Source organism: Tachypleus tridentatus, chromosome 8, assembly GCF_004210375.1.
Source record: "Tachypleus tridentatus isolate NWPU-2018 chromosome 8, ASM421037v1, whole genome shotgun sequence".
NCBI lineage: Eukaryota > Metazoa > Arthropoda > Merostomata > Xiphosura > Limulidae > Tachypleus > Tachypleus tridentatus.
Window position 1 is genome coordinate 26178933 of NC_134832.1, and position 144179 is coordinate 26323111.

The window sequence follows — 144179 nt, forward strand, 5'->3', positions numbered from 1 at the left end:
AGCTGATCATGCTCGTCCTTTTCAACCGCAAAGCGATATAATATGATGGTAAATTCCAATGTTCTTTGGTCAAAGAGTTATTCAAGAGTTGACAGTGGGTGGGTTGGCTAGATGCCTTCACTCTAGTCTATTGCTTAAACATTATGGATGATCCTCGAGTAGCTTTGTGCGAATATCCAAAAACACACAAACCAGTAGACTAGCCCCAAGTTCGTTGGAAGATTACAATATGTTATATCTACAATTATTACTAGTCGTGTTTTATATAGCACAATAACTTTGTTAATGCTAAACTGTTTAGACAGCAATGTGATCCCTTGTCACTCAGCAGTAAATGTGAAGAATTGTAACGCAAAAAAAACAGGTTTCGATACCGTGATGGGCGCAACACAAATAACTCATTGTGTAGCTTTGGGTTTGATAGCAAAGAAATAAAAGACTGGCAATGTGTAAAAGAAATGAATTGCAACATTTTCGGTACTGGACGTATTAGGTTTACAAAAACATTTATGGCTTAAAACCGCTAGGCTTCGACGCATTTTCTTTTAGTCAAATGTGTCTTTTTTTTATTATTTCACTGTTGCTCATAAAACTACGAAGGAAGAGAAAAGAGGAGTTTTATACCTTAATTAAAAGTTAAAATAATCTTATGAAGCCTTTAGCAATAAAAGAATATAATAACAATGGTTGTATAAACCACATAATACATCACTTTCGAAAGTAGTTACATGTCACAGAGTATAATGCCCTAACATGTCATTCACAAATAACCACCTTCATCAGATAACCGAATGAAGTTACTTACAATTTGTAGAGATTGTGTGTGTGATAGATACAGAGTAATTGAGTTTCCGGTCGTTGTTCCGTCAGGGTTGTAGTACTTAACCGATCACTTAGACGAACAAATTAATAATATATATGTCGAAAAACAGAATAGAAACTAAATCGTAAATACGGTCCATGCAACTTGATAATCCAGACGTAATGATGAGCAAGCCATTTTAAATATGTTTTCGTCTTGAGAAGAAACCTTTTCAAAAGGTAGAGAGAAACGCGTTTTGTTTTGTGATTTTTTCGATTTAACTCCGAGATAGAAAAAAGTTACATTTCACGAACCCTACTTAGTAACTTTTAGAGTTTGGTAAATGTTATGTAATGATATTTTGTTATCATATTTAACATATGTCGTTAAATCTTTTCAAAGTCAGCACCATATTTTATTGCTTATGTAATCATAATTTTTTAACATAATGAACATATTTCGCTTGTTTTCGTATATTTTAAAATGTACCACCGCATTTTATTGCCCAATCACTGTAAGAAGTCCTGAGTTAAACTTGTGGTAATGAAAATGTATATTAAAAATAACAACATGGTCAGATCTCTACTGACAATACTTGGCCATCATATTTAAAACAACAGCAAGAAAGAGTGATTAAATTACATGGGAAAAATTCACGACATCTCACCACGTTAATATATACCTCATCCTTGGTTAATATAGTAAAATGTTGTGGCATTATTGTATCTCTTTTTATTATGTAGGGGTTTCTAGTAGAGCTCTGGATTTCGGAGCTGGCAAAACGAATTCAAAATATTTCCCACACTTTTTAAGCTATGAGTGCGTTATAAGAGAGACAGTCAATTACTTAGATTGGATCATGGTGGTAAGGGGCTACTGTCTGGTTGACCTCTCTCTGGTCAGTTGAGAGAAACGCTGTTGTAACGTATTTTATATAGCGCCCGACTGTTAATGCTTCTCTAATAAGGCGAAAAACCTTTTAATTTTATCTTTACACATTTTGGCCCGGCATGGCCAAACATGTTAAGGCGTGCGACTCGTAATCTGAGGGTCGTGGGTTCGCATCCCCGTCGCGCCAAACATGCTCGCCCTTTCAGCCGTGGGGGCGTTATAATGTTACGGTCAATCCCACTATTTGTTAGTAAAAGAGTAGCCCAAGAGTTGGCGGTGGGTGGTGATGACTAGCTGCCTTCCTTCTAGTCTTACACTGCTAAATTAGGGACGGCTAGCTCAGATAGCCCTCGAGTAGCTTTGTGCAAAATTTCAAAACTAAACAAATCTTTATACATTTTATCTTTGATCTCGCGTGGTCAGACTGCAGCTTCAAATATTTGTGCTAGACAAGAGTACCCCAGAGTTGGCAGTGAGTTCTGTTGACCAGTTACCACATCTCCAGTTTATCAGCTCACAATTAGGGGTGATTATGCGCAGTTAGTTCATGCGTAATTTTGCGTGAAATTCTGAAATAAACAATCCAACTAAGCATTTTATCCCGTTCCCGTTTCTTTCTAATCAATATTTGATTTTAAAACACGGAATATATATGAGCTTCACCACGTAAAGTTAAATAAAGAACAAACATTCGATTAATTGTAATAAACGCATTCACTGTCCCAAATTCCAAAGCACGTTTTTTCTTTGTTCGGTAATGGGACGCGAATGGTGAACCAAGGGATTAATAGTTCAGCATAATAACTATTGAGTCTCGCTCGGATCTAACTTCATACTAGATGCACATTTTGACAGTTAACAAGATGGGTTTTTCATTAGAAAAAACAAAAATGTATCTATTTTCTTTCTTTCCAAAACCTTTGTTAGTTTTAGTAATCTATACCTTACTAAACCATCAAAATAACTGATGTACATCTGACTTTACTATACCTACGTTATAACTGATGTATATCTGACTTTACTATACCTACGTTATAATTGATGCACATCTGACTTTATTATACTTAGCTTCTTTTATAAGTTCTTCTAACATGCATTATTGCAGTCAAGTATCTACTGATCTCTTTATGTGATATGAGAAAGTTGTTTCTTACAAACATGAATATATTAATTTGGAAACTTTTGGGTTTATTCATGATTTTTCTACATATATATATATATATATTCAGCGCTGATATTTTCTTCGTTAAGTAATTCAGTCCTAAATGGAGGAAAACACTCGTCCAACTTTTTTATCATAGCAACAAGAGTTTCCCTCTGATTTAGTAAAACAGGTAATTTCTCTAACCTAACAAAACAAACGTATTGAAAAAGTTAAGTCTTAAAGATAAATCGAGCAGTTAACGTCTTTATCCTAATAATTAGGACATCGCTAGGAGAAGATGACAATTATAGCTTAATTAAGAAATTAATCACTTTATTAATCAAATGAAGTTTTCTAATGTGACACGGCGTTTAACTCCTCTAACCTAACGAACTAATTGAAACATGTAAAGCAGCCATTAAATCTTGTGTGCTAATGAAGCTATCTAATCCAATAACTTAATGAACAAGTTAGCAAAGTGTTTTTGAACACAGTGTCTTCCCTTGAACAAACGTTTTGTTACACTCAGGGAACAACTTTTCCTACAAATAACCGTCGTATCTAATAGAACATCATGAACTCAACTTCCACCACATTCAATATCGGAGTTGGTGACATAATTTCGGATACTGGTTGATTTCATTCTTAAAAACTGTTCATATACAGATGAAACAAACCTTACAGCTTCCAAACGTCTCAGTAAACAATATTTTGATACGAACAAGGGACAATCTTTTAACTCTAATGAAGATAGAGGATGCGTGGGAAAAACGTTCAGGAACGTTTTACAAAAAATAAAAACCATCAAACTAAGAACATTTAGCCCTTGAAAATGATAGCAACATCAACATCAAACTATCTGACAAAGAGGTGTGGTAACTATGAGTAGAAAAAAGTTAAGAACAAAAATATTTAAACCACCTAGAAAATAAAAATAAATTTTAGATACTTAACAGTGACTGTACTACAAACTGTAAACGAAAACAAAAGATGTTATTTATGAACTTACGATAATAACTAACCTCCCTAAGAAGTTTCTAGAAGAACTTAAATTCTCTAATAAAGGCATTTTAGAGTTATACGGTTTACCAATACTACATAAATCGGGTATATACTTAGACCTATAGTCTCAGCATATGGCAGTGCTACTGAAAAGCTGTATTTGCTTACGCACACAGTTTAAGTGTCGTTATTAAATTACATTCTAGCACACGTGACTAATACACAAGACTTGCTATTGCAAATCAAGGATGTAACTCACATATTGACAAACACAACAATTGGACGTTGTGGTTCTCTACCAATCTATACAGATAGAAGATGGCATCAATGCAGTGTGTGAATTCATATAGAATTACATAAACAATTTGGAGACGTATGGATTATCAGAAGCATTATGTATGCCGCTCCTCATGCATGTTTTACTTTTCGCAACAAAATACATCTTCAACTAAGTGGTATTACAATGGGTAATAGAGTAACTGTTATTTATGTTGCAGTATTTATAGACGGTTTTGAAGCAATGGCACCTGACAACTGGCGTCAAGATACCAACACCAGCCCTAATCTCTGACTTAGATACATCGATAACGTGTTTGGATTATGGAAACGTGGCTTTCCTTCTTTAATAAATATTTTAGACTTTTCGAATTCCATAGTCCCAACATCCATTTCACCCCTGTATCTTTCCAAAGACAACATGACTTCTTGATGATTGACAAGAAAAATAATATACATATTATCTGATTTCACAAACCAATTGGAAAACCTGTTTCTTTGTTTTTTTTTAACTTCAACTCCCATAATTTCAAAAACTCCAAGATAGGTGCAGTTATTTTAGAATTAAAATAATTTTCTTCAGACAACGTATACCCATATTTTTATATCGAGAACATTTTCAGGGACTATGAACGCAAAAATTAGCATCATGCTTCAATATAAAAAAAAACAAACCCATCAACAGTGGATAAACCAATAACAAAGAAGACAATTATCCAGGTACCACAAAAAAAATTACTTTTACGGTACAAAACTTGAAGTTATAGAAGGGCCATGTCGAACCCTCAGAAGCCAATTTTAAAAATATGAGTTTGCTATCCTGCAATGAACTGAAGCCAACTATCTTACAAAAACGTGTTTGCGATCAAAAGATGGATAGCTTACCAACTGACATGTAACGTAACCATCATACGTACACCGGGAAAGCGGAAAAACTCTACACACAAGGTTGGGAGAACATATTGAGTCTTTTTATAAATAACATGAAAGAAGCGCAGATAACACCAGAGTATGGATCCATCTTCTCTCTACGTATCCTTAACAAAGCCACCAAGTACTTAAACTAACAGAAAATTTAAAGAAGATTTTCTCATCAAGCAGCTAAGACCAGAGATGAAAGAGAACAAAGAATGACACCTATAATTATAAATAATATTGTTATGTAATTTAATCTATAATTTTGTAAAGGCATTTGTTGAACAAACAGTTGGTTTACAGGTAAGGGGAATAGCTGTTAAAGGTTAGATACCATCACTCCACGTCTTTCAGACCGTGTTAAATGAACTAAACAAATTTGTTTGTCCATCTACAATTGCTCTCTTTGTACTTCGTTGGTCAATTTGAATGATAAAACAAAATTTCTATCTCCTGTGCAGTTAAGATTGACTACATTTTGATTGCAAGAACACTAATTACATGCAAGAAATTCTGCAAAAATTAATATACACTTGAACGTGTATTAACTATCTCACATTCTAATTTTAGTTATGTGAAGGTTAAAATTATAATAATTTCTAATTACTGTTCAAGAAACTGATGTTTGCAATCTCACGTAACAACTGGTTCCTATGGCTTAGAGGTACCGTCTACTTCTATAACCTAATGAAGTTCCTGGTTCCACTCTCTACTGAATTAATTGACTTCCTGAGATAATAAAGTAACTCATGCCTATAACCTAATTAAGCAACCGACATATTTAGCTTTTCTACCTGATGAATAAACTGACTCTCTGATATAATAAAGTAAAGGATACCTATACTCTAATCAAGCAACCGACTTATTTAGCTGCAGGCACCTTTTGGCTGTTTTACCTGCTTAATTAATTGACTTTCTGATACAATGAAGTAACTGGTGCTTATGAACCTAATCAAATGATTGACTCATTTATCCGAAGGATAAAGTAAGTATATTAACTGGAAGATGAGCGATGAATTACAACAAAACTATTTAATTATAATATCAGATAAGCTAAAATGAATAGTTTGTTTGTTTGGAATTAAGCACAAAGCTACACAATGGGATATCTGTGCTCTGCCCACCGGCTTCTAGCGGTAAAATTAATAGAAACCCAAGAGGGCGGCCCTTTGGCCTCTGCCAAACTCAAAGGAGAACTCTGCGAATTAAGAATTCTTTCAGCGACTAAGGTAATACGGTTATTCGCATCTGTCATCTTATAAATTAATAAAACTGCATACCAAGGAGTAGAAAGCAAAACAAAATAAGAGAACTGAGTTTAGGTTCTTACGATTCACTGCGTTTGAAGTCTAAAATACTGTATTCATTCATCATGATCAATGGTAGGCTTTACAGCTGTGCTTTAAAAGTGGAAATGTGTTTATTGTACTAACTAAGAATGAAATATTATAGACGTTCTAACTTCTAGCCCCCTCTAGTACAGCGGTATGTATCCGTATTTCCAACGCTAAAATCAGGGGTTCGGTTCCTCTCGGTGGGATGAGTAGATAGCCCGATGTGGCTTTGTTATAAGAAAAACACACTCTAACTTCTAAGCAATATAACACCAAACCAAAATGTTTAATTATATAACAATGTCTTATACTTAACAGTTATTGACTTATACTGGTTAGTGAGATATGCATGTTTCTTTCGCATTTATTAAGTGTTATTCCACTCTTAAGAAGACAGTATTGTTATATAAATTACTATTTTTACAAACAATATCATATATTTAATGTTTACATTCAATAACTACTTTATACAAATTAATATTTGTTACAAACAATATCACCCATCCAAGGTTTAAATACAATAAGTACTTTGTAGAAATTATATTTATTAGAAACAAGTGTGATTGTGTGTTTTTTTATAGCAAAGTCACATCGGGCTATCTACTGAGTCCACTAAAAGAAATCGAACCCCCTGCTTTTAACTTTGTAAATCCGTAGACTTACCGCTGTACTAGCGGGAGGAGGGGAGCGTTAGAAACACTATTATATGATTTCTTTATATAAATTACTGTTTGTTACAAACAATACCATATATTCAAGGTTTACATGCAATAATTTCTTTATTCAACTCATTTAAAGAAGAATTCAAGGTTTACATGCATAATTTCTTTATTCAACTCATTTAAAGAAGAATAAAAGCTACGAAGTAAGGAAAAAAGCTTTTCTGCGATAACACTTGATTGTAATATTAGGGTTAATATTAAGATCTAGACAAATTTCTGCATGGTATTCTGAGTTAGTTTGTAACGCAGAACAGCTGTAGTGGTATTAACACTTTTACTGATAAGGAGAGAACAACGTTTCGATCTTTCTAGGTCATTTTCAGGTTAAGAATTAGTTTGTTTTTGAATTTCGCACAAAGCTACTCGAGGGCTATCTGCGCTAGCCGTCCCTAATTTAGCAGTGTAAGACTAGAGGGAAGGCAGCTAGTCATCACCACCCACCGCCAACTCTTGGGCTACTCTTTTACCAACGAATAGTGGGATTGACCGTCACATTATAACGCCCCCACGGCTGAAAGGGCGAGCATGTTTGGCGCGACCGGGATGCGAACCCGCGACCTTCAGATTACGAGTCGCACGCCTTAACACGCTTGGCCATGCCGGGCCGCAGGTTAAGAAAGAGAGAGTGTTTGAATGCGACCGTTGACGTACACGTCTTAGGGATGAGAGTATAACCAGGTACCGGATTGTACGGGCGTTGCAGATGGATGTTAGGTTATTAATTAATATAGGTGTGTGTGTTTTTTTCTTATAGCAAAGCCACATCGGGCTATCTGTTGAGCCCCCCGAGGGGAATCGAACCCTTTATTTTAGTATTGTAAATCCGAAAACATACCGCTGTACTAGCGGGGGGCAATTAGTATAGATATAAAGGTGTTCCTTTATATTGGTTTAATTTTGGTTTTAATTGCTGTATAAGTAGAGCTTCTTTGATTTTGCGTTTGTTTATATTTGTTTCCCTGCTTAATATCTAACATACTTTGGAAAGGTAAAGTGTTGGTTCTGTGTTTTATTACGAAGTGCGATACAGTTATTAAAACCGTGATAACTAAATAAACGTCTGAATTTTTACATGACAGAAGCTATTTGCTATATTTTCAATAAGTCTCTACTATAATAAGCAGATAAAGTTCTTTTAAAATTACATCAAATCAGAAAGTATTATTGTATAAAGACTGTAGCATTTTCTAAAAGTTTTTACTGCACCATCAAACTGAGGGAAGACTACAGAAACAACAGTTATCAAATATTAGTATCTAAATTAATTTAAAATGCATCTAACTAGGTATTACATATCTGTTCAGTCTTCCAAATTCTACTTCCTAAAATCAACCACTGTTACAGTGCTGAAGTTGTCCTTCTGTATCCAGTCATCTGTTCCTACCTAGTGAACCTTCAGGCGGCATAAGACAAACGCCATTCTCAGAATTTTTATAATATTTCAAATGGTGCTCTACTTCCCTTAAGATTCATTAGAACAGAAGAAATAAATCTACTGTGTTCTATGCCTCTGCTCCCCTTAAGATGCATTAGAACAAAAGAGACAAGACCTAAGGATTGGTCTTCTTTGTAAGAGGAAAATGTATATGATAATTAAGGGTTAAAAAGGGCGTTACTAGTAACTGCCAAGTTCATAGACCACTACCGTGGCGTGCGAGAGGTCCTAAAGTCGACCTTACTCCCGGATGATACAAAAATGAGATTACCATTTTAAAAACAATAGTGAAGGAGGGAGGAAGCGATCAAACTGCATCTGACCTTTTCAGGTCTACAAGGCTTAAGCCCGATATCGGCGAGAGGAGAATGTTAACCTCTTTTCCTAAAATTCTGTATTCGAATTCCACTGGCACTCCCTACTTTACACCTGCGAAAGACAGAATATGAATGTGTTGTTCGAGTCAGTTAAAATTTATTCTAGTCAGGAGATTACAGTAATAAAAATTTAATTAGCAAAAACAAGTGACTGCACGTCACTAATTATGTTTAACGTCTTCTGTAATTAACTCCTTATGATGTGTAAATACTATAACGACGTGGTGAGGCTCCAAAATAATTTTAACATAACGTACTCAGCCTCATTGTTATATGGTACAAACTCGTTATTTTTTACATGTCATCGAAAAATCTAATTCATTAAGTTCAAAATGAAGTTTCTTGGGTGTATCGTGGAATTTGGGTAAACTTAGTAAGACTATCATAACTTGAAGTGGTTTTCACATCTTAGGCTACTCTTTTATAGTATAAAATTTATAGAATTATTTCACCTGATGGCGACCTGAACTTATGTAGTCGAAAACATATTGCGTTGTTTTTATTGAAGTTTTTAAATATCATTGATTTTCTTTGATTTCAGACTATCATAAACACAGTTTTTAATAAGTTTCTTCAAATAAAAGATTTTTTTACTGTTAAGTACATTAGAATGGTCTAGTCGTACTCAGCCCATCGGCGGTATCGAAACATTATTTTTACATTATAAGTCTTCAGGCCTTCCTTTGAACCATTGGTTTGCTTGTTTGTTTGTTTCTGAATTTTGCGCAAAGCTACACGAGGGTTATCTGTGCCAGCCGTCCCTAATTTTGCAGTGTAAGACTAGGGGAAACCAACTAGTCATCACCACCCACCATCAACTTTTACCAACGAATACTGCGATTGACTGTCACATTATAAAGCCCTCTCGGCTGAAAGGGCAAGTATGTTTGGTGTGACTAGAATTCGAACTCGCGACACTCAGATTACGAGTTGAAAGCCTTAACCACCTGGCCATGCCAGGCCCGAACTATCGGGGACCTCAAATAAAATAATATAACAAATGTAAATGTTTCAGATGTTTAGATGTTTGTGAACTTGTATGCACATTTGAGATTTTGTACGAAACTTTTCTAAACACATAAACATTATTTAGCACAGAGAGTCAGATTATTTTGTTGATATTATATACCATGTATAACTGAATACAGTTAGCATCTGTGAATATTAGCAGCTGTTACCGAATATTTTTATTCACTACAGAGGATCTAACTAGCTAATCCATATAAACATTTTGTTAGATTATCTAAAAACGGTGTAGTGAGTGTATTAGCATTTACTTATCTATTTGCTTTGTCATGTAAAGAAATGGGGCCATATTAGGCTTTAGGGCCTACTTAATGGAAATTATTAAGTTACATTTATGCTTCGGAAATTCTTTCAATGCGATAATAAGAGGCTGCATTCTTACATTACGACCGCAATGTTTTTGGTTTTTTTGTAACTTCTGTAAGTTGTCATTTAGCATTGATGATTTTTGTTTAAGTTTAACTATATATTTTAACTTAATACTTAATGAGCAATGTCCGAACTAAATCGAGAGAAACTTATACAGTATTTCCACAATTCCTCTTCTTGAGGAATCTAAGATGGTTGCATATCTACAGAACCTAATCTTGTAAACCATGAAAATATGCTGTATTTATAGAATTGTTTTCTCTTTATTCGCGAGTTTTTATATGTATTTAATGTTTTCGTAAGGTTTTTAAAACTATTTCTAATAAACAATAAAGTTTTAGCTCACTTTAACTGTCACTTGAACGTTGAATGGAAACAGTTTTCCACAATTTTAGGTGCTTTTGCATTACAATTCGTCATATTATATTACTTATTTCTTTGTTTTATAACAAAGAGAATTGGCTATTTAAGCTATGCGTAAGTTTCGTCACAGCTGTAAACATATACTTTGTGATTAATAATCCAAATAGAGATAATTTAAATTGGATTCTAGAACTCTAGAACTTCTCTTCCTTTACAAGTTCTCAACGAGAAATTTCTTATTGCAACCTGTCACGTTAGATGAAATGTTTATGGTCGACAAATAAAAGGAGAAGTGAGTCAGAATTTGTCATCACATGCATTATAGTGACCGTATTGTTTAGGAACGTGACTTTCTTACAATACAGTTGCGTTTGTTTCACGTGAGGACGATTACAAAATCTAATGCGCTGAAAAGCTGTGTCCTTAAAGTTGATATAGTTTCTTATATCAGGAACAATGATTCTAGACAGTGCTTGCAAGTAGTTAAGGCACTCGACTCGTAATCTGAGGGTCGCGAGTTCGAGTCCTCGTCACACCGAACATGCTCGCCCTTTCAGACGTGGAAACATCATAATGTGACGGTCAATCGCACTATTCGTTGGCAAAAGAGTAGACCAAGAGTTGACGGTGAGTGGTGATGACTAGGCGCCTTCTATCTAATCTTACACTGCTAAATTAGAGACGGCTAGCGCAGATAGCCCTCGTGTAGCTTTGTGTGAAATTCAAAACAAACAAACAAACACTGCTTGCAACATCACATTAGTATCGTTAAAACACCGACAGATATCATGAAAATACACTTCTTGTTTTCCCTTAAAATACTGATGTCCATGATTTTGAAAGCTTTATAGGAGCTGAGTATGATTATCCCGGTATGGTGTTTTAACTCTAGCGGTATCATATTTTGAAGTAATTCGGATGACAACTATTAGTTTATTTGCTAATAGAATATTTTCTTTGTTAAGCTGAATTGTCATTTTTAGACGCGTTATTAATTGTTTCATCTGTCAGATTCTCATGACATTGTGATATATCCAGAAAAGGGTAATAACAAGAGATTCAACAAGATACTGCGCACTGAGGACATTGTTGAATGTAAACTGGTTGCGCTTAAGACTAGGAATAGCTGGACTGAACATAAGGTGCAACACACTAATAACACAATTATTAAACAGACAAAAATACAATGTGTGTGTTTAATACCTAACACAATTGTTGTTTCTACTTTATAAGTATATTGTACTGCAGACTTCCTTATGTTGGAGTGAAAACAGTATATTAAACTCAAACTACCGGAGTGAAATCACTCTCTAAATCACAAAAAAAATTCAGCCTTCAGCTTGCTAGAAACCTTGGTTTCTTTGTCTTGGGTTGCATTATCACGTGACAGATCATTCTCGACATTCGTTGACAGGAACTTGAAAACATCACACAATTGGATAGTTGCCAGCAGAAGGATGTTGTAGTCTTTTGAAGGACCAAAAAAGTGATAATCGATAAGACACGGAGAAAATCAAGGCTACAAGTCGGGCCAAGTTAAGAAAACTGTTTTCGGAGTCACATGTTTCCTGTCAATCTGGCACGTATTAAAAACTGACAATAAATTTGAAATCAATGTTAATATTACTGAAAGAAAGGAACCATTGATGTATCTTTATACCAGAATATCGTAATACTGAAACAGACCAATAACGTCGTTATATAATGACCAAATACATCAGAAAATCGTTATTATTTTGTAACTGGTGAAGAAAACATTGTTTAAGATTTTGTCGTTTATAAACCTTCAACCAATCATAGTTACAGTCTAGATTTATTTTCTACCGACTTCTGTCATATAACATGTTCAATATCAACCTAAAGAAAAACAGACATCGGTATTATACGCTTAATAGTTTAAGCCTTTATGTAATCAAAATGTTTTATTAGGAATTACATGTTGAGAGTTCTAGTGAGTCTCTCGTTTTCAAACAACATCGTTTAGCATGTTATGGAGCCGGCATGGCCAGGTGATTAAGGCGCTTGAATTGTAATCTGAGGGTCGCGGGTTCGAATCCTCGTCACACCAAAGATACTCGCCATTTCAGCACTGGGGGCGTTAAAATGTGATGGTCAATCCCACTATGGTTTGTTACAATATATTTATAGTTGACCTGTTCTATGGTGATTAATACCCACATAAATTTCATTAACTCTCTAAACATGAACAAAAAGATGGGTACCTTGTGACTCAATAGATACCCCAATGTGGCTTTGCTATAAGAAACCACACACACACACACCTTATGACTCATTAAAGTGACTTTAAAAAGGATGTGGGCCCTGGATGTGATTAGGGCGCTAAACTTGCAATCCGATGGTCGTGGGCTCGAATTTCTGTCGTACCAAACATGCTTGTCCTTTCAGCCATGGGGGCGTTGGAATGTGACGATCATTTCTTCTATTCGTCGTTAAAGAGTAGCCCAAGAATTGGCGGTGGATGGTGATGACTAGTTGCCTTCTTTCTAGTCTTACACTGTTAAGTTAGAGACGACTAGCACATGCAGCCCTCGTGTAGCTTTGTACGAAATTCAAAACAGACAAATAAACGACATGATTCTTGTGAGTAAACGGAAAAAGATAACGTGTTATTATAATCACAAAGAAAAGAATGTGTTTCAGCAGATACTTTAGAAGGAACGTGTGTTGCTATAGCCGGATAACCAGTTACGACTGACGTTTTAGTATGTTAATGCAAGTTAGCTTATGATTCTCCATATATATGTTTAAAAGCTTCTAGATGAAAATGTATAAATAGAACACTAACACTGTTAAAAGTAGCAGTGCTTAAGTTTACTGTAAGCACTAATTGACAGCTATTTGTGTCCACGACAATGCACAGTTGGTAACCACCAGTGACAAGGTTCCATGAATATTGTCAGAATACGTAGCAATCAGACTATACACGCTCGAGTACTTCATGAGCATATTATGTGGGCAAGTGACTCATTTCAGTTTATAACAATGCAAATTGCTCAGATTAGGTATGACACAAGGAAATACAAAGTGTTCTTCCTAAATGTAGTTAATAAACAAATACAACGTAAAAACAACAACTAATTCTTGATGACGAAGATAACCTAAGAAAAAAGGTCGAAACGTTGTTCTCTAATTTATTTTAATAAAAGTTTTAATACCCATACCATCCGTCTTGAGGAACAGCGACTAAATGTGTGAACTAGGTATATACATTTTTATTTTGAATGAACTAAACGATTAAACAAACAAACTCCTCAATGATCATTTTTATGAGCAGTTGTTTGACAATCATGTTAGTATACAAAAGGTTGTGGAACACTATGCTTTAAAAAGGGAAGAAATATTGTTTTTGTTGTACCGTAGTATGTGGTTTCCAGAAACACAAGAACGACGTTGGCTGTGGGAATAAATCAGGTGTTGGAGCTCCGTGTGAATAAATACTATGTATGAGAAAGTATGATATACTAAATAATGCATTCGTAATAAAATGGTCTTAATAAATGAATTTGAGAATAAAAGTAATATATTTTATTTTTGAAGCCTTTTTTTGAAGATTGATAGATTGAATTCCAACCAGGTATAAATTTGTTTCAAATTAACAGTTTGCAACGTTCATCCAACCAAAATAAATGCAGTCACAATTTGTTATTGTCGTTTTTTTTTTTGGTCTGAAAAAATGTCTGCTTTTTCTCTAAATACATATGAGTTTGTAAATCACCTCTTTCAGGAGATCAAAATTAAATTAATAATACTTTCAAATTCCTTAATAACCATCAGAGAGAGTTTTCGTTGTAATTCAATTTTCCATGGTGAACAGAGCGCAGGTAGCACATTATGCGACTTTAAGCCAAAACAAATAAACAGTCGTAACAGTTCACTGCGTAAAAATACATTAATTCAAGGTTAAAAAAAGCAAATTTCTGAAGTATCTAAATATGAAACAAATATCAAGATATGTAACAAAAAGTATTTATTTGCCAAGTTTTGTGAAAAAAGGCATTCTAATGCCTTTTGAAAGATTTATATACTGAAAATAAATGGCTGTTATACTTTAATTCTCCACTTTGAGCATTTCTTGAAAAATAAAACTTCAGTAATCTAACTATATGGGTTCAGTACCTTCAGATAAGTTATCAATAGTTTACCCGATGCTTACCCAAATATACCCTTAGTCGGCAACAGTTCCCGATTTCTGAACAAAGTTTTAATATATTTTCTAAGCAATAGTTTATTTCATTTTACTTTAAAACTAGTTTCAGTATGTCTTATTGGTTATGATGTTTGATACAATGTTTATCTAATGTTATAACTTGAATTATTGGTATGAAGGTTATTTTACCTTGTTGTCTCGAAATTAACCTAAAACGTCTAAGTTGGTTTGAATATAATGAAATATTGTTGGAATTATGGTCCAAAATTTTGTTCGTAACTAATAATTTAATATATTCTAGAAATGTATTCTTATATATTTGCATTTTTTAGCTCCAATTTATAAGTCAACTTATTTTTATCATAAGCATAATAAACAAACTAACTAGAAAGTTAGATAATAAAGATGCAAAGATCTGCTGTCATGGATTATGTTACGCTTTTGTGTTATTTTAGAACAAAGAACCCAGTACAACAGCGTTTCCCAAAGTGTGCACCTTTGCGCGAAATTCAAAAACAAACAAACAATACGTTCTGTTTAGTTTAAGACAAAATCTGTTTTGTTCAAATATCCACAAAAGTTTTTTTTTATATATATATTCAGTTTCATTCAGTGTTCATTAAAATAGATCTATTCTTTTATGAGTATTAATTATTTATGCTCCTTTATATATGAATGATATTTTTCAACCCTTGAATAATGAAATTAACAATTTTAATTTAATGTAGGAATTATATTTAGTGTATCTTTAACGTCTAAAAAAACATTTGTTTTTTAATATTTTTACAGTAGAACATGGTATACAGGTTATGATGTTGTAAAGTACAAACCAGTCACACGTTCAGATAGGTTATGATATCGTGAAGTATAAACTAATCACAAGTTTAGGTAGGCTATAATATCGTGAAGTATAAACTAATCACAAGTTTAGATAAGCTATAATATCGTGAAGTACAAACCAGTTACAAGCTGAAAAAGTTATAATATTCAAAGTAATTTTGGTACATTGATGCTGAACACTGGAGTTATCACACATGATTTACTATTTTTAGTTGTTTTAAGATCAAATTTGACATACGTTTACAGCTTTCTGAAGAGTAATTTTTAATGGTCTAGACGTCTAGCTAGGGTTATAACTCAGTATGGTCCTTCCTCTGTAGTTGTTGCATTCCTTAATACGACCGACACATAAAGCTTTTGCATTTAATTTAGTATCTCTCTACTGTTGTTGACAACTATGCTACAGTTGTCATAGTTACATATACAGACACGCACCCAAGCTACAATAATCATGTAGTTTAAATTTAATTGCTCATTATGCTGGTTTTAATTAAAGCCAAGTTATCGCGTCTTTTATGTTTTCTTATCCGCTTAAATTGAATTTTTGTACGAATAAAATAACGATAAATGAAAACCAAACAGATGTAACTATCTCGTCAGTTTACACAGTGTGCAAGTGTAAATGGTTAAGATATATCTGCTCTTATGCACGCATAAACACACACTAAGCTATGAAAAATTGTATAAACAAATTACATCAAACGAAGGTTTGTTTATTTGTATTTAAGCACAAAGTTATACAATATGCTATTCGAGCTCTGCCCACCACGGGTATCAAAACCCGGTTTCTAGCGTTTTAAGTCCACAGACATACCGCTGTACCGATGGGTGGGGGGCTAAAACAAAGGATAGCGTGAATTTTACACAGCGTGCCTATATCTTACATGAAAAGTTATTTAATATTACGAAGAAGGAAGAAAAAATGAATAAGTGAATAAATAAACACATATATACTTCAAAAAATACAACGCAGCTGCAAAACAAATATCCATCAGCAGGGCACAAATCTGCTGTCCTGGTTTTTACGGTAGCGGTGAAAGTAAGACCCAAACGGTGTTGAGGGTGCACCATCTATTCAATTTAATCTCAACTTTGCCGGCTTCACATGCTTAAAAGAAAGAAAGAAACAGGCCAGATGTGGGTGTTCTGGCCTACAATTGTACCACCTTTCGCTGTTTATAGCCAGAAAAGGGAGCGCGTTTGCTCCCAAGAAAAAAGAAAGACAATTATTAGAATACTATACATCAATGGTGGAGCTAGAAAAACTGTCCTTGACGTTAGTATTCTATCCCTAGTATGATGTTTGAGCGTAAATACCAAGATGTTAAGGTACTACTAAACTAAGCCTAACCTTTTTTTAATTAGTATATTTTTCACCCCCACACTTCCATACTACAATCCGAGTCTTCAATGATACTAAAATTATCCGCACAATAGCAGACCTTACATAGGGAAAGTGATATACTACGACGTTAGTTTGTTTTCTGAATTTCGCGCAAAGCTACTCGAGGGCTATCTGCGCTAACCGTTCCTAATTTAGCAGTGTAAGACTAGAGGGAAGGCAGCTAGTCATCACCACCCACCGCCAACTCTTGGGCTACTCTTTTACCAACGAATAGTGGGGATGCGAACCCACGACCCTCAGATTACGAGTCGCGTGCCTTAACACGCTTGGCCATGCCAGGCCGTTACGACGTTAGTACATCTATATAAGATATAAAATTATTGAAATGAGTAATTCTAATTAGTGTTCTTCCAACAAATAATATAAATTACTTTTTAGTTGTGTACGTATCGCAATTTTATCTATATCATTATTTTCAAATTTATCTAGACATTTTTAGTTTTATTATAAATTAATGCAAAATATTTAATTACAGTTTTCATATTTTATTTATTTACTTTCTTTTCTTTTACTAGTTCTTAAATTAAATCTAATTCAAAACACTTTACGGAGTGAAAAAAAGGTGTGGCTAAAAAAGGATTGAGCATGCAATTTAAATGAATGAAATCAAAATTGGCGGCCAATCTGGAAGCTACTCTTATAGCGTTGATAAGAAGTTTACAGCAGATATTCATTCATTAGTTAGCTAGGCCATGTATGTCGTTTCACTTACTGTCATGTCCCAAAATGAACACCGTCCTAACAACATAGACATACTGGACTGAGCCTCTGTAGTAACCAGCATCACCTTTATGGTCGTAACAGACCTATACTTTACAGATCCAATCAGGTTCCTTAAAATATATGGTGGTAGTTTTCCTCGATAAAATAGTGTTAATAACTAGATTTACATAACCAGCGAAGATTTATTTGTTTGTAAATATGCACAAAGCTAAAACAAATTAGCTATGTATGCTCTGCTGACCATGAGTATCGAAACCTAGTTTGTAGCGCTGTAAGTCCACAGCATACCGCTGTATCATTTTACAGATCTTACCAGATTCTTTGAAATACATGGTGGTAGTTTTCCTCTCTGTGTGTTAATAATTTTCTTTATAGTCACGTCACGGAATCTAGATGAACAGTTTCTTGTCAGCACTCGGTAATAATCATTATTATTTATGTTAAGCTTAAGCTAATATCACGTGACGTTAAACGTTCTTAATTAAGATAAATTCGTAAAATTTAGCAAATATGTGCTTAAAAGTTGGTAATGAATAATGAATAATAACCACCTACCTGTATGATTATTAATAATAACCACCTACCTGTATGATTATTTTGAAAACTTGAGCTAGAAACTGATCACCTAGTTTGTTTGACCTGACCAATACTTAGTTACCTGAATTTCCTTCCATCTCATAGTTTTTGTTGCTCTAAATCAGCCGTTTTTAATCCGAATGACAAAAGTCTAAAACGGTCTACTTTTATTCTTTTTTGAAGCTGTAGTAAAAATTTCAGACCGATATCGCATATGACTTTTTGCGTGGACATGCGCAAAAGTTTTGGTCAAATTTGAGTGGTTTTGTTTATTTACTTTCTTTTCTTTACCTAGCCCTAAAATTAAATCTAATCCAAAACAATTTACGGATTAAAGGAAGGTGCGGCCAGAAAAAGGATTGAGCGTGCGACTTAAAGGAATGAAATCAAAATTGGTTGCTTAAGCCGGTAGGTGCATTGTTGGTATTGCATGGTTAAATATGTAAGCCATTAGCTGTACAACAGCAATCAATGTTAGACCAACTTTGATATAAACGTGTAAGTTGTAAAGATTTATTAGTGTGCCACACCTAAAAAAAATCTTCAAAAGTTAAGTATGTGGTTTTACCAAATGAAGTTTCGTACTTTCAGTGCGAAGAGTATAAAAGGAAAGTCTTCCACCAAAATAAGAGATTTTATATCACATGTATTTCTTCATTGACTGCCTTGAAATTTTTTGTGTGAAGTAAAGATCCAGTAGCTCACATTCACCGAAAATGTGTGGTAGTTCACTGTAGGGCACTACAGAAAGTGAAAAGTTACTGAACTATCTCTCTTGCCATTAACACACACTATGTCCTGTGCGTTGTTTCTACTGCACGACACACTACCGTCTCTTGTTTATCGGTGATTCTCAAATTGGAGTAAAATTACATGAACATCAACAAACTAAAACCTATTATAATAAAAAGATTTATTGTGCAAAAATAATAGCATCATTGAGAATTACAAACATATCAGAGGACATCACTTTTAACGTTCAAAGCATCTGTTGAAGAGACTTTCATTGACTGGGGTCCAAAGTATTTTCCCGAAAATCACTTGTTTTATCCAGTCGTACAGTGTTTTATCCAGTTTTATGCAGTGTTGTGTTGGCTGTTAGTCAGTAGACACTAAAATGATATCACATAAAGGCCTCTTAACCCTGCATCTCTTACTGTCGTAAACGTGTGCGTTCCATGAATCACGAGAAGAATTATGCACTTCATAAGGCTACAATACAGAGTAACATACGAACTTCAAAAGTAAAAAATAAAAATATTTGCTACCCTTAATTTGGGTTTTATTTACTCTTGAAGCAGAACACTTTGGAAGACTCTGGGCAAGTGCATCCAGTTTAAATATATGTAATAAGAACTTAAAGACCATATATAAATACATAATTGATTTATAACAAATAAGATTTTAAATTAAATTTTGAAATTAGAAAATAAGGAATAAAATAAACCCTGTGAACAGTACTTAAGAATATTTGTAATGCAGTATATTCCTTTATTTGAATGCAAGTGATTTTTGTGTTCCAGTTGTCAGAATGATACCATTTACTAACATACAACTTTGCCATTCATATTTATGTCTAACCTATCTGGAAACTGCTAAGAACAGTTTTGCGTACAATCAGGTATTTTGAGTTCTAGAAGGAAAGTGACACATGAGTTGTTTAATTTTAGTTTGGTTCACCCAAGTAGATAAACGAATAGTTCTGGAATATTTAAGGTTTAGCGATATGAACACGCCACGTTTGGTTTGTGAGTTACTGTCGTATATTTCTCAAACTAGGAGTAACTTTCGCCTTTGTTTGAAGGGTGTTATCAGTGTTTTTAACCATTCACTAAATACTTCCAGGGCGCCAGTTTGGTGCGTTATATTTGTTCATGACATGCAAGCACGTGTTTCATACAGGAGCAAATATCGTGGAATTTCTCCATGATCATAAAACGTCGAATATTTTATTCATATGGATGTTGCCCATCTTAAGAAGTACTATTTAGTGCTTCGTACCTGAAAGAATGTAAATAAGCTATCCTTTCCGACATTTTCACGTGCTTTGCACGTTTCACCCTCAGGATCCCACCGTCATAAATTTTACGCACTATCGCTTTGGAGCACATTTGTGGCTTGGCTATGACATTTTAATGACTTTAGGCGTCCTCTGAGTTGTTAGCTAGTGGCGTGTATTACAACCAGAATCGTTTAGCTTCGCAAATTAACAATTTTACTGCATTACAAGTTCTACATTAAGTATTTTTAGTTCTGGCTTCTGTCCCTAGTGTGTGTGTATATATATATATATATCATATTAATCGTTTACACAGAACTATCCCATTCTTTATTATCATTATGTCACATCACAAAACAGTTCAAATTATCCAGTTACAAGAAAAAAGGTATTTTCAAGATTAATATGCCTTGTTGAACAGGTAGGCGTGAATGACATTTGTAATAGCAAAAAACAAAACAAAATAATGTTTGCAATATGAAAATGGTCGCGTGTAGTTATGATAAACAATCCTTATGCAGAACTTTCAATGATGCTCAGAACTTCAAAGTGAAATAAAAACGAGTTAGAATCCGTCACACTAAACATGTTCGCTCTTTCAGTGGTGGGGGCGTTATAATTTTACGGTTAATCCCACTATTCCTTGGTAAAAGAGTAGCCCAAGAGTTGGCGGTGGGTGGTGATGAGTAGCTGCCTTCCCTATAGTTTTACACTGCTAAATTAGGGACGGCTAGTGCAGATAGCCCTCGTGTAGCTTTGCGCAGAATTCAAATCAAGTCCAGGAAGGAGAGAAGATTTATGGATATAACTATATCGAAGAACGTTCTTAAGAAGTATGAAAGCTTAGTACTAAAAATATTCTAGGATCTTATTTCAAAAGATACCCCAATGTACGTTGTGATTAAGGTTAGGCCTCGTTAATTTATTTTACTTGCTTCACAAAGAGATTTACTGCATAATAATCGGAAGGGTATGAATAAGAAATTTTGAAGTATTAATTTTAAAGGTAGCCGAGAGTCTTATTCCGAAATACAACATATTTAACGCTTTATATTAATAACGATCAAGAAAAGGCTTAGCTAATCTATTTTTGTATTAATTTTAAAAAGAAAAAACTAAATAATTTTACGGAATATTAAACACAGTAAACTGATTTTACTAAATGTTTTTGTTTTCAAGGGAAAACGAAATAGTATTTAGTGAGGAAACAGCTATATTCACTAAATATATAATTAACATATATTTTTTTTGAAAATTCATCAATTTGTCACACATATGCTAATCTGTGGTAATTACGCACTAATTATTAATAACAAATGTTTCAGAGCCAACATGGCAAATAAGAACAATAAAATTCTGGTTGTTTGAAGATACTTTTGATGAATTATAAATAAGGTTTCCTTACACCTGCTGAAAGTTGTTATTACATTTCAAGTCTTAAATAATTTTGTGATCATATTTTTTTCAAGGATTGTTTGTTTGTTTTTTGAATTTCGCGCAAAGCTACTCGAGGGCTATCTGCGCTAGCCGTTCCTAGTTTAACAGTGTAAGACTAGAGGGAAGGCAGCTAGTCATCACCATCCACCGCCAACTCTTGGGCTACTCTTTTACCAACGAATAACGCCCTCACGGCTGGGAGCGCGAGCATGTTTGGTGCGACCGGGATTCGAACCCGCGACCCTCGGATTACGAGTCCGAACGCCTTAACACGCTTGGCTTTTTTCAAGGTAAAAGAAACCCTTAGATGTCAGAACCTATTAACATATGATAGCAGAATTCGTTTGTTTGTAATTGAGCATAAAACTACACAATAAGTTATATGTGGCCTACCCACTACGAGTATCGAAAAGCTAATTCTAGTGTTGTAAGATCGCAGACATACCGTTGTGCCGCTCGCAGAATAATTTATAAACATTTATTAATAAACACTAACGGAACAGATGGTAGTACAATTACGACAGAAAGTGTTCGTACCCCTGCGTCGTGAGAAGTTTTTTTCTCATAACGTAAAAAGTATCACGATTACGATAATGAAAGTAAAGTATATTATATATATTGTACTAACACACATCTACACAAATTTTTATGTAATTTGAACGACAAGTAAACTGTTTATAAACAAATAACCAAACATAGGAGGGACAGAAAGTCTTCATGCGTCTACTTTAATGGTCAGTTGTGTAGCCTTTCAGGGGAATTACTTGGCGCAGTCTCTCCTCATAGCCCTCTATTGACAGTACACGACTGGTATTTTCTTCCATTTTTTTTTTCACAGAAGGCCTCCAACTCTTGCAAGTTTTTCGGATGACGCTGATGAACCCTGGTCTTCAACTCATGCCAAACGTTTTCAATTGGATTGAGATCGGGTGTCTGCGATGGCCACTCCAGAACGCTTATATGGTTCCTCTGCAACTAGGATTGCACATATTTTGATGTGTGCTTAGCGACGTTGTCGTGCTGCAAGATCCAACGACGCCAAATCCGCAAGTTACGAGCATCATTCTTGATACAAGTCCCTAATATATCAACGTACTCTTCTTTTTTCATGATTCCGTTGACGCGGTTAAGGCTACCTACACCAGAAGAGCTGAAGAAACCCTATAGCATGATCGAGCCACATCCGTGTTTAACTGTAGGGACGGTGTTCTTTGGAAGATTTCGTTCCCCCTTCTACGGAAAATATTGCGAACATCATTGTGGCTTTAAATATGGAGTTCTACGAGGACTGCATGCTTTGAACCCAAAAGAGTGTAACATGTTCGTAACTGTAGAGGTGCTTACTTCAACCCCAGTTTCCCTTACCAGTTTCTATAAGTCATTACGTGTTAAACGAGTGTTCCTACTAACTTCTATGGGAACCTTCCTCTTGGTTCTCTCTGGAATTTTTGTGGGGCGTCCGGAACGAGGGAGGTTAGCGGTTGATCCTGTAAGCTTAAACTTGGCAATTATGCTTTGAACAGTAGATTTCGGCAAATTAAGCTGTGAAGCAATACCGGAAAGAGACACACGAGACTTGTATTTTACAATAATTCAGTTTTTTAAATCGCTGTACATTGTTTCCTGTTCGCCATGATGACCAAGCAGATTATGACGGAGACGGCGCTAAATTGCCGGAAATAAATTTTTTGCTGACTAAATTGCAATAATTATGAACCCAGTGTCTAGTTATGTAATGGTATAATGTAGTTTATTCGCCAAACTAAACAAAATTTTTACGGGAGTATCAGTTTTTTCACACGTTTTGAATAGTACGAACACTTTCTGCTCCTCCTATTTTTGGTTATTTGTTTATAAACAGTTTATTTGTCGTTTAATTTACATAAAAATGTATGTAGATGTGTGTTATTACAATGTTTATAATATATTTTACGTCTATTAGTCTAATCGTGATACTTTTTCAGTTATGAGCAAAAAACTACTCGGGACGCAGGGGTACAAACACTTTCTGTCGTAACTGTAAACATTTCGTGGACCAAAGTTACGAACGATTATGTTTAAGTATTGTTATATAGACTCGATAAATAATATATCAGCCAGAAATGGTCTCGTATTATACGAGGTGTCAACCGCATTCTTTATGGTATCTATTCAATCAATTTTATCGATAATTGTTCCTCTGACTAAGTAACTAGTTATTAGTCTGAAAATATTTGTTCCAGAAAAGAGAGAGAGGAGCTGCAGTGGATTTATGGTAAGACGAACTGTTTTCTTTTCTCTTTATGGAACTGGCCCGGCATGGCCAAGCGCGTTAAAACGTGCGACTCGTAATCTGAGGGTCGCGGGTTCGCATCCCCGTCGCGCCAAACATGCTCGCCCTTTCAGCCGTGGGGGCGTTATAATGTTACGGTCAATCCCACTATTCGTTGGTAAAAGAGTAGCCCAAGAGTTGGCGGTAGGTGATGATGACTAGCTGCCTTCCCTCTTGTCTTACACTGCAAAATTAGGGACGGCTAGCACAGATAGCCCTCGAGTAGCTTTGTGCGAAATTCAAAAACAAACAAACAAAACTTTATGGAACTATCGCTGGTTTCATTGATTTGACTGTAATGTTTCAATCTTTGTGATGAGACACATCTGTGATATAGTATAGTACATACACAACCATCTCCGTAAATCTGATCACTGATGTTTTTTAATATTTTAATATAAATGGTAAAAAGAAGAAACAAAACGTTTATAAACAGAAGTCTGACCCATTGCCAGAAAAAAGGTTCTCCTAATTTTGGGGCTATAGGTGTGCCAGAAACGTGATGGTCAAATCTCACCGTTCGGCCAAACTAGAGTAACTCAAAAGTTTGCAGACGGCACTGTTGACCATTTTGTTTGTTACAATCAATCTTACTGAGGACTGTCCGCTCTTTCTTATTTAAAATGAGAGTCTAGAAACTATTAACACTATCATCTCTTGTGATACACTTTACCAAAGAAAAGTGGGAATAGTCGTCACATAATAACGACTTTGGGGTTGAAATGGTAAGCATTCACAAACCTCGACCCGCAGTTTAGGAGTCGAGCTCTCTGATGCCGAGTAACCGACTTACAAGTGCTCTGTTAGTTCATGATTAGGGGCAGTTGAATGCCTTTTTGTAGCCTTTCTGAAACAAACATTCAGGGGAATAATTCATAAATGGTGAATAGTTTTGGAACTTTTATAATGTGTTTAAAGAATAGCCTTTGATTCATTTTGTCATCAGTTTTGTTCTCTTCAGCATAAATAACCCTGAAAGACTACACAGACCTGGAACGGTTTTATTGTCTTGAACGTTTTACAGTAATTACTGCATGCTGCATCCAAAAGTATCTAAATATTTAATTTCCTCCATTACGAACAAACTTTTCACAAAACATCATAGGTGGTTAAGGCGTTCATCTCGTAATCGAAGGGTCGCGGGTTCAAATCCCCGTCACACCAAATATGCTTGCTCTTTCAGCTGTGGGGACGTTATAATGTGACGGTCACTCCCGTTATTCCTTGGTAAAAGAGAAGATCAAGAGTTTGTGGTGGGTGGTGATGACTACTTGCCTTTCCTCTAGTCCTACGCTGATAAATTAGTTACGGCTAGCTCAGATATTCCTTGTGTAGCTTTGTGCGAAATTCAAAACCAAAAAAAAAAAAAAAACATGTCATAAAGCAATATCTAAAAAAAGAGCACAGCACACATTTTTGAGACTAAAATACATAGATTTTACTTACGCAAAAAATCACAATTAAGGAGGATACATATTCGTTTGATATCAATATTCTTCACTTTGTTTTTGTTAACAAACATAGTAATAAAAATGTTCATTGTGATAAACGAAATAATAATTTGATCTAAGTAACAATTTTTCTTTCCGATTTGATAGAAAAAGAAATATTGTTATTTTCGAAGATGAATTATGGAAAATCCTTCATTAAAAAAAAGCTACCTTTCATGACGTTAAAATTTGCAAACTTGCGTTATTACCATGTTTGTTTTGTTTTCTACATAAAAAACAAATAAAACTTAAAGTTTCAACATTCCAGTTATTCTGAATGAAAGGACTGACCAGAAAACTTTTACTGTAAGGAAAAAAACAATGGATGAGTTATCTCTATATTTAGTGTTTTCATGTGTAATAACTTTACTCCAGTTCTGTAAATCTGCAATAATATAATATAATCAGTATATACAGTTATTAACAAATAGCTGGTCTACATTTTTAATATTTCAACGCCTTCGTATATTAATTACAGGTACATTATATTTGATTTTGTTTTATAACATAGAAAGTAATTCAACTTTTCTGTAAATTTAATTTTGAAATTTTCTTTACATTGCAACGATAGATTCTCGTGTTTTTTAAATTTTGCGACACTAATTTATTTCCTGAGTGGAATGCTTTTATTGTTTTAAAACTAGTACAAGTAAACATTTTCAAAAGAAAAAAGCGTATCCACTTACAAAAATATCAGGTAATATATAGATTTAAATTGAATTCTAATAACGGTATTGGAGATTCGATGTGACGTATTAAACGTTTTATAAATAAACAAATGAAAAGGCTTTAGGTAAAGATCACATAACGATACGTTTCTGTTGTAAATTCACAAACAAAATACAGAAAATAACCCTGAACTGAAAGGTATGATCTGGTTTTTGGCCCTTTTTTTTGTCCATACACATTCTGGTAGGATCTCCGTAGTTCGGTAATTCTTCGCACGCCATTGTTTCTGGCCAATTAAACCTGTACTGCCTCATAATAGGGGCACAACCAGCTCTTGCTCGTTCACAAACTGAACGACAAGGAGGAATAGGCTTAGTGTGATCCTTCATACATATTGGTGCGTGAAGGGAACAGAGAAAGAACTTTAGATCGTCTGAGCAATCTATTAACACCAGAGGCCAGAACTGATGAGCTTGTAATCCAGCTTCCTTTTGATTCTAGTAATGAAATTTGTTAGGCAAGGAGGTAAAGTTATAGCCAATGTTTGTGCACATGGGAATGGTTATTTTTTCACACTTTCTTTCTTGTCCAACAATATTTTGTGGTCCCAAAGTAAAAAGACCCGTAATAAAATAAGACATGAAACGCGTAAAAACCCGCTTTTATGATTCAGGAACTCCATGTGCTACTTCACATGCTAGTCCACTTTACTACAGTAGAGGGCTTTGGTAACGATCAAAACGTTTATTTCACAAAATATATAGTCTAGTTTTTCATAACACGCTCTTCGCAATGACCAGGTTTCAATTTGTAAGTACACAGTTACATATCATATTGTATTATTGTAACATTTATTAATTTCAATCTAACCTAACAACTATCGACTTCTGTCTTTTCTGATAATTACAAAACAACAGACTGCAACAGAATCGCATCTAAAACAGGCCAAGTGAACTTCAGCCTTATGTTATGGTTTTCACCAAAACTTTTGTTTATCACCCGGAGTTTTGACGTCACCGTCGACGAAATGGTAAGCCAATAACTTTCTTCAGACGCCTGTCACTCAATGAATCCAATATTAGGGGACCAACCCAAGAATTGAAGATTATGGTAAATCTTTGAAAATTATAGAGCGGTCAACACTCAGTTTCAAAAAAAAAAAGTGACTTGCGTTTTAAAAAATATAAAAGTATTTGGATTTATCTTGGATTTACAACGCTAAGATTAGGAGTTCGATTTCCCTTGGTGGACACAGCAGCTAGCCCTATATGGTGTTTCTATAGCAAAAAACACACACACGCACATGAATGAATGCGGTGAACCAGTTAAACATATTTTGTAAATACGATATAAAATATAATGCCATGATACGATTAATATTATTATTATGATATAAAGTCATAGTAGTGGCGTCAACAATTAGGATTCACCCCAGGATATAATTTTTTCAAAGATAACTGAATAAAATGAAAATTGACCTAACTGACTTTCAACCAAACTGACATATACTTTTTAAGTTAATATAACAATAACAACAACAGAAAAGTAATTAGACGGTGCATTGTTTTAAAAAGATGTTCCAATCCATACACGGTTTTAAAATTATGTTCACTATAACTTTTGTACAAAACTTTTTTATTAAAGACTTCAGCTACTTAAATAACGTATAACAGTTTATTGTTTTAGTTAAAGGTGTTGTCAATGAAACTGGGCATTTATAAACTGCAAACATTTTTATAGGGACATTTGTATTGAAGAAAGAAACACTACACTAGTCAATCCAGTTTTCTTAATTTGAACTGACTTTTTAGGAAAATTTTATTGGCTACGAAAGAAGGTACATCACACACTCTTATCGTTGGAGATACAAGAAAGTGATTTGAAGTGACAAGATAATTGAAATTCGTCAGCGCCTCACGAGCTTATCTGCCAAGCACAAAGAATCTTCAAATAACACGCACAGGTATTCAGAAACCACTTGACACCATTTTGGTAAATGATTCGCAGCAAGTTGAGTACAATATTACACTTGTAGATATTTTGAATGTGTTCCTGTTTACTTATCCTACTGCTGACTATTGTAATGCTTCGACTTTCCCTACCGAATCGCATCTGAAATTATTCGTATCTCAACTAAAAGCTAAACATAAAAAAAATGATAGAAGAAGCGCAAAATGTTAAGCGCAGCTGCTTAATTAATGAAGCTGAAAATGTGTTTTTATTGATATATACTGAATTTATTATTAGGGAGTAGACCTCAGCACTAGTTAGTATGGATACTTGGGGATGCTGTACTTCACTTAAATATTTATCAATTAAGAAACGAGAGCTTATTTCGAAAAAAAAGAAAAGAAAGAGAGTCCAAAACTACTTTGTTTGGAAATTTCCAAATTTCACCTTTAATATTCAACAAATTGTAGTGTACATATACCTCTTGTCTCCTGAGGGACGTGTTTAAATATTTTGTTCAGAAATATTCTGATCAGGCTTTGAAGTAAAAAAAACAACCCTTAATTTAGATACACCCACACTAACTATTCAGTGTGAAAAAAAACTACAGCACTTCCTCGAAAACTTAAAAAAAAAAAAGTTACTAATAATACGTTCAACCAATTATGCTCTTGTGGACTACAACCCTATATAATGTACGGCCTCCTAAGGGTCATAAACAAAATTATCCATTTCATCTTATACTTTCAGTAATCAGAACGTTCAGATACAATGTAACCATATTCTTTGTACCTATTATTAAACCGTTAATATTTAATGAATTTGTTTTCCTGGATTGTTTTCATTTATTGAAGAGTTATGAGATCTGCACCCTTCCAATAAAGAGACACATTATCAAGCTTGATAGTCTTATCCCTGTAGGATACCAACCTAGCAACATCACTACAATAAAGAGACACATTATCAAGCTTGATAGTCTTATCCCTGTAGGATACCAACCTAGCAACATCACTACTGACTAGATCTTTTAAGATCTTTCCAACTTCAGTTTACACTCTGAAATTGTTTTTCTTCATGAAGTTTTATTGTATAAAGAATACTATAAGAAAATAATGAGCGCTTAACCAGGATATTTCCGATAAAAAATTTAAAGTTATCATGAAAATGTTTACTGTTGACAAATGTTCAGTTTCATCTATCTTATCTTATCTAGGACAACAAAGTGTCATACTTTCTCAAGCCCTTAAACATTTAATAAAAATGTTCTATTTACAGGTAAAATTGAATATCATATTTAAAGCGTTTTTTATATTAAAACACCTCTTTGAAACAAGGGACTATCTACTTATCTCTTTTTGGTTTCGATTTCTTTATAAATACAATATGGTGAATTGCACTGCCACCTATATTGAAAAGAAAGAAAGGTAGTTTATAAATTTATACGACGACATTATTATCCAGACAATTTGGCAAATATCTCTTCTTATTGCAATCTTTCAAATACAACTAATTAAGTACTTAACGTTTTTGTTTTGTTTTTGCGTTTCGAAAGCCTTTAAAAATGTTTGTTAAAACACTAAGTAGTGATTATGAAGGTAATATGTTAAAGTATGGGTAAATCTATAAAATATTGAACAACTCGAATCATTATTACAAATTTTACTAAATAACTATTAGTATTAGGATATCATTAAGCATTTTGTGTAAGAAAAAGTACAATAAATGTAATCCTATTATGAAAAAAAAATAACTCCTTCACATGCACTTTTTCACACCTGGTCAGTGAGCGAGGTAGCCACAGAGAATACGTGGATTTCTAGCTCTCGTTCGCAGTAGGTTATTCAAATTGGATGCGAGTCTTTTGTGTGTGAATTTTGTTGACCAAGTTAGTCTATTGTTAGGGTATTGGTAGAGTCAAAGAAGAGGGCTGGGGTGTGAAAGAGGGTGGAAAATCTGTTAGGCTCAACTCTAATCCCCACGATGGTTACTGAAAATGTAGTTTCAGGGTATACGGTTTTAGGCTGCCATGGAATGTACCCTTTGCTCGAAATGTTTAAGTGGTAGTTAGTTAATTGTGATGAATGTCTCGCCTTTACTAACTAAACCAATATTATCTGTGACACTTCTACTGATAAACTCTCGTAAAATGTCCACTTCCTATAATGTACGCTAGACAATTCACTGATCACCAAGTGTGGTCCTTAAAAGGCTAATGTAGCATGGGATTATTCTCTATTAAAGTGTTTTAAACACTTTTAGCTTTATTTCATTCTACAGAAACAAGAAGAATCTCATGCATCTGTAAATATTGCATTCACAGAGCCACGTGCTTTCCTGTCACGAACAATGAACATGAATTATTTATAGAGCATCTATCTAAAGAGCCAAATTTACCGCTGATTTGGCTTTCATTAACTATTTAGCTGTTATCTCCAATATGCACCCGTCTCAGCATGAGAAAATATCATACAGGAACAATAACACTAATACTATGAACATCAAATTATTTAGTACGATTTTTTAAACTCTGGAATAAGTACAAACTATCCTTAAGTATTCTTTATAACATTTACTAAAATTAAAATATGCAAAACGGATGCTTTTTATGGCAATAGTGCTATCGTTGCATGTATCTTACAACTGGTTTGAAAGTGATGAGATACAACGTTACTCTTTGCATTAAAAAAAGCATCTTGAAAATAGCCATTTCACTGTTACTGTGAAATTTTATCGTTAACGACTTCTTATTTTAAAAATTAAGAAAGGAAGAATTTGTTTGTTTTTGTATTTCGCGCAAAACTACACGAGGGTTACCTGCACTAGCATTATTCTACCAAAGAATAATGAGATTGACCATCACGTTATATCACCCCCAGAAAGAGCGAGCATGTTTGGTGAGGTGTGACAGAGAATCAAAACCGCAACCCTCAAAGAACGAACACAGCGCTCTTACCACCTGGTAAGGAAGAAAAACAAATATCGACTTGAGTGCTGTAAAAATATGGTGTTTTATACGTTAATACAAACACCAGAGATAACATTGATTTTAATATAATTTTACGAAATACTAACCCAATACAATAATAAATTCATCCTTTTAGTTATTTCTGTTCTAAATTTAGTGTATACGTTTTCTTTTTACCCATAGTTACAATCACTAATAATTGTGTAAAAAACAGAATAAAACATTGTTCAAAAGCTGCTGGTATTGATAAATATTATAGAAATGTATTACAACAACTTTATTAAAGTGCTTGTGTTAAAAAGATTTTCATTGCTATTCAAGACTCTGCCCCAGTCTTTCTCAGAAAACTTTATTTTTTTCGGTTCAGATCAACCACCTTGTCTCTAATTATCATCTTTGTTTAGAGAACAATTGCCTTAAAACACTTGAACTATTATTGAAAGCTAGTTTGCGTGTATCTGTCTAAAATTAACTAAGATGGCTGCTCACTTTTATGTGTGTGTGCTTGTCAATCTTTCATGATTTACTGTTGTGAATAAATGAACAAATAAAATAGTTTTTGTTCAGTCGTCACACGTTTTTAATCTTTTGAATCTTATTTTTTATCAACAAAATATTGGTTGTATAAATTTTCATACAGTCTTCTCAGTTCTTCTGAAAAGAAAGCAACAAAGTAAAAAAAAAAACTTTTATTTACTAAATCAATCGATTGTCAATTTCTATCTATCTACTCTTAGCGGGTAAATATCTCTTATTTATCGACAATTTTATTTGCAAATTAAAAAATAAAAATAAAACACAATTGATAATTTTTAATCGAATTATCACTCCTACAATTGATTTATATGAGCATTTTTTTCTTTCAGCTAATTTTTAACTTCACTCAAATATTAAGATTGATGTTGAGTAAAATTTCCAGAACAATATCAGCTTTATTCATAAAGAGACAGCTTTCATAAATTTCATTCTAATTTAGGCTTAGAGATAAGCTGTTTTAGCGTTCAAAGCAGCAGCCTTCTGTGACTTGTAGAATTGTATAAACACGTGAACACGAGCTGTCAACTAATACTGAAAAAGATAAATTACATTACTGTGCTTGTCGAGGACCGGGAATAGATGTTTCTAGGCTTTGAGCACGTGAGAAAAGAAATCCCATTATCAACCATATTTAGCATTATCTGTCGCGTAGAGTGAGCAAGGAAAATCGCTCCAAAGAAACTTGGCGAATTTTTTTTTGTGATTTTATACTCTGCCATATAGAAGCCTTAGCAGTTACGTTTTTTGAGTTATGTGGCAGAAATACACAAGGGAATTACAATAAACAGGAAATATATATTGAAAAAACGTTGATACTTATTTTAAATACTACTGCTGTGTTTATAAAGAATTAACAAAATGTCATGACTTAAAACTAACGCGCACGTTTTAAGTTTCTTGTAGGCCAAAGAAAACGTTAACAACTTGGACTACAAATATGTATATTATAAAACAACGTCGACACATTTCCGAAAAGCACAAACAATTTGGAAATTTTAGCTTTACTAAATCGAATATTTTGTTAGCGTGTTACTTCAAAAGCTATAATGACAGTAGCACATGATATTAATTATTCAATTATATCGTGAATCAATTTCAATGTATTTTTAATTTCCAGTAAAAGAACTAAGGAAGATAAGTAATTCTCAACAACGAAAAAAATTGCAGTTTCATAAGTGATAATTTATTAAATGAGTATAATTCTAATTAACATTCTTAGCCGTGAAACTTAGTTTTTTATGTTTATAATAATTACCATAGAGTGATATGTTTATTTGTTTTGAACTTCGTGCAAAGCTACACGAGGGTTATCTGTGATAGCCGTCCCTAATTTAGCAGTGTAACACTAGAGGGAGGCAGCTAGTCATCACCATCTACCGCCAATTCTTGCGCTACTCTTTTACCTAGGAATAGTGGGATTGATCGTATCCATATAATACCCCCACGGCTGAAAGGGCAAGCATGTTTGATATGACAGGGATTCGAACCCGCGACCCTCAGATTACGAGTCGAATGCCTTAACCACCTGACCATGCTTGACCTATGGTGGTCTGTAAAGAACCATTTCACAAGATAGAAACTAAACACCAGGCGACGCTGATAAAAAAATGTCCATTCACGACTGACTGTATCCGTGCTTTTTTCTAATTATGCAAATCACTTTAATGATTTTAAAAAGCCAAGTTTGTAGTTCAATGTGGAATTTAGTTTAGGTTGTAATTGTTGTGAGACTAAGTACTTAATTAAACTTCATTACGTTTGAATGTAAACACGTCATTCAGGAAGAATGTAATACAATGGCTTATACAAAACGAACTGTATAAAGGTAGATTGTATACGAAACGTACAGTGTAAAGGTAGACTAAACCTGTAAATATTTGTTCCTTCCACAAATGTGTGTTCAAATAATTAATAAAGAGGCAGATGAGTATGACCAAATGCAGAACAAAAGTTATCTAGCTTTGAAAGACATGAGAAACGAGTCTATGTAGTCTTTATATATCAAGGACACTATTTGACTATATAATTTATATATTGACTGTCTCATTTTGTGTATAAGCTCATATGCAGGACAAGCCATTGTTACGAATACTCCACCATCTTCCAAAACAATTGGTTAAAATGCATCTTACACTTATACTGGCTCTTTAGCAAGTCGTCAACGCTTGAGCTACTCTTATACCAATGAATAGTGGGATTGATAATAACATTATAACGTTATCACGGTTGAAAGGGCGAACATGTTTGGTGTGACGGAGATTCGAATCCGCGACCTTCAGATTGAGAGTTGAGAACCCTAGCTACTTGTCCATGCCGGACTTCGTTGTTTTGTATTCGATTATGAGTGCTTCTCGTTTTTCTTCCTCAGATATTTTCAACCTTTGTAGAAGACGAAAGGTCGTCTCTTACCTTGACCACCAAACCTGGGCCTTTTGTTACCTGGTTTGCAATCAAAAGTTAATATTTTGTTGCTTGTTCCTACGTTTTGTAATCAAAATTTGGATTTTTTTTTTACATGTTTGCATATTTTGCTAATAAATAACTCTATGATCAATATGTGACATTTTGTTACTTTTTGCAATGAAAAGCGTTTATATACACACATATAAACTTTGTATTCTTACCACTATATACATAAACCTTAATCAGTTTTATACCAAGGGTGTAAGCGATTTATAAAGATTGAAATGAAACTTCCAATTAATAGGAGGGTCGTTTATCAGCTAATGATAACATCAGCTAAAACAACAACTCCGGATACTGTTTTAGAGATTCTTATATTTATGAACGTTCGACTTTTGTTAAGCTGGCACTAAATTACTGCAGTGTAATAACACAAACGTTAATGTTTAAGTTAAAATATGTGTTTTCTCTACAAAATAATCTAGTGAATTTATTAATTTATTTTAAAAAGCACAATTAATGCAGTGAAAAGTCAAAACAATCCCCCTGTTTTTTCTCCTGATTTTGTCCTTTATTAATTTCGAAAGCACCTAAAGCATAGTATGCAGTAATAGTTATTTTATTTATAAATATTTTTATTAGTATTATACAAAATTATGCTGTTATTTGTTTACACCTTAAAAGCTTTAAAATATTTCACGAAATTTTGTATAAATATTTTTGTTTCGTAGAAACATTTTATGTTAAATAAAATACATTTCAGATTAGAATATCTCATCTGTATATTTATATATATATACACACACACACATATATACATATAATGATTTATCTTTCTGAAACGCTTTACATAAATTCGTTTTTCGAATAAAATTCATTGACCTCGGTAATAAACATAAACTTTGTAATTTTTTTACGTTCTTAGCATTTTGGGAATTAAATTGTTATTCCAGATAATACCCACCCACACATGTGTTTGTCATTTCTGTAATAAGACACACTCATTATCAAGTACCTGTATCACCTACGTGACATTTGTTTGTCAACTTAGACATTTTGCTGATCTAGAACTCGATAATATCTTCTTATTGGGACCTAGATTGTCAGAGCTGTCAGTTACCACATTATTTTTGTGCGTAAATAATTCATTCTCCACACATAAAATGCGAAATGAAGTGGCTCCACTAAGGTGCTAGATACAAGTGGATGGTTTCTGATTAGTTTTAAGAGCCTCTTGTGAGTTTTACTTGTTAAATACAAAGGTACAAGGTTACTTTTCGTATTAAAAAATCGTAGCTTTTAGTTCCGCTTCAGTTAAACTAAAGCGAATAATCCAGATGGCGCTGAACTTCCTACTCACAGTCTCGTTCAATGTTTATCTAGTCTATTATGTCATTGTAGAAATGTATTGCTTACACTATAGCGCAAAATAAATGTATATCGTTTATTATCAATTATAAAAATAAAATTTAAATTACATTGTAGTTTTGTCATGAACAACGTGTTTTTTCCCAATAAAATATACAAAATATGTGTTATTTTTTCCCTTCATTCATGATTATTTAAATATTATTTTCATTTCATTTCTTTTTTCTTTTTTTTGCTTTCTAGCCAAGTATTGAACAGAATATTTTTCTGATGTTAAAACATGAATATTAATTTCAATACTTAATTTACATTATATGTAGAACTTCTGATAGTGAAAACGTCAAGTTATAGTGTAAATGTTTTATTTTAACTCATAAATTGTGAGATTTAATTAATTACAAAATCGCAATGAATACTGAATTTTAATTAGAATATTATTCTGTAATGTTCTCTTTCTTCAAGAAGGGAGGAAGTTTTCTTGTTAAGACTTCACATTGGCCATAGTTTATTCAATCATCGTTTTGTTTTGTTCGGGACTGATCCACCAATGTGTGGCCTTTGTGTGTATGACACTTAGGTCACAACTGCCCAAATTTTACTTTCTTGTCCCTACGACTGTCAGCTGCGCCACCACTTTAGCCATGTTTTTCTAGGGTTTTCACATTTGACATTGGACAGAGTCATTGGTGATATTGTCCAGAGTGATCGTATTTTTAGCTTTTTACAGGTCATTGGCCTTTTAAATTCTCTTTGATCTTTTATCTCAGTTACAGAGAATGTTCTGTTTTTGTTTCTTTTACCGTATTTTTTCTATTAATTTTGTATTCAGTTTTTATCTTATTTTACAGAGATAGTCCTGTGCAACAAAGCAGCTAACTCTTTCTTCAAGTCTTGTTGTTCAGAAGTTTTGAAAAATCAAGCTACTCAAATACAGACAGATTGTCTAAAATAATGAAGTGATTTATAAATGTCAGATGAACAGAATACAAAAAAAAAGAACCAGAATTGTTTTACAACAAAATATCTACCGTTTTTTTAAAAATAATCAAACATCTGATATCTACTCAACATAATATTTGATTGTATGTTGAGGTGTGTCGACTCAGTCACAGCTTTAAATTTTACTAATTGATTACTGCGGAAATAAGTTTAAAATTTTAAACTTGTCTTGCAAATATTAAATTAGATGTAGTTTACCTAGTAAAGGAGAAAAGTGTTAAAATATAATATTTATTGAATTGAAATATCAAAATTCTGTGCGCTTTGGAGTAGTAACATTTTTATATACTTGTTTTTTTTAAATAAACTAGCAGAGAAAAATTAATTAAAAAGCAAAGCATCAAAAAGTAAACACTGTAACCCCCAAAACGTCATGATTTCGATTTTTTGAGTTGTTCCAGAAATCACACTGAAATTGGAAGTTTTCAGATATCGTTGTGTGTTAATAACATATTAATTCATTAAAACCAAAGTTATCAATACAGTAAAAATGACAAGAGAGGTGAGATATATTTGTGATGTATGTTATTGACAGTAAACAAGGAAAAAGTATATAAGTTCTAGAACGTATCACAGACAAGAAATAAGGAAGTCAACAATAATTAAAGTGTATAAAGCAAAGGGGGCCCGGCATGGCCAAGCGTGTTGAGGCGTGCGACTCGTAATCTGAGGGTCGCGGGTTCGCATCCCGGTCGCGCCAAACATACTCGCCCTCCAAGCCGTGGGGGCGTTATAATGTGACGGTCAATCCCACTATTCGTTGGTAAAAGAGTAGCCCAAGAGTTGGCGGTGGGTGGTGATGACTAGCTGCCTTCCCTCTAGTCTTACACTGCTAAATTAGGGACGGCTAGCACAGATAGCCCTCGAGTAGCTTTGTGCGAAATTCCAAAACAAACAAAAGCAAAGGGTAAGATAAAGTGAAGTTTGAGTGACGTCATGCGAGTTACCATGGATATTGGAAAGTTTTCGAGTAATTTTCAATGTATTGTTATAAGTGTTTCTAATTTACGGTATAACACTACCGGAAAGTAAAATGCTAGTTATAAAAAAGTTAGAGATGTATTGTTTTGGAAAAAAGGAAAAACGGTTCTAAGAAACTACAGCTATTATTATTAAAGTGAAATATGAAGACTAATTTAAAAAAGCTTAAAATATAAAATTACAAAAACAGCATGAAAATTATGTTAAATAAATTATAAGTGTTAGAAATATTGGGGACAAAACTGAAAATTAACAGTACATGGAGAAAAAGCAACTAAACTATTTATGTTTCTATTATGAAAAAAAAAGTCTGATATAAATGAATTTGATATAGGCGACAAATAAATAAATGAAATTTAAGATATATGAATTTTTCTCTAGATGAAAAATAAGTAAGATAAATTTGTTTGTTTTTTGAATATCGCGCAAAGCTACTCGAGGGCTATCTGCGCTAACCATCCCTAATTTAGCAGTGTAAGATTAGAGGGAATGCAGATAGTCATTACCACCCACCGCAAACTCTTGGGCTGCTCTTTTACCAACGACTAATGGAATTGACAGTCACATTATAACGCCCCCATGTCTGAAAGGGCGAGCATGTTTGGTGTGATGGGAATCCGAATCCGCAAACCTCTGATTGAGAGTCGAGTGACTTAACCACCGCGCCATACCGAGCCCGTAATAAGACAAGTTCTGGGTTGTGTAACGTTTATTAAGGACGATGATTAAGGGAAACAATTATTTATGAAATTTATTTTAAATAAAAAGTATAAAAAGCTTGCTTTGAGCTGCACGATATTTATTCTTGGCAAAAAAAACCGGAAGAAAGGGTAAGGGATGAAAAAAAAAATATTTATGATAACGTTCCATCACAGCAAGCTACTTATGTAAAGATTAAAACTAAAAGTCAATCAGGTAAAAAGTATTGCTAATTAGATTTACTGTTCTCGTTTACAAAGATCAATCGGATACTTTCGCTCTTAACAACATTTTCCGCCATATTATAGAAGACAAAGCAAACAAAATTCGCAGGAGTTGTATGAAGTTTATTACAGATGACAAATAAGGACGTCAAGATTCGGAAAGTATGAAATTAATTATAGACAACACAGAAGGAGGAAGATGTATGAGATTTGCTGAAGACAACAGAAAGAAGGTGATGTTTGGGACACAGACGACAATAAAACTAATATCTTCGGATATGGACATATATATTCGTCATATATATTTATATGCAGAAGATAAAAGGTAGAAATCTAAAATGTGGTTTACGTAGCAAATAAAACAGAAAAGTTTTGTTAACATGAAATAGTTAATATTAACGATAAATAAATATAAATGTCGCTTATACGAAGTTATTATACAGGATAGATAAATAAGTTAACACGTGGGATATATCTTTCTCTCCTTTACTGCTAAGATTTCTTTTATACATCTGCATACGAAAGAGGCTCAATCTCACTTTTACAATAACAATTAATTGTTACTGTTGCTATTAATTTACGTTTAGATTAGAGAACAATATAATTAGTTACAACTTTAAACAGCTTTATCATTAAACACACACTTTGTATTTTTGTCTGTTATGGATATAATCATTATGTTATTAGTGTGTTGCACCTTGTGTTCAGTCCAGCTATTCCTAGTCTAGAGCGCAACCGGTTTACATTCAACAATGGTCCTCAGTGCGCAGTATCTTGTTGAATCTCTTGTTATTATCCTTTTCTGGATATATCACAATGTCATGAGAATCTGACAGATGAAACAATTAATAACGCGTCTAAAAATGACAATTCAGCTTAACAAAGAAAATATTCTATTAGCAAATAAACTAATAGTTGTCATCCGAATTACTACAAAATATGATACCGCTAGAGTTAAAACAACATACCAGGATAATCATACTCAGCTCCTATAAAGCTTTCAAAATCATGGACATCAGTATTTTAAAGGAAAACAAGAAGTGTATTTTCATGACATCTGTCGGTGTTTTAACGACACTAATATGATGTTGCAAGCAGTGTTTGTTTGTTTGTTTTGAATTTCACGCAAAGCTACACGAGGGCTATCTGCGCTAGCCGTCCCTAATTTAGCAGTGTAAGACTAGATAGAAGGCGCCTAGCCATCACCACTCACCGCCAACTCTTGGTATACTCTTTTACCAACGAATAGTGCGATTGACCGTCACATTATGATGTTTCCACGGCTGAAAGGGCGAGCATGTTCGGTGTAACGAGGATTCGAAGTCGCGACCCTCAGATTACGAGTTGAGTGCCTTAACTATCTGCAAGCAGTGTCTAGAGTCATAGCTCCTAATATAAAAAACTATATCAACCTTAAGGACACAGCTTTTCAGCGCATTAGATTTTGTAATTGTCCTCACGTGAAACAAACGCAACTCTATTCTAAGAAAGTCACGTTCCTAAACAATACGGTCACTATAATGCACGTGATGACAAATTCTGACCCACTTCTCTTTTTATTTTTCGAGCATGTTTGGTGCGACGGGGATTCGAACCCGCGACCCTTAGATTACGAGCCGAAAGCTTTAAGTTATCTGGCCATCCAGGGCCCAGTTCAGTAGGGACAATGTGAAACATATTGTTGATTCTTACGCTCGAGAATCTTTTACAAATTTAGAGAACAGGCGGGACTTGCGCAATACACATTTAAAAATATAAGTGTTAAATCATGTCTAAATATATATTAAACTGAAACAAACACAGAAAGTAAAGTTGTATTAAATCCGTTACAATAATAATATCATGACTTCATATATTTTACGGAAGAATTGAGGTTCAGTTTGTACATAATAGTAATCTGCAAGATAATTTCTCTAGGAAATGCTCTACGGTTGAAGAGCAGTAAGCCTACGGTCTTACAACACTAAAGTCTGAGGCTCGATGCATCCCAATGGATATAGCAGATAGTCCAATGTGGTATTGCTATAAAACACACTCTAGAAAATCCACATTTAAGCACAGTTTATCCATTCACATATATATTTGAAACTAATAAGTTTAAGTGACTTAGTGCACGTAGTTTGTTTGACTTGTGAGATGTCTCTGGGATTGTTAAGAAACCTCTAGTAGTAAATGATGATATCATTTGACAAACTGAGATTTAAGAAAAATTTCTACAACTTTAACAAATTATTTATTATATAATCAACTTATGATTAATATTCTACATTTATAAAGGTGCACAACTATATAAATCCGTAACTGTAAACAAATATTGTTTAAAATCGACTTTTTATGTCCAGACTATAATATCACGTTTTGAGTTTTTATTTGACGACTGCCAGCCAGCGTTCCTACTGCTTCGATGTCTTTCACAACGCGCATAACTTACAGCGAATTACGTGTCGACAAGTTTGATTACCGATAAAGCCACGAAAGTTTTTACTAACGGTATGTTAATAACTTGTATGAATAAGTAAGCATTTTGGACGTGGGGTAAGCTATATTTAGTGTCATGATAATAGTTTATTTGTTATTTGTGAAACTAATGGAGCAACTGCAGATTTCTGTTGAAAAGATACGAATCATGGTAAATAGATTGTTTGTTTTGGAATTTCGCACAAAGCTACTCGAGGGCTATCTGTGCTAGCCGTCCCTAATTTAGCATTGTAAGACTAGAGGGAAGGCAGCTAGTCATCACCACCCACCGCCAACTCTTGGGCTACTCTTTTACCAACGAATAGTGGTAAAATATACACATTATACACCCTCACGGCTGAGAGGGCGAGCATATTTAGCGCGACGAGGGCGCGAACCCGCGACCCTCGGATTACGAGTCGCACGCCTTACTCGCTTGGCCATGCCAGGCCTGGTAAATAGATAATCAGCGATTCACCTAATCGTCAAGGAAGGTCAGTAACCAACTTTTACTAAGAATATAAAACAATAAAATAATTCACACGTACGTAGTTGTTCGCAGCAGGGATTATGCCATGGTTACTCATCCTCGCACGAGATGAGTTATAAGATTATTATAAAGACACGGCATTTAATGACCACATACAACATTTATTATTCCATAAAGTTATCTGTTTATGTGCACTTTAAGTGGAAGTAATTATATCTTTCTGAGTACAGATTTTCTGAGCTGTTTCTTGATCAGTACAATACAGCATACGAAAAGGCTGTTTGTTGCCATAGAAATCTTTGTTTGGTATTAAATTATGTGCTGTTGTGTACATAGAAAGTTCTACAAACCTCTCTGTTATTTAGAATAATTTTCTCTGTGCTAATACCAACTGGTATAATTGAATTTTACGAGGATTAAATCTCAATCTGTTATTTTTAAAATGCCTTAAACACAACCTTTAGGAGCAAGTAAGAAACTGTGTATGTTAACACGACATTTTGATTAAACTTTAGTTACGATAAAACAGTTTAAAAAAAGATTTTCCTCTTATATTTGAATCTCAGAACAAGGCGCTTTCTTGCAACAATATTTTAATATATGCTTGGGAAATTTAATTTCACTTAGTGGTGCATTAAAACAAAAAATCCAGAAGTACTAGACATTACTTCTTACACCCATATTGAAGCAAATTTTAACACTTCATATAATTATTCTACACTCATCATATTGCTGGCTCAGGAACAAATAAAAACAAACGCTTTTTTTGTATTTTTGAGCAGCAGAATAATAGTATAATTAATTCAAACAGTTACTATGGCAACACTGTGTATGGTAACTGTGTAGCAGACGTTGATGTATTGTGCTGTCAAAAACTTACATTGAAAAGCCACGCAAATTTGGTAATGAAGAAACGATTTACAAATTTAAATACGTTATTAACTTTAGATGTCAAAGCGTCTTTAATGTTATTCTGGGTGTTTTACGTCATTAATTTGCCTTCAAAACCTCGGTTACTCTGCGATAGCCCATGATAAATCATGTAAAGGTTGAAACGTTTGGTTTGTTTTTGTTTTAATTAATCTACAGTGATATATCTTCTATTGTAATGTGCATTTAATTTATTTTTCTTTTAGATTTCTATACAAGTGTTTTTCTCTTATTTTGTAACACAATCTTTTACAATTTTATGTTATTCCAAAATATAATAAAAAACTGTTTATTTTAAATTTGTTACGTATATCATAGTTGCTTGTTTGATTTATTCATTTTATTCTAAAGATTAAGGTTACGAAACAGAAAAATAAACGAAATTCTTTTTTAAGTGTTGCAAATAATAAGAATGAATACCTCACGTACAAAACAAGTTTATTCGCATAGGTTGATGTAGGAAAACAGCTTCAGATGCTTTGCTTCGCATTTAATATTTAGGTGTTGAAAAAATGACTATAAAACTGGGGTTTAGTTGAGCGACAGTTTTGCCACAAGTCATTTGTACAACCCGAGGTATGGATTATCTACGGTCAAAGCTGGAAGAGTTTTACGATACTGTTAAACTCTAACGAATAAATGAAAATAGAACGAACATTTTAGTTAGTATTAATTTTGTACTGCATAATCCCTGTCCAAGTTGTTTAATCAGTTTAAATCGATCTTAAGAACTATTTAATTAACTTAGGCTGTGAAATCATTTTTTTAAAAATTGAACGTTGGAGACAAGCAAAATATTATAACCCACAAACATATTTTAACAAGTCTTTTGTCGTTTTAGTAAAACGATAAAAACCCTATAACCTGGACGCTTTCGAAAGGTGGACATTTCTTCTTCAGGGTGGAAGCCAGGTATTGCCAGGTGATTAAGGCACTCAACTCGTAATCCGAGGGTCGCAGGTTCGAATCCCAGTCACACCAAACATGCTTATCCTTTCAGCCGTGAGGGCGTTATAATGTGACAGTCAATCCAACAAAATGAAGTCCTAAACAGGGTAGGAAATGCCCAACAAGAGGTCTCAGTAATGAGTTGCACGGCCGTCATTGCGAATAACTTCAAACATTTGCTTTGGCATGGTCGATATAAGCGTTTGCAGAAAGAAGGCTGGCTGGAATGTTATTCACGAAGATCATGCACTCTTTGGAATTGACGTCCATTTCTATAGACTTCCTTTGCCATCCATCCCCAAACATTTTCAATGGGTTTTAGTTCGGGCGAACACGCTCGATGGTCCAAAATAATCACACTATTCGCCATGAAAAAGTACTTTGTCCTGCGGGCATTGTGGATTGCAGCGTTGTCCTGTTAAAAGATCCAGTCATTTCGCACAATCGACGGCCTTCAGTCAATAAAGATGCTCTCTCCAACATACCATTGTAGCCAGCTGCTGTTTGATGCCCCTGTATAACCTGAAGCTCCATTGTTCCATGGAAAAAGAAAGCATCCCAGATAATGATGGAACCTCCTTCACTGTGTCTTGTAGAAAATGTCTCCGGTGGAATATACTTATCGTGCCAGTAACGTTGGAAGCCATCTGGACCATCCAGGTTAAATTTTTTCTCATCAGAGAATAAAACCTTTGTCCACTTTTCTACGTCCCATGTTTGGTGCTTTTCAGCAAAGTTTAACCGAGCTGTTTCATTGTGTGGAAGGAGACGTGGCCTTTGAAGACGTTTACGGTTTTTGAAGCCTTTCTCTCGTAGATGCCGTCTTATTGTTCTTGAGCTGCATTCTGTGTCCGTAAGGGCCTTAATCTGGTTCGACGATCTTCTGGTGTCTTGCCGGACAACCCGTCGAATCCTCCTGCTCAACGCCGGCGAAATTTTCTTGGGCCAACTACTTAAAATTCTCGCTCCGTATCCCTCAGGGTCTTTGCAACAGCAGTTTTACTACGCCCAATCTCACCAGCGATGGCACGTTGAGAGAAACCTTGCTTTTGCAGATTGACAATTCTGCCACGTTCAAACTCTGTCAACTTTTTAGCCTTTGCCATGTTTTTACCCAATGTAACACAGGAGATGTCAGTGGGAGATGTTGACAACGCTAATGCTTGAACATAAATGACTAAATTTCGTTACGTGTTTACCTATTAACGCTTCGTTTCAGTAAGGTCTTAAACTTTTGACCAGCTAGTATTTAGGCTAGTTTCATAGTGTTCACATTTTCCTTATTAAATGGTAAAAAGGTTTTTTATTTTTATTTTCCCTTTTCTTATTTTCATCTTTCGAAGCTTTACTCAAATAAGTGGTTGAGTTTAACAACGCAAAATGCATATTTTTTCCTTATGTTCATTGGCCTTAAGATTTTGGCCAGCAGTGTATATATGTGTGTAAATATATGAATAGAACATGTATTTGAAAATAAACGGTAAGGGATAACAAAACCAACTTCAAATTACCTCGTTAAAATACATTGTTTGAAAGTTATTCCTAGTGTATTTAAGATGTTTGCTTAAATACAGAAGTGCGGAATGATCTCCTAGTCCGTATTCAATATTACTTCAAATCTTAGCGTAGGCCCCAGTGTAACTGCTAAATCAAGGGAGAAATATGTAACTTAAATATAAAAATAAGCAACAAACTATTAATATTATCGAATGTTTCAGTTTTATATATTACGCCATTTAATCCACAAATTAATCCAGTATTGAAACAACTAAATATTTAATTTTACCAGGAGTGAGCATTAGAGGGTATTGAGCATAACGTATCTTGGTGAATGAACTAAATTAGTGTTCATCGCTACGCGTGAAAACAGTTTTTTTTTGCATAAAGATAATGAAGTTCTGTATAATACTAAAAATAATTTATACTATTTTTATAACTGAAATAGAATATCATGCTTAAGACATTGAAATTAAAGCAACGTTGTCATAGGATTAAAACATTTATTAGAAAGTCTGTTGTCAGTGAGCAAATACATATGTGAAATTCTTTCGAAATAGTGCACTCTTCTCAATGTTTATAATGGAATGTTGATACAAGCTTTTACTAGATGGCGCTACAATTGGAGGATTTGCCGAGAGAAAAATGTGCGGATTCCATTAAAAAATAAAATCTATCTTTGTGGTCACTTCTACGTTCTCTTAGTAAAACAAATATCGATATTCAGAACGCATAACTATGAGAAAGAATAAGTACTTAGGCTTAAGTTAAAGCTTGCTAAATATATATAATTTATTATTCTAAAGGTGAAGTTAGCTATGGAACAATTGTAAATTTTAGGCCTGAAATTTGTGATAAAAATCACGTAAACTACAATGTTTTCTTTTCACCTTCCTTTTTATTTGCCCATTTCGAATTCAAAAATCAGAGGCCTCTAAACTTGGAATTTCACATATGTCTTTTGTTTCTTATAAACTACTGTCCAGAACGAAACTTTAAAGGAGGCTATGAAGTTAACTGTTGGCCTTAAAGTGAAACAAAGTTGAAGTTATTATTAATATAGTCAAATGTTTTTTAAACACATAATTTGAAATTTTAAAATTTAAATCTGCTTACGTGACTGGAGTCCATTTGTCTCACCGTTTTCATGTTTGCATTTATTTTATAGCCAAAGTAGATTGTGTAGTCAGTCTTTTGATGCCAACAACTGTTAACAAAATAGAATCTGAAACGAATACTAGACTGGTGAATGTTGTGCTATCTTTTCGTTTATAAAAACCATTTCTGATTTATAGAGAGGCGGAAATTAGCGAAACAATAATGCGTTTAATTATTACAACATTTTCCAAACATAGTTTTATTGTTAAGCCTAAAATAGGGCAAAACTCGGTCAGTCTTTCGAGGTACAGCTTCATTCACTCACTTGATTTGTCATGTCAGTAGGTTTAGTTTTTAATAATATATATGAAGGAATATCAATTGCATTATCGTTCTGTGTGTATAAATGATGATTAGAAATAAAATGTTCAACAGCATAAAACTACTTTCAGACTTGTATTATAAATAAATAGGCAAACAGATATCAGGAGTTTTGGCACTTGGATGTGATAAGCTATAATAATGGAACGTAGTTAATGACCAAATCTGACTAATTAACATCAGATATTATTAATGTGATGAAAAATTATCTCTTGGCTTAGACACAAAAAAGTTAAGCTCAAAACACAACAAAACACGGAACAAATAAATTAAAGAAAGCACTATCATTGTGTTGTTAAAACTGAATAGGTGCACACGATGACTTGCTGCCACAGTTAAGCTTTGTGGCAACTGTTAATAAGAGAGAATCAGACTACAGAATTTTCAGTTAAATAAATAGTTTTATGTCTTTATTACTGTTACACTAATTGTTCCTAACAAGCACGTTAAACGTATCTCTTAATTGAGATAGACCTGTGCTCCACCTATGATCTTATAGATATTAGGCCTCCTACAAAGCCCCGTCTTCTCCCACGACCTCACTACCTTCAAAGGTGAGGAGGAGGAATAGATGATGTTTCATTATCTATAAATAAATCGCTAAAAGCTATGTTCTCTTGTTGACGACATCCTGTAGTCATTGTCTGTAGGTGCGGGCGTATGTACATGGAATAAAAAGGAAACGCATTCGCTTCAGAGCATATAAGTAGCATAGACGTATTTTTCATCGAAATTAGAGATAGTATTTTGTCTAAAACAGTCTTTACGTTAAGTTATGGCACTAACATCTTTGTATGAATAAAATTTACTTGAATATTTAAATTTTTTTATGATCTGCCTATATTTACAAGAAAACAGTTTTAATGTCAAGGATATAAATATGCATAAGTACATGTTATTAATGATAAAATAGTTGCGTACATACACATTTATAAAGGCCCGCCATGGCCAGGTGGTTAAGGCGCTTGAATCATAATCTGACGGTTGCGGGTTCGAATCCCCGTCGCACCAAACATGTTCGCCCTTTCAGCTGTGGGGACGTTGTAATGTGATGGTCAATTCCACTGTTCATTGGTAAAAGAGTAGCCAAAGAGCTGACGGTGGGTGGTGATGACTAGCTGCTTTCTTTCTAGTCTTACAGTGCTTTAGTTAGGGACGGCTAGCGCAGATAGCTCTTGTGTACATTTGCGCGAAATTCAAAGACAAAACAAACATATTTAAAAAAAAGTGATCGCTCTGCTAGAGACTTGATGGCCAGGCGGGCAAGAGAAGAAACAGAAGTGCTAGATGCACGAGAAAAGCTCTTACCGAAAGTATCTGCGATACTCTGGACACCAGCAACTTCCTGGTCATTGAAGAGCAAGTTGGTAAAAGGAAGGAAAATATACTTTTCTTTGACCTTCTGAATCTTATCCCATACAATTATGGAATTAGTGGTAGAAGAGATGCTAATTGTGAACTTAATCCAAGATTGATTTGGCTTTGATGTCTAACCTGCTGTGCATAGGCAAGGGCTCACTAGAAATCAATGCAGTTCATAAGAGTGGGTTACCTACAAAAAAGTATTCCAGGCGCATTTCTGAGTCTCCAATGCCTCCTGGTAGGCAGGACTCCACCATGGACAAGGATACCATAAAAATCATTTCGAAATGTTAGGAAGAGATTGAGCAGCTGGCTGGACATTACAGCCAGTTACTGCTATCATGCAGTCATCTATCGATGCCAGACAGAAAGCGGCAGAATCAAGTTTTGAGAGAGCAGTGAAAGAGGACCAGTTGGCGTGGTCCAATTTCCACTGAGGCATGTGGGTCGAGTAACATCGACTATGACCAGTCTTCCTCAAAACGATAGCAAAATGCTCACTGCTCAATGAGTCATTATCAACTCTCCAAGAAAAGCATTGGTATAGCATTGTCAGTTCTCAATAAATTTCCATAGAACCCTTGCGAAGAAACACACATACACATGTTTATGATAACAGGGTGGGACCTAGAGTTGTGTAAAACAATTTTCTCTCAGGTATGATGGCATCAAGCATCAACGGATGAGCCAGAATTAGTCTTCAGCCTTGCCAGTCGTTTTTATCTCCTCTTAAAAGTCAGTATCCTTCCATATATCATTCTGCTCCCTTATCAGGGATGATATCACCATCAGTAACTAAATGAGTCAAAAGAGAGTAATTGAAACGTAATAACTCTGTGTTTCCAAGAAAATTTAGGTCAATTTTAGATTAGAGTGACCAAATAAACCAGTAACAACACCAGGAAAAGCTAAACTTAGAGTAACAACGAAAGCTTTACGTTATTAAAGTACGAGTTTCAATATTCAAAAATGGACTTTCAAAGACAACTAAAGTTTAAAAATATGCTTGAAGTCTAAACAAATTATAGCTGTTGTTAAAGAAAATAATGTCTAATACCCAGAACATCATAAAGGTAAGCAAGTAAGTAAGCACTGGTAGTTCAAATTCTGTTAAAGAGAATAACTATAGGAATTTTTAAGATGTGTATATACATGTAAATTATCAAACAGAAAACAACGTATTCAGTTTTTAGGGAAGTTGTATGCTTATTTTTTGAATTATATATTATTATTATTATATTAAGTTATATTTTATGTTTTAAATGTTTTCAATGGTTTATTTTGAAGCAGAAAGCCTACTATTGTCGCGCTTAAAAAAATAACGTCCGGCTGGTCTTTAACTGTAATCATTCTAAGCTTTTTTTTTCCTTTGACTTTAGTCCCGTCATGACCAGGTGGTTAAGGCGCTCTACTCGTAATCTAAGGGTCGCGGGTCCGAAGCCCCGTTGCACCAAACATGCTTGCCTTTTAGCCGTGGGGGCGTTATAACGTGCGGTCAATCCCACTATTCGTTAGTAAAAGAATAGCCCAAGAGTTGGCAGTGGGTGGTGATGACTAACTGCCTTCCCTCTAATTTTACACTGCTAAACAAAGGGACGCTTAGAGCAGATAGCCCTTGTGTAGCTTTGCGCGAAATTAAAAAAAACAAACAAACAAATCCTTTGATTTTCTGAGCCTTCATACCAAACAAACTGACGTTTGGGACATACTGATTCAACAGTTATACGGGAAGATAGGGCTGTCACAATCCAGGCTGTCTGATTTTGAATTATTCAGTTAGTAAAAATGATGCCACTTGAGTGTCAACTGAAACTTTGAAATGAATTAGACAAAGAGCTTCTTGGGTACCATCCTAGTCCAGAGCATCTGCTTAACATTCATTGTCATTTATCATTGTTTCTATGTCGTGATTCTGTAAGTTGTATCATGCTTACGTACTTAAGTTCAACTATAATTAACTTTCATCATTTTTAATTATGGTTCTTCACTATTATTTAATTTTACTAGCTATGTTTTCATTAACTGAATGCATATTTTTTGCATTATTTTATACCTGTTTTTCCAACAAACATAAAATGTCTATATGTGTGTCACCAGGCATGTGTATCTCTTCTTTTAGCCCATTATTATTAGATTAAATCGCATCAGAAACAAACTTCCCACAAACGTTCCATTATTGCTGAGAAAGCTAACCTAACTGTGCACCCTTATCCATTTGTTATAAAATGCTGCAGTATTTTATATTTTATTAAACAGAGTGCATTTTACCAAACTGTAGATTCTGCATATAGGAAACGATAATATCATAATATCAGTTTTAAATAAGTCATTATTTCATCATACACAATACAATTTAAGAGTTTATAGTTGCTAATACTCTATGTAAAAGGGACCCAATGTATTAGTTTCTATCACTCTCTATTTTTAATTATGAAACATTATATCAGTTTTTATCAATCTCTATTTTTAAGTAAGAACCACTGTATTAATTTATATCAATTTATATTAAACATTTTATAATTTTAAACAAGAAACACTGTATCAGGTTTCATCAAGTTATATTTTTAATAAAAAAACACTATCAAATTTTATCAAATTATATTTTTTATAAAAAACACTGTATCAGTTTTTAATTATTTTTATTTGTAAAAAAGAAACATTATATCAGTTTTTAACAATTTATATTTTTAAACAAGAAACGACATCACTATTTATTAATCTATATTTTTAAGCAAGAAACTGGATCAAGTTTTAGCGTTCTATATTTTCAAGCAAGACACTATATCAGTTTTAATCAGCGTGAATTTTTAAACAGGAAACACTGCATCAGTTTTAAGCAGGCTTTATTTGTTTAAATAGGATTTACTGTATTGCTTTCAGTAACGCGTATTAAGCTTGGGGCCCATATTCAGTTTCCTTGATTAATGTAATAATGGTATTAATAATATCATCTGTCTATTTTATCATTCTTAGTCATTCTTTACCTGCAGATTTATTGGACCTACTTCATGTATGTACTTATTTCAAGGAACGTGAGAACAGCGCTAGAAATTATAGCCCTAGAAAGGAAATATAGGGAAATTAATCATTATGTGACTGTGTAGAAAGAAAAATGGGATCTCCTGTTGGTTATTGGGTCGATAAGTCATTAGGATGACAAATTTCAAACTTAGCAGAGCTTGGTGTTTTAGAATTCTGCATTATTGTTTCCATGCTATGTGCAGACAAGAAGATGATTTTCGAAGCCAATATTTGAGGTTTAAGATGTGTTTGATCACACTTATAACAAGGTCTAGAGCCGGTGTAAACTAATATGATTGTAAATCATATGATTAATGGTTTTTAAGAGTCAAAGTATTGAATTGATGTCTTATTTTGTTTTTACAAGTAGTAGTGAAACACTTGATTTTGACAGTTTAAAGACTGAGAGATTTTTTGTAACCATGCAACAAGTAGCAGTGAAACAGTCGTTTTTAACAATTGAAAGACTGATGAGTTTTTATCACCATGTAACAAGTAGCAGTAAAACAGTTGTTTATGACAGTTCATGGACTGATAGTTTTTATAACCATGTAATTAGTAGCATTGAAACAGCTACTTTTGATAAATGAATGATTGTCAGTTTTTTGTACCCGTTAAACTGTTAGCATTAAAGCAGTTGATTTTTAATAGTTCAGGGATTTATAGTTTTTGTAACTGCGTTACTTAATATGAAGTGAAATAGTTGATTTTGATAGTTCAATAATTTTTTTCCTTACCACTACAAAACTGAGCTCAGCTAAACAGCTAATTTTTAGTTAAATGACTGATGATTATTATAATCTCATAACTGCTTTAATAATATAGCATTTGTGTTTCTTTTCGCAGCGAAATGTTGAATAGTCTTTGTAACAACTTACTGATAACTTTGAAACAGTTTCTTTTAATATTTCAAAGACTAATGATAATTATAGCTACATAATTGAAAGCAGTTAGACAGTTTTTTCACAGTTCAAGGAATTATAGTTTTTGTAACATCGAACTGGCACAGTTAAAATTTTATTTTTTTTATTTTATATGTTGACGGTGTTTGTAAATATGTAAATGGAAGCAAAGAAACAATTACTTTTATAGTTCGAGAACTAATGTTTTATAACGATGGAACTGCAATCAGTAAAGCAGTTATTTTTTTATTGTTTAAAGATTGAGGTTTTTGAAACTGGGAGACGTGAAACAGTTATTTTTGATAGTTTTTAACCTTAAGTTTAAAGTGGTTAAAAGTAATATCAATTGTTAAATAATCCAAATCATCTATTTTACTTCTAAGGTTTATGCAGTTTAAAATTAGACCTTGAATCATCAAAAACAACTATTGTATGGTTGTTAGACGCTCATTTCTTTACTGTTAAACAAACGTTTCATTAACTTCAGTAACATACTTATTAATCCGTCAGTCCTCGAGTTTATTTGTAAAATAAGATCTTTTTTTTTACCAACTGAAGCACAAAACCTGGAATAGTTCGAGTATATAACTTGCATTTTTGTTTATGTTTGGCTTGTTTTGAATTTCGTGCAAAACTACACGAGAGCTATCTGCGCTAGCTGCCCCTAGTTTAGCAGTGTAAGACAAGAGGGAAGACAACTAGTCATCACCATCCACCGCCAACTTTTGGGCTATTCTTTTGCCAACGAATAGTGGGATTGACCGTAACATTATAACGCCCCCATAGCTGAAAGGGCGAGCATGTTTGGTATGACGGGGATTCGATTTTGTTTAGGAAAATTTTAGGTATGGACACCATATATTCGTATTTACAAACCTTTATCATAGATTGGAATCCGGTTCGCCAGCTCAGAAGTTCATAATTCTGTCACCGAGCCAGTCACAGCGTCATTTTTATCAAGCTTCTTTATGAAGTATGAGAAGTACATGATAAACCCCCAAGAGGTGAATTCCTGTACTTGGCAAGAAAACCCTCAAAGAAAGGGTTTATACTTTCAGTTTACCTTCTCTGTTATCTGAACATCCACTTAGGTGTTTGCCGTGCGTGGCGACACGTAGAGGCACTTCAACACCACTTTGGCCTTGAATTCCTGAAGACGAATGGCCTTGGGGAGGCTTTCCCATGGTCAATCAGCTGATCATTTTCGGCTAGAATCAACTAAGTTTGGGCTATCTTCAGAGATGTTGTGAACACTTTGTCTGATGCTGGTATATGTTTGGGTATTGTGCTCACATAGTACTGACGTTACTATAATGTTCTTGCCTGGCTTTGTAGTGCATCCCCTAGCAGGACTTCATGATGGGTTGGGTCAGGGGTCATTGAATACTTTTCATTATCTTATGCAGCCTCCAAATCATAAAAATTAAACTAATAAAAACATTTAGTAGGTAATTCATCACGTTTATAAGTTTGAACAGTAATCTCCACCCAATTCTGCATATGTACTTCGTTTTTTTATCGTGCATTATTTAACAACAAACCTTTAGAACAAGTGTCTCCCTTTTTTATTCATGAAAGAATAGAAGATCTTGCTGGTTCTCCAAAGTCAGTGAAGAAGCTATGTTCTGGAAACATCTTGGTAGAAACATTTACATCAAAACACAGTGAACTTTTCCTGAATTCGAATGCAATTGGGGATATACGTATTGGGGTTACATCCCATGTTTCTTTGAATTTCTTTCGAGGAGTGATTGTTAAAAGGGATTTATGAAACATTCACGAGTAGGAGATCCTCACTAGTCTCCCCAGTCAAGGAATTTCTGCTGTGTGACGTATCTCCACTCCTAAAGAAGGAGTTGTGCTGCTTATCAGTATTGTTTTGTTGACGTTTCATCACTATGTCTGCCTGCTACTGCCAAGGCAGGTTATCTGAACTGTAAGCTATATTCTTATATTCCTAACCTTTTAGGTGTTTCCAGTTAGGACATTCAGTGGCATCTTCACATGTGCTCATTGTGGTGGCAACAACCATGATCCCTGTGAGTGCCACATGGATGCTCACTGAATCAATTATGGTTGTTCTCATTCTTTTTACTTACGATACTGCCCTACGAGGTACAATATTTACATACTATAAATAATGTTTCTTACCCTGAGACTCGGAAGTTGTTGTTTCTTGATCCATTGCCACAATGAGAGAGCAGATAGATCTATCCATGCTTCAATCAAAGTCTTTCTCACACCACGTTAAGAGTATTTTGCTCTTTGTGGATACGAAAGTTAACAGATCACTGTTGCATCCTGTGACTGCTCTGGTCCATCTATTTTTGCATCAAGGTGCAGGAACAGTATTTGGTCATGCATTAAATCTCTGCAGTCTCCATCATCTGACAGAGATCTGCCTGATCGACTCAGGGCAGGTTTCATGGCGGTCTGTTGCCATTTTATTTAGGTTGACAGTATTATGTAATAGAAAGAGGAATTGTCAAGGATTCCATTCTAATGTGGATGACGTTAAAGCTTTGATCGATTCCTATCATCACATGTGTTTCTCTTTACAGGAAACTTTACTGAAACCTGCTGATACTGTTTTATTTTGTCAGTTTTCAAAATGATGGGCTGTATGATGATCAAGACCATGAAGATGTAGCGTTGCTAGTTGAACAGCATGTACCTAACTTTTTTGTGCCACTCGATACACCCTTAAAGGCTGTTACTGTCCGTATCTCCTTGTGTTGTACCATCTGTCTTCTAGGGAGACTTATAATCAATCAGACCTTGATACTCATATAGAACAGTTTCCCTTTCTCTTTTTCGTCTTGGGAGATTTTAATGAGCATGATACCCTCTGAAGTGGCACTGGTATTGACGGGAGGAATAGTTATGTGGAGCATATGGTCTTGGTTCACAACCTGTCTCTCTTTGGTATTGGTTCTATTACTTATTTCCATGCACCTAGTCAGTGTTTTACTGCTATCGGTTTATCTATCTATTATTCTTCACTTTTCTCTCATTTAACTTGGAGGATTGATTGTTACCCACGGAAGTGATCATTTTTCTTTCATTTTATGGGAGATTGGCCATGGTCGATGCTATTAAACTAGAGTGCCATAGTGGAAGTTATAGCAGGCTGACTGTTTCTTTTTCAACTCTCTCTCGGTATTCGGACCTATAATTAGTTTTTCATTTATTAATTACTGCTTGTAATCAGTAATCAACAGTATCATTCAAGCTGCTGTTCATTCTATTCCCAAAATCTACCACATTTACCACAATATCCTCGTTCATGGTAGTCTTCTGTCTGTTCATTCTTTCCAACTGCATAGCTTTCCAGCGGACATGTGCTTATCTTCAACAGGTCAGTTATCAAAACCCAAAGGAATCTTGGATTCAGTTCAGAATCAGCATTTTTTCTACCATCAATTCCAAACTAATTTGGTATAAGGCTCGGAAGGTCAATCGGAAGTATGTTTTCCACTTCCTTTCAATTTTGCTCTCCAATGACCAGGAAGTTGCTTTCATACATAGCATCACTGATATTCTCGGAGAGAGCTATTCTTATCTCTACAACACTGTAGATTGATATCAATCAGGCACAATGATATTTACTATGAGATGCTGGGCTATCTCTCTTCTGTTTCTCTTGCTATTCTTCTCCTATCATAGAACAACTTCTTCCTACAGTTACAAATGGCCTCAACTTCGATTACTTCCACATTTCTTGATTTTCAAAAATGAGGTTTACTAAGTAACAGTTTCAGATTGCTCTCACTCGCTTATTGAAGTGGTCCACAGCAAAGTGTTTTTTTCTCTATCTTCAAGACAATTTGCGTTTATTTTTGTCATCAATGGGGTTTACATCTAGATTTTAAACTCCATATTGGTGGAGCCCAGCATGGCCAGGTGGTTAAGGCACTTGACTCGTAATCCGAGGGTTGCGGGTTCGTATCTCCGTCACACCAAACATGCTTGCTTTTTTTAGTCGTGGAGACGTTATAATGTGACGGTCAATCCCACTATTCGTTGGTAAAGCAGTAGCCTAAGAGTTGACGGTGGATGGTGATGACTAGATACCTTCCCTCTAATCTTAGACTGCTAAATTAGAAATGGCTTGCACAGATAGCCCTCGTGTAGCTTTGTGGGAATTCAAAAAACAAGCAAACCATGTTTGTGGTGTTGTCCTTTCCATGGTTCCAAAAGCAAAGTTCTTGGAGCTGATCTTTAACTGTAAGCTCACTTTCACTTCTCACATCAAGAAACTACGTGTCAAGTGTACAAAAACACTGAAGATGATTCTCACTGTTCTGTCTTTCACTTTCTTTGGGAGTAAATTGATTTTCTATGCTAAAGATTTACCTGCCCTTATATATTCCTAGCTGGACTATGGTTCTCTGGTATATGATTCTTCCATTCTTGAAGATGCTGTGCCGTGTTTACCACCTGAAGCTTTTGCTATATACGGGAGCTTTCTTGGCTTGGCCAGTTCGGAGCTTGTACAATGAACCCCATGAACCTCCTAATCATTTCTGTCATTTGCAACTTTGTTTTCGCAATATACTATTACACTATGATCCTTACCACAGCCGAGGTTGTGTCTTTCTTCTTTCCTCACTGGACTATGCTCTTTAAAAATAGATGTTCTGCCGTTTCTCATTTCAGCCTTCATGGCCAGGCATGGGCTGTTGAATTGAATCTGTTGTCGGATAACGTTGGTGTCTCTGATGGTCAGTCCATTTCGCCACACATATGAAATTTCTTTGAGTCCTCTGAGGGATAGTCCCAATTGGGATCATTGGATTTTTCAAACCATTCTGTTCCCATTTATACAGATATCGTGAGTTGGTGTTTTCTCGCAAACTTCCCTCCACAGTACGTCATTTCTTTTACCCAGGATCACATCGAAACTATGTAGTACACTGACTCTACTATTTACACCGTCTCTATTAGCTCTCTACTGGCCCTTACAATCACTTAACATTAGTTTTTACCTTGTTATATTTGGTATTCAGAAACGACTGGCCAACTTTTCTGTTCCAAGCCAGTTTTCTGGATACCTGGCCATGTTAGTATTCGCGGGAAGGAATTTACCGACAACGCAGCTAAGTACGTCTGCTTTGGTGCTATCACAGCCATGCCCTTTCATTATGAGGACTATGGTCAAGACTTAACCTGGCGCCATTTGGCAGTTAATTTGGAGTGAAGAACGTCGTAACAAGCTTTTCCAGATGAAACCTTCTGTTGCTTTTTGGCCGTCTTTCCTGCGTAAAGATTAGAAAGAGGAAGTTGTCCTGTTTTCTTTTATATGGGGCTAATCCACCAGTGTGTGGCCTTTGTGACACTAAAGTCGCAAGTGCCCATGTTTTACTGTTGTGAAGTTGTTACGCTGTGAGTGTCGGCACCATTTTAGAGATGCGTTTTCTAATGGTTTACCCCTGACGTTATCCTGTGCTATTGGCGTTGGTTACATTTTCTATTTAACTTTCTTTTCTACCTAATTTTCGGGTTTTGTTTAGTTTTTAACCTGATATTTTTTACAGTTTGTAGTGTTTTACTTTTGGTGGAAACAGCCAAACAACCAACGAACAACCACTTGATAAACCCATTATTCCCTTAAAGATTGAAATCCAGTTCTCTTGCTCCCAAGTTCGTAGTTCTATCACTGAGCCAACCAGCATTCTCATTTTTAATAAGCTGCTTTATTAAGTATGAGAAATACCGGATAAAACTTATATTCCTTCTTTAGATCGCCTTCAGTAGCACCTTAGAATGCCTACGGACGTACAACACCAGAAACCAGATTTCGATACCTGTGGTGAGCAGAGCACAGGTAACCCTTTGTGTAGCTTTATGCTTAACTACAAACGAAAACTCTCTTTACAATACATAACCTAAAGAAAATATTATGTTGTGAAATGTAATTCGAATCCAGTAAAGCTATGATAAATGTAAGAAGAAAATAAAACGCAAATAAAAAAGTTGATAAATTCGAATATTAATGAACTGTGTGCAGTTTCTATGACATTTTATAAAACAAATATTAAACACGAAGCTAAGTTTAAACCTATTGAATTTATCCTTAATTTTTTCATACTCTAAGATTCTTAACACCTCAACGCTTAAATGTCTTAAAAATGAAACAACAACAAAAGATAATGGAATATGTAGACGAAACGTTCAGACATCATTGGTAATTCTGTTGGATAATTGCTTAGTGCGATCTCACAAGAAAAGCAAATCAATAACTTCCTGCACAAGGTTTTATAGGAATGTGTTTTCCAGGCTACTGTTTCTTTTGTTGTTGTTGTTTTTTTTTTTTAATTTTGCGCGAAGCTACTCGAGGGCTATCTGTGCTAGCCGTCCCTAATTTAGCAGTGTAAGACTAGAGGGAAGGCAGCTAGTCATCACCACCCACCGCCAACTCTTGGGCTACTCTTTTACCAACGAATAGTGGGATTGATCGTAACATTATAACGCCTCCACGGCTGAATGGGTGAGCATGTTTGGCGCGAAGGGTATGCGAACCCGCGACCCTCAGATTACATCCATAATGAAAACTCTTTGTCGAGACAAACAAGATGGTTCGGCTAGTTGTTTTTGCTTTCTTGTTAAAACGCAACTACATTTCAAAATCCTATTTAAAACTGATGGGTTTACCTGTGCTTTATACAGAAACGTGAATGTTTTAGTATTTTCTTTGTTTTGAAGCACAAAACTACACATAGGCTGTCTGTGCTCTGCCTACCTCGAACATCAGATCATGATGCTTTAGCATTATAAGCCTACAGACTTTGCTGCTGTGCCACTGGAGAGGGGCTCCTATTGTAAAATACTAGTACAATAATTACTGGTGAATAAAATGTGAATCCTACGTATTTAATAATATGAAATTTGTGCGTTTTTATAACTACTTGTAAATAGGTACAAAATAGGCATTGATATATAAACCATCAGGCCATTTTATCTTAGCAAAGAAACATAACTGTCATTTCAGACAGCGTGAAACTTCCCGAAGAAACCTATCAGAGTGTGATATAACAGTTCACTGTGGCACTGTAAAAGTAGGACGATGAAACAGTATTTGCTTGTTTGAACCGTTTTCCTAGGGCCTCATTTTCAAGACAAGTTAAGATAAAAGAAAAAAAAAACTAACTCATGACCTTGGCCATTTGGACACAGCTGTGGAAAAATAATCCACGAGCTTCTTTTTTTTCATTTTGTTGTCAAGTATGCATGACGGCTAAGAATAAAGAAAACCTATCTGGCTGAGGGGATTCGTTCAGTCTGTCATTAAAACAACCCACAAGGTTTTCGTCTGCTCTGTGATATATGAATAGCGGTTGTCGACATAAAAATCTCTAATATTTGTTTTTAATACTTGAAGGGCAGTTACAATACACAGCGCTGCTATTACAAACGGCTGTGAATTTAGTCACGTCAACTTTAACATAAGACATAATTAGCTAGAGAACAACAGTGTTAACGTATTATCACGATTTTCGCACCTTATAAGCAAAATTATTAATCGAAATAAAAATACAATTGTCGTAAATTCTATAAATGATCATGTATTTGGTGTTTACTTCGCACAATTTTACTTTATATTAAAATATCATGCTTATGATTTAATGTGACGAGTTTCGAGTTGTTAAAGGCTGTTATTTTTAGATACAATGTGTTGGGTTTTATATTTTTCTACTGAACATTTAATTCCTACATAAAATGTGATGTCCATATGAGTAAATGCTCATTGCACCGACGTCTTAAAATTATCCTTTGATAATTATATAACATAACAACAACAACAAAGAGTCAACATTCTAAGAAACGGTATATATTTTTAAACGTGCATGAACAAGGTATATATATATATTTAAAACATGCATCCCTGCTGAAGGACTTTTAGACAAAAAACATAAACAGTACATCCAATATGTGTTTCACTTTGATCCATTTATAACGCTTACCCACACAACAGAAACGAAAGTATTTAGTGATAATTATTATCGAGTCAGAAATGATGTGAGATACAAGGTAGTTCAGCTTGAGCAAGAGTATTATTGCTGATTGTTCTGACACAACTAGAGTTTCATCTAGGCTGCGCGACCGCACAACAACCAATCAAGTGCCGCGCACTTCATTATTCCAGCCACGCACATACTCAGTAATGGTGTGGACTTTCAACGCATTGACAACCTTAATGCTCCTAGCAGTCGATAAGCCTAAAGCTCAAACAACCAACTGGTAGCATTGCAAAGAGGCCTAATGGTACAATAGGGTCGATCGTCTAAAAATATCCCTTGAAAATGGTAGCGCACATTCGCACCTTGCATTGATACTTATGCACACGAAAAAAATTAATTTCGCACAAACAGATAGAAGGAACATAAATTGCTACCTGTATATATCATGCTACTAAACAAAAGCAGATGAAAATTTCTGTCTACTTAACGATTGAGTGTGCCCTAGTGGTGGACTATGCATTCGAAGACTTATTACTCGTTTACAGTAACAAAAACAAACAAACAATAAAAACAGCTTTACCCAAAGTTTAGAGCCTGGATGCGTTATAAGGGTAACGGCCAAATCACATTATTTGGCTACTGGCCCAAGAGTTATGTGTTAGTGTTACCGAACAGCCTTCCATCTTGCCTATCACTTCAACGTTAGTGACAGTTAGTCCTTTTGTATATTTGCACAAATACCTGAAATAAACAAACTAACAAAATAACCTAAACTTGCCGATAGACATTTGTTCATGAAGTCCATCTTCGTTCCTTAAGAGGTGCCACCGCATTTGTAAGATTGATTTTTCTTTTCTGTCCTTCTGAAGATATTCTTCAAGAATGAAAAAAGAACAGTGGTGTTTTAACTATTTCCATCTAAAATATGACAAAGCTGAGTAACATTCTGCATTAGCTCAGACACATTTGTTTGTATTAACCGGACATGGCAGCTTCCTGCCTGGGCTACCAACTAATTGAACAGAACAGACAAATTGCTGCACTTTTACATGTCAGTAGTTAGAGCTATCACCTGAGGGACTCTCGAAGGAGTACCAAAGAAGACAGTGCCTTGTCCTTAGGTATCATGTTGTTATTGGCGTTTATGCAGTAAAAAGACATTTTGTGAATCCATCTTAACTGTCCACAGTTGAAACAAATGTTCCAATGCCTTTAAAGAAAGCATCGGACATAGTAATCTTTCAGTTGTGTTACTTATCCAGCATAAGTACAGAATTTGGGGAGCTATTTGTTTTGCTGGTCTTACCTAACCAAGCTGGAATAATGTCCCTTACAATTCTAATTCATGAACCATTGGTGTGTAGAAAGCCCATTGTAATAACACTTTCTCAGGGAGCAGTTCAGGCAGCCACGGCTATTGCAATGGTTCCTACTACTGGTGGTATCCGTCAGACCAGTAGCTTGTTTGGCGTAATCGTTTCAAACCAGCTCACTAAGAATTCAGCCATAGTCAGGAATGTTATGTTGTTGATATTTGGGTAGTGCCTTATTGACTCATTTTCGATATATTCAGTATTTCTTTCTGTGTGTAAGTGACTATATAGTTTTGGTTCGCTATAGCTATAACAGGATAACTTTTGCCATGCAAATGATATAGGATATTTACATAGGCTTACATCACTTGAGTAGGCTGCATATTTTTTGGTAAGTCTTTCCTGATGAGCTATGAGTTTGGTCCTATGAATAACACAGTTTTCAGAAAGATCAAACATTCATTTTTTTACCACTGTCTCCAACTGACTTGAAGATGTTTGTTGCTATAGTGTCTCTTCTTCATTTCACTACTTGGCTAAAATACCACAGAAAACATTTCATATTTGCTTTAGCACGGCCTTTAAAGAATAATGGGCTAATCTGCATTCTGTTTCAATCCACCCAACAATGGATTTCTCTAAGCCTACATCAGATTCTTTTACCTCAACTAGACTCTAGCTATCTCTCTTTCAAAGTTCTTTTTAGCGCAATTGGTACGTCACGGCGCTTAAATAATCTTTATGACCTATTTTAAATTCGAATTATAAAATGGAGAATAGGAAAAATAATAAATAAAAGCAGCAAAATTAATATTGAGTAAAAGCAACAAAAAAGTTCTTATAGAGTGCAATATTATCCCGTAATGACTTCGACTTTGCCTGCAACCAACCTAACATATACACTTAACAAATCCTCATCCTCAAAAGCGTACGTATAGTTGCCAAAATTCTCTTTCTATCTGAATTTAGTTTTTAATTTCTACCTTTTTTTTCAAATTCTAATTTTCTACCATTATACCTAAAGTCTTTGACCTTTAATTTCACCCTCATATGTGAGGTGCATTCACAAAATGTTAATTAGATGATATTTGAAAAACATACTTAACTTTTGTATCAAATTTCAGCAAAACGTAAGAAATAAATAAGGTATAATATAATCAGGTTATGCACTTCAGAATGGTCAGCCTACAGAAAAGACAACAGCTAATGATTTTAAGATTGGTTTGCACTTTTTGGAACAATGTGAATCCCAAAATGACTCGAAAGTTGAATCAGTTTTGGCAGCTAAGCCAATGAAAAGTAGACAAAATTAGTTGACAACAGCTCTGTCTTTTCACGTTATTACTGGGTCATTAACCTCATAGGGTCAGCTGGCGCCAATCATTATCCAGAAACAGACGTCTGTCTTGAAATCAACTACAGCAAAGATCAATAACAGGTACACCAGTTTAAACTAGTACCTGTGAGCAAGTACAAAAATAAAAAAGTCTAATTTAAAACTATAGAAAGGTATAATTTATAAAATGGATAAATGATAACAAAGAACAAATTGACATGTCGAAATGATATTTTTACTAGTTTAATTTCTGTGGCGTTTCAAGCAGGTGATATTTGTCAAGCGTTAGAGACCTTGTTACAATGGAATTAGACTCAGAATACGATCTTTACTGCCTGACGAAGGGCGTTTGCTCGAAACGTTGCTGAAAATAAACAAAACGTTTTCTTTTAGCCATGTGAATTTATTCTTCTCACGTCTTGCTGTATAGTACTCATTCAGTAACATTTAATAGTTGACACACCACACCAATCCCATCTTATTTATTCTTGTAAATTTATTCTACATATTCATATAATTGAACCAGGAATTTAGAAGTTAACCACATTACCTACCATTGAACAAGAACGTTACGTACTGTTACCAGTTATTGAACAAAAACGTTACGTTCCATTACTAATTACTGAACAAGAATGTCACATTCTGATACTAATTATTGAACAAGAATGTTACGTACTTTTCCTAAATACTTATCAGGAAGTGTAGTTTATTTAGTATTACCTGACACACATTTCTCATAATATATTCGGTGCTTAGTAAGAATTTACTCAATAGTTTCTAAGGTGGTTAACAAAACTATTTACAATTACTTTAAAGTATCAGGTCATCTCATAAGTAATATCGTTTGTAACACTAAGATTTAAAAGGAGAAAAAAGAAGTCAAATAACAACTTTAATCAATTACACTATGTAACACAATTTTTACTTTTTCTTGTTCCTGGGCATAAAGTAATTGCTTATACCTAAAGTAAATGGAAAAGACCTATTTTTCTCTTCAAACTTTGCTTTTGTGACCTGGGAGAGTATAACGAAAACATGATTGGAGACTATATTTGGGGGCTGATACGTGAATGTGATTTACATTACAGTCTCAAATCTCGAAAAACTACTCACTTCTAAACATTTTTGTATAACTTTAGTATAAATACATGTAAATCTAGATTCATATGTTGTTTTGTTCAGATCTTATGCAAATGAAAACGTGCAAACTTGCCCGTTTTACATAGAAAATACATTAATTTCTAAATTCCATTATCCAGGTCACAAAAGCAAAGTTTGAAGGGAATAATGTCCATTTTCTGTACTTTTACAACATAAGCAATTAAGAAATAACACATACTATGCAGGAACAAAATTTGTGTTACATAGTGTTATGTATTATCCATCACTTCCAATAACAGTCTTCCAACGTCTTAAACGCTTTTCAACACCACGCTTATAGAAATCAGGTGGTTTTGAGACAAAAAAGGTACAAAGACTATTTTTTAAGTCATCCGTAGAAGTAAACTGTTTTTCATTTTGATGATGTTGCAAGCTATTAAAAGGTGGCAGTCTGAAGGAGCAAGATCAGGAGAATAAGGAGGCTGGGGTAGTTTCTTCCAGCCAAGCTCTTCAACTTTTCTGGAAGTGATCGTAGCGGTGTGAGGACGTGCATTGTTATGGTAGAAAACAACTCCTTTCCGATTCACCAGAGCAGGTCTCTCTTTTTTTCTTTATCAGTGCAGTATTCAGCCGATCTAGCTGCTGGCACTGTCTTTCAGTAGTGATTGTCTGGTTTGGTTGTAACAACCCAAAAAAGTGTATTACCCTGTCTCTATCCCACCAAACACTAAACAAAACCTTCCTAGTTTGCAGTTCGCTTTTGGCTGTGGTGTAGCTGGTTCTTCTGTACTAACTCACTGTCGGCGGCGCTTAACATTTTGACAGAATACCCATTTCTCATTTCCAGTCACTGGGCAGTTCAAAAACGAAGCTTGAAGTTCACGAGAGTGAAGAGATATGTAGATGTCTACTCTTTCTCTAAGGTTATCAGCGGACAACTCATGTTGCACCCATTTTCTCAACTTTGAAACTCTACCAAGTTGTTGCAAATGTTGATGGACAGTGGAAGGAGATGAATTTAGTTTCTGGGCTAACTCTTCAACAGTTACAGCACAATCCTCCTCAAGTGTTGCTAGAAGTAGGTCATTATCAAACTCAACAGGGTTCCTAGTGCGAGCTGCGTCTGTCAAGCTGCAGTCACCAGTTATAAACCTATCGAATCATTTTTGACAGCTCCTTACATCCAGATTGTCATTACCGTAGACGTCTTGAATGCTTCGCGTAGCTTCGATAGCACTTCTCCTTTTCTGAACTCGTAAAACATCATATGCCATGTGTGCTTGTCTGACATCTCCATGATAATTGGGTCTTCTAAAATAAATAAAACAAAAACTAGTAAACAAACGAACTGGCTTACACTTAATGCTATCAAGCCATCCTATATAACTTATATGACTTTAAGAGTAACTCCATTTAGCTAAGAAATATGCGTTTAAACTTATTATATTCCAAAAAACGACACAACTTATGGGATGACATGTTACATTCTCTACAGCGTCACCGTTCCAAACTCTTACCTGTAATACGTAGAGAGAAAGAAAACACGCAAAATGTGCTCTTAATTTGTGATAGGCGATATTTCAGATCTCTCTGGCTTCAGAAAAAGTAAGTGATGTGTTTATAATGACCGGAAACGACTGTCACCACATCTCGTGATTGTAACAACAACAACAAAGAAGGTAACCCTTGAAGCTTTTAGCTTTGGAATTCTAGCGTTTCGCAGTATTTAGATAATGTTTATTCTTATAAGATCCTAACCACGTGCTAGAAACACTATTTTAAATACTTATAACCTTGGTTTTATATACATGTTAAATATATAACGTGTGTATAAGCAAGAATATATACGCTGTTTCAGATATTCTATCACTAAATGTATAGGAAGGTAAACATTTGCTGACACCTCAGAACGGTGAAGGGTTTATGTGTATTAACAGACACACCCATCTCTACAGTAGTAATATATTTCGTTGTTTTCCTTGAAAATGTTTATTCAACTCGATCCCACGTCACATTTCTTTCTTTCTCTTTTCGATGTTGGATACAAGCTAGGCTAAATTTAAACATATACTAACTCACTTGGAGTATGTTTTGCTGGATTACAGAGACCAGTTAGTGTTGAAACACCCAGAATGTTTATTTTAACTAGAACATCAGGATTAATCGATAACATTGAAAAGAGGTGTTAAAAATAAAACCAGGGAAATTGTAAACATACTTTTGTTACCATGATTTATAGTGTGGGGAAAAGACAGAGCGACTGATCGCTTTTGTGGTATAGTGATTATATTATAGTTGTGTTAATTAGTTACATTATAATTGTTTGACGTGGTTACATTATAGTTGTGTCAGTTGTTTATATTATAGTTGTATTATGCGGTTACATTACAGGTGTGTCAAGCGGTTTATAGCATAGTTGTATTAAGCGGTTTATAGCATAGTTGTATTAAGCGGTTTATAGCATAGTTGTATCAAGCAGTTACATTATAACTGTGTCAGTTTGGTTATGTTTTAGGTGTCTCAAGTAGTCATATTATCGTTGTGTCAAGTGGTTAAAGTATAGTTGTATTAATTATACTTACGTCAAGTCGTTACATTGTAGTTATTTAAAATGGTAATATAGTTATTTGAAGTGGGTACATTGTTGTTTGTCAAACTATTACATTATGGTTATGTCAAATGGTTACATTAATATTGTTTTAAGTTGCTACATTATAGTTACTAGCCGAAACGCTATTCTACGGGCGGCTGCTTGTCTGAAAAATATATTTTCTTGTAAGTGTATTTAGTCATACGCGACTCACTGCATCAAAATGATATGATGTAAAGAGCTAAAAGTGTTAACCAATGTTACTGATATAAACCGTAATTAAAAGAGGTACCGTTTACTGAGAAAAAAATGTGTTTTTTTAAAAACTCCTGTTTCTCAGGACGACATTTAAAAATTACACTTGTAAAGATATAATAAAACTCTCAAGTTCAGTTCTAGTAAAAGTCGTGTTCTTGTCGCGAGGATAATAGTTTTATTTAAAATTGTGTTCTGGGACATGGTTGTTGTACATGCAATAGTTATTTTTCTAATTGTTTGCGGGGCCAGGAGTTTTGTTAAGCCCATTATAGTAGTTCCGGCATGGCCAGATGAATAAGGCACTCGACTCGTAATCTGAAGGTCATGGGTTCGAATTGTCGTCACATTAAACATGCTCGCCCTTTCAGCCATGGGGAGCTATAATGTACGGTCAATCTCACTATTCGTTGGTTAAAGAGTAGCCCAAACGTTGGCGGTGGGTGATGATGACTAGCTGCCTTCTCTCTAGTCTTATACTGCAAAATTAGAAACGGCTAGCGCAGATAGCCCTCGTGTAGCTTTGCATGAAATTCAAACCAAACCAAACCTGCCTCCCAGTGGCTCAGTGGTATGTCTGCAGACTTATAACGCTAAAAACCGGGTTTCGATACCCATGGTGCGCAAAGCACAGATAGCCCATTGTGTAGCTTTGTGCTTAATTCAAAACAACAACAACAACAACAAACCAAACCTGTTATAGATAGATGTTTGCAATACTTAAAGAATACTTAAGCATATAATGCTAGTTTTTGGTAGGTTTCAGTATTTCTCATTGTTAAAACTGTTACGTTTTGATTATGTTCTTTGTTATGCATAAAAATGACTAATGAGTTACACAAATTGAGATATTTTGAATTTATTAATTACATGAACGTGAGCTGCATTCTAAAGGTAGTATTTATTGTTCCGTTAATACATTACGTTTAATATATTTCAGTATAGTTATATTTTGACTCAGTTTGATGGTATATTGCCATAAGGGTGTTTTGGGATTTTAGTACAATACCCTTTGGACGCTTGATTTTGGTACAAAGCTGTTACATTTGTTTTTATAGAGTTTCTACTTTTTTGTGGTATGTTGGTACTGTATATTTATTACATAATCTCATGATTTAGTTATGAGATTGTTGAATTTTGTTAACATGGCTATAAATTTGTGTTACATTGTCTAAATTTAATGATGGATTTTGCTACAAGTTTTAAAATAGGTTCAACAACTTGGATATTGGTATATGTTCATTATCTTGGCTAGCATACAAGTTACATTATTTTATATATAGGAGTTATAGCTAGCTAAAGAGAGCTTTTAAACTTAAATATTACTTCAATGTGGAGAATCTTTGTTCTGTTTATGAAAGAAACAAAATATGTACTATGTTTCAGGAAAACTGTTAATATACACTTGTAGATGAAATGTCGAGAACGTTTATATTCAGTAATTAAAAATTTATATTACATTTATATTATATTTATATTATTTATATTTATATTATGTTCTGTGTTTAAACATATATACATATATATATTACTATAGCGATACATGATAGTTGGATATTAAGTTCTCTAATGTTATTGTTTTTGATTTTGACTAACATTTTATAACGCTATTAAGTGTTCTATACGTTTTTAACGAATCATGTTTTTACAATGACGTGAAGAAAATATATATTTGAAAGAGAATATTGACGTTTATGAGCATCATATATATCAATAGAAATATTTGTTATATTTATGTATGTGTCAGAATATGTGTTATACTTTCACGACTATGTATTACGTTTTAATAGTGACTTAAATTTAGATAAATGTCAGCATTTGGCGCATAATGTCAAAGGTTCAAACTCCGTATGTTTCTTAGTAGACACAACAATGATAGAAGTTTCCTGCCTGAGTTATGTTTCATAACTCTGGTCAGACGTAAACTCTGACCCTAAGGAATACGTAGCGAGTCTTCCAGGAACAGCACATTTGTCGATACTGAATCTTTAAAACTTGTGACATAATTTCTACGGTTTCGTTGTACACTGATAATTATATATTTAAAATTGTTAACAGTCATATTGAGTCTTTATATTTGTATGAAAGTTGATAATTTTGGCAAGTATTTTAAATAATTTGAATGGTGTAACATGATAAAACAATAACAATGAATACAGTGACAGTGTGCCATCTTACGCTATTTTTTTAACAGAATCACAATTAATTACATGATGTTTTGGATACAATGACATTTTAATATTTAACCATCTTACACTAATTTTTCTGTTTTTTAACGTAATCAGACTTAGATACATGATGTTTTGAATAGAGTGACATTGAGTTTGGGTTACTTGATTGTTTGTACAAAATGATACATTGTCACTTTTTCAACACAATGACATTTTATTACATGATGTTTTGAACACAATGGTTCTGTGTTACTTAATGTTTTAAAGAGAAAACTGAGTTGTTTCATGTATGAATACAAGGGCACTGAATTACCTATTGTTTTCAAAGCGATAACAGTTGCTTGGTGCTTTGAATATAATCGTATTGAATAATTGGATGTTTGACTATAATGACACTGTGTCACATGATATTTTAAATACAATTACAATAAGTCCGTGATACTTTGAAAATAATTACATCTGATGCTTTGAATACACTGACACTCAGACAGATGGTGTTTTTTATCAATAACGTACATTATGTTTTGAATGCAATTACATCAAATTAATGATTTGATTGTATTAACAAGGAATTACATGATTGTTTAAGTACGTTGATAAGACTATGTAACACGATTTTTACTTTTTTTTGTTCCTGGGCATAAAGTAATTGCTTATGCCTAAAGTAAATGGAAAAGACCTATTATTCTCTTTCCTTTTGTGACCAGGGAGAGACATAACGAAAACAATGTGAGAGATTATATTTGGGGACTGATACGTGAAATTGTTGATACATTAGAAGTCTCAAATCTCGAAAAACTACTCACTTCTAAACATTTTTGTATAGCTTTAGTATAAATACATGTAATTCTTGATTCATATGTTGTTTTGTTCAAATCTTATGCAAATTAAAACGTGCAAATTTGCCCGTTTTTACATAGAAAATACGTTAATTTCTAAATTTCATTATCAAGGTCACAAAAGCAACGTTTGAAGGGAATAATGTCCATTTTCTGTACTTTTACAACATAAGCAATTAAAAAATAACACATACTATGCAGGAACAAAATTTGTGTTACATAGCGTAATAAATTATTTGTTGTTTTTCATGTAAAAACACGAAGTTTTGAATATAACGATACTTATATCGGTTAAGTGATATTTTGTTACTACAATACTAAGTTACTGGTTATTTTAAATACAAATACATCGAGTTATTTGGTGTTTTGAACATATTGACACTAAAATCACTCATTAATTTGTGCATAATGGTGCTGCTATGTGATGATTTTGAGCTATTGAGCTATTTGAGCTAGTGGTTTGAGTACGTGATGTTCTGAATTCATTATGAGTAAGATGTATGGCACTTAATTCTTTATTACGAAGACTAGAGTTACGTGATTTTTTTCATACAATAGTCGTTATGTGATGTATTGAATAAAGTAGCTTTTTCTTATTTAGTGATACTCAAATAAATTGTTTTAGCTCTTTTATTGCTGCGTTTGTTGATAAGTAACTTTCCCTGTGATAGAATAATTTTTATATAGACACATTCTTTTTGTTTGTTTGATTTTAAATTTCGCGCAAAGCTACACGATGGCTACCTACGCTAGTCATCCCTAATTTAGCAGTGTAGGACTAGAGGGAAGGCAGCTAGACATCACCACCCATCGCCAACGTTTGGGCAACTTTTTTACTTACGAATAGTGGAACTGGCCGTCACATTATAACCCCCTCACGGCTAAAAGGATGAACATGTTTGGTGTGACGGGCATTCGAACCAGCGACTCGTGGATTACGAGTCCAGCGCTTTAATCACGTGGCCATGCCGGGCTGTATTGACATATTTATAATACTCAGTTATTGTATAGTTTCTTATATGTCGAAGTTTTTTTAGATAGGCACATTAACACGCGTAGGACTGCATAATTACACATATCCTGCTCTGTATAGATAGACATAAATATAGAGAGTATTGTGTAATAACTTGCAACTTGTTTCTTACTTGCCATGTGATAACGAATCTGTTGAGATAAATTGACTGGAATAGTTTAAAGATTATTACCTTCTCATATTGTAAGAATTATTTAATAAAATCACGATACCTGCATTTCTTTAGAAAATTTTGTAATTAACATACTCCATTATAATTTTGAATTAACTGTAAAATTATTGATTTATTTTGCGTAGCTCTTTATCAGATAATTTACATAATAACGTAATTTTGAAGGCTAAACCAAATGTTATGTAATGACAGTGAAATATTTAAATTATATGATCCATTGATATGTTAAAATAAGCTACCTGTTTTAAAATGCAACTGCGTTAAGTCTCACGACGTTTCTGACTGCTCGAACACTCCAACATGTCTCCCGTTGGGACAGCAGTAAGTCTTTTGATTTACAGTGTTAAAATAAGGGATTCGACTACCCTAGGTGGACTCAGCAGATAGCCCAATGTGGCTTTGCTATAAGAAAATCACACACTCCAACAGTGGGTAACATGATGTTTGGATGTTAAAATAAGTTATCTTTTCTTAAATGCAACTGCGTTAAATCCCACGACGTTTCTGGTTGCTCAAACATTTCAACAGTGAGTAACATGATATACAATAACAATACATTACCACATATGTAACGTAAGGTACCGCTAAATTATTTGATGTTTATAATGTTAATATTCTGAGTAAACGAACGCTGGTAACGTTATAACACTAAATAACACGACTTTTGTATACAATCGCACAAAGTTACCTGGTGTTTTGTATACAAAGAGATACATGTTTGTTTGTTTTTTGTAAACAAAGGCGTCTGATATTTTAGGTACAAAGACACACAGTTACCTGATATTTTGTATACAAAGACACAGTTATCTGATATTTTGTGTACAAAGACACACAGTTATCTGATATTTTGGATACAAAGACACAAAGTTGTATCATTTTCTTGCATACAAAGACACAAAATTACCTGATATTTTGCATAACAAGACAGATAATTATATGGTGTTTTGTATGCAAAGACACAAGTATGCCTGATGTTTAGTGTAAAATAACGAAGTGTTTCCTAATAATTTGTATACAGACAAATAAATTTACCTGATGTTTTGTATGGAAAGACACAAGGTTAAATGATTTTTGTATACAAAGATACACAGTTAGCTGATGATTTGCATACACAGAGTCAAAGTTACCTGATTTTTTTGCATTCAAAGACAGACAGTTGAATGTTTTTTTTTTGTGTTGAAAGATGCAAAGTTATATGTTTTTTATTTAATAGAAAAACACATAGTTACATGATGCTTGGTATAGAATAACACAATGTATAGGATGCAGTTACTTTGAGCTATTGAATAATATAGATGGACACAAAGTTATACAATGTTTTGTATACAAAGACACAAAGTTACATTATTGTTAAAATATTTAGGGCCTGGTTTATTTGTTATTTTGAATACCATTTCACTGAAATACTGTTCGTAGTAATACGCTGTAATACAACGATGCTTTAAATATAATGGCACTGATTTGCCTTATAGCCAGAATGCAATGATACTAATTTTCTTTTAATACAACACAATTGGCTACTTGATGTCTTTTGGTAACGATAAGTTATCTGATAGTCTGTTGTTTTTATAATAACATAGAGTTAAGTTTCAATTCATGATATTTTAAATTGTTGTGCCACTGAACTGACTCATAGTTGAAATCTGTTGACACTGAGTTATAGGACATTTTTTATATAAATATAGAGCTAGAAAATGGTTGAGATATAACGACTCTTGGCTGCTTGACGTTTTGAATACCGAGTTGTAGGATATCTTAAATACAATAACTGAACTAGAAGACGGTTGAGATGCAATGAGCCTGGGTTGCTTGATGCTTAGGATACAGTAATATTGAGTTATTTGATTCTTTGAGAAGCAAACTGAGTTATTTGGTGTTTTGAATTTTAATGACTCTGATTTATCCGTTTGTATGTTTTTTAATACAGTGTAATGGAGTAAACTTTTTTGAATACAATGTTATGGAGCTACATCATTTTTTAAAACAATGTTATGGAGTTAACGTTTTTTAATATACTTTTATGGAATTACATGATTTTTAATGCATTGTCAGAAAGTAGACTAATGTTTTGAAAGAAATAATGGTGAGTTGTCTAACATTTGTGATACTCACTGTCGCTTTATTAAATGTGTTGTTTTTGAAATGATAACACTTAGTTACATTGATTTTTTTAAGGCAACTGCACTAGGTAACCTGATATTTCGAACTTTTGATAGTGAGAAATCTGATTTTTGAGTAACATGGTAATTTTAATCCACTGTTACTGAATCTTCTAGTTGTACTGAAGTTAAGTACGCTGGAACGATGTACCGAAGAACACTTTGTAATATTTATTTTAATTACTGTAGTATTTCGAATGAACCAACTCTGTTTAACATAATTCATTTCAATACAGTACCACAGTTTGAAATAAAATAGATATACGATGTTAACATTGTAAAGTATAGAAACATACATTTGGAGAACATTTATTATAAATTCTCCATGGTGACGATGAAGATAAGGCAGTACTGTGCTGATAATGTACACTTTCCTCTTCTTTTCAAATTTATTACTATTTATTTAGTTTGACATGACATTAGTATACATATCCTTAAACAGGTTTTGTGTTATATTTATCTTATTAAATTTGGCATGACATTAGCTTATATACCCGTTGTGTATTATCTTTCAGGTTCTGGCTTTTTACATATTTTATGTCGTAAGGGAAAGAAAAATATTTACTTGATGAAACGATATTGGTCTGTCCTTTTTGAAGTTATATATTGTAATTCTGTGATGCGAATTTTTATCTGATCAAAGCGTTCGTTATTAGGTCATCAATGACTTTACATCTGTTGTTTTTTTTCATCACAGACAACTTCTGGACGTTAATGACTCTCATATTTACTAGATGTAACAGTTTAGAACTGATAAAGAGTTAATGTGTGACACTAGGATTTGGTTCTTCACTTAACGGTTGTGAGCTTTTAAACAAGCACTGTGAGAAGGATGGTCGTGTGTTGACACGAACAAATAGAATACTTCTAAGTTGTCAAAGAGCTGTCACCTCAATTGCAACCCCAAAGTTCTGCTAACTGAGGTTTTATACTACGTCCTGCTTGGAGGTTCAAGTGGACCCATTCCCTTTTGTCTGAACTGTCACCTCGTCGTCATGTGACTCTTCTCAGCCGGAAACACGAAGATAGGCGATGACAGCTGTCGCAGCAGCATGAGGGTGAAGACTAGAAGCCATCCGGACAACGTCATAGACACAAGCTCTTGGTTTTAAAAATTCTTCTCACTTAGCTTATCACTGGGGAGGTGCTTAGCTACGTAAAGACCATAACTGTGAAGAGTTTTCTTCCTTTTAAAAGGTCATAATGACTTTGACACCTCCGTTTTATGACCGTTTTATGCTGCAATAATTGTGGTCGTTTTAGTTTTACAAGTAGTCATAGAGTATGTAAAGTAATAGGTACGGGATAAGCGTCAGCTTTTTATGACCATCATATACAGCATGTTATTGTAAAACAACGTAATCAATTAAAATGTCGGATTATATGCTTTGATAACCGAATATTTACGTTTTTAAAGCCCAACAAGATATAGCAAACTACTTTGTACAATAACTATCTTTTGGTAAAAGCGATTAGCAACAAAGATTCGTAAAATCATTGAATTTATAAATCGAAGTGTAAATTGTGAAAACGATCACATTGACTGAGTGACTGGGGTTTCTCGATCGTATTAATTTCTGTAATATTACACTTAGATATTTATTGGGTATCTTGATTTTCAGAGGACTGATTTCGAACGTTTTGATAATAAAAACCTATATATATATATATATATTAAAACTTCATCCTAACTAGTCCTAGCATGAAAACAAACATACACTAAATGAATGGGGTTTCTCGATCGTTGCCTGTTAACTTGATCGTATTGATTTCTTTCATATTGCATCACTATTTTCTTTGGGTATCGTGATTTTCTGGGGACAGATTTCGAACATTTTGTTGATAAAATTTATTATAATATTTTTTAAATTTCATCCTAACCTGTCCTTGCATGAACATCACAACATCAATAAATAAGCAATGTATTTCGACCACTCTTTATATATATATATATACATTCTTATACCAGAACAACGTCTTAGTTTTTAACTGGAGCATACGTTTTGTAGCTTTATTCGTTTATTTAGTATGAAGTAAAAATGTTTATATTTTTAATGAATATAAAATCTATTCTCAAACTCAAGGACACAGCGAAATTGTCCTGTAGATTGTAAAAAAAAAAAAAATGAATTTCAGAAAGATAGAAATGGGTGTAACTTAGTTGTTAACATACCAGACTGTGGATCTGTTGTCGAAAAAAAAAAAAGCGCTTCCCTTGTATTATCGTGGGAGCGTTATAAGATTTATATTAATATTTTACTAATCGTTATAAGATTTCAGGTAAAATCTTACTAATCATTATAAGACATATGATAACATATTAGTAATCGTTAAAAAACTAATAGTAACATCTTACTAATCGTTATAAGACACATGATAACATATTGGTAATCGTTATGAGACTTGTAATAAAATCTTACTAATCGATTATAATAACCCAAGAGTTGACGTGGAGTGTTGTTGACCAGTTAGTTGCACGCCTTCTAGACTGTCAGTTTAAAATTAGAATTGTTTGTTTATTATTGATTAAGTACAAGTCTACACAATGGACTATCTGTGCTCTGCCCACCACGCGTTTCGAAACCCGGTTTCTAGCATTATAAGTCCGCAGATATGCCGCTATGCCACTGGGGGTTTCAAAATTTGGGACGACTAGTGAAAACGGGTAATCTTTGAGCAGATTTTTGCAAAAATCTGAAGCCAAATCAGAAAGCCTTTTCAAAAGAACAAAAAAAAAAGAAAATTTAAAAAATCATCCGAATCTAAGTAAATGAAACGTTAAAAGTGTTCAGATGTATAACGTAAGCAACTAGTTATGTAAACGTATTATAACGTTGTTTTTCGTCATGTTGTATTCATTAGTTGACGTAAATACTCGGTTTATTAGCTCATCAATAAGTAAGAAATATTTTAGGCTAAATTTCAACGTTACAGATAAAAATCATCTCTCTGTCGAGGCTGTTGAGATCGACACACAACAGATAAAACCAACCTCCACGAGTTTTACTAATCGCCACTGAAGCAGTGATAACAGCAAGCAAAATACATGATACAAATACGGCATACTCTTAAACTCATATAATAAATCAATACGTTACACTTTGTCTCTAAATTGTGGACTGTATAGTTTTTGCTTCAAATTTTGTAGGAACAACTGAAAACTTAGAGAGAAAAAATTACGTGTTACTTTGGAGGCAAAAATATCGTTAGAAAAAAAGGTGCTATGAAACTAAACTTTTCTGATATGATTGAATAACACTTTTAACTTACTTCCTGCTTGAGTTTCCGAGTATTATAAATAGAAAGTGTGTGCTAAGTGACTGGGCTGTGATGAAACACGTACTCCAAATATTTGAAATTTGGTTGCATGTTGTGTGAATTATTATTATACAGACATAGCGCGTGTCTAAGACTGAATCTTATATTAAACTTATATTAGTGTGCATGAACTTATATTAAACAGTGTGAAACGTAAAGTTCGCATGAGAAGTATACTGTGTATATCCTAAACTATGACATAAAAATAATTTCAATATTTATATGAGCATTTAGCCTCCTACTTGTAGCATAGTTGAGCTGTTGATTGAAAAAGAAGCTTTAAGATGGCGCTGCCATAAGAAGGTATTTTATTTATTAAAATAATATGATTACTTACTAGTTAAAAACTTATGAATGAAAAAGCAGTGTAGTAAGTAGTCAACAGAACCCCCAATTGGTATTTGCACAATTGTGTTCATTCACTAATATATCAGAACAAACATCAGACGATATTAGGTTCAAGGTCATGAATGTTTTCATTTTTATCTACACTCATTAAGCCTAGATAGAAACTAAAAAGTGAAATTCAGATTTTATATTCCAAATTAATGTAAATTTTCTGCCATGATAGAATATAGAAAGTGTGTATTTATGAACAAAATTTGTATAAGGTTCGTCCAGGAAATTTTTATCGAGATATTAGACTATGCAAAGTTGTTTTTTTTATGATTTGAACTATGAATATAAAATATACGCAAATGTAGATTTGTGTTTCACATAGAAGATTCAACAATTGTAATTTTATAGTTCGTACAGAAAGTACGAGCATTTTCAATACTTATATATATAAGTGCAAGACCTTATTGTATAGAGAAACAATTTTCAATAACACACATTTAACTGACCAATTTTCAGCTGGAACAATGTCAGTTTGTATCTTCTTACAGTAAGATATTTGATGATAAATTTATTGAAATCAACAAGAAAAATGCTGATAGCTGAAACAAGAAGATACGTCAGTATGTTTTAAGAGACTGTTTCACAATAAAAACAATGTAATTTTAGAACTCGTACTGTACAGTAAGCTGGTTTGTTATTTCATATTACACTCTTATAGAGATCATAAAATTCCAACACATAACCAATTTTTTTTATATATTAAAACCTTTCGTGTAATATAAATATCAAGCGAAGAAAGTGCGAAAATGAAACTCACATTTTCTCTTTCGTAGGAAAATAACTAATTTTTCAATAATATTTGTGTACTTATTGTACTCTTCTCGTAATTGGTAATATTTTTAAATATTTTATCTTTTTTTTTTCAGAACTTGAACGAACGATCTGGTATTTCTGTATTTATGATACAAAGCGTATAGATTCAAATTAATTATAGGACAAAGATATGACTTATCAAAAATATTTATTGCTTACTTCTATTTATGATATGTTTTTTTGTTTTTTTTTACAAGTGACTACTATTTGTTGCAAAACATATCTAAAGATGAGATTTTAAATAATTTGTATGATAAAATCCATGTGAGAATGTATTCATAATATGGCTCTTGTGGGTGTTAAAAGTTCAGTTAAAGTACAGAACAACGTTTCGACCTTCTTGGGTCACCTTCACGTCAACAAAAAGAAACTGACCGTGCGAAAGTGTTTTCTTGTGTTTTTTGAATCTGGTTTCCATTTTTCTGCTTGCTTTTCCGACACAGAAGTCGTTCCAGTTGTTATATTGTATTTTATAAATAATATTCGTGTTATATTTGTAGTTCATAATATGGATTTTAATTTTCTACCTGGTTTTAGAATAAATTTAGTGTTTCCTGAATTATTATGTTTTGTTGTAAGTTTTTATTTATCCAAAAATACCCAAATATCTAAATGTTGGATATTAACCTGAAGATGATCTAAGAAGGTCGAAATGTTGTTCTGTACTTTATTTTGATTAAAGTTTTAATACCCATACCAGCCGTCTTTAGAATACATTTTTACTTTAAGTAGGTTTCTCGACATTATAAAAATTAATGTGACTTTTATTTCTGAAAGCACAAAAACAACGAAGATTAAACATTGTTTTATATGTTTTTTGAATTTCGCGCAAACCTACACGAGGGCTATCTGTGCTAGCCGTCTCTAATTTAGCAGTTTAGAGGGACGACAGTTAGTCATCACCACACACCGCCAACTACTGCTCTACTCTTTTACCAACGAATAGTGGGATTGATCGTTCTATTATAACATCCCAACAGCTGAAAGGACAAGCATGCTTTGTGTGATGGAAAGGCGAATCCGCGACCCTCAGATTATATTAAAATCCTTATTTTGTAATAGTTTCTAACATACAAACCTGCAATAACAACGTTTCTTATTACTTACCAGCGTTTTCAAAGTAAAATGCAATATTTCGTTTTCAATACTCTTAAAAGGTTATAGGTATCCGATAGAGGAGTACCGGAGCTTGACGCTTAACACGTGGAATTCTGGTCACCAGTTTTGGTCACCATACCAGTTTTGATATTGAGTCTTAACCTGCATAAAGAAAAAGAGTATAATTTTGTCTTAAAGCGTAATATTTGTTTCTCTTGGCTTTATATGGTTATATTTTTTATTAACTTTATTTCTTGGGTAAGAACTTTATATTAGTGTTGGAAGGGGTATAAGTGTTTAGTTTGACTAAGTTAATGTGAGTTTTACGTTATTACAAAGTCCAATTTGCCTTTATGCCTTCAAGAGAAACGGTGATTGGGTGAATGTTTAAAAAATTTGGTACATAATTCATGTTGATAATGGTATCAAAAATGGCCAACTTGTTGTTGCGTCTTTATCAAAAACAATGGATTGACGAATGTTCAGACATTTGCCAACCATTTATTGTATTGTGAGTTGAGTAAATCACATTAAAAATATTTCGAATATGTAACAACAGTCAATATAAAGTCGCTTTTACCAAGAATTACATTTGGACAATGTTTGATAATAGGTAGGTAGTGTGAAGTCTCACTGGTAAAAAGGATATTTCATATCCCTTTCCGATGCCAAATATTCATACACCCAGAGTACAAAGATGGATTCCAATCATCGATTTAGAATATCAAAGACGAGAAGGCCTCTTGTACTTAATGGCATTAGAAAGAAGAAAATGTGAATCTACAGAGCACCAGGGATTACTCAGAAAGTGATCTAGAACAAGTCGTATCCCAGCTTTGTTAAGCATTTTTATGAATTCAAATGTCAGTGGCTAAAGCTGACCAGATGTCTCAGGCAAAAGTACATAGCATAATCAAGAAGAATCTCCATCCAGAAAGCGACACGAATAATCGTAATTCAGGTTACTTCTGAAGCATATCTCTTCAACCATCAACCACCTCAAGAAGATGGAGAACGAAACAGGTACTCCATATGAAGGTGTGTCATGAAATTCCTTGGCATAATGCTTAAACGATGCGACTGGATTACTGAAAATGGTGCTAGGAAAGAAATGGTTTTGCAAACTAGGTGGATTATGGAAACATATAGGAAAGAGAGGTGTGCTTTCAAAATGACATCCTTACGATGGAGACCTGTGCAATGGAAAAACTACGCTGCAGAGCTATTTATTGCCAAGATGCGTGGTTGTCAGTTAGAGCATAGTCGAGCAAAGCGACTATTGCAATAATGACGTGATGAGGCCCCAAAATCGTTTTAATATAACTTTGTTTGTTTGTTTTGAATTTTGTGCAAAGCTACTCAAGGGCTATCTGCGCTAGCCGTCTCTAATTTAGCAGTGTAAGACTAGAGGGAAGGCAGCTAGTCATCACCACCCATCGCTATTTCTTGGGCTACTCTTTTACCAACAAATAGTGGGATTGACCGTAACATTATAACGCTTCCAAGGCTGAAAGAACGAGAATGTTTGGTGCGACGGGAATTCGAACCCGCGACCCTCAGATTACGAGTCGAACGCCTTAATCCACCTGGCCATGCCAGCAGTGTAAGACTAGAGGAAAGGCAGCTAGTCATCACCACCCATCGCCAATTCTTGGGCTACTTTTTTACCAACAAATAATGGGATTGACCGTCACATTATAACGCTTCCAAGGCTGAAAGAACGAGAATGTTTGGTGCGACGGGAGTTCGAACTCGCGACCCTCAGATTACGAGTCGAACGCCTTAACTCACCTGGCCATGCCGGGCCTAATATAACTTACTCAGTATCCGTATGATGACGTTTTATAGTCTTCACACCAAAAACAACACTTATTTGTTTCAACAGTATTTGTATATATACTTAAATAAATCTGCAGTGTAACAGAAATCTTAATCTTTTCTAAATACAGCTGTTTATAATAACAACAGAAGCAAATAAACACATATATATATAAGCATTCCTCCATTAAAGCCAGTTTCATGAATATTAGTATTTTATAATGCTTTACATCAATACATATATATATTACATATATATATATGTATATGTATTTCATTTATGAATATTGGTTTATAATGTTTGCTTAGTAAATGGACTTAGGAACAAATTTGATAGCCTAATCTAGCCAAATTTTGTGAGATACATATTGGGATTACGGTCGAACATATCGATAATAGCAAACTTATGAGTCAATGAATTCTAATCATTAGAATATTTTTCTAATAAGTTAATTTATTGGGGTGTGCTTCAATAGAGCACATAGTAATTGTGCATATATATATGAATATATAAAATAGCATTTAATTTTATTAACTTAAATTAGTTAATAACGTTAACTAATTATGTTCTTTTAATTAGTTCGCAATATAAAATTAGCTACAATACTTCTCTCGTTATTTTGAAGCCCTGATCTATTAATGAGAAGTTATCGACATTAAATGTTTTAATACTGGTATATTCATAAACCTAGTTGTATACGATTGTACAAACGGTATGGTGGTTCAATGTTTAATTTAATGAAGAATAACTAACTTCAACTGGCTTTTCAAACCACTGCTTCATGGGATGATTTTGTTGGTCACATGGTTCCTAATAACAAATAAAAATCCTAAACTTTAATAATGCAGTTAACCCTACTTATTACTGTTGACGACCCTTGTAACTTCACTCTGTTTGTTTTGAAAAACATAAAATTCTCAATATAAAACAATAGGTGAGTATTTTTGTTTGTATGTTTTGGGAAGTCCGTCATTTCAACGCTAGAGAGTAGCAATTTGTTTCATCCGTATTTAACTGCATAAAATTAAGTGTGTAATTTAAGTGTTAATGCTGCTACCACTTCTAGGTTTACAGATAAATATTTAAAAATAACAACGATATTGTTTTTACCCTATATTAATGAATATACAGGTAAATTTAAAACTAAATTTAGTGAATTAATTAGTGTGGTCTGTGTATCTAAGGGGTGCTTTTCTAAACTTATTTTTCATAATTAATTATTTATTTAAATTCAAAGATACTGACTAGAAAAGTAAATTTTTCTTTAACTGTTTATTAAATTTCTTGCGTTATGGAATACGTTTAACTACCTTTTGTCCCCTCTCCTCACGTATGAAATAAAAGCTTATAGTTTCCTTTCTAATGAGTGTTCCTTCGCTTTGTTCGTAGTTAAACACAAAGCTACGTCGTGGGCTATCTGTTTTCTGCCCACCACGTGTTTCACAAACTCAGTTTTTAGCGTTCTAAGTCCGTAGAAATGCCGCTATGCCACTGGGAGGCTTAATGTAAACGAAATATCATCGTGAAATCTATTTTGTCTAACCTATTTGTATCAACCTTTTTACTAAAACTTCACTCTTTGTTATTTCTCATTCGTTGTTTTTAATAAACATTCGAAGTGACTACACGTTTCGTTTTTTTTATAAAATTCTTGTTACAGCACTTTGGGCACTTTATGTTATATAAAATGTAACTGCAAGTTCTTCTTAAATTACGAAACACTCGTTATAAAATGTTTAGTTCAACACAAAGTGTTCATGTAACCTTATTTCCTCCCCCTTTTTTTTCAGAACGTTTTTAACTTCATCATAATATCGTATATACATATATATATAAACAAAGCTTGAACGTTCCTTTTTTTTGATTGATCGAATCAAACCTGTTACATTCAGGATGTAAATACAATTTAATCTAATACCACCCCAAGTTGTGTAAATCGCATGACATGCAAACTTTTTGCTGTGAAAGTAGAAAATAAATTTGTCTTGATGGAAAATGAAAAGAGAGTGTATATAATAGTTTTCTGTTTACGTACAAAGATTTTAAAATATAATAATGTTTTTCACTGTAATATCAAAAAGTAATCTCATGTATTTCGCGTTGTTTGAATAATCTGAAATTTCATTTAAATTATTTCATCAGCACTCTTTGTACAAGTAATAATTGTTATGTACTGTGTTTTTCTTTTCTGTGTACAGCTTTGTTTTCAGATGACAGCTGTTGAAACCTGGTATAATATTGTTAAAATCAAACATTGTTTTTCAATCTAGTTTTTCAAGCCCTTCACAACAGACTTGTATGATCTTACTGACTAGTAGATGGTGTTTGCCTGACGGGAATCTAGGTAAAAAAAAGTATTACATAAAAAAATTCAGATTTAGGTTGAAATTAAACCTCTTGCAACATGCTATATTTTTGGTGGATTTTATTCACCCTAAGGGAAACACCGTGGGGAGAAGATTAATATTTGAAATGTGAGCAATCGTGACTTAGAAACTTAATTAATTATTATTCAAACTTACAAACTTATCATAGCTTGTACTTTATTGTACAGTTGTGCAGTTTTTGTTGGGTAAAACTTTCCTTTTGTTAAAATTTATTACGGCAGGTTTCCAAGAGAAGATGATACAACTACAAAAGTTCTGTTGAACTCTATGAGATCATCACGAGGTTCACGGTGCATATTCACAAACCCTTTACTAGCCGTGTCTTTGAGAGAGTTGCACGTTTGATATTTATATAAGAGCGAAGTCCTCGCCTCAGCATCTCCAAGTACCTATTTATCGACACGTTTTTTGTTTGACTTGGTGTTAAGTGTTCTTCCAGTTCTCAGCTAGCTGTTGAAACAGGTGCCTTTGTCATTTAGTTTTTTATCTGTGAGTGTGCTGTCACGTTAGGCGAGGCGAACTAATGTTTAACTAGGGAAATATTTAGATAACATAAACAAAAATAATTCATTTTTACAATCATACACAAAATAATAATGAAAATCAAAACGTTTCAACAAAATGTGATGTTAATTTTAGAAATAAGTTGTGAACGTTTCAGTAGCTGAAAATACTTAAACTGATTTATACACTTGTCTTGTTTGGTTTGTTTTGAATTTCACGCAAAGCTACTCAAGGGCTATCTGCGTTAGCCGTCCCTAATTTAGCAATGTAAGACTAGAGGGAAGGCAGCTAGTAATCACCACCCACCGCCAACTCTTGGGCTACTCTTTTACCAGCGAATAATGAGATTGACCGTAACATTATAACGCTCCAACACTGAAAGGGCGAGAATGTTTGGTGTGACAGAGATTCGAACCTGCGACCCTCAGATTACTTTAATATAATACTTTAAATATAATATTTACTGATTATAATTCAAAATTACGATTTTATGAAGCACCGTAGATTTTTTACAGATTTTGTCATTGTTACACCCGTAAAACAAATTTGCGTTGATGTTATTAATATATTTTATTAAGTGTTAGCTTTCTATTGCTGTTGTTTTTGTTATAACACTCATTGTTATTCTGTTAGCGAATCTAAAACAATAATATGTTTCCTTTGTAATTACAATAGAAATATAAAACATATTTTTGAACTTTTATCATTTTAAAAATTGTAATACAATTCTGTTGTCATTATTTCTAACGAATAAATTACGGTATTACTGTCTTTGTTACTTCAAATGTATCGTAATTATAGATATTGTGATTGCAATATTTAATAGGTTTTACTTATTTGTCATTATTAAGTTTTTTCATTAAACCAACAGTTTAATTTGTTTAAAATACATATCATTGTCCTCACTGATTGAAACGACTGAATCTTCTTTTACTGCTTGCGACTCAATCTTCTTATGTTTTGTTATGTAATACTATTGAAATATTCTATGTTTTGTTGTGTAGCATGATTGAAATGTTTTATGTTTTTTTGTCTAACACGATAGGGCCCGACATGGCCAGGTGGTCAAGGCACTCGACTGGTAATACGAGGGTCACGAGTTCGAATCCCCATCACACCAAACATGCTCGCCCTTTAAGCCGTGAGGGCGTTATAATGTGATGGTTAATCCCACTATTCGCTGCTAAAAGAGTAGCCCAAGAGTTGGCAGTGGGTGGTGAGTACTAGCTGCCTCCCCTCTAGTCTTACTCTATTAAATTACGGACGGCTAGTGCAGATAGCCCTCGTGTAGCTTTGCGCGAAATTCAGAACAAACGAAACCAAACTAGCATGATTGAAACTTCTTTTATTTTGTTGCATAACAAGACAGAAATGTTCTTCTGTTTAATACGAAATGGCTTGTTTTTTTTTTTCCTGAAATGTTGTACGTCAAGTGATCCACTGTTCTGATGGGAAATACGGAAAAAGCGTTTTGTTGTTTTTGTAACACGAGTAAAGTGTACCATTATTTAGACTTATTAATTCAGGTAAAATATATACAAATATTTTTTATTTTGGTTAGTGAAACGCTTTATTTTTTTAATGAGGAAAACACAGTGGCCTTACTAGATTTATACAGATAAAGCAAAGCTTTTCAGAAAAGAATATATGTGTAAGGCTGGCTAATATTAATCCTTCAAATACAATGTAAACAAGACAATAGGGATAGTATTTACATGAATCCCCTAAATAACAGTACAGGAAAGAAGTAAGATTTGGCAAAATATACATAATACATATACATAACTATCCAATCATAACTGAGTTTAATTTATCCTGTTTTTATGTGTTGGTATTTTACTACACCGTGTTTTGGTTTGTTCGAAGTTGAGCACAAAGCTACACAATGGGCTGGTTATCTGTGTTCCGCTCACCATGGGCATCGAAACTCAGTTTCTAGCGCTGTAAGTCTTAAGGCATACCGCTTGTTTTACAGGATTGATATTAACCATCACTACATTTATTTTTTTAAGACAGTGTTTCGACAAACATAGGAAAGTTGTATTTATAACCAAATTCTAAACACAGTGAGGTTTCATCTGTGATGTTTATAGTTCATCTATTACTGGCTGGTAATTTCTGTTTCACACAGTACCTAAACTTTTTAAAGTAACACTAAATGTTTTGTAAGATAGCTAACTTTAAGGGGTAGTGATAACATTGCAGTAGACTTGTGGTTTTAAAACAATTACTACTAGTTAATCATACTTACAAAAGCGAATTCTTAGTTTGAAACTAGGTCATATCAGTGAAATTGGTTACACCATTGTTTTGGTTTTTGAGTCATCACATAATAAAAAAGAAGCAGAAGAAAGAAGAACAAAAAATTCGAACTATTGGCTGAGATATTTACAGATGTTACCAGAGCTTGTGACTCAATTATTACGTAGATATTGTTATAAAAGGAAAATATCTACAGTATTGTAAAGTTCTGATGATATGTTGAAGAGATACTTAATATATCATTCCAATGAACAATACGAACCACCTTTACAAAGGCAGTACTATTGCCTTTCTGATGAAATATTCAAAAACTTGAAACGCATACTAAGACATTACAAACAGAAAACGAAAAGAGTGTAAAGTAGAGTTGTTGTTTTTAAATTTCGCGCAAAGCTACTCTAAAGCAATCTCGAGTAGCTTTGCGCGAAATTTAAAAAAAAAGTAGAGACAGACAAAGTGTGTGGGTTGAGTGGGTGGAGGACCTCAATTCAACAGACGTATGATGCGATTTGTTCATGAATCTAAACAACACTTAGGTTCATCATCAGAGTAATTCGTACATTAAGTTAAGAATAATTTATAGTCTTAGAAAAAACTGACCTCTAGCTCTTAGAACGATAAAGAAAAGTTTTTTGGACGTGCATCATGATGTTATAATATTCGTAAGCTTAAGGTATTTATAAAAAGTTACCAAACATATATATCTAAACTACAAAAAATGTATAAACACAGAATTGTTTATACTACTCTTTAGAAGAATTATTGGCTTAATGTTAAAGTATAACAAATGGTTGTAATAACACATGGAGAAGCAGTGCGGGAAATTTCTGTTCACGCAACTACTGACTGTTTTAACATTTGTTTGATGCATTCGGTTTCATAGGTTATTCGAGGAATAAATTGTCTTTCAAGAAAACTGGACGTATTACAGAAAATCGTGACTAAGGTAATGTACTTAAAACTGTTGTTTTATTGCTGTTCTTATAGCAATCTTTTTGCTATAAAGTATTTCATATAACTCTCTCCTGTCCTAGCAAGTAAATTGCATACGCTGGCGGATCATTTAGAAGAAAAGTATAAATCTTTAGTTTATAATAATGGGGGAATATTTTACGAACTGAAATATTTCGCCTGAAATTGCGCCTATGCAGTTGTTGCTGCATGTAAAATACAGTACACGACATTTTTAAAGTACCTCGAATATTTGGTTTTCAGTTTAGCGAAAAAATTGTTTGTTTGTTTGTTTGTTTGTTTTTGAATTTCGCACAAAGCTACTCGAGGGCTATCTGTGCTAGCCGTCCCTAATTTAGCAGTGTAAGACTAGAGGGAAGACAGCTAGTCATCACCACCCACCGCCAACTCTTGGGCTACTCTTTTACCAACGAATAGTGGGATTGACCGTCACATTATAACGCCCCCACGGCTGAAAGGGCGAGCATGTTTGGCGCGACGGGGATGCGAACACTCGACCCTCAGATTACAAGTCGCACGCCTTAACACGCTTGGCCATGCCGGGCCCTAGCGAAAGAAATTCAATCCAGTTTGTAGTTGTTGTTTTGAAAATTAGAACAAATATGATACTCATGTATTTAGACTTCGAACAATTTAATTATGTCACTTTTACCTGGAAAAAACATGGCTTGTCTGACCTACACGTCGTTTAAATGATGCTCACTTGATTTAGACGCTTTGCTGACTTAAACTGTGCCTCACAGACACAGAGTAGATACACTTTACTGGGGGTATTAACCTTAATGGTTAATCTTTTAACCACTAATTAATTCTGGTGTATAAGTCTAGTGTGAGAAACATGAAATAATTAAACGTCAAGTTTGGTATTATTTCGTCGAAATGGGGCCGAACACCTCTGTAAAGTAGTATGTTGTCCGTAAGTCAATCAGTAGACACTAATTAAAATGACGTCATATAAGGGACGCTTAATATTGCAGTTTGTACTCTCGTTATGTCAGTGAAACACATGCATGTCATCACGAGAATAATTATTCACTCTGTAATCTACAACACAATATGATATATGAACTTCAATATCAAGAAATAAAAATGTTTGTAGCTTTTCATTTTGGTCTCATTTACTTTTGAAAGAGAACACTTTTGGGACCCTGTGGAAGTACATCTACTTTGTATTATGTATATATTTACGTAGAAAAGTAGATAGATAGGTATACAGGTAATTAGATATAGATAAATAGATAAATGAATACAAAACATAAGATCAGATGTGTCTGTTTCTCAGTTCAGTAACTAGAGCTGTTCAAATGATCGGACAAAAATCTCTGTTTCTAATATCCATAGCTTCACAGTTCTAGTTGTTCAAACAATTTTTACTATAAACTATCTCACCAGAGGGAATAGAAGGATCTGTTTCTGACCAGTAGTTAATCTTGTTGATTGGAGCATTGTATCATCTGGTTAAGGTGAATCACTGCCTTAATGGTATTAGAAACAAGTCACATATTTCATACTATGAGAATTAAGTCGTATATCTGAGACCTATGAGAAACGGGTTACATATTTCTAATTCCTAAATACAACAATTGACATATTCCTCATTATGGGTATTTCCCCCTCAATAAGTATGAATCAATATAGTTAGTCACACAGTCGAGTTTATAAGACTAATTCAGACTATGAATATTAAATGGTATATTGCAATCTCTGGATAATAAATCACATATTCTCTTCCATAGGCAGGCAGGAAATATATTGGTGTTTAAGTGGTAGCTCAGGGTCTCAATCAATGATTTGTAATTCAAATTTTCCAGTTTGTGTGTATTTAATTATGTATGGAGTCCGTAACCCAGCGCTTGAGTAATGAATCGTATTTTTTTTCTGCTAGAGAAACATATTTTAGTTTACAGGTGGCGAATTCCTTAACAGAACCTATGATTAATGAACCACACAGTGCAGTGCAGGATATCGTTAATGAAATACACATCTCATTCTATAAATAACTACTCACAATATTCTTTTTATAAGCAATGAAACATATATTCTAGTCTATTGATAGTAAATAATATAATCAAGCCTAAGGATGGTGAGTCACGCATCCGAACTGTGTAAAATTGATAATCTAATCCAGTAATTAAATAGGTAACTTAATCCAGCGTTTGGATAAGTCTGATAGTGGATAATTTTTAAGTAGCGAATCCCATATTTCAGTGTAAGTCCATTGAATCATATATTTAAGTCTCTTTAGATAGCAAGTGCTGCACGCATATGTTTCGGGAGAAACGTAGAATTTGTGCTTAACCAACATTTTATCGATTATCTAAATGGTTTTTCTTCTGTCGTGTCTGCTAAGTGACTTTTCCATAAAATAAACTTGAAGCTTAACGTTCTAAACATTAATGAAGTAACTTTAATTATTCTTTTTCACGGCTGGATACAAGAAGACGATTGTTGCCAAACGCTTCTTGTCACACTGATACGGTCAATTCGCCGGTAAAAGAGTAACCCAAGAGCTGGTAGTGGGTGGTGATGACTAGCTGCCTTCCCTTTAGTCTTACACTGAAAAATTAGGGACGGTTAGCGCAGATAACTCTCGTGTAGCTTTGCGCGAAATTAAAAAAACAAACAAACTTTTTATACGTTTAAAGTCAACATACAATTATAATTAGGCGGACGTACTTTAAAAAACTCCCGTGACATTAATATTACTATACCTATTACACTTACAGAGAATTTCAATTATTTAAATCTGGGATAGGAGAAGAGAAACTTACAACAACTCTGAGTAACCATTAGCGCCATTAAAACTAACGCCTTCTTGCTATAGGTAATTAATGTTTAAGCTACCATTAGACCACTAATTAATGAATTGTTAATTTTGGTGCTCTCAACCCAAGCAAGGAACGTCAACTGTGTGAGAATACACACCGGTGATGCAGCCCATTTTCTTCGTTAAGAGAAAGGTTTCTTTCTGTCTAAGGATTTATGTGATTAAGTTAATTACTGTCACATGCTTAAGAAGTGTTTTTGAAGAGTTACAAATATACAAGTACTTTCACTCATACGTATATGTGTTGGTTTATACAAACAACTTATTGGCACCCTTCTTTTTTTCTTTCTTTCTTTTTGAGTTGAGAAATACACTAATTTTCTTACTGTACGTACTAATTGACTGTTACAGGCATTTTCCTATTGTATGTCTTAATTTACCAGTACGTGTTTTAGTCTTTCTTGTGCTGTGTATTTCTCAACAGAATAATTTATGCGTTCTGGGGTCCAGATCACAACACAATAATTATGTTATTGTACAGAAACAGTAGTCGTTCTTCCTCTTACAAATACTGAAACAAGTATTTTTTCTCTATCACTTTCTTTGTTATTACTACAGTTACATTTTATACTCGATCCTAATTTAACAGCATAATAATTTCATTATTTTCTCTTGCATGTAAATAATATTACCAATTTACTAAAACAAACATTTTCCAGATACCTTTCATAGCTTACAGTACAAGTATTTAAATATCTTTGTTTTAAAATTATTAATTCACCCATTCTCTAGGATTCTCTATTTTAGTTTATCAATTTGTTTTCTGGTAAATCGATGTTTGAGCAGCGAACTCTAATCGTCTTAGGTAATGAAAAGATTGAAAAAAAAAGTTGTATACAAGTTAATATGTCCTGGAAAAAAATTAAGACCTTAAGGAAAGTTGGATACAAGATGAAAATACCAAATGTTTATTACTTACTCTTAATTAAACATTTTAGGTGATAACGACCAATTTAGATGACATTGAGGTCCAGTTGATTTTGATCAACACACTTATATCACCTTACAAAAAGAATTCTTTAAGCTTAAGAGTACTCTCTCTTTCTGTAAAATTCAATGTGTGGCTGTTTTTCAAATCATCATGCCATTTTTGCAATCCTTCTTAATGCTCACGGATCACTGTTTCCTGTTACACCAAACATGCTCGCCCTTTCAGCCGTGGGGGCGTTATAATGTGACGTTCAATCCCACTATTCGTTGGTAAAGAGTAGCCCACGAGTTGGCGGTGGGTGGTGATGACTAGCTGCCTTCCATATAGTCTTATACTGTTAAGTTAGGGACGAATAGCGCAAACAGCCCTCGTGTAGCTTTGCGCGAAATTCAGAAACAAACAAACATTGTTTTCTGTATCCACGTTAGTTGTATTATGACACTTTGATCTTCGTGTCGTGTTTTCTACTTTACTCCCTATCACAGTGAATTGTGCGTATCTGTAAGCCCATTGGACCTACAGTAATATTTAGTTAATTTCAAGCAGCTATTCCTCAAATTTTGACCAACTATATTTCAGAAAGCTCAAACTCAGGATCATCATATCCAGCTTTCATTGTCTCTTCCACTGAGAGTGTTTGTGGAACAACAGCATCATCTCCCAGAAGGCACCCAAGATCCTTGCATGGATGTAAAAGTCACGAATGAGACTTATGCCACCATAATTCGTACTTTACTAGTACCTAGAAGGCTTCTTATAATCCTAAAGGCATCCTGTTTCTTTTCAAGATAATTGCTCCGCTACCCTGTGGTTGCAACCGCTTCTGACAACAATTGTTTTCAAAGGCATTTCAAATTGTCTACCGATATCTGGTGATTCTGACCAACAATGAATTTCGCATTACATATTAGTAACTATATTGGACTACTGTATAGGCCACCCCAATCAATCTTAGGATGTATAGACGTTTTGCTATTATGAAAACCACATTTTACAGATGGTGATTAGGTACAATCCCTAGCTGCAATTGATCTTCCTATTTCCAAGATCATATCCAGAAAGCGGACATAATTTTTACCACTCTTATATCACAATTGCCCATATTATCAGATTTTAATATTTCCTCACGTGCTGCTTTATTCTCTTTAATGTGAAAAGAATATATACAGCATTTGTAAAAAAGAGAGTAACTGGTTCAACTTAGAACATTTTTATAAAAGATTTAAAAATTATACGTGAATATTTGCGAATAAAAATATACTAATATGAAAATTATGGAAGGATAGCATGACGTCAACTTCCACTGTCTTTTTAACATTGTTATTTTTCTGTTTTTCTTCTCGTTTATCAACACAACCACTTATAAACTCTTTATTTTACTTTGCTTAAACAACAAATTTCCCAGCATTATATTTTAATTTACCAGTAAAGCCATTTTAGGTCTTTTTCCTTGTTTATCGATACATCCAATTCATAGTTCTTTGTTAAGTCTTACTAACAGAGCCAAATGTTTATATTTCTCTTCTAGATTATCAGTAAAACCATTTCTTGGTCTTTCTTCTATTTTACCAGTAAAACTATTCGAACTTTCATACAACTACCTTTCCTGGCTGATGGCAATTGTTATAGATCTATAAATTCTTAACATTTGTGATATAATATAGTTATAGGTGCCTCCTTACTAGGTGTTTAGGTTTATTTGTGCATCAACATCATTCCATATACAATTAAAGCCATTTTTTACCCTTTTGGTTCTGTAAAAAACTCCATTCTTGTTGAAGAAACGAGTTGGATTATTTAACAAAAGTAACTATCTCAGAAACAATGTGCAGCATTACTAAATTCCATGACAATGGATTTTATGCAAGTATTGTGTGCTAATTCTTGTAGTTAATAGTATGTGTAGCGAGTTAAAATATTTATTTAATCTTTGTTCCATCAAAACACCTATTTCCTTAATCTTTTCGGTACAATAACTTAATACTGCTTCGCTTGATGCTAGGTTGGGCTGAAGAACGCATAATAACCTGCTTTATTTTATTCCTTCGTAAATGCGTGACAAGAACTGGTATTAAATATCATACTCAACAATCTATCTTCCTTTTACGATACAAAGCAATCCAACTAACGTATATATCTTTTGGTTTGGTTATTACTCGTCTCAAGGTGTTTTGAAGATGTTAATGCTTTTTTTTACCAGTTTGTGGGGCATATAATAAACATTGTTTGTTTAATGGATTATTCGAGCTCCTTATTTTCGTTGCTAGATTTGATTTTCTGTATAAAGAAGTTAACGCAGTCATAACGTAGCATATACTATTTTTATTTATATTCCTATCTATCGACAAATCTTAGTAAACTAAATAATGGTTTATAATACCTAAGACAGGACAAGTTATAAGGAGAGGAATCAGGTTAATGGTCATAGTTACGGATATGGTTATTATTTTCCTTTCTTTTTATACAAACGATTTACCGGAATATTATAGTCTAGCCATTAATTTTATGCTCTTGGTTTATCACAGTGGTTTACAGTGTATCTGAAACTTCTATACACTTAACACTCAATTTATTGGCTCAATACACGTGGTTCTAATAAGAGAATTAAGTGCCGAAGATGGTGGGACATTACAACGTAATATATTCTACACACACGTAACTCAGAGAAAACTGATGCATTGTAAGATATGCACTATGCTGGTTTTACAAGATTATGTAAACGTTGCTGATAAAGTCCAGATATTTACACGACCGGATTCACTGTCCGGTTCCTGTCGCACCAAACATCTCGTTATTTCAGCCGTGGGGCGTTATAATGTGACGATCAATCCCACTATTCGTTGATAAAAGAATAGCTTAAGAGTTGGCGGTGGGTAGTGATGACTAGCTGCCATCCTTCTAATCTTACACTACTAAATTAAGGACGGCTAGTGCAGCTACCCCTCGTGTGGCTTTGCGCGAAATTAAAAAACAGACAAACAAACAAATATTGAGTCGTAATACAAATATGTTCTTATACTGAAGTATAAAAGCATCGACGTTTCTTAAAACTTGGTTCTTTAAGTAATAAAAACACATTTTTAATTGATCAGCAAATAAGCTAATTAACTTGAATATTTTTGCTTGGCTAGAGCTATGTTTTAGTGTTGCTGTCGTTGAATTTTTACACGTGTTCATGTTTGAGGTCTGATCTGAAAAAAATGCAACTCATAGTTCATACGCATTTCGTTGGCAATAAACAAGGTAATATTTTTTCCGAGTTTTCTTTTATTATAGTGCTTTATTTCGTTGTAGAGTTCATCATATGTACATGAACTTTTACAATATCCGAGACTGTTTGCAGTAATAAATAAGATACGAAAAACTGGTCTTGTATCAAATAAAGCGAACGCACTGTATTTCTAACGCTTCGTCATTATGGTCTGGAGGGTCATAAACTCACGAAGTCACGTAACGAACAAATTTGTATAAGAAACTGGCATTTCTCTAAAAAATGGCGCCTTTTTTATTCTACAAAACAAACTGTGTGGATAAGAAACCCACTGAGTTTGACAGATGGTGTCCTCCACACTGTTGGAGACTGTGTAAACATGCTGTTTCAACTTTTTCGTTGTTCTTTCTGGCCTTCAGATCCAGCTATTATCTATTGCGTTTCTATTCATTTGTCACATTACATCTACAGTCATAAATACTTAACAGTAAGATCTAATGATCTCGTAGGTGATAAATTGGGACACAATATTATATTTAAACTTAGTTACAAAATACGATGATAAGTCAGTTGCTACAACTGTGGTACTTTGGTACTGTAATTTAAACAACTAAGTGTTTGATTATGCTGTATTGAAGTCTTTTTGCAAATTGTACAAATCACAAAATCATATTTACTGAATATATATGTAATATATAAACGGTGCTAAATCAGTACCAGTTGCAAAATGAAAATAAAATTTAAGAAAACCTTCAAGGTTTATGCAGTTTCCATGATAGGAAAATAGGTTGTATTTGTGTAGATGTACACATTGCAGTCCAATACAATGAAAAGCTAGTTTGTAGTAAGCTAAAGTAAAATAAAGTCGTGCGTGAAAGTTGTATACGTAATGACTTTTAAAGATATTTCATCAGATGTACAAGCAGAAAACGCAAGCTCTTACTGTACACTTAAACTCAAAACTAAAAACACGCAGTTTACAATAGTGAATGTAAAGAGAGAGTTAAGATATGTTGGGGTTAAAGTTGGAAAAAACTGGGGTTAATTTAAAAGTAGAAGAGTTTAAATTGAAATACAGTAAGACAACTTAAAATATTGACACAAAAATAATTCTGATAAAGATAAAGGATACAAAACTTAGCAAAAAAACTAAGCTATCTTCTATTAAACTTGTATACCTTAACCTATCGTGTTTGGAATACCTGATAAGATATTTTGATCCCTATCATTTTTAATAATTGTATGTGAAATATCACATCAGAGAAAGAGAGGAAGATTATCATGAAAACCAGGGTGAGTACGTGCCATAAAGAATAGAATCTTAACGTTCGACGAAAACCAGGGTTAGTACGTGCCATAAAGAATATAATCTTAACGTTCAATGAAAACCAGGGTTAGTACGTGCCGTAAAGAACAGAATCTTAACGTTCGATGAAAACCAGGGTTAGTACGTGCCATAAAGAATAGAATCTTAACGTTCAATGAAAACTAGGGTTAATACGTGCCATAAAGAATAGAATCTTAACTTTCAATGATAATCATGGTTGGTACCTCCCATAAAGAATACAATTTTAATGTTTATGAGAAATATTTGGCACTCACGGTAGGCGCAGGAGCTTGTTTATACCTATCTATAATAAGAATCGATCATGTTTATATTAGTAGTACTAATCTGCTATTTTCTTTTACGGATCTTCTAAAACTGGTGTAAAATTGCGGTTATAAATAACTTTATGTTAAGTACTTGTTAAAACCTAGGAAAATAAATTTATATTTCTTTCATTGAAGAAAATATTTAAATAGATTTCTTACGTTCAGAGGCATAAAATAATTTTTGTTAGTTAGATATCTGTCTGTTATAAAATTAAATTTGGCCCGGCGTGGCCAAGTGGTTAAGGCACTCGACTCGTAACCCGAGGGTCGCAGGTTTAAATCACCATCACACCGAACATGCTTGCCCCTTTTAGCCGTGGGGTCGTTATAAAGTGACAGTCAATCCACTATTCGGTAATAAAAGAGTAGCCCAAGAGTTGGCGATGGGTAGCGATGACTAGAGCTGCCTTTCCTCTAGTGTTTTACTGCTAAATTAGGGATAGATAGTGCAGATAACCCTCGTGTAGCTTCGCGCGAAATTCAAAAACAAACAAACAAAATGAACTTCAAGTATGACATCTGAAAATGTAACATAAATATAGTGAGTGTGTACAGCAAGAAGTGTTGGAAGTCTGATAAATTCTTAAAAGAAAAAATTGACTAAGAAATTTACTTATACGGATAGTGCCTTTTTTTTTTTTCTCGAAGAGATATGTTACTCTGTCTAAACAGTGAAAAAACAAATAGAAAGTAAAATCCGATGTTTCCAATTTCTTAAAGATAACATTACAATAATTGCTTAGAGAGTTAGTAGGAAGACAAACCACGTCTTGAACTTTTTCTGTACACTGTTTCAAAGGAAGGGAGCATCCTATGAAATACCATCATTTGGAGGTCGAGCGAGATACAAACATAATTCACTTTCCTGATAATAACTATTACACTGCATTTGGTTACTTTTCAGGCACTGCTGTGCTTAAATCAATTTAGTTAACATTTTTCTCATTGAAAAATCATCTTCTTCCAGCTTAAGTATAGTGGAATCGTTTCGGTAAGCTTATTTATTTAATCCTGGAATTCCTTCTAAAGAAGAAGTAATAGAAATAGACGTGAGATATAAAATAAAACAGCAGTGTACGAAGCTTTAGAACAGCTAGATAGTGTTCAAATAAATAATTTTCTGTTTTTACCAAAAAATAGATGTCTCATTCTCGGCACCAATTTATCTTAAAATCACAAGAAAGCGTAAAAAAATAAAAGATAAAACTTGTGAGATAATTTTCGCTGAGTTTTGTGCATGAGAGACAGGTTTTTCTAACAAGGCCCATGCCACGGCCATTAAATAAGGCTTAGGCAAATAGAATTTAGCAACAAATAATTATTGTTATTATTCAAGGAAAAAATATATTAGGCTAGACTTGTAGTTTGTAAAACAAGGACGTGTTACTATTTAAAAAAAATATATAAAAAAGAGTAAAAAATCACATCACACCAAAACATAATTACCTTTTCAAATATGTTATTTTCTATACTTTCAATAAAATCAAATAAATGGACTTAGATTGGTCTTTACTGGTTATCAGTCCAGCATAACCATTTACCTATTTTGCTTCCACTCAATGTTCATAAAAGGAACTTAGTTTTCCTGCCATAACAGTGATTATCATATTTTATTTGCTAAAGCTATATGAGAATGATTATCTTCCCTTTAATCACCTACAAAATATTCCCCCAAGATACAATATCAAATTCTCAACATAACTTCATTGTGAGATGGCGCTACTGATATGTCTGTAATACTTTTTATACCTTCATTGATATCTTATCAAAATCGAATATTCGAATGTTCAGTTTCTTGGAGGATTTTAACACTTGTAGACTTTGTCAAGTTATAATATATATTTGGAGAAAGTAGACGTATTTTAAAACTTAATTACACAAACAAATAGCAGAACTCAGCGTTTAGTTGTCAAGAGTAGCTCCAGAGTATGGAGACAAACCTGACTGACGAGTTATTAAAATCAATTAATTTAGGGCTGTTTTTTATATCATAGAAATTTTAACACATATAATATAAGCCTTTAATTGTACAAATTTTTGTATCTGAATCGGAACTGTGTTTACTTATTCAACAAGTTATAACGTACAGTCTCTTAGCTTTTTCACACTTGCGTCGGTTCAGAAATAAAGTTTTCATCGATAAATTCTTGTGTAAAGAAAGCTACTATTTGATAGTTGGTAGAAATAGATAAATTTAAAACAAATAGAGATTAAAGTTGATGGAGTTGTCACTGGTTCTAATGAAAGCGATGTGTAAGTAAAAGCGTTTGTAGACACTTTTATATGATTGCCTTATTATTCAACATACTTTGTCACGTGATGGGCTCGTTCTTACAATGAACTAAAGTAAATACATCTATAGGAAAATATATACTTGCGTGTCATCACTGAGTTTGTAAAACACAAACAAATACGAGAAGTTATACATATATCTGTATGTGTGTGTGATAGGAATAGTTAATTCAATATCTGTGACATAGCTGATACAAGATATACATTTTCCCCCTGCACAGTGCTATTTCAGGGTTTCTAAGTAATATATATTACTACCTGCCATTGTATAGTCGATGATCAAATCACCTGTGGAAGGTTACATATATCATAAAGGAGCGTCTTTTCCTGTAATGCAAAGTACTTTACTAAATAAAAATGCTATTTGAGGTTCTAGTGAATGTGCTGAAGTGACTTTCTTTAGTATTAGATAATCATACACTTTAAGCAAAGCGTTCTTCCAGATTGTGTTATCTATAGCTATAAAATACTCTGAAGAGCCTCTGTGAGAATGGAAAGAAAAACTTCAGTAAACATTCGATCTATCAACATATTATGTAATTTTATCCTTGCCATGGACAGTATATGCTATACAATAGTGGGATAGAGATAGGGTTCCGTACTAATTAACAATGTACATCCTTTACTGTAGACGTCTGCTTGTTCCAACAGAGGATACATAGTATATTTATGGTCAATTTGTATCGCACTGTGATACAGATAGAGTACTATAAATATTTATTACACCCCAACAATATACAAACTGTACTGTGGGCGTTGGCATGTTCCTACGTAGGATACATAGTGTACCTTATAGACAATATGTGTCATATAAATTACATATTAACAATACACAAACTGTATTGTAGACGTTGGTGACTTTTTTCCTACAGAAGGTGCATAACTTACCGTATGAACAATGTGTTGCACATTCGGATACACATAAGGTGTTAAACATAGTTGTTACACTCTAACAGTGTTTACATAGTGTACTATGTGATTTTTTGCATTTTTAAAATGTATATTGTAATGCTTTTGCATTGGAATAGACCAAATGTTATACAACTTACGACCATTCAACAATTTAAGTAATTAAATGAATTAGCCTACTATTATTGAATACGTAGAGTATGACATCCATAGTTACAACAACATATGACGTCAGAAAAGAATTCATCTTAAATTAACCTCCAGTTTACTTTTGACATAATTAACAGTTTTACTTTTGACATAATTTCTAGTTTTATATATCACTGTGGGTGATTTTTGAACATTTTTTTTACATTCTGTAGGTTTTGTTAAACTCAATTAATCACATATCAATGTATCCATCCGCTATTTTTTGTGTTATCTAGATTACAAATTCAATCGTTGCAGTTGTTCAACGTGATGATATCTGGTGAAACATAGTACACATAGATATTATATTCTGTTTATCCAATAACGTACTAGTTATTAAGGGACATATTTAATAGACTCGAATTTGAAAAACACATTATTTCATATGTGTTCTTCTTTCTTTCTTTTATGCTTTGATTGTTGTTGTGTTTTGAGTTCGCGTTTCGACTTTTCTAACTGTGAAAACTTCAAACGTTCTCCTCCGCAAATACATCATCATAAACTGTTGATCCAGTCACTTAATTAAAGGATCGCATATCTGTCTTTAGTTGTGTAATCTAATCTTCATCAGTCCATGTTTTGGACTAGAGAGGGTCAGGTTCAGCGTAGGCACTTTTTCCCTCTTATAAATTGTTATTTTGTTTGTACTGTAGCCGAATCCTAGGTATTAACGTATTTTACGTTGTTGTTGCATTACTCATTGTATGCAACATTTTATCCATTGTCCGTAGTTTTAATTAATATACCCTTTTTGTGCAATGTGCAGTTCATGGGGTAATATTAACTCGTATATTTTCACTGGCTTCACTTATGCATTATTGCACTATTAGTCCGTGTTTACAATACAGTTCTGTTTAATAATCACACACACATAATTCTATTTTTTACATAAAAAACCTTTTCAAAATAGAGCTACATTTATCTAGGATTCAGTTAGCCTTGCAATGTTTGGGTTGTAAATTTCTTATTGTGTTCACAATATAGTTCCACTTAGTTGTCGGCCCAGCATAGCCAGGTGGTTAAGGCACACGACTCGTTATCTGAGGACCGTCATATCAAACATGCTCGCCCTTTCAGCCGTGGGGGCGTTATAAATTTTCGGTCAATCCCACTATTCGTTGACAAAAGAGTAGCCCAAGAGTTGGCGGTGGGTGGTGATGACTAGATACCTTCCCTCTAGTCTTACACTGCTAAATTAGGGACAGCTAGCGCAGATAGCCCTCGTGTGGCTTTGCGCGAAATTCAAAAACAAACAAACACTTGGTAGTCATGCACATACATATAATCCTATTTTTACATATAAAACCCTGTTAATAAAACTACGTCTGTGTCCAGGATTCAGTTAGTCTAGTACTGTTGCAATGTTTGGCCAGTAAGATTCTTATATACGATATTTAGAGGGGGCAGGTAATTAAGACTTGGTTTATCATGTATCATGCAACTCTCAGGTTTGCTCATTAGTTTATTTTTATTAATATTTTTGTTATAACTGTGTAACAAAACGTGTATTTGGTATGTTTTGAACTTCGCGCAAAGCTACAATAGGGCTGCTGTCTGCGCTATCCGTCCCTAGTATAGTAGTGAAAGTCTAATGAGAAAGCAGCTAGTCATCATCGTCTACCCCCAATTCCTGGGCTATTCTTTTACCAACGAATAGTTGGATTTACCGTCACAGTATAACGCCCTCATGATTGAAACAGCAAGCAAGTTTGGTGGGACGAGGATTCAAAATCGTCATGTCATGCTCAGTTTGCGAGTCTGGTTGAGCCTGTAATTAGACTTCGGCATAGAGCGATATCATATGCAAGCATGTACTTCAAATTGTGCTTCACATGTGATGTCGTTACTGATGGCCTATCAAATTTATTATTATTATTTTTTACATACACCTGTAATACAATATCAAATCTGAGATCTTTATATCCTGTTGGTGGTTACATTTTATAAATGTTATTGATAAAGAAATGACAAAATGACATAAAAGTATTAGAAACTGCATATATCTCATGCCTTATAATTTATCTATTTACGCATTAGATTTAATGGCAAAGCTTTCGCATCATTCATTTGTAAAATCTATTATACTCGATGAAAATGGAAAGTATTGGACATTTCTCAACTGTTTTCGCTAGACTACAAATATTACTGTAAATATATTCTTTTATAGTAGAAATCCAGATTATTAATGAGTGCTATCAGGAAAGTAATTTCGATGTTTCTTCTGTTTTTGTCCGTTGTTAATAATCATATAAAACGTAAAACTTAGTGGTACTGACGTTTCTAACACGAACGTTAACTTAAGCTAAGGTAACAGCTAAAGCTCTTACCCGCAGAATATATTTGTATGCGTTGAATTTCACACTACCTAAGAACTATAACATAATAATACCATGGAATTTTTTCTTTAATAGTTAAGAAGTTTCTCGATGGTCCATTGGTAAGTCTGAGGGCTCATAAGAGCTACAAATCGTATATTGATACTTGTGATGAGCGGAGTATGGATACTCATTGCGTAGATGTATACTTAACAGCAAATAAACAGTCAAACAGATTAAAGTCTGGAGTAATATTAATGTTGAGCGAAATATAGAGGATTAAGTGCATTATATTATGCTCTAGCTGAACGTATATACCATTTCAATATAAGAGCTGCAAGGGGTGACATAGAGGGTGATGATATCCAAATACTGACGCCTACGTCACTTTCCAAGAGTTCTAAGGGTACATACCTGGTGATGCAATAGTTTGTCCAACAGTTCACCAGTTATAAGCAAACACACACACGAAGACTATATAAGTTTTGAGTGTTTTCATGAAATCGGTAACTTGTAAGGATGATCTCCGTGTTAGATGTTATCATATAAAATACATGATCTTGTTTTAAAAGTTTCGTATTAGTAAGATCTTTATAAGAATGATCTCTTTAGCAACTCATAAGAACTCGATAAAATTAGTTTTGAAAACACCTGAAACGAGGTTTAAATAAATAAAAACTACACACCCACTTTAACAGAGAAAAACTTAAAAATTGTTTGAAAAGGGAATGATTCAGAGTTTATAGACATTTTAACGTGGAATGCCCAGAAGAGTTAAGAGAGAAAATAGAATGCCACATTTTTTCTCACACGTTAAGCTAACCTGAGAATAACTGAAGGCAATTTAAAACAAAAGAATCAGAAAGTTGTATATATACTGATGAACCATTCTCAAATAGTCAGAAAAAATTTCGCTCGTGTTACGTCAAAACAGCTAAATCAGGTTAAAAAAAAAACATCACAACAGTTCGCAAACTTTAACACAGCAATTTGAGGATAAAAATTTACTAAGTTCCGTCCGCGTTCACGTCATTTTCAAAAGAGTTTTGGGTTGTTTTAAATTTCACGCAAAGCTACACAACGGCTATTTGTGCTAGCCGTCCGTAATTTAGCGGTGTAAGACTAGAGACAAGGCTGCTAGTCATCACCACCCACTTTAACCAACTAACAGTGAGCTTGGCCGTTGCCGTCACATTATAACGCCTCCACGACTCGCATGTTTGGTGTGACGGGGCTTCGAACCTGCGACCCGCCGATTGCGAGTCGAGTGCCTTAACCACCTGGCTATGCCGGGTCTTTCGAAAGAGTTAAAATGTAAACCTAGATAAAACAGCGAAACAGGATTAAAATATATAGAGAAAATTTAAAAATAAGTGTTAAAACTGTAGCTTGAAAAGTGTTAGAAATATGTTAAAGTAAGAAACAACACAATTCTCCATACTCAGAACTAAAATCGGAAGAAGGAAAACTACGCAATGTTTCACATACTACGTTTAGCTAGCCTAATGAAGTTAAACATGTAGTTACCAAGTACGTCTTTACATATCATTGTTGTTTATTCTCTAAGCAGAACCACTTGTTAAATGTGCCATCACGCAGCAACCAAGGGGACTAAAAAAGTGTGAAACCGACTAAAGTACAAGTATTTCCTAAACAAATTCTGTAAACTTGAGAATGTTATTTGAAACAACAAAGTACTAGTATTATTTATAAGAGATATAACAAACATTGTGAGTTATTTATCGCTACAAATTTAATATTTTTACATACTTTCTTCTTAATTTTTGGCTCTCCTAATAATTAATAAAGATTGAAGTCATTTTCGCTATCCGACTACATCTTTCTGTCAGTGGTAACCGACTGCTTGAACAACTTTAACAATGTATTGAGTTTAGATAAAGGTCGTTTTTAAAGTTTGAAGTTTAAGCAAAAGTTAATTCGTACTGCGTATGTGTCGAAACAACTAGATGGTGCATACATATGAAACATCGAAATGGTAGCACCTGTCATTTACAGCTTCGTTCTTGTTGTCATTTAACAGTTTGCTATGAAAACCCTACCAAAAATATAACGCTGCCTATATATCAAAACTTTCTCAGATGGTGATTGCGAATATAATACGTTAAAACTAAAATTTGGAAATACATTTAACTCACTTAATATAATATCAGCTAAAATATACATTATTCTGTTCCGATTCGTAAATTAATTTTAATCCAAAATTCTTCGAACTTTTTTTGGAAACAGAAAAAAAAACCAACATTGATTGCATTTGTCTAAAACATGAAACAATAATCACAGGCGGTGCTTACAAGAAAAAAAAAAGAAAATAACGTAGTTAAATGTTTATTAACTGAAAGTTGCCCCACCAGAGGCACCATTATCATCGCACATATTACGTTATAAATAAATTTGCTTTGGAAACAATCACTGTTTTCCTTAATTATACTTTTTTTATAATTTTGCAAAAGCCTGCAGTGATATCAATATTTCAACGGAATATAAAAGGCTAAGTACGTTACATTATAACTATAGAAAGTAGCATGCCACGTGATAACTACAGACGATATACAGTTGGGGGTAGAATAGCATGTACTTAACAAAAGAGTTAACCACTTTTGGAAAACGTGTGTGAAAACTCACCCTTTTCGAAGAAAAATATTAATATATTCAGATCATAAAGATATGTTCAGATCGGGGATTTCCAGATGAAGCTATACTTTCTACTTAATAACATTGGAAAATAAAGGAATATAAATCAACTCAGGATACCAGGATCATCCAGAAGGGGACCTGCAACAAGTCGTACCTTAGCCGTGGTAAGCAAAATATGGCTGAAGAATGAAATCATTATTTAAGCTATTTCCATGTGAAAGCATGGTGAGCAAATCGCTTGAAGCAATAACTATGAATTTCTGTGCATTCGGAATGTCGGAATGAATGAAAAATATCGTTTCTACAGCAGATAAATTATGAAAACCCAGTGGAAATAATAGATAGTTTGGATTTGACTTTGTTACGACAGAGCTTTTCACAATGGAAACCACACTGAAGGGCTTTTGTCAAGATTCATAGTGGTTAGATAGACCACGACTAGACGTGAAGACATAGACTATAAAGGCGTGATTATTCTCCAAAATCGTTTTTATATAATGTAGTCAACGTCTGTATTATTGAGTCTTTAATTTTCTGTTGTTTGTAATGAAAGTAACAACATTATAATTATGTTGATTATAGGTTATATCTACTGTTTATGAAATATCTAAAATTACAATTATCATATTATATTAAATATGCTAAATAAAATATAGAAAATTATTATTTCCTAGCTGACATATGCCTTCAATGCATAAGACGTTATAAGAACCCCCAGGAATGATATATAGGGATGATATTCAAACGCTGAGTCATATGATGCTCTCCGAGATAGGATTCTAAAGCTACAGTCCTACTTTTGTGATAAATTGGTTGAAAATTTACCATTATAAACAGATACACACTCACAGACTGCCAGATAATTGTTTAGATAATTTATTACTTAACGAATAAGTTCAGCGTCAGTTAGTTTTTATTCATGATATTCTTTGATAGATTTACAAGAATTTATTCGAATTCCAGGTGTTGTTTTTTAGTTAAATATTATTCATATTTTTTTCTGATGATCAAAGTAAAAAGGTAACTGAGAAGCTCAATTTACACAAGAAATCAAACCAACCTGTAGAGGGTTCGTAGTCACTGGAGGAGAAGCTTTGATTTGGAATCTTATTTAAATAAATGTGCAACTGATAAGAAGGGCTTATATAGAATCTGCTGATTTTTTGAAGCACAAATAAAATCCTAATATTGTAAATATTTAAGGCTCTTTCTTCCTGAGGCAAAGGACCAGTAAACATGTTAGGTTTTGGGCTTGATTTGGCTTTTACTGGTTATTGCAATAATCAGTAGCTTTTGCTTACGATTAGAAATTTGTGTGTTCATTTTTGTGAAAAATAAAGACAGGCAGTGACGTGAGATTGTATTTTGATCCGTAACTAGAACAGAGCCTCAGGTGAAAGTAGCACCAATCAGTCTGGTTTACTGGATAGCGTCTGGAATTTTAGCAGGTGAAATAGATTTTATTGCTAATGTGTTACGAACGGCTTGGACTAGGCAGAAAGAGCCAATTGCTAAGGCGCCATAACTTAATGTGACGACACGCGTGGAATTTCAACGAAATGCAAAAGCCAGGCAGAGAGGAAGTTATCAAAACAACGAATAGCACCTGTCAACAACCTCGTTTATCATGAAAAGACAGGACTTTTTGCAAAGTTATAGCTGTACTACTAGCTCCAGGCATCCAACCAGATTGCTTCCAGCCCATACATTCTTGTCAAGGGCAGAGGGGGCGGTGAAAGGAGTCATGAAAGGTTCTAAGACAGAGTTCACTGTTACAAATAATCACCGATTCTGCCCCCCCCCCGTCCAGTGACGAAAAATAATGCTCATGACTTAGTAAGGGTTTTTGACAGGTAACAAATTGAAGTAATTGTGTTGGATTTTATTTAAACCTCACCATTTTGTTAAAACATTGCTCCCTGCTTAGTCCTACGCTTAACTGAAAGGTAAAGGAAAATAAAGGTATTACAGGTTCACAGAACGGTAGTTATGTTATAAATATAAACTAAAAACTAACAGCAAATGGTCTAAGAGCACTTAGGTTTTGTTGTTGCTTTTTTAAGAAGATTTTTTCTTTACCTGAGTGTCTACCAATGTTTTATTTAGTGGCTTTATTGTGAAAATAAGAGGTCTTAAAAGAGAAACTATAGGTAGCATAAACATTTGAGAACTGAAGTTTCCAACAGTGATAGCTCTCACTAGCCCAGCTATTTCGATGATAAACTACTTACCACTTAATAGAGCTTTAATAATTTTAGGTGCGGAGTTGGTTTTATGTTGAGATACGCACGCTTTAATACATTTTTAATTACGACAGAGACTTTGTTACATATTGCGAGCTCACTGATTGCCGCATACAAACGTATTATAAGGAAGGAAGAAAAGAAAAGGAAAATGTGTGCAAATTTTAGTCAAAAGCTAAATGGTCTCAGGATGCAGCTAAACTGATTGCTTTATCTGCCAAAGATATAAAAATTTGAAAATATTGTCAATTTTATCAATAAGTGTAAATTTCACTAATCTGTGTTTTTCTTATAGAAAAGCCACAAAGGGCTATCTGCTCAGCCCACCGAGGGGAATCGAACCGCTGATTTTAGCGTTATAAATCCGGAGACATACCGCTGTACTAGCGGTGGACTTCACTAATCTGTCTTCCATTGTTTTGATTTCAGTTAAACAGCATTGTTTGTGGCTGATGTTTTCCAGATCATTGTGGCCTCACAGTAGTACTGATTAATATATATATGGAAATAATTAATACTTTGGTTATTGGTTGGAATAATTAATCAAGAAACGGCTGAATAAGATGTAATAAACTTTATTAACTTTGTTTCTTCAACAACAGTGAAAATTTTAAGTAATCACCTTTTCAACATCGTGAATTGTTTCAAATGTCAGAAGAACACACGTTTATCTGATATATATATTAAAAATATTTCTTCCTAGTTACTCCTAAGTTTCTATTAAATTTGGCTACTGAATTTCCATCAGCTCTCTAAATGGTGAATCGCAAACAATTAAAGCTTGAATAAGTAGAAACTGTAACGTGTACTATAATTTGTCACGCTACGTCATGCATTTGACAGAAATTATTACTATAATGGCCTACTTCAAAATCGTCTTTTCGTATCTTTTGCTGAAATGGATACTGTGTGCTTCTCGATAAGTAAACACCCTTTGTGCTACAAATGTTACGTACTCTACAGTACTTACTTCACGCCGTAGTGTATAATTAACTGAAAATAATACATCTAATCATTCAGAAGCGTGCACATATATATATATAACAAAATTACAAAACATGATAAATTAAAAAGCTCTTATTTCGTAACCAGAACCACTTTGGTGAAATGATATTGAACACGAGAGTCACTTATAGCTAATTGGATGTAGTTTGATGTGTGAAAGTGAATACTAAATGAGCTTAGAAGCCCATAAAGTTGACCTGATTAAACAAACAGGCTCTGAACTTTCAAGGCATATTAGTCACTCAAAGACACTTTTCACTGCTACTCGGGAAGAGAGAGAAGATCGTAGTTGATATGTATTACAATGACGGTCCAGGAATATTTGTAGCAGAGTAAAATTTAATTTCCTTTCTAAGAGCTAGGCCATTTTTCGAAACACTATGAATTTCTATTGAAGACGAAAACTGGACTTCAAAACTTTCCCTTTGTTTGTTTGTTCAGAAAAGATTTACTGTTGATTTATGGATGTTTTATGTACAAACACACACAGGTCAACAAATAAAGTATCAGAGCAATTTATACATAAAAGATAATGAAGTCATAAGCACGTATCATTGGAATAGTCGATTCTGGTGTTTTGTGAGGAGAGCCGTTAGCTAACGAAAAGTTATCACCAAGTACATGTCAAGATGCTGACTGTTAAGCCTAAACCTTGAAAGATACACGAGTATCCACTATCAAGTGAAATTTATTTTGACCTTCCAAGAGAATTGAAGCACATGTTTCTTTGTATTGACATATATATATATGTATGTATGTATATAACGAAACTAGAAAGATATTGATAAGTGTGAAACTTTCTTTGAAAATTTTAATATATTTTTACAGTAGTTGGTATATTTCTTCAACTTACGTTGTATATATGTAGATATATATTGTCTAAGACATAGTAAGTCCAACAAACGCGTGAAACAAAATGTGAAAAAACCATCAAAAACAACACAGATGGAGAGAAAGATAATTTATATGGATTACATAACTGAATGTTTTATAATGCATAGGAACACATTAGGAAATAGAAAAATAAGTTTATTGTTTCCTGGTGTGTGCATTTGTGAAAAAGATAAACGAGCACCGATAAAAAAAATCTATAAGTCAGTACGTTTTAATAATACTATAACTTTACTATTTGTAACAGCGTAGGAAACTAGTGCGTTGTTAATATTGCAAGCTAGAAGTCTATGGCAATATTACATAGTACTTCACGTATCTATGCATAACAGTATTCGAATTACAATACGATTATAACTATAGTGCAATCTAGCACATATAAAACAGCTTTAGATACAAGTACATTTCTAACAGTAGTGCATGCAACTACGTACAGAACAGTATTTTAAGCCTATTCGTGTGTAAAAGTATTAGATGCCAGTACGTTTATAACGATATTACACTGTCCAGTATGACTAGGTGGTTATGGCGCTCGACTCGTAATCTGAGGGTCGCGGGTTCGAATTCCTATCATACTAAACATGCTCGCCTTATCTTAATTTTAAACGCATGTCCACATGGTTAGGGCGCTTGGCTCGCAATCAGAGGGTCTCATTTTCCAGTCTCCATTACAACAAATCTTTCAGTCGTGAGAGTGCTCTAATACGATGGTCCATCACGCAGTTTAAAATGAAGATAAGGCCAAACGCATTTTTTTTTCTGCGAAAGAAATGAATCATTATTAGTTTCTCTGTGAGTTGCATTAGCCAGGTATATTTTTTATACATGAATTGATACCTAAAGTAACTACAGTTTCGTTTCTGTTTATATAAAAATAAATATTTAAGATTCAAATAATACTTATTGAGACTAACTGAGACATATGAAAGTCAGTTAATTTAAAACATGTACGCTGATGATGACAACATCAATTATTAATACCTTTTCCCAAAAGACATCTGGCTTAGAGCTCAGATTATTTACCATAACTGATTTCATGTATAACAAAGAAATTTCCTACTTTTCCAACTAATGTTTCCATGACGGATAAATTTTTCACCAAGAAGTTCTATTGCTCGATTTTGTTTCCAAAAACCTAGATACAGTAGGTGGTAGTTACCATGTAGAGAAAGAGATGTGCTTTAACATACCCAATAGGAGATAGAAGGAAGGTGAAATTGGTGACAACTTGCAGTTTACTGGCGGCATTGATTAATTATCTTTTGTTATCACTGTAGCTAGGCCAGTCAAGTGAATAATGATGAACATATCGATTAGTAGCTTGCAATCCAAGTAACTCCTGAACCCCCTGAGGCAGCTATGAAGTTACTCTTAGCTGTCATGATAAACTCCTACGCCAATCTAATTTCAACACTTTTAATAAGGCGTCATGAGGCTAGTTAAAAACAGGGAGCGCTGTAAAATACACTATAAAGAAAATACGAAACAAATTTATTAATCGAGAATTTTCAGTTGTATTCCGACAATGATGTAGGATTCATTTTATTGTAATATACTTCTTTAGTTTCATTTTAGTTTTTTCCAGTGGGGTAATAAACTAATATTTAACTGTCGGATTCTTGGTCTACTTTTCACAAACGAATAGTGGGATTAACCGACACCTCATAACACCCCCGTGTTTGGTATGATGGGAATTCGAGCCCACAATTTTTCGATGACGAGTCTTGTACCCCTAATCACCATGCCGGGCCTGTAGATATGAGTAACATTTGTATAAACTTAACCAAATCAGATGTCTTACAAATAGTTTTAAACAACAAAGAAAAAGTGATATTAATAAGCGGTTGAAAATTATCTTCGTAACTTTGATCGTTTGCTACAGGAATAATGTAGTAAGTATTTTTTTCAGGAGAGATTGATTACTTTAGGAATGGAACGTGTGATAAATAATAGCAGAAAATGAACGAACTACAGAAATCTGATAAAGAAGAGATATTTCAGTCAAAGAAATTCTGTTTTTATTTAAACACAAAATTTTCAGATGCATTTGTTAAAGTTAAGAGTTTGTTTGTTTTGAATTTCGCGCAAAGCTACACGAGGGCTATCTGCGCTAGCCGTTTTTAATTTAACAGTGTAAGACAAGAGAGAAAAAACTATTCATCAACTCCCTGGACACTCTTTAACCAACGAATGGTGGGATTGATCGTAACTTTATAACGCATCCAAGGCTGAAAGGACGAGCATGGTTTTTGGGATGGGGATTCGAACCCGCGACCCTCATATTATCGTAACCTCCTGACCATGCCGGACTTCGTCATGGTGAGGTGCCAATATCTTTGTATTACATTTTTGTTTTGACTAACATCTACAGTGTAACTGGTTTACAAAGTTGCTCTCAGAACGTTAAAATTAAGAATCAAATTATAACTTGGAATTATATTTATGGAAACAATATCACAGTCATGCCGGGCTTTAAAAGTTAAGAGATTTACATCAGTTAAACCTTTGCTATATATATGTGTTGATCACATGTTGCAGTAAATATCCTTTATACTCTTGTTGCTTGAATATCTGAATTTCCTGTTTTTACAACTTGTAAGGGCTCACCCAAAAATCTCAAGGATTAGTGGTCAAGTATTTGTTTTATGTCATTTCAAATGTGTATTCCTAGACTGTCTGAAAATTAACTTTGACCTAATGTGTTCTTTAAGACCCTACGACTGAGATAATTATGTAACATATAGATAAAATATTGTTAGTAACACGTTAGTTGATTAATTCTACACGTGTATCCAGTTTTAGTTCAATTTTATTTTGCATGTATATTATACAGCCTTAACCAGGACTGAGATGTCTTTAGGTGTTGAAATCATGAAACCCAGGCTGCTAAGGTTCAGATGACGAACTGCGCGGTAAATATTTTACGTGTTGCACCTTTTGATAATCTAAAGAATCTCGACTCACAGGAAACAAGAGGAAATCTCCAGTAGCCGCGACTTTTAAATTTTTTTTAGGCAGGATTAGAGTAAATTAATCTATGAGACCTTGGGCGTGGCCAAATACATCAATTTAAAGGGTTTGACCTCTTGAATACAAAACTGTAATTAGATTTCATATTGGTCAAGAGGTAACAGAGCTATGAGTTAAAAGTTTGTACTTGAAAAAAAAATTCAGAGTCCTTTGATGAGCCGTTATGTTGCAGCTAAAATTAATAAAACAACATAAAATAAAAACAACAATGAATATTCATTTGGTTTGCTTATAAATTGATTGACATTACTGCAGGTATACTCAATATTTTCAAAAGGATCACGCCTAAGCAACATCACTACAAAACCTAATTCAAATAAAAGTGCAGGACTTGAAATTAATGTGAAAGCAGATTTCGTCATAAAATAAGCGACAATAAATATGATATTTTAAAAGAATACATCTAGTTGAATATTTTATTTGTTCTAAAAATAACAAAACTGATATCATTACATGATCTTGATAAAAAAAAATTACTTTTTTCTTCAATTTTTAGCTGTAGACAAAATAGTCTGTAACACCTGATCAGAGTATTTTGTGTATAAAATTTTAACGAATAGAATTTAACACATTTTAGAAAGGTAAAAAGAATGTTTCGATGGAGTTGTATATGAAGAGCTTTTAAAGAAGAGCATTAAAAAGGAGTAGGAATATGAAAGAAATAAACAATAAAACAAATAATAAATCTCACTTATGAAACTCACAAACAAAAACCAAGTAACAGGAACATAAGGAAGTAATGACAAACATCAGTCTGGACAAGAAAAGGTTTAATCGCTGTTTCAAACAGCGTAAAGTTCGTTATCCCTGTCTGAACAATCACATCCTTCTTTCATTTTCTTTCATCATGTGTGGTACAAGTCAGAATTGAAACTGGCATTTCATGTTTCTAGCCGCGACTATCAACACGAGTACGCTGAAGTTGTAAATTTGCTACTACGAATGGTTACGTGGGTTACAGCATAAGAAATAACTGCATTTAACTGCATTAGTTGTTTTTTGTTGTTGTTTTCTTTAGTGTAAGAAAACAAAACAACTCGTCGTTCCTGGAAAGAATGGAGAAAGCGTGTTACAGCGATATTGAAATATTTTCTTTGTTTCAAGCTATTAGATCAAATGGATTATTATTTTTCTTCCACAAAAACATTATTTTCACTGGAATTTAAGTAAGGATTTAATTAAAAATTAAATATATTTGAGTTGCGTACAGACTCTTGTGAGCCTGGAAATATCAGTTTCAGACTACAACCAATGTTTTAAATGCTAATGTTCAATTCAATGCCAATATACTCTGGCTTATTACACGTCAGAAATAACATGTTTATTTTATGTCTTGCTTAATTTACATCGGTTGGATTCTTTTTTCCTTATTCCATTGTAGGTGCTTACGTACGGTAGAAATGAACAAAATAAAAAAATCAAATATTTTCTTTAAAGTTGAATATTTCCCGCTTTTTTTTTAACAGTCTTATGATTTTACAGTATCATTTATATTTTATTGCATTGCTATAAGACAGATAAATAAAAGGTATACATTTTATAAAAACATGTTTAGTGAATAAAGGAATTAGTTTGCAGTTTGTCGTGAGAAATTCATTATGTTATTGTTGTTTGTAATTAAGCACGAAGCTACACAAAGGTCTATCTATGCTCTGCCCACCACGGGTATCGAAATGCAGTTTTTTAGCGTTGTAAGTCTACAGACATATCGGATATGTATTAATGTTATAATGTTCATAACATGAGAAGTTTCGAATTAAATACATCAGTTCTCATGAACCAGCTGGACCGGATGTAAAGAACTCCATCCACTAAATCTTTATGTGAAAATTGATCTTTTGTGTAGGTTTTGTTCAAAGACATATTTCACAATAAAAGAACATACAGACGAGTTTCAAAAGAACTATGAATTACCGTAACAAAAGAAATACATGCTATCACAGTGTGTTTTTGGTTCCTGCTGTGTTTTGTTGTTGTTCTAAGTTGCAACCCTTAATACATTCTCATTGTTACATACAGACGTATGACTGTGATACTGTTTTCAAAAATATGATTCTAATTTATAATTTGTTTCTCGATTTTAATGTCCAGGAAGCAACTTTGTAAACCAGTTACACTGTAGATGTTAGTCAAAACAAAAATGTAATACAGCGATACTGGAATTTATTCCAGAAGGCAACTCATTTTGGTCATGTTGCCATCGACATTTGTGTTCGTTGATTTTCATCTGCCACATGTTGTTCTTACCAGAACTGAAGTACTACATTTTCGCAGGTCTCTTTCTGAAGTCTCCCGCTGAGATAGCGATAAGTCTTCGGATTTGCAACGCAAAAAGTAAGGATTCGATTCCCCTCGGTAAACACAGCAGATAGCCCGATGTGGCTTTGCCATAAAAAACACACACACAAACACACCCTTTCTGGATGGCTCTGGTACACCAAATGGATCTATTTTCTTTAGTTTTCTAGTGATATTAAGTATAAAATATTACAAAAGATTTTTCTGTACTGGAAATTCTAATTTTTTTATCTTAACACATCTTTATTAATTGAGCGTCCGAACATTTTGTGTCACAGAGAAGTGTTATATACCCTTCCCAAAAACGACTAATTTTTTGGAGGTATCACACTACTTAAGAAGTGTTAACAATGTAAAAGTGTAGTTTTGATACATACCGTCTTGCATTTTTAAGTAACTTGCTGATTTGCGTATTGAAAATAGCTGTAATGTAACGTACTCAACCCTCTGTACTATTATGACGTAAGAATAAGCCTGAAACCTTATAATAAATCATGCAATCTGAAATGAAAATGACTGATCATTCCATTTATACTCGTAATTGAACATTGAATAGGGCTTTCGCTTTATATGTTTGTAGTTCAAGATATTTTACTTTAGTGTAGGTAAAAGTCACCATGGACAGCAAGACAGTCCAGCTCCCATTTTACCTTCTTAAGAGCTGTTTCCAGGGTGTGTTTTTGTGTTTGGTATCATATGATGAAGTATAAGAGCCTCTCATACTGGCTTGATGGAGTTGACGTTAGGTAAGCTTTGCTTTACTATATTTCTTCAATCGCCTCTTCTTCTAGACATGTGTTGAGCAGGTTAGCATAGTGAGGATGCGCGTTATTATACAATAGGCAGTCCTTAAAGCCAATTATACCAAGATATTGCAGCATATAGGATCATAGATATAGTTCTCATAATAACTGATATCGATGGAACTGTTCCGTAGTCTGAAATTGATAACTCTCTCATTTCTTGTTCTTAACAACATTACACTTCAATCTTTGTCACGCGTTGATATGATGGTAAGAAAAGAAAGATCAGATCTGATTCAAGATTTTTCCTAAATTATTGTATACTTTATTTACTATGTGCATAACAAAGCACAATTTGTCTTCAAAAATATTGTTACTCTATGTATCATTGGACAACTGGAAATTTTTTACAGGCGAGCTATTTTAAGCCTTTTTGAGAACAGAATACATCTCCTTGGATATCTGGTCTGAAGACCAACAGTGTCCAGTTGTGGCTATAAACGCCTGATTCAGTTTTCAATCAACTGCAACGAATCAGAGTCGATATGTAACTGTCGTCTTTTTTATGTTGTGAATAACGACATGTTTTGTCGGGATGTATAAGTAATTGCACCTTTCTTTGCTATTACTGAGCAGTTTTTATTACGTAATAATTATTTACGTGAGTAAGCTACGTGAATGTTTTCTTCGAGGTTTAGCGAATTTAAAACGTATTAAATTTGTAACTCACTTCAGAATGACATATGATATGAGAAAAAATGTTTGACCAGATATATATCATAGGCTTAATGACAATTAATTTTAATTCAGATTACAAAAAATGATCATCAAATGCTTGTTTCCTTAACAACAGACTAATGGATTGATTGACTTTATTTTTAAATAGTGTTTAATCTCATAGTTGTATCATTGAATATGTTGATCATTTATTATTGTCTTATATTGCTGTACTAACGTTCTTAAGAGACAAGTTAAACTTGCCACAGCCTTATTTCTGTGTTAATATTTTGTTAATTCAATTACTGCTTTTTTTATTATGTTACTAGTTGCAGTTACATGTTCAGGTGAGCTGTTTTAGTTTCATAGCAGGGAGTGATGGAGATTCATGTTGGTGAACGGTTACAGTTTAAAGGCTAGAAAGAGAGGCCAGAGGTGAAAGTATGTGATGTTACAAACTTTCTCAGAAAACAGTATCAAACTTGTATAAGTTCCGTTAACCTATTTCATAAGTCAGGATATTGCTGTGGACTTATATAAGATTTGAGTAAGCTGTGCTTAACCTGATATCGATTTGTAGTAGAAATTTGCTATAAAATTTATTTTAAATACCAGCCAGTTCAATTAACTGCCAGTTCAATATAAGCTTAGTTCTGAAAACATACGTTTAACTGTATGTAATTGATATTACCGATGACTTCAAATGGTGGAATTATAAATATAAGAAGTATTATAAATGATAATATTCTAATGTGTTCCAATCAGACATCTTTAACTTTGACTAAAGTTTGTTCTTGTTTTAATTACGTCTTACCATTCCTTTGTTTCTGCTGTGAAAATATTATGGTTAATAATTAGAAGTTAAAATAAAAGTCAGTCAGAATTATATCTTGTGTTCTTTACTTTGATGTTTATCATGAAATTCTTTTGATTTACCTGAATAATTTTTTATCAAATTTACCTTCGACTTGAAACATAAATATTTGTTCCATTATTTTATAATTTTAATAAAGGGGTTGATAAAATAACCTGCTTCGAATAATTTTATTTTGGTTTTCATTAATCTTTGTCCCAGTAATTCCATTTTCTTATGTTCAGAATTTTTCATTTTGAGGTTAACAAAATTATATCGAATGTTATTAATTCCTTTTTGTAATTAATTATTTTAAGGGCTGTGCTGTATTGTTAATGCTTGTTGATTTTAGTATAATAATTTTATAACTTGTTACTACAGTTATGAACATTTAGCTATTAAACTGATTTATGGAAATAGTTAATTCTTATTATGAGTGTCTGCTTTATTCTATTAAGTGTACATGTACTTGGAATAAAGGGTATTGAATTTGTTTTACATTTAATGAAAAGGATCGTTTTATGAGTGCATTTTCTCATTGACTTTAAAAAAGGGTTTTTATATTTTTAAGTTATGTGAAACGATTTACGTTCTAGTTAATAAACTTTCTGGTCTTTGTCTAAGTGTTGTGATGCTAGTACATTTTGAGGTTTGGATTCTTGTAGTCAGTTCTTCTTCATGTAATCATATTGCTGAAAAATAAAATCAACTACTCAAAAGCGCTTGAGTTTTGGGTGTTTAGGAAATTCATTGCACAATACATGTAAGCTTACGTTACGTTATCATTAAAAAAGCTTAGGTAGGTAAAATAAATATTCAGAAAAAATACGATATTCAAAGAAAAGTAATACAAGCATATATACATATATATACATTTATATTTATATGTATATTTACATATACATATATGTAAATAGGATAATTTTTGTTGAAGAAGTGTGGAAATTCCAAAGGGACATTTCTCAATACAAGAAGATTATATTACCAGAAAAGGGGCTAGGTTTTGTCTCGTTTTACCAACGCATCATCTGTGAAATATTAGGCTTATTTATGTAACTTTCAAATCACGTTACACATCCGTTTTTAAAACATTTAATTCAATAGGAAAACAATAAGCCACGTCTAAACATATTTTAATAAATAGAGAATGATGTTATTGAAACGTGTACTCCTGTTAGACGTAACCAGAGAGACCTAGGGTATTAAAGGTATGACATATTTCGGTAAGATTGGTACTATATCCAAGACATTCCAATAAGTTTGTTTGTAGATACCGGTAGTAAGAAAAGTTGAGTTTGAACGTCACAATTGACGTTACAACACTTTAAAAGAAATTACTAAATCCATGTTACTACCGTAATTTATATGCAAAAACGGCTCGTTTGGGTTGAGAAAATATTTTACATAGAAGAGCGAACAACGTTTCGACCTTCTTCGGTCATCGTCAGGTTCACAAAGAAAGAGGTAACTGACCGGAAGCTGACCACATGTTTGAAAGGGGTTGTGTAACTATGTGTCGAAATGTAGAGGGCGGTATTAGATGTTTGAATATATAATTTTATTTATTTATTATATTAATATAGGTATAAAGGCGTTCCTTTATATTGGTTTATTTTGGGTTTAAGTTGTTGTATAAGTAAGGCTTCTTTGATTTTGCGTTTGTTTATGTTTGTTTCTTTATTTAGTATTTGAGTGTTTTCTATGGTTATGTTGTGTTTATTTGACTTGCAGTGTTCGAAAACGTGTGAAGGTGACTTTTTATGTTCTTTGAATCTGGTTTCCATTTTCTACTTGTTTCTCAATATAGAAGTCGTGGCAGAAATCACATTGTATTTTATAAATAATGTTGGTGTGGTGTTTGTCAGTGTAGTTTTTACATAGTATAGACCTCAGTTTTGTGCCGGGTTTTTGAATAAATTTGGTATTAACTGGAATGTCATATTTTGTTACTAATTTTTGCCAAATGTTGGTTATTTGTTTGCTGATGTCAGGAATATATGGTATACAGCAGTATATGGTTTCGTGGTTTTTTGATTCGTGAGCTGTATTTACTTTAGTTGGTTGATTTTGCTTTCTGTCTAGGTGTGTGCGTATAATGTTTTCTACGGTTTGTGGAGGAAACTTATTGATGTTGATGAAGTATTGTTTTATTTTGTCTAATTCATCGTTAATTTTATCTGGTGAGCATAGTTTTATGGCTGTGTTTATTTGGTTTCTTAGTATGTTGAGTTTTTGTTTTGTTTCATGTGCTGAGTCCCAAGGAATGTATAGTTCAGTATGGGTGATTTTTCGGTGGATTTCTGTTTTGAACTGTGTGTCAGTTCTTGTAATTTTGAGGTTAAGAAATGATATTTGATTGCTTTCTTCCTGTTCACATGTGAAGTTAATGTTGGGATGTATAGAGTTAATGTGATTGAAAAAATTAAGTATGTGTTCTGTAGATTTGAATCCCGCAACCGTGTCATCTACATATCTGTACCAGTATAGTGGTGGATGTAATGCTGTGTTAATTGCTTGTGTTTCAACTTGTGTCATAAAAATATTGGTTAGAACTGGTGATACTGGGTTGCCCATGCTTAGGCCATTTGTTTGTATATAGTTTTGGTTGTTGAACATGAAGTTTGTCTTTATCGTGGTGAATTCTATGAGGGTTGCTAACTGGTTACTGGGAATTTCTATAGTTGGGTTAGGGTCTCGGATATAGAGTTCTAAGGCTATCTTGCAGGCTTCAGTGGTTGGAACTTCTGTAAAGAGGGATATAACATCGAAACTGGCCATTAAGGCTTTATGATTAAGTTGATTTAGATTAGACTTGAAATTAAAAGAGTCTTTGATGAATGAGCTGGCTGATGTTACATATTTGGAGAATGCCCATGCTATGTATTTACCAAGATTATAATTAAACGATTCATATGTGGACATTATTGGTCGTAATGGACAATCTGGTTTATGAGGTTTGGGGATGCCGTATATTTGCGGTGTGCGTGAGTCGGTTTTACGTAGGTAGGAATAAAGTGTTTGTGAAATTGTGTTGGCTTTTTTCATTTGTAGTAGTAATTTGTTCAGTTGTGTCTCGTGTGTCTTTGTTGGATTTGTGTTTATTTGTTTAAATTTGTTCGTGTCTGATAGGATGTTATTCATTTTTTGGATGTATTCATTCGTGTTCATTATGACTATAGCGTTACCTTTATCTGCTTTTATAATTTTTATGTTTTTGTCTTGTTTTAGGTTTTTAATGGAATTAATGTCTCTTTTTGTAAGGTTGTTTTTTAGTTTTCTGTTTTGTGAAATTATGTTGATGGTTTTGTGAGAAAATTCTTTGAAAAAATCGTTTAAGATGTTGTTTTTAGGTGTTTCTGGAAAATATAAATTTGTAATTTTACCTGGGAAGTTTAGCTGTTGGATGTCAATAAAATTATCTAAGTTGTCTTCTTTCTGTTGGTTGTGTTTGGTTGTTTCCTTGTTTTTCTTCTCTGTAGAAAGTATCACAAGTCTCCTGGCTAGGTCTTCTAAACATGTTTTGATTTCTATGGTTGGAATGTACCTAGGTGCTATTGCGAAGTTGAGTCCTTTGTTAAGTAGTTGTTTCTCGTCTGTGTTTAATTGACGGTCGGATCTGTTAATTATGAGGTTAGTCAACGGTTTGTCGTTTTGGTGTCTTTTCTGTTGTTTGCATCTTAGTTTTTCTAGTTTTTTTGTTGTGGCAGATCTTTTTGTCTCTGTCGTTCTTAGTATTGATTTGGTTTATGTTTCGTTGTATAAGTCCGTAAATCTCTGGTTTAATGCAGCATGCCAGTTGATGGTCTAGGTTCATTTTTTGTAAGTCATGTAGTTCTTTGTATTTTGTGTTTAACATGGCTTTAAGTAGTATTTTTCTGTAAATTTTGGATAATGTTCGTGTATGTATTAAAATTTTTTGAAAGTTTTACCTTTACAAAATTAGGGGTTATTTGTTCTTTTCTACATTGTTGAATAAAATAAATGTCATTTCTTCTATTAATAATTCGTTGGTTTAAATTTCTTAGTTTCTTAACGATCGTGTGAGCGTGTACTGTTAATAGTGGTGTACGGTATGCTAGTTCAGACATAATGGTAACAGGTAAGTACAAATACACTGAGAAAAAAACACAAAAACTTACACTTCTCGTACAATCGCCGTGATGAAATAATAATCAGTGATGTCGAGAAACCCACTTGTTGAGAAATTTATATGCAAAAACTAGAAGACCTAGCCAGGAGACTTGTGATACTTTCTACAGAGAAGAAAAACAAGGAAACAACCAAACACAACCAACAGAAAGAAGACAACTTAGATAATTTTATTGACATCCAACAGCTAAACTTCCCAGGTAAAATTACAAATTTATATTTTCCAGAAACACCTAAAAACAACATCTTAAACGATTTTTTCAAAGAATTTTCTCACAAAACCATCAACATAATTTCACAAAACAGAAAACTAAAAACCAACCTTACAAAAAAAGAGACATTAATTCCATTAAAAACCTAAAACAAGACAAAAACATAAAAATTCTAAAAGCAGATAAAGGTAACGCTATAATCATAATGAACACGAATGAATACATCCAAAAAATGAATAACATCCTCTCAGACACGAACAAATTTAAACAAATAAACACAAATCCAACAAAGACACACGAGACACAACTGAACAAATTACTACTACAAATGAAAAAAGCCAACACAATTTCACAAACACTTTATTCCTACCTACGTAAAACCGACTCACGCACACCGCAAATATACGGCATCCCCAAACCTCATAAACCAGATTGTCCATTACGACCAATAATGTCCACATATGAATCGTTTAATTATAATCTTGGTAAATACATAGCATGGGCATTCTCCAAATATGTAACATCAGCCAGCTCATTCATCAAAGACTCTTTTAATTTCAAGTCTAATCTAAATCAACTTAATCATAAAGCCTTGATGGCCAGTTTCGATGTTATATCCCTCTTTACAGAAGTTCCAACCACTGAAGCCTGCAAGATAGCCTTAGAACTCTATATCCGAGACCCTAACCCAACTATAGAAATTCCCAGTAACCAGTTAGCAACCCTCATAGAATTCACCACGATAAAGACAAACTTCATGTTCAACAACCAAAACTATATACAAACAAATGGCCTAAGCATGGGCAACCCAGTATCACCAGTTCTAACCAATATTTTTATGACACAAGTTGAAACACAAGCAATTAACACAGCATTACATCCACCACTATACTGGTACAGATATGTAGATGACACGGTTGCGGATTCAAATCTACAGAACACATACTTAATTTTTTCAATCACATTAACTCTATACATCCCAACATTAACTTCACATGTGAACAGGAAGAAAGCAATCAAATATCATTTCTTAACCTCAAAATTACAAGAACTGACACACAATTCAAAACAGAAATCCACCGAAAAAATCACCCATACTGGACTATACATTCCTTGGGACTCAGCACATGAAACAAAACAAAAACTCAACATACTAAGAAACCAAATAAACACAGCCATAAAACTATGCTCACCAGATAAAATTAACGATGAATTAGACAAAATAAAACAATACTTCATCAACATCAATAAGTTTCCTCCACAAACCGTAGAAAACATTATACGCACACACCTGGACAGAAAGCAAAATCAACCAACTAAAGTAAATACAGCTCACGAATCAAAACCACGAAACCATATACTGCTGTATACCATATATTCCTGACATCAGCAAACAAATAACCAACATTTGGCAAAAATTAGTAAAAAATATGACATTCTAGTTAATACCAAATTTATTCAAAAACCCGGCACAAAACTGAGGTCTATACTATGTAAAAACTACACTGACAAACACCACACCAACATTATTTATAAAATACAATGTGATAACTGCCACGACTTCTATATTGGAGAAACAAGTAGAAAATGGAAACCAGATTCAAAGAACATAAAAAGTCACCTTCACACGTTTTCGAACACTGCAAGTCAAATAAACACAACATAACCATAGAAAACACTCAAATACTAAATAAAGAAACAAACATAAACAAACGCAAAATTAAAGAAGCCTTACTTATACAACAACTTAAACCCAAAATAAACCAATATAAAGGAACGCCTTTATACCTATATTAATATAATAAATAAATAAAATTATATATTCAAACATCTAATACCGCCCTCTACATTTCGACACATAGTTACACAACCCCTTTCAAACATGTGGTCAGCTTCCGGTCAGTTACCTCTTTCTTTGTGAACCTGACGATGACCGAAGAAGGTCGAAACGTTGTTCGCTCTTCTATGTAAAATATTTTCTCAACCCAAACGAGCCGTTTTTGCATATAAATTTCTCAACAAGTGGGTTTCTCGACATCACTGATTACTATCGTAATGTTTCTACCAAAATGATGAAATATTAAAATAAATAAATAATAGACCAACACCCAAGCAACATATTTTTTTGCCAAGAAAATATACATTGCCAATTAATATACAATGAAGTTTGGTGTATGTCTTCTGCATCATCAAATTTTAACGTTTCCTTAAGGAATAAACCTATTTTATATGACAAAAAATTATAATGATTACTTTCGTCAGTTACTTCATTGCAGAGGCAGTAAATCAAGGTTTAGTTTGTTCACAATAAATTCTTTGGAGATGTTCTACAGCACACTTGTGAGTGTTTAATAAGTGTTTTCTTTTTTGCATAGGTTTGAAATCCTAACAATCTAAGAACGGATTAACTGGGAATACTTCAGGAGAAACAACCGTATCTTCAGAAGCTGGAATTTGTAGGCTTAGCTGGTCAACCTTACAGATGTATATCATCGAAAGAAAAACGGAATAAAAAACACTTAGAGGTCGCTGGCCAGGTTTTTTTTTTTTTTTTTGGTAGACCAGAATTGGTTGAAATCAAAGAATACTTAAACTGTACTAGTGTTTAGGGAAAATGATGTCTCTCGCTCACTCGAAGACAATAATACCAAGTTACAAATCATTAAATTTTAGTCAGTTTCTTTTTTTTTTCTTTGTGCGTTACGCCCCCCGCTAGTTCAGCGGTATGTCTCCGGATTTACAACGCTAAAATCAGCGGTTCGATTTCCCTCGGTGGGCTGAGCAGATAGCCTTCGTGGCTTTGCTAAAAGAAAAACACACAAACACACAGCTTTGTGCGTTACAGGTTCAACATGCGATTTTTCCATGCATATTTTCATCATGCGAAATCACTAGAAACATATTACTGAGAATAGATGAGGGTTATATCACACTTTATGTTAAGGCAAATGAACATTAGATATGTATATCTAATAGAATACCATAAATGTCTGAGCTGTTTTATATTGTCTCAGTTTCAGCAGCATACAATGATATTCAATGCATAATATTAAACTTTATTTATAGCATTTAATTGGTGAGCATGAAAGTGGTCCATACGTTCAAGTACAGCTTATTACAATTAGGTCAAGGAACGGATATTAGGAGATCCACTGAAAATTTAAACACGAACAGTCTCGTGCATAACATAGGACTTACCATACTGAGGTTAAGAATATCACATAATCAGTCCTAATTTTAAAATATTTGCTTTTTATGATCCAACGTTAGATCGCTTTGGAAAAGAAGAACAAAAGATAATTATCTTAGTTAACAAAACCTTCAGTCCATTTCCGATTTTTATAAGAAATAGATAACTAATGACACCCTGGTGATGAGGCGTTAAGAGTTAACATTTATAATCCGTAATGAAGGCACAAGTTTGTTTGTTTTTAATTTCGTGCAAAGCTACACGGTGGCTATCTGCGCTAGCCGTCCCTAATTTTGCAATGTAAGACTAGAGGGAAGGCTAGTCATCATCACTCACCACCAACTCTTTTTACCAAAATAGTGAGATTGACCGTAACATTATAACGCCTCCACGGCTGAAAGAGCGAACATGATTGGTGTGACGAGGATTCGAACCGGCGACCCTCAGATTACGAGTCGAGTGCCGTAATCACTTGACCATGACCGAAGGCGCAAGTACTAGTATTTTACTGTAACTGCCTCACTACATGTTGTGTAGCCAACTACGTGAAACAGCTGAGGATTCAATTATTGTTTCAGCCAAGGTACCCAAGTATATCTTCACAAGCACTTCCTAATTTTGAACCAATATTCTAGAGGGAAGGCAGCTAGTTTACAGCACCCATGTCAAACTCTTAGAAAGGTGTTGTCTGATCGTACAGTAGGATCTGACTTTTACTCTTATAACGCGGCATGTGCATACTAACAACATAGATCGGTTAAAGTTAGGTTATGTTTCCACAGGCTGAGTTTGCTCCATCTGAATATAATTAATTTATGTATCCATATCTTCTCACTAAAAGAACTAAATTTCAAACTATGAGAATTTGCGATTTTAGGACGTCTGTATTTTTATTAAAGCTTTTAAATATTTTCATATTATTGAGTAGATGTAACAATGTTTAGCTAGTGATTGGATGGAAGAAATTTAAAGGTAACTAGTATACCAAATCCCCGCCCCCTAAAAAAAAAGGTGGTTGTGAACATGCAACTAATAACTAACACTATTAATTCAGTTTTATATGTACTAGTATTGGTGTTTTTTTTAACAGCTGTTTTTGTTCGCTATTTTAGCGCAGTACACAATAAACTATGTGTGGAGGCGCATTTGTCGTGGAGATGGAACACATAGTTTCATAGCTATAAGTCCTCACGCCTACTGTCAAGCCAACCGGAGATTTTGTGGTATTCGGCATTGATATAATTTAAGGAAGTTATAAACAACATTTTATTTTGCAGTATTTAACAAATTTTTACTGCGCTTTTTTTTACCATCATCATATTTAGTTTTTTTTAAATACAAATAGGAATGTACATTACATATTCCCACTGAAATGGTCAGGTAGTCAAGACACTCGACTCGTAATCCGAGGGTTGCTGGTTCAAATACCCGTAATACCAAACATGCTCGCCTTTTCAGCCGTAAGGGCGTCTCTTTATAACGCCCTTATAAAAGAGTAGCCCAAGAGTTGGCGGCAGATGGTGATGACTAGCTGCCTTCCCTCTGGTCTTGTACTGCTAAATTAGGGACAGCTAGCGTAGATACCTTTTTTGTAGTTTTGCGCAAAAACCAAACCCCCTGAAACTACCAGAATATTATATCAAAATCTGAGCTTACAGTCCATTAAAACCATTTTATATCCAGACGCGTAGGTTTCAGTAAAATTGCCGATGTTTCCAGTGGCGCAGCCATGTGTCTGCGGACTCACGCCGTTACATATCAGGTTTCCATATCCGTAGTGGGCAGAACACAGATAGCTCACTGTGTAGCTGTGTGCTTAATTTCAAATAACCAATCAATCAGTAATCAGTTTCCCAGATTTATATATTGTTTTTTCATTTAGATTACATCTCCGGTCAAAACAAATGTTCAGAAGACAAAGATATGAAAAATATGTATAGAAGACGCATTTGTGATATTTAAAGTTGTACGGGTTTTTATTGACGCAAATTGTCACCATGTACAGAAGTAGTTGTCAGAGCATAAAAAACTTCATTGTTAAAGTTACTAGAAATTTGATGGGATTGCAGAACAATATACAAAGACAAATGTACATATATAGACATAAGAAATTAATGTATTAACTTAAGGTATTTGTAAGAAAATCAAGTGTTCCTATTATCGTCATATTTTCTGCCCCTGAGTTTGTGCCACGTTTCGTTTTGACATTTCTGATTTAAACCTTCGGTTTAAACAAAGAACATTATAGTTTATGAATGTGGTACTAAGTTACCAAGAGTCCGGTGTAGTAAAATCAGAACAAGTTATTACATATTGTTTTGTTTTCTTATAAACATTTTCGATACAGTACAAATTCATAGGCTACATTCCTGTCTTGTACTAATGAATATTAATTGGTTACTTAATCTTATATTTTGCCTTATTATTACTCTTTTTAGTTCTTTATCTAATTTTACTAAAAGTCCCTGTAAGGTTTTATTGATCATCATATATTGTCACAGAAGATGTTTTCAAAAAAAGTGTTTGATGACGTAAACTTATTGGTTGCCATAGTTACAGTCAGTCAGCATGTTTGTTCCCAACTGAGAAACTGTTTATCATCATCTTATATTAGACTTTCTTTTAAAGTCACGTAGCTCCTCTTGAAATTTGTTAAAGAAAAATGTTAAGGAAAAAATTCTCACCTAGAACTTTAAGAATAGTAACGTTTTTATTTTTTTGTTTCTGACAAATACTCTAATATTTCTATTGGCTCTGATTGTTATCCGTAAGAATTGTTTGTTTGTTTTTGAATTTCGCACAAAGCTACTCGAGGGCTATCTGTGCTATCCGTCCCTAATTTAGCAGTGTAAGACTAGAGGGAATGCAACTAGTCATCAGACCCTTGGCCAACTCTTTACTCTTTTACCAACGAATAGTGGAATTGACCGTCACATTATAACGCCCCCACGGCTGAAAGGGCGAGCATGTTTGGCGCGACCGGGATGATCCGTAAGAAAGCAAAGTCTTATGAAGGGCGTCATGATTTAATAAAGAAATAACAGAATAATTTTTGATATACCACTTTGAATTTTTTTGTGTCAGTCACAAACAATTTATAAATAATTTCTATGTACTATTACTTCTAGAACATTTAACAAGGAAAGACGAAATCTTCGTAACTTATATACATTTATTTTGCTCACACAGAACCAATTTTTGCTTACATATTGTTCGGAGAAAACCATTTCCTGCAATAGTAAAGACCCCTGTTGGTACAGCGGTAAGTCTACGGATTTATAACGCTAAAAATAAGGGTTCGATTCCCCTCGGTGGACACAGCAGATAGCCCGATGTGGGTATAAGAAAACATACACACACATACAATAGTAAAACGTCCTACTTATATGTTTAAGTATTCATTTCTTTGTTGGTGTACTAGATCGTTTGTTAAGCCTTTCGCGTGGCTTACAAAGGTTGTTCACATGATAACAAAAAAGGGAGGACTGGTATGGGCATGAATGATCATCTACTTTTTGGTATGAGACTTCTATAGACTAACTTGTAGTCTTAAGACGTCTGAATTTTACTGATATAGAGGCCACGAATTACAATGAATAATTAGTGCTTAGTCATAAGTATAAAGGTTTTAGTTTAGTTTTCTTACATTCATATACTATACAATACAGACGGTTAATCGTGTCTTATTAGGACGATTTACAAAGTAGGTGTGAATTGTAGCAGCATGTTTAGCAGCTATATACTTGGCACGACAAATTTCAGACCATTGGATGAGAAATGCTACCAGGATTAGACTAACAGTTGGATAGAAGTGTCATAAATCTCAAGGAAGAATATTTGTGATAAGATCGATATTTTTAAACGATGTACAACGAAAGTACACAACATTTTGATGAGCCTTTTTGATTTTCTCCATGGTAAAAAAAAACACTTGTATAGCAGGGTATTTACAGTAACAACTGGTTTCCAAGCCATACTTCTATTAATTGGATGCTCTATGGTCTCGCAAGAGAAATCTCTCACCTTCAAAAAAAAAGGACATTTGTGAAGACGTTGAGCATGTCTTCTTTATGGCTAACAATATTATGAACAATGATTTGAAGCTAATGATTGCTCTCAAGACACCAACCAAAGACTGTTATATAAAAAAAACACACCAAAAACACAGCTGCAAATGGAAATCAAGGAAATTTCATATACCTCTAATACACTTTTATGGCTAAGTGGGACGATAATATTGAACGTCAAATGTTCATTACTTAGTGCAAATTCTAATTTTTCTAATGGTGAAATGGAACTTTCAAACCTTGGAAGCCGCTACATATAGTAGAAGGTGTATAGAAAATATGTCAAAATATAGTAACTAATATTGGCTTTGTCTTCCTTTGTAAAAGATTCTGTTAAGCAATAGTATACAACCAACAACTGAAAGTGACAATTGAAGAATTAGTTCCAAGAACAGCATATGACCTGGAATATCGTTCTTATAACGTATATTTGGTACCTTTAAAACAACCTTGTCTGTTATTACTAAATTTTAAGTAGAAAAATCCTTCAAAACAAGAATCGTCCTGCGTTGTTTTTATATTACTTAGTATATGGTTTGTAAACATGTAAACATAACAACAAGAAAATCTTACGCAGGTTACTCTAATAAGTTATTGGTGTTTTAATAGAGAATCGACAAGAAAAACAGAAGAATATGGTGTTAGTCACGTGCCAAGTGTAAATGACGCATTAAAAATTGTTTATGTACCGCAGCATTGGAACAGTATTACAACTGGCTAGAACAGCTATCATTTAAACTACTATGGAAAACAATACACTTAAATATAATGTATGTAGTTTCCATGAATTTGTTGCTTGTGTGTTAATATATGATGATTGTCATAACTAAGTAATAGTAGCACCTCAGGTGATAATAGTTTTAACACCAAAAAAACGATTTCTGTAAAATGGTTTTTCATTCATCGTTAATGTGAAAAACAAGCAAAAAATACAAGCATTATCTTTTGTTTATTTGTTTTTTGAATTTCGTGCAAAGGTACACGAAAGCTATCTATGCTAGTGTAAGACTAGAGGGAAGGCAGCTAGTCATCACCACCTACTACAAGCTCTTGGGCTACTCTTTTATCAACGAATAGTGGGATTGACCGTAACATTATAACGCCCCACATCTAAAAAAAGGCAAGAATGTTTGGCGTGACGGGGATTCAAACCCGTGACATTCAGAGTCGAATGCCCTAACCAACTGGCCTTGCCGGGGCGCATTATCTTTTGATGGCCAATGTTTGCAGATGGTAAACTATGTTTATTTACTCAGAATCGTAGCTATATCACAAGTATCATTGTTAGATATTCAATTAATCTATTAATCTAATTTTTATCTACTGTTCAGAAGCAGAGCTATTAATTAGCAGTTCTTGCTGTCAGAAGGAATTTGTCTGGATCTTTGTACCAAATAAAGTGTTCAGCTGTTCGGAAGCACCACGACATATTTGTAAATTCAACCATTCAGGAAATTTTAGTGAAGTTTCCAGTTTCTGAAATAGAGTTGATATAGTGATCTAATGTCGGCCAGTGTCCATTTACTTTTACTTCTTCCTCCTACAGATAATATTTTCTTCAAAGTTCAGTGCGTTAACTCTACATTGAACTAAAGAAACTTTCATTTATAGCAAAAGATATATTTTCAAAATGACTCACACTTGTCTAGTGAAAAGATAACATTAACGGTTGCTTGTGCTAGTGAGCCTAAGAATATCTGTTCTGTATCGGAATAAGAAAGCAGCATTTAAACAGATTTCGATTGAAGTAAAATTAACTTCGTTATACGGTGCTCAAAATGATCCATTAAATATGAGGAACGACAATTAATTGGACGCAATTAATTCTGACCTGTTATCTTCGCTAAACGTCAGTAGCTAGGGTAAAACCTGTATATACCAATTACCAAAAACTAATACAGTAGGAAAATACAACCCACGTTGTGCTCGTCCGTGTGTGTGTGTACAGAAAAATATGTATATATATATATATATATTCCACTTTTCACTCTTTATTTACTGTGCCAAAAAATTAAAACTGGGTTTGAATCGTAGCCACTTCAAACATGCCCGTCCTTTCAGCCGTGAGAGTGTTATAATGTAACGATCAAATTCACTATTCGTTGATAAAAAAATGGTTTAAGAGTTGGTGGTGATGACTATCAACTATCTCTCTAGTCTCACACTGCTAAATTAGGGACGACCAGTGCAAACAACCCTCGTGTAGTTTTGCGTGAAATTATCAAACAAACAAATCTTTGCGATTAAATGAAGGAAATAAAATTTTATCAATTTTTAAGTATGTAATAAAATTGTGAAGAACAGAAGCGCAGATAGCCCTCGTGTAGCTTTGCGCTAAATTCAAAACAAACAAACAAATACACTTCAACTTAAGTTGAGATCCGAGCGTGACAGATAAAATTTCATTTGTTCCCCGACTGATAAAAACTAAAATGAAACTAAAGAAGTATATTACAATAAAATAAATTCTACATCATTGTCAGAATACAACTGAAAATTCTCCATTAGTAAATTTGTTTCGTATTTTCTTTATAGTGTATTTTACAAAAGAATATTCATTGTTGTATTTATTTTATGTTGTTTCATTAATTTTGGCTAGATGTATCCTCTTTAAAATATCATATTTTTTGTCACTTATTGTATGACGTTAATTTGAAGTCCTGTACTTTTATTTAAATTAAGTTTGGTAGTGATGCGTAGGCGTGATCCTTTTGAAAATATTGCGTATATCTGCACTAATGTAAATCAATTTATAAGCAAACCAAATGAATATTCATTGTTGTATTTATTTTATGTTGTTTCATCAATTTTAGCTGCAACATATAACGGCTCATCAAAGGACTCTGAATTTTTTTTTAAGTACAAACTTTTAACTCATAACTCTGTTACCTCTTGACCAATATGAAATCTAATTACAGTTTTGGATTCAAGAGGTCAAACCCTTTAAATTGATGTATTTGGCCACGCCCAAGTTCTCATAGATTAATTTACTCTAATCCTGCCTAAAAAAATTTTAAAAGTCGCGGCTACTGGAGATTTCCTCTTGTTTCCTGTGAGTCGAGATCCTTTAGATTTTGAAAAGGTGCAACACGTAAGATATTTACCGCGCAGTTCGTCATCTGAACCTTAGCAGCCTGGGTTTCATGATTTCAGCACCTAAAGACATCTCAGTCCTGGTTAATGCTGTATAAAATACATGTAAAATAAAATTGAAGTAAAACTGGATACACGTGTAGAATTAATCAACTAACGTGTTACTAACTAACTCCAGTATCGCTGTATTACCTTTTTGTTTTGACTAACATCTACAGTGTAACTGGTTTACAAAGTTGCTTCCTGGACATTAAAATCGAGAAACAAATTATAAATTAGAATCATATTTTTGAAAACAGTATCACAGTCATACGTCTGTATGTAACAATGAGAATGTATTAAGGGTTGCAACTTAGAACAACAACAAAACACAGCAGGAACCAAAAACACACTGTGATAGCATGTATTTCTTTTGTTACGGTAATTCATAGTTCTTTTGAAACTCGTCTGTATGTTCTTTTATTGTGAAATATGTCTTTGAACAAAACCTACACAAAAGATCAATTTTCACATAAAGATTTAGTGGATGGAGTTCTTTACATCCGGTCCAGCTGGTTCATGAGAACTGATGTATTTAATTCGAAACTTCTCATGTTATGAACATTATAACATTAATACATATCCGATATGTCTGTAAACTTACAACGCTAAAAACTGCATTTCGATACCCGTGGTGGGCAGAGCATAGATAGACCTTTGTGTAGCTTCGTGCTTAATTACAAACAACAATAACATAATGAATTTCTCACGACAAACTGCAAACTAATTCCTTTATTCACTAAACATGTTTTTATAAAATGTATACCTTTTATTTATCTGTCTTATAGCAATGCAATAAAATATAAATGATACTGTAAAATCATAAGACTGTTAAAAAAAAAAGCGGAAATATTCAACTTTAAAGAAAATATTTGATTTTTTTATTTTGTTCATTTCTACCGTACGTAAGCACCTACAATGGAATAAGGAAAAAAGAATCCAACCGATGTAAATTAAGCAAGACATAAAATAAACATGTTATTTCTGACGTGTAATAAGCCAGAGTATATTGGCATTGAATTGAACATTAGCATTTAAAACATTGGTTGTAGTCTGAAACTGATATTTCCAGGCTCACAAGAGTCTGTACGCAACTCAAATATATTTAATTTTTAATTAAATCCTTACTTAAATTCCAGTGAAAATAATGTTTTTGTGGAAGAAAAATAATAATCCATTTGATCTAATAGCTTGAAACAAAGAAAATATTTCAATATCGCTGTAACACGCTTTCTCCATTCTTTCCAGGAACGACGAGTTGTTTTGTTTTCTTACACTAAAGAAAACAACAACAAAAAAACAACTAATGCAGTTAAATGCAGTTATTTCTTATGCTGTAACCCACGTAACCATTCGTAGTAGCAAATTTACAACTTCAGCGTACTCGTGTTGATAGTCGCGGCTAGAAACATGAAATGCCAGTTTCAATTCTGACTTGTACCACACATGATGAAAGAGAATGAAAGAAGGATGTGATTGTTCAGACAGGGATAACGAACTTTACGCTGTTTGAAACAGCGATTAAACCTTTTTCTTGTCCAGACTGATGTTTGTCATTACTTCCTTATGTTCCTGTTACTTGGTTTTTGTTTGTGAGTTTCATAAGTGAGATTTATTATTTGTTTTATTGTTTATTTCTTTCATATTCCTACTCCTTTTTAATGCTCTTCTTTAAAAGCTCTTCATATACAACTCCATCGAAACATTCTTTTTACCTTTCTAAAATGTGTTAAATTCTATTCGTTAAAATTTTATACACAAAATACTCTGATCAGGTGTTACAGACTATTTTGTCTACAAATAAAAATTGAAGAAAAAAGTAATTTTTTTATCAAGATCATGTAATGATATCAGTTTTGTTATTTTTTAGAACAAATAAAATATTCAACTATATGTATTCTTTTAAAATATCATATTTATTGTCACTTATTGTATGACGAAATCTGCTTTCACATTAATTTCAAATCCTGTACTTTTATTTGAATTAGGTTTTGTAGTGATGTTGCTTAGGCGTGATCCTTTTGAAAATATTGCGTATACCTGCACTAATGTCAATCAATTTATAAGCAAACCAAATGAATATTCATTGTTGTTTTTATTTTATGTTGTTTTATTAATTTTAGCTGCAACATAACGGCTCATCAAAGGACTCTGAATTTTTTTTTCAAGTACAAACTTTTAACTCATAGCTCTGTTACCTCTTGACCAATATGAAATCTAATTACAGTTTTGGATTCAAGAGGTCAAACCCTTTAAATTGATGTATTTGGCCACGCCCAAGTTCTCATAGATTAATTTACTCTAATCCTGCCAAAAAAAATTTTAAAAGTCGCGGCTACTGGAGATTTCCTCTTGTTTCCTGTGTGTCGAGATCCTTTAGATTATGAAAAGGTGCAACACGTAAGATATTTACCGCGCAATTTGTCATCTGAACCTTAGCAGCCTGGGTTTCATGATTTCAGCAGCTAAAGACATCTCAGTCCTGGTTAATGCTGTATAAAATACATGCAAAATAAAATTGAACTAAAACTGGATACACGTGTAGAATTAATCAACTAATGTGTTACATATGTAATCTATATGTTACATAATTATCTCAGTCGTAGGGTCTTAAAGAACACATTAGGTCAAAGTTAATTTTCAGACAGTTTAGGAATACACATTTGAAATGACATAAAACAAATACTTGACCACTAATCCTTGAGATTTTTGGGTGAGCCCTCACAAGCTGTAAAAACAGGAAATTCAGATATTCAAGCAACAAGAGTATAAAGAATAGTTACTGCAACATGTGATCAACACATATATATAGCAAAGGTTTAACTGATGTAAATCTCTTAACTTTTAAAGCCCAGCATGACTGTGATATTGTTTCCATAAATATAATTCCAAGTTATAATTTGATTCTTAATTTTAACGTTCTGAGAGCAACTTTGTAAACCAGTTACACTGTAGATGTTAGTCAAAACAAAAATGTAATACAAAGATATTGGCACCTCACCATGACGAAGTCCGGCATGGTCAGGAGGTTACGATAATATGAGGGTCGCGGGTTCGAATCCCCATCCCAAAAACCATGCTCGTCCTTTCAGCCTTGGATGCGTTATAAAGTTACGATCAATCCCACAATTCGTTGGTTAAAGAGTGTCCAGGGAGTTGATGAATAGTTTTTTCTCTCTTGTCTTACACTGTTAAATTAGGAACGGCTAGCGCAGATAGCCCTCGTGTAGCTTTGCGCGAAATTCAAAACAAACAAACTCTTAACTTTAACAAATGCATCTGAAAACTTTGTGTTTAAATAAAAACAGAATTTCTTTGACTGAAATATCTCTTCTTTATCAGATTTCTGTAGTTCGTTCATTTTCTGCTATTATTTATCACACGCTCCATTCCTAAAGTAATCAATCTCTCCTGAAAAAAATACTTACTACATTATTCCTGTAGCAAACGATCAAAGTTACGAAGATAATTTTCAACCGCTTATTAATATCACTTTTTCTTTGTGGTTTAAAACTATTTGTAAGACATCTGATTTGGTTAAGTTTATACAAATGTTACTCATATCTACAGGCCCGGCATGGTGATTAGGGGTACAAGACTCGTCATCGAAGAATTGTGGGCTCGAATTCCCGTCATACCAAACATGGGGGTGTTATGAGGTGTCGGTTAATCCCACTATTCGTTTGTGAAAGAGTAGACCAAGAATCCGACAGTTAAATATTAGTTTATTACCCCACTGGGAAAAACTAAAATGAAACTAAAGAAGTATATTACAATAAAATAAATCCTACATCATTGTCGGAATACAACTGAAAATTCTCGATTAATAAATTTGTTTCGTATTTTCTTTATAGTGTATTTTACAGCGCTCCCTGTTTTTAACTAGCCTCATGACGCCTTATTAAAAGTGTTGAAATTAGATTGGCGTAGGAGTTTATCATGACAGCTAAGAGTAACTTCATAGCTGCCTCAGGGGGTTCAGGAGTTACTTGGATTGCAAGCTACTAATCGATATGTTCATCATTATTCACTTGACTGGCCTAGCTACAGTGATAACAAAAGATAATTAATCAATGCCGCCAGTAAACTGCAAGTTGTCACCAATTTCACCTTCCTTCTATCTCCTATTGGGTATGTTAAAGCACATCTCTTTCTCTACATGGTAACTACCAGCTACTGTATCTAGGTTTTTGGAAACAAAATCGAGCAATAGAACTTCTTGGTGAAAAATTTATCCGTCATGGAAACATTAGTTGGAAAAGTAGGAAATTTCTTTGTTATACATGAAATCAGTTATGGTAAATAATCTGAGCTCTAAGCCAATTCTTTTGGGGAAAGGTATTAATAATTGATGTTGTCATCATCAGCGTACATGTTTTAAATTAACTGACTTTCATATGTCTCAGTTAGTCTCAATAAGTATTATTTGAATCTTAAATATTTATTTTTATATAAACAGAAACGAAACTGTAGTTACTTTAGGTATCAATTCATGTATAAAAAATATACCTGGCTAATGCAACTCACAGAGAAACTAATAATGATTCATTTCTTTCGCAGAAAAAAATGCGTTTGGCCTTATCTTCATTTTAAACTGCGTAGTTTGATAGGGTGCTAGGCTCGCAATCAGAGGGTCTGATATTCCAGTCTCCACCCCACCACATCTTTCAATCTTGAGAGTGCTCTACTGCGATGGTCAATTCCACTATTTGTTGGTAAAAGAGGAGCTGACATTAGGAGGTGGGTGGTGAAAGTCTTCTTCTTAGTCTGTAACATTTCTTTGCTAAATTAGGGATGTCTGGCGCAGATAACTCTCGTGCAGCTTTGCGCGAAATTCAAAAGACAAACAAACAAATGTTAGGTAGACATAACGCATTTTAAAATCTTAAAGCGTGTGCATTTTACGTTCTTATATACATAATGTAAAGTTTGTGTAAAGTACGATGAAATAGGAGAAAGAAAATTTCGAATTAAACACAACCGGTTTTTGTAATTTACCGGTCGCTGTGTTTTACAGTTGAACATTTTGTGAAAAACAACAACAACAAATACTGTAAAATCATAGGTTTTAGTGAAATATCTCAATTATGTGGAGCCAGATAAAAATATAATCAATTTTTATTTTTAATTTAAACAAAGATACTAACACATTTATAGTTATCTATACGTATGAGAAAGATAATATTTAGTATCTTTTTGATGGTGTAATGAAATTACTCAGGGATTACTTGATGTAATTAAATCTTTTTAATTAAGAATGTAGACTTGATAATCAGTTTTTGAAGGAAAACTGCCAGTGACTTTAATTTCTTCATGACTTTTGTTCTGCATTAAGATATCAGTAAATGAGGACGTTTGGGGATAAAAACAGTGTAATGCTTAATTAGTAATGACTTTTTGCTGTTGATCTGGTACATGTTAAAATTATGCTTATATCAACGCGTGCGGTACTTCTCTAGTTTGATATTCTTTTAGAAAAGTTTCCCAAATTATTTAATTACTTTAACTAACTCTTAGCATGATCTCCATTAATTTGGAAATTCTTTACGTTTTTAAAAATATAGTTGTTTCATTAAAAATGAAAAACATACTTTGATCACCTGCAGAAGAAATTGCTCGGATCTGTGGTGGGAAAAGAGATAAGTCAGGCGATTTGATAATATTAAGATTACTTTAGTTTACATAATCAAAACTTCCAGGATGAAAAGTTAAATTTTTATTTTCGCCTATCGAAATCATAGCTGGAAGTTGTGCCCCACTTACACTTTTTCCTTTACTTTCCCGTCATACCAAACATGCTCGCCTTTTTGGCTGTGTAGGCGTTATAACGTTACGATCAATCCCACTATTCGTTGGTAAAAGAGTAGCCCAAGAGTTGGCAGTGGGTGGTGATGACTAGCTGCCTTCCCTCTAGTCTTATACTGCTAAATTATGGACGGCTAGCACAGTTAGCCCTTGTGTAGCTTTGCGCAAAATTCAGAACAAACCAAACTAATCCTTTACTTTTACACGTGGGTTCTTTTTAGAGTATCACCTGCTTTAATAATAATCTCTCATTTTTGTATTTATCTATAAATAAAAGGAAAACTTGAAAAGTCTTTCGATCGTTTAAGACTGCGATTAGAATCATTAGAAGTTTTAATACGTTTATGGGCTTACAACACTAAAATCCGGGGTTTTATTTCCCGAAGTGGGAAATGAGTAAGGAATTGTGGCAACTTATGCAACATTTTATTTCCGTAATATCATGTAACTTTATGTGGTTCTAACTAAAGAGATGGCGTCTAAACCACATACATGTTTTCCATCACACGAAAAGTGGCCTAATGCTTAAATGGTTATGGAATTCATGTACTGTAGACATACATAGGCAGTTATCAATATGATAATATAAATGTCTTTTACATTACAGGAGGACTGTTTTACATATGTTTAATAATAAAAAAAACTTGTTTAAACATTAAACGTACATATGCTTTATAAACTTAACTGTTAACAGCTTATATTTTACTGAAAGAAAAACATAGCGAGTTCTGTGTTTATTTAACGCTGCTAAAGAATATTCTTAATTTAACTCTAAAATTAAGTATTCATAAGTTATGCGGTTTTATATTGAGATAGCGATCAAAGGCTGCCGGAATCTACAACACATCTAATAGAAAATATGATGTACCGATTGTTTTCATTAGTGAAGGAATAATTTGGAGTTGTAGCAACTGGAATATTTTTATATTTTAAACTTTCGTTTGCAACACAATTTTTGTTTCATTCGGGATGAAAGAAATATATGGATGCTAGTTTGAAAACAAATTTGATTTAGACATCTCTTTGATTGATCTACATAATTTAAATATTTATGAACATAGTTGATAATATGAAATGTTTTATCTGAAAATGATTAATGAACAAATTTTTCCAAGAGCTTTCACACAAAAGCATGGGCAACCAATTAAATATCTCCACACAGGAGCGGAAAAGGGTTGGGTCTCTTAGAAAACTTCTCAATCTCTTACGTTCCCAGGTCGGCAGGTCTGGAACCAATATTGGTACTACAATAGATCTGCTAACTGCGACTGCAATAAGAAACAGACGATGCAACATCTACTCGTCTGCCCACAACTCCAGGCAGAAGACCTCGCTGTAGCCAGTGAACATGCAATCAAATGTGCGCAGCACTGGATGGAAACTATGTAAGGATAGGTGGACACGACAAGAATAAGAATGAAACAGTTGCATGCCACACAAAATGTTTGTGTTAAATACATTTATTTGTGGTATCACAGAATATTTCTGCTTTTAGTAAAAGCATGTAACTCTGGATTTACTTGTAAAATGAGAAATAATTCTTACTTATTAATTTCGATTATATTCAAGATGTTTCAAAAAACTAGCTAAAAGCATTGGTTCCTGCTGGTGAACAAAATGATTTAATTTCTATAACTTACAAGGGGAACCAAGTTGCCTTGACTATCAGACAGTGATAAAAGAAGCTCTAATGTATATAAGATGTTTGCTGTTTTTAATGACTGGTAAAACCAACGTCAAAAGGTGGCGCAGCCATGGGTCTAGCTAATGTAACTCTAGGTGCAGTATCTTGCAGAAAATTCATAGATTGACTGATCACTAATACTTTAGCTGTTTGCGTAAAAGAAATGCATCAATTGAGCTTTTCTTTTAAAAGATGTAACATGTACACTATAATCAAAGTAACCATGTTTTTTTTTCTCAGAAACAGTTGAGTTTGGGTCTGACTGACTGAGACATTTAACCCTATATTGTTGGCTTAACTTCTAACATGTCGAAAGTTGGGTTGACTTGAAACTTCTACTATTGTCCTTTGTTATAAAAAGCTTCGAAGCTTCTCTCTAGTTACCTTAATTTTTTTAATTGCAATTTGCCAGTGTCCTTAACACCTGCTTTAGCTTGACAAAATGGAGAGAAAATTTGCTTTCGTCTACACTTAGGACAGTGGTAGGTCAACGAATTTACAACACTAAAATCAACGATTACTTTCCCCTCGGTGGATACAGTAGACAATCCAATGTGGCTTTGCAATAAAAACGCACACAATCACACACATTTTCTTTTTACAGTTATTTAGTGTGTTATTTTTATTTATTTTATCCATATTAAGAGAACTAATGAAAAATGTGTTTTTATTTAGTTATTATGTTCTGCACTTTTTATATAGTTCATTTAATGTGTTTTTAGTTTTTATGGGGTATTAACCTCCGAAAATCCATTTGAGTCTTTTACTTACTATTTGGACAGTTTCATTTTTAACTTATTTTCTTTCACATTTTATTGTATTTTACTTGCAACTTTTTCAACGGTTGTTTGGCACAGAAAGCCTAATTTCTTTGCACTAGACAGCGAACCAACCAATTTATTTTTAACACAGTTCGTAATAAAGTATATTGTATTTAGTTTACTTTATTTTTTGCACAGTTATCCACTGTAAATACTTTCTATGTTTGTTATTTTATGGGTATTATATCTAAAAACGAGCATTTCTAGGACAACGTTCTTTAATATAATTTAATATATTTAAGTTAATTTTAACTTTTGTTAAATTTTCTAATCATTCTAACTATTTTTAGTATGATTAGTTTGGTTTCAAGTTTTAAATCAATATGGATAAGTAGTTGTTTAAATTGCTTTGTTTTGCCTCGTGTATAACTATTTTAGGTCAATTTACTAGTATGTGTTTTATTTAATTTCTCTCTTTTTTTATCTGTATTATAATATATTAATTTCCAATTATTCTCCATTTTTGTTCATCTTAATATTTTGTGAACCCTTATTCACCAAAATGCTTCACTCTTGACTTTTATATTTATTCATTTCTATCTGGTTTGATTATGTTACATTTTTAGCTAGCTTTGTGCTATTTTATTTGAAACTGTTTTGTTAGCAACATTAAGCTATATTATGCTTTAGGTTTAACCTGAAATTTCAATTTGTTTTGACTTATTTTATTTCGCCATGATTATATTCACTGTCATTTTGTTTTATTCTTTGATCACCTTAAGTTTTTTAAATTCAGTTTTCGCTATATCGATGAAAGCTTATTTATTTTGAGTTAGTTAACATGTAATGTGTTTTAATTTAGATTCAGTTTTTCTGCTATTGTATTCATAATTCAGTTGTATTTCATTAACTCAGTTTTATTCTGTTTAGCCATTTTCAATTTATTCTATATCATGTTTATTTTTATTTTGCCCTTTACTTTGGTATTTTAGTTTTGCGTTATGTTTGACTTCCCAATTTATTTTCTGTGGTTCACGGGCTCTGGAATTATATGTTGAAAGGAATTTCCTTTGTGTAGCACTTAGTAACTGACATAGCACAATGTGTGCTTAGAAATATGATTAATGAAAATCACGATCACATCAGTTAGTTACTTAATTCTGGTCATTTCGAGTTCGCCCTAAAAAGGCTCTGTGTTAAACGAAACTATCAGGTTTCACTTTTTCTAGCTAGAAAATAAAACAACTTTATTCGTGTATATTCAGGGAGGTATTTCAAACTTACTGCTGCATTCATTCATTGTGTTTATAAATATTCGTGAAGAGGATGGATAAGTAGTTGCGAACTTGCATTAATCTTTGCCTTAGGCTATAGTTATATATTACATTGACCATTTCATAAAGCTCACACTAGCTTGTCATGTTTCTCTCACCTAAAGTCAGAGGTTATACCCAAGTGAAAGAACATACGTACAAATTAATATCACACAGTAGTTGATCTTCCCTTAAATATGTATAAAGACAATAATTATCACTAACGTATCTGGTCGAGGTAAGAAGGATATCACACTAAGACGTTAATGTAGCTTGAGAGACCATTAACGTATCTATTCTAGGTAGAAAGGATATCACACTAAGACGTTTGTGTAACTTGAGTGATCGCAGACATATCTAGTCTAGGTAAGAAGGATTCACACTAAGACGTTAATGTGACTTGAGAGATCATTAACGTATCTAGTCTAGGTAGGAAGGATATCACACTAAGACACTATTGTGACTTGAGAGATCATTAACGTATCTAGTCTAGGTAGAAAGGATATCACACTAAGACGTTAATGTAACTTGAGAGATCACTGACATAAATAGTCTATGTAAGAAGGATTCACACTAAGACGTTAATGTAACTTAAGAGATCACTGACATAAATAGTCTAGGTAAGAAGGATTCACACTAGGACGTTAATGTGACTTGAGAGATCATTAACGTATCTGGTCTAGGTAGGAAGGATATCACACTAAGACATTGATGTGAGTTGAGAGTGAGTACGTATTCATTGTATTCTCTCTCAAATATGTTTCTTGACCCTCTCAACATGTTACTCAGTACTTAGGTGGAAGTTTGCGTTGTTAATAAGCTCTTTGCTGTGAAGTGCTAATGAGTTAACTCTTTATTTCATTTCGTAGATGGCTTGCCAGGTGTCCAGGAGGAAATAATAATCAGTGATGTTGAGAAAACCCACTTGTAGAGAAATTTATATGCAAAAACGGCTCGTTTGGGTTGAGAAAATATTTTACATAGAAGAGCGAACAACGTTTCGACCTTCTTCGGTCATCGTCAGGTTCACCTGACGTTGTTCGCTCTTCTATGTAAAATATTTTCTCAACCCAAACGAGCCGTTTTTGCATATAAAGGTGTCCAGGAGGTTTCGTGATTGATCTTAAATGGAGAAAATAATGGAAAAGAAAGAGAAAAAGTAGATTAATGAATAAATGGTGCAAAAAGATGTATTCACAAAAGGGTAGGGTGTAATATCAAACCAATTATTTGGAAAAATAAAATTAAAATATACGAAAAAAACAAACAATTTTACAATGAGGTAATATAAAGTGACTTGATTAAAAAGCACGAAGTTCAGATAAACTCTGCCCTATGTCATTCATGAATGTAAACAATTTTTCTAACGTTTGTCGCACTATTAACACCTGCCTGCAGTAAGTGCGAAGCCCTATAAATATTCTCAGGTTGTTAAATGTTTTAAGTAGTACATTAAGGTTGCTCTGAGTAGATGGTTGAAATAAAATAATTTCTGCAAAATGGCCAAAAAAGTAAAAACGGGATGTTATGAATGTTCAGGCTAGCTCATAATGAGTATTGATTAAATAAGTATTTCCATAATGGCTCAAACAAATAGGATTATTATGGGCGTCAAAATGTGTTATTAAGGGGCTAAGAGGTAATTCAATACCACCTATGATTAATTATTTAAATGATTTCATGTTTAAAGTATCATTCTAGACAATTAAAAGAGTTTAACTGTCAAAACTATAATGCTGAAATCGGTGAATCTTATTTCACTTTTGAACTTTAGATCTCATTATCTTCTCATTCTTATAAAAATGAACTTTTATAACAACCAAGTAACAATTATACTTATTATATGTTTTCGTGAAAAGCCCCGTTGCTTGCCCTACTATTATAACAGCGGATTCAAAAAGAATCCAAGTAATTACCAAGTACAGTGAACAAACAGTAGAGTGACAGCTAACATTGACACCGTAAACAGAGAAAGGCAATAAAGAGTAATTTAACTATGTGCTGTCATCGGAACTGCCTTTCTAAAACTTATGGCTGACACAAGTAAGACAATGGTGAGAATGCATTAGGTATAGATGTAAACAAGTAATCAAAGTATCTAGAGCACTGAAGAGAAGAATCACTACAGTTTAAAGATGAATACAGACAGTGCAGTTGAAAATTGCAGTGATACCTTGCTAGGTAAGATGGTCAAGTTTTCACTAAAACTTAATCAGACACTAACAATATTTCTGGTAGGAAACATTCTATCCAGTCAGATCAATAACTGTCCAAACTTTCTTCAAGTAGCTTTTGCAGGCCCGGCATAGCCAAGTGTGTTAAGGCGTTCGACTCGTAATCCGAGGGTCGCGGGTTCGAATACCGGTCGCACCAAACATGCTCGCCTTTTCAGCCGTGGAGGCATTATAATGTGACGGTCAATCCCACTATTCGTTGGTAAAAGAGTAGCCCAAGAGTTGGCGGTGAGTAGTGATGACTAGCTGCCTTCTCTCTTGTCTTACACTGCTAAATTAGAGATGGCTAGCGCAGATAGCCCTCGTGTAGCTTTGCGCGAAACTCAAAAAGTAAAAGAAGAAATTATTAGTTTGTTTTAGAGTGCCTCGAGTGGCAAATCTATGGACTTTCAACACTAGAAATCTGGTTCCAATACGGACTGAGAACAAATACTCCTTTGTGTGGTTTTGTGCTTAATTATAAAACAAACAAACAAACTTCTTTTAGAGCAAAGCCTTGGTCTATCTGTTGTGTACACTGCGGAAAATCAAACCTCGGATTTAAGCATTGTTAGTTCGTAAACGTTCGGTGTTCTAAACAGGTGACGAAGTTACAAATAATTAATCGCGTTTTTCTTAAATCCTATTTACTGATAGGATTTTTTAGTGATGCTATAAAAATAAAAAAATAATGAATTGAATCTCATCAATAAAATAGAGGACATTACTGTAACATCTTCCTATACGAAATAATCCTGTATAATAGACGCACTGCAGGCAATGACATTACTGTATTTGAACACAAAGTTATTGCTAAGTCTTGTCCTTGTATATGGTAGAAATATCATCTACTTGTGATGCCTGTAAGAGGCACCATTGATGCTTTCGTGGAGGATAAGAAGAGAGGTTTCCCACCAAGATAAATAGCTGCCCAAAAATATACTGCACCACCTCCTGTGCGAAATAAACAGTTTCTCTCACATATTTTCCAGGCAAAAGACAAATCCGAATCTTAACATTAGCTTCGATAAACCGGAAACAGGATTTATATAAAAAGATGACATATTACAATTACCCTAACTGTAAGTTTCTATTCTGTTTTACTCGAGTGACGGCAGTCAATTACAATTAGTATCCTTTTGCAGATAACCATTCTTGCAGAATAACTTTATTTGGTCAGTCTCCTATTTGCTGTTTTTTTTAATGCCGTGGAATAAAGATGTTCGCATCATTCCCGTCGTAAGGTGTTGCAAGAATTCCTTTGAACTTCATAGGTTAACCTAATCAAAACAGGGTCATCTCAGACTGTAGGTTTTCGGCGTCTGTGAATGAACTTTCTTCGAACAATATTTCTTGTAGCCCGATAATGTTTCAGGAATTTGGATACAATTCACTGGGATACGCTACTGCTGTGGCAATGTTTGTTTACTTCATGCTCTTTCTGGACAATCAAATAATTTAATGCCCTGTAACTTGTGGCAAATGACGAGGCAGGACCTTATACTAAGTAGAGAGAAATTGTCCGAACAAAGCGTTGATCTGTTTAGAAAATGATTACACTAAAAATCACACCGTTTTATACAAAACATATGTGTATGTGTCTTTTAACAAAATGCTCAAAACAACTTATACAGGCTATAATACTAACTAGTAAATGTTTGTTCAATCACAGTTTACCTCTTCTGTTACTATTCAAGCATTTACCCAGCAAGTACTTGATGAAAGTAGACAATAACATCAGTATCAAAGAGTAAGCAAAAGTTTTGACCAAGACTGTACATTCATGATATAAACACAAATAAATGATTGATTCATGAAATCATGTCATCTAGTATGAGAATATGCATGAACAAGTGAAAAAAATGCTTTAAACTTTAATGTGTAGTAATAAGTGCAAAAAGAAGGAAACAAGGTAGGAATGGGCCTTGGGTAATACAAACTTCTCTGTTCAACCTCAAAAATGGACGTGTCCAACATCTGATCCATGCTTACTTCGATGTTTATGACGTTATACAACCCTTGGGCGCAAAAAAGTGTCTAAGATTCTTCTAGTTTTGCATAGATAGTAAGTAATCCATGACGTCGATACACAGAATTTGTTTAGAACTTTTTTATCTTTGTGTTTTAATTTATCTATGTTGATAATATATAAAATTTTGTTACCTTCTCATGCAATTGCAAAATAAGGGACAAGTTACAAAGAAGAAGAAAAACGTACAAGTTATGGCTCCATACAAATATCTGATTCTTCTGTTGTCGTATAAACGTGCTCCACAGTATATATATTGCCTTGCCATTGTTTGATAAGCACAACTATTATCTAGTAATCCAAAATATGCAAATTATATTGGCTGTTAATTACTAAGTGTTTTTCTTTTAAATTATACCCTGTGCACTAATGTATTGTTTAAATAGTTGTTTTTCGGAACTGTTTGCATGGAGTTACACAAGGGCTACTTGCAGAGACCCTTTTCTTATTTTGAAATGATAGACTGTAGGGAAGGAAACCAGTCAACAACTATGGCCACCAGATCTTGGACTGTTCTTGTCTGACAGAATAATAGTTTTTGACAGTGATTCTTTCAGGTGCATCCACGGAATCAAAACCATGAACCCTTGAGTTAGAATTCTGGTCACGCTAACAACTGGGAAAAGCCTGGCCTGACTACTTTTGGAGAATATGCTAACACAAACTCAAGTATATAGAAATCCGTAGTATTCTGACAGTTTTTTATACTTTCTACAATATTCTGATGAACAAGAAATAGTGAGAAAAACACTATCACCTTGTGTCAAATTGAGTGCAATTCTACTTGCAATTCTAATGTTACTCATTATAGTTATTTTGTTACATAACTTTATGGAAAGTGGAAAATACTTATTAATGGAATTATATGTAGGCC

General features: G+C 33.7%; 1 long non-coding RNA gene across 1 annotated transcript; it reads left to right on the top strand.

The window, feature by feature from the left end:
• The first annotated feature begins 40826 nt into the window (after positions 1-40826).
• On the top strand, positions 40827-114602 carry LOC143224113 (uncharacterized). Its single transcript, XR_013013219.1, has 3 exons — positions 40827-40890; positions 113038-113183; positions 114227-114602. It is a non-coding gene; the product is annotated as an uncharacterized LOC143224113 (long non-coding RNA).
• Positions 114603-144179: the final 29577 nt, after the last annotated feature.